Source organism: Peromyscus eremicus, chromosome 16_21 (genome assembly GCF_949786415.1).
Source record: "Peromyscus eremicus chromosome 16_21, PerEre_H2_v1, whole genome shotgun sequence".
In the NCBI taxonomy this organism is placed as follows: Eukaryota; Metazoa; Chordata; class Mammalia; order Rodentia; family Cricetidae; genus Peromyscus; species Peromyscus eremicus.
The window spans coordinates 56,497,217-56,641,395 of record NC_081432.1 but is presented as its reverse complement, the minus strand read 5'-3'; the positions used below and the strand labels follow the sequence as shown (position 1 = coordinate 56,641,395).

At 44.2% G+C, this 144,179-nt stretch overlaps 1 protein-coding gene across 1 annotated transcript; it reads left to right on the top strand.

The window, feature by feature from the left end:
- Window positions 1-84,845: 84,845 nt before the first annotated feature.
- On the top strand, window positions 84,846-85,762 carry LOC131893799 (eukaryotic translation initiation factor 2 subunit 1-like). Its single transcript, XM_059243890.1, has one exon. It carries the CDS (start codon window positions 84,863-84,865, stop codon window positions 85,760-85,762), a length of 900 nt encoding a protein of 299 aa, XP_059099873.1. The 5' UTR covers window positions 84,846-84,862.
- The last annotated feature ends 58,417 nt before the right edge of the window (window positions 85,763-144,179 follow it).

Sequence of the window (144,179 nt, the reverse complement as noted above, 5' to 3'; positions counted from 1 at the left end):
AATCTTATCTTTAAGGAATCCACATTCTCTTTCTTCGTGCCCTTGAACATCTGCTCACCATTAGGCAGCAGGCCAGGGATGAGGGTGCATGTCATTAACTGTGGGAAAGAGGACTACAGTGGCCCATCAAATGCTTGGGCATGCTGGCCTGGCCAGATAAAAGCATGTCTAATTTTTCAAGCACTTAGGGTTCCTCAGAACTAGAGGAGGGGCCATATATTTATTAGAAGGAGTCAGCTTGAGCACTTACGAAGTTAAGAAGTTTCATGGCCTCCAGCCAGCACGCTGGAGACCCAAGACAGTGATGTGTCATTCCAGTCCAAGTCAGAAGGCCTGAGAACTCAAGGAAGCTAATGATGCCATTGTGACTCCAAGAGCTGGCAAGGAAAGCCAGTGCTTCAGACTACAAAAGAATGATGTTTCTGTTCAAGCATCAGATGGCAGAGGTTCTCTTTGAGAGGAGGCTGGACTTCTTGGTCAATCATGGCCAACTGCTTTGATGAGGCAGATGTAGGTTTGCCTACAGCAAGATCGAAGTATAGTTTACTCAATCTCCCAATTCAAATGTCAAACTCATCATTGAAATGTCATTCAAAAGTCCATCCCAGAGATATATTGAATGATGTTTGGCTAAAGACCTAGACACTCCTATTGTACACAGAATTAACCATTTCACTAAGCTAAGAATGCACCAACCAGCTGGCTCAAAGGTATGCAGTCTGAGCCTCTAGATTTTTCATGCAGCTCTTATGAAATTACATGTCAAAAAATGGTAATTTTGTGGAGACCCATCACTTTAGCCAGCCAGAATCAAAAGAAAATTGATTAAGAATTAGGTAATTCACAGAGGTCACCAATGGGACAAGAGTCGGCTGCTCTTTATCAATGGTCTTTAATCATTTCGACTGTTCATAGCCCCTATGTCTCCCATGACCTTGTCAGATGCTAGATGATTTACCTTAAGACAGGAAGAGCCAATACTAAGTCCTTCTGTCTTCAACAGTTATGGCTAGCTAAAGCAGTCACCATCACCAGATCCTTCAGGCTCAACCAACACACACCATCACTTTTTTTTTTTTTTTTTACTGTAAATTGATATTCCTGAGTTCTCCAAAGCCTCCTTTTAGCTTAACCACTTAGGATGGGGAGTTGTCTAAATTAGGGTTTCAATTGCTGTGAAGAGATACCATGACCACAGCAACTCTTATAAAGGAAAACATTTAAATGGGGTGGCTCACATTTTCAGAGGTTTAGTCCATTATCACCACAGTGTGACACGGTGTGCAGGCAGACATGGTTGCTGGAGGAGGAGCTGAGCATTGTTACATCTTGACCCACAGGCAGCAGGAAGTGGTCTGAGACACTGGGCATACTTGAGCATATATGAGACCTCAAAGCCCACCTTCACAGTGACACACTTCCTCTAATAAGGCCACACCTCCTAATAGCGCCACTCCCTTTGGGGGCCATTTTCTTTCAAACCACCGCAGGAGTACACTGAGAGTTACTACTGTCTTCTTGTCCTTGGGACACTGTAATGATTAGGTATAATTGGGTGTGGTGGCTCAAGCCTGTAATCCCAGAAGTCTAGAGACAGAGACAAGAGGATTGAAATTGAAAAGTAGCCTAAGCTACTTAGAGAGTTCTGGCCCAAGCCAATATACATAGCAAGAGCCTGTCTCTTAAAGGAAAAAAGGGAGCTGGGGAGAGCACCCAGTGGGTAAGAGCACTTGCTATGGGATTATGAGGACCTAAGTTCAAATCCTCAACATCCATGTAAAAGCAAGGCATAGCTTCACATGCCCACAGAAACAAGTGGATCCTGGGAGCTCACTGGCCAGCTAGCCTCATCAAAATGGTGGGCTTCATTTCAGTGAGAAACTTTGTCTCAAGGGACTATTTCAGTGTGATAGAGCAGGGCTCCCAATGTCCTTCTCTATGCACAAATGGTGTATGTGTGTGTGTGTGTGTGTGTGTGTGTGTAAAATAAATAAACAGAAGTAAAGAAGGGAGGAGTGGAATAAAAAAGAAACGATCAAAAATACAAAAAATCCATTAAATATTATATATATATATATATACATTTTATTTTTATGTATTTTGAATGGTCTTTGAGAAAGAGTATAATGATTTTTAAAACCAGGTTTCTATTCTGAAAAACAAGAAAAAATTGCCCTTTGTAGAAAATGTGACATTTCTTGAGGTCCCCCTTCTCTGTGGTAAGAAGGGTGTTCACCTCCCTCCACGTGTAAAAATGCCTGCACTTGCCCCCACTCCACCCCAGGGTCTGACTCATGGGACCTTCTGAGCAGCTCCTTCAGCTGCTATCCCACAACAAAGGCCACACTTCCTCCCCAATCCCTCTTTGCTAAATCCTTCTTCCTTGGAGACACAAATAGCCTTTGAAATAACTGAGGCCAATCTACTAATTTATTTCACCTCCCAACTTAACATTCACCCATGCCAGGAACTTGGCATGTATAGTCTTCATTAACTCTCACAAGAAAGCACCTGTGGTGGGCTCTATTTTTGCTTCCACTTTACAAATAATGAGAATAGAGCTTTGGAATGTTGGCCAGCTCACCCACGGTCATCACACTGTGAATGGAAAATCTACTCGGGCTCCTGAATTAATTTACCGGCAAACCATGGTGAGATGTGTATGTTTAAATTTAGAAATCGCAAGTCATAAGTGTGCATAAAGCAAACTTTACAGTAAGTCTTAGGTCATTTCAAAAGATGACAGTTCAGCATTCATACAATGCCATCAAAACAGTATTTCTGGGTCTCCTGACCCAAGAAATGTCCCTATGTAGTTTTTGTTGGGGGTCTCAAGATGTAAACTTAAATCGTTGTTTTAGATTCTTCAGATGAGTTCAGGGTGCTGGAGAAATGGCTCTGTGGTTAAGAGTACTTGCTGCTCTTGCAGAGGACCTGGGTTCCACATCCAGCACTGACATGGCAGTTCAAAACCCCCACAGCACCAGCTCCATGGGATTTGATGCCCTCTTCTGGCCTCCACGGGTACTGCACATACATGGTGTACATGCATACATGCAGACAAAACACACCAACACACAAAAGGTAAATATATCTTTTTAAAGTGAGAGGGTTGAACCTTTTGAGAAGGAGGCAACAGAGTAGTTCTCAAGTCTAAATTCTTTGTACCCTATTAAAAATCAGATAGCTGAAAATAGATTGGATTTAATTTAATTAATTTCACTTGACCCCTGGTGGAAACGAGGGTGGAACTGGAGAAATTTCAGCTAGCCTAAGCTAAACAAAGGTGACTCTCATTCTCAGGAGCATACAGATTAGTGAGAGGTGTGGGCATGTAAACAGTCCTGGTATAGCAGCCTCTCCTACTGTTGCAGGAATTGGTCTTGAAAAGCATGTCTGTCTAGGCCATTTCATTAGCCCCCCAGTGCTCTGACAGTGTAGCTTATGAAACTGCATTGAGAGGTCCCATTTGTACTGTTACAGCTTCATTTTCTGTAGCACGATGTCAGCAGATGTCCAAGGAACATTGAACACCTATCCACAGGAAAGTGCTGTAAACTGGACCCATTCAGCCAACCCCATCCCACTCCCCATTTCTTCTCAGAGCACCCCCCTTTCTCTCCTGTGCTAACATGAGAAGCAATGCACAGCAGGTGTTGTGAGGTATCCACCAGAGAAGACCACTCAGACATGGGTTCAAGCCAATAGAAAGTCATTGTTAGCTGGCTAGTGACTAATACTGGGTATTTGGGATCCACGTGCAGTCCCAAGATTTTCTTACAGTGAGCTTTTAAGGACAAAACCACACCCTGGGTAGACACACCTCAGTTAGCAAGAACAGTTAGCCAGAAGCAGAACCACAGAAGCCAAAAAAAACAAGGTTGGTACATTTAGGGACTTTCCCAGAAATATGGACCTTGATGGATTAGACTTTTATTCTTGTTTTGGCAGGTGCTAAGGTCTACATCCTGAGCTCTTAGGTCAGGATGGTGCCTCAGTGACTCTAATGTGACATCAGTTGTGCTAAGGTATGAGGACCTGTCACACAGGGCTAAATCCAGGGACAGTTGCTAGGTCTGAATTCCATCCCATCCACCAGCTGGTGCCACTAAGCATGGCATTCCATCCCCTCAAAGCTGAGTCACCGTCAAGAGTAGATGGGAGGGTGCTGGGGGGATGGCACAGTGCTCGCTGCACAAGCATGGAGACTAAGTTAGGATCCCCAGGTCCCATGTCAAAAGTCTGTCACTGTGCTGGGAAGGGGAGATGGAGGGTCCTGTGGGCTTGCTGTGCAGGCAGGCCAGTGAAGATGCTGAGTTCCCGGCTCAGATCCCAAAAAGGTAGGGTGGGGAGTGATTGAGGAAGGCACCCAACGTCAGCTTTTGGCCTTCACATGTGTGCAAGTTCACACACACACACACACACACACACACACACACACACACACACGATAAGATGATATGGACAGATGATATGGACAGTACTTGGTCACCAACTAGCATATAATAAATCAACATTTCTGGGCCAGGAGTGATGGCCCAGTGGCTAAGATGCCTTGCTACTTAACCATGAGGACCAGAGTTCACGTCCTAGCACCATGTCTCAGGCCTTTCAGTAACCCCTGCTCTGAGGGACGTGACACCCTCGTCTGACCTCCATCCACACGTGCACAGGTATACACGCCATGCACAGGTGTACACACTGTGCACAAGCACATACAGACACATAAATAAAATAAACAGTTACAAAATAAAAAAAGTCATTTCCTAGACTGTCTCACATTCTCTGTCCATTTCTTTGAACATCTGAGCTATTAAATTGCGAAGACTCCTGCCTGCGTGGAGTTTTCTTCCTCTGTGAACTTTGCCCAACTACTCCAGCTCCTGGGGACACTGACCACGTTGACTTTGGACACAGGCCTACTAGACAGACTCCAGCAACACCCGGGGGTGTTGGTGGGTGTGGTCTGAGGGGATGGGAAGACAAGCAGCGTAACGCTGCTCTTGCTCGCCTAGACTGACATGGCTACCAGAGTGATCCATAAAGGAACCCGTATTGTACTTCCATCTTACCCCCTTCCTTCCCTAGTGTTTAGTTTCTAACTACGCAACCTGAGGTGAGGCCAGGCCTTGGTTGTTTTATCTATAAAATGAGATGTTTCCTGGGAACTTCTGAATAAACATCTACTTACCTCAGATAAGGGTACCAAAAACAAATCAAGAAACCAACACCACCAAAGTCCAACTTGGCAAGCCAATGAGTTCCTGGGCTTAATTACAGAGTGTGCATGAGGGGTTACTTACAGGAGTGTAGGGGGACCCCAATGCAGTCACATCCCTGGAAAGTGTCACTCAAGCATGAATGATGACTTACCCACAGCCATGTAAGTGTCGTCATCCCTTCCAAATAGCCTCACATTCTATATACTCCATTGCCTCAAGACCACGAGACCAGGAGACCACATGCAGCTCAGACCGAATTCTGCACAGCTTAAAAGGACATATAGGAAGCAGCGGTTAGAATCTCAGGCGAGGTCAAATGACCATCCACACCCCCACCATATGAGAGAATATGACCAGGCCCTGTCTTGAGGAGGATTTGCAATTAATCACAGCTACTCTGGTGTCGACGATAATGTCTGCTAGGCTTGGAGGATAGTTTTCTACAACGTGGATGGATGCTGTTTCCCTAGCTGGGATAAAAAGCTGCACCAGATCCCTCTGGAAGACCTCCTCCAGCTGCAGACCTAGCATCCTACTGGCACCTGTGGCCTGGTTTGGGCGGGTGTGTCACCCCTAAACCAGGTAACCTGCACCCTTGGCCACAGCAGAAGTCTCCATCCCCTCTGGATGAACAGAACGTGTTGTTCTTGCTTCCCTCCACCCCCTCCAAAATCTGGAACCTCTCTCCAATTGGGCCATGAGCCAAATGCTACCAGCACCCAGGCTGCCAACCAGGCAGTGCCCAGGACTCACTGATGTAAACACTGATGAGAAGTGATTGAAGCTTGGCTCTGTCGGTCCCTTTCGGTGCTGTCTTGAGCCAGAGGCCTGGAGGCTTTTACCCACTGTGCCAAGCAGTCCTAAACAACATTAGCTGATCCCCCTTCCTGCTCTGCCTCCCACCCCTCCTTCTGGCCACCGTCTCAAAGGAATGAGCCAGTGAGGCCTGGGCCGCCCTGACATTTGCACTTCCTGTCATAGGGGAGGGTGGTGGCAGACATAGCCAGTCTCTCTATATCCTTCAACACTAGTCCATTAACTAATCCCAGGGAAGATTGGGAAACAGACAGAAGGGACCAGAGACTTCTCTTGGCTGAAGAACAAGAGATTTTGATCAAAAAGCCTCAAATCCAATCTGTAACCAGGCAAAACCCTATCAACAGCCAGGTTTTCCTGTAGAAAAAGGAAAGGTAGAAGGTCCTGGATGGAATGACGCACAGTGCATCCACCTCTGCAAGCAACACCAGCAGGAAGGTAGCTGTCCATGGAGCCATCAGTAGAATCATTGCATACAGAACACAGGTTCTATCTGCAACCTAGCTTGTCTCTAAACCAGCCTGTCTCTAACCCGGCCCGTCTCTAACCCAGCCCATCTCTAACCCGGCCTGTCTCTACCTCACCATGTGCAACATCTTCCCCAAGGAGGCATATTTCCTGCTTCTCGCAAAACTTCCATGGAGCGTTTAACCTGTGCTCTGTGCATTCTCTGCCTGTGCTGCAGAAGGGCATGCTGGGTAGACCAGTAGCATTCCTCCAGCCAACTGCTTCCCAGTGTTCTCACTTCCTGATACCATGACTTATTTATCCCTCTTCCTTTTTCCTTCTCTTTCCTCATTCCCACTTCACTCTTCTCTCCCCTCCCCTTTCATGCTTCCTGGTCCTTTCTCTCCTTCCCTTCCTTCTCCTTCCCCTAATCCGTTACCGTTACCACATCGCTTTCATTGTTGCTGTGACAGATGCCTGACTGACAGACACCTGACAAGAAGCAGTTTCAAGTTAGAGTTTGTTTTGGCTTACGGTTCAAGGTTTACAGTAGGGAAGCCTTGGTGTGAGGGGAATGGAATAGCTGTGCTGTCAGAAGTAAAGGATGCACAGGAAGTGGGGCTAGGCAGTCAACCCTCAGGGCCCGCCCTCAGGGAATCACTTCCTCCAGCAAAGCTCCACCTCCCCTTCTAAAGGTTCCAAAAAGGCAACTACTGTTGAGGACCAGTGTTCAAACACATGAGCCTGTGGAGGACATTTCCATCCAAACCACAGATGGCTAATTAATCCCTTACCACTCCCAAGGGATGGGCCCCAATGGGAGGGAGCTGCAAAGGAGAATGTCTCTGTTATTCAGAATTCATCCTTCTTCCTTAATGTGACTTAAGAGGTCACAGCAAGTCACCCCGGGACATGTCAGAAAAGATCTGGAGGGCAGCTCTGTCTGAGAAGTTTGAAGAAGTGACTTAGCTCCAGCTTACAGAAATTTATAGGCACAGTTCCAAAAACTGGTAGACCTGTGTGCTCTATTTTTCTTTGTACATACTTCCTGCAGTAGGCACAGTAATGCCACTCACAACTCCAAAGATGTCCCTTACCTCAGAACTTAATGGTGGAGCTGGGCTGGTGGCACATGCCTGTACTCCCAGCAACTCAAAGGCTGAGGTAGGGAAGGTGAAAATGAAAGGCCTGTGTGAGTCACAGGAAGAGTTCAAGACCAACCTGGACAACTTAGGGTCTCTCTCTTGTCGCTCTGTCTCTCTCTGTCTCTGTCTCTCTCTTACACACACACACACACACACACACACACACACACACACAAACACATAGTTTTTAGAGAGCACTTGCTTGGCATGTTCAAGGTCAAGGTCATAGTTTCAATCCTAATTGTCTCAAAACAAAAACCTTAGCTGGACCTGGCAACTTGGGCCTCTCATCCCAGCTACTTGGGAGGATGACACTGGAGGATCAACTCTAAGGCCCGATACAAAATCTTGTAAAAATCTATGAGAGAAGCAAACAAGCAAAGCCTGAACTAACAAGCAAGGGGTGAAAAATTAGCATCACTCTGACTGAGTTCCGGCAACTCTTTCATGACAGGCCACCCCTCTCGCTCTAGGGCAGGTTATCCTGTCTATCTTAGTTCCTGTGGCTGTGACAAAATACCCCAGCAGAAGCAGCTTTAGGGAGAAATGGTCTATGTAGGTTCACAGCTCAAGGTTATAGTCTATGATGTTTGGGGAGACACAGCCGCAGGAGCCGGAGGCAGCTGGCCACACTGCTTCTACGGTCATGAAGTTGAGAAGAATGAAGCTTGTGTTCAGCTTGCTGTCTCCATTTAATGCAGTGTCAGGACTCAACCGTAGGGAATGGTGCCGTCTGCAGTGGGCAGTCTTCCCACTCCACTTACTAACCGAGATAAACCTGCACAGGCATGCCCAGAAAGCCATCTCCCAAGTGTGTCTAGATCCCTTTCAGTTGGCAGTTGGGATTAGCTACCACACTGTCCCTGCCTCTTAATGCTGTGCTTCTCTCTGTGTGAGAACCTTCCCTCAACAAATTCCAACTCAGCTTCAGACCAGCTCATCCTGAAATGCTTTTCTGTGGTATAAGTTGGGAATCCTGGCTGAGAACAACTATCCAGTCCCCTGCTGATCCTGGCCTTCCTTGCCATGAATTACTAGAATTCTTCAGACTTCTTCTCAGCTGCTTGTGGTGGCTCATACTGTGATTCCAGCTCTCAGGGGGAAGACACAGGAGGAGTGCTGAAAATTTGAGGCCATCTGCTCCATATAGAGTTCGAGGCCAGGCCAGTCTTAACTTCTTAAATGCAAGGTAAGTCTGTGAATATGTCAGCAGATATGAACTTCCTTTATATTTTGAATTGTTGTTCAGTTGTTTTGAAGCAATTGTTAGTGCAGTCATGTGTACTCAGTGACTGTGGTCGTAACCCATTTTTCTTTTAGTCTTTTCAACCATTGGATTCCTTCTTGATATTCTGTATTATTCAGAGTATTTAACCATCAGCACGTGTTTTGTTATTACAGCTGGAGTCTTGCTCTTCAACACAAAAATGAAGAGGGTGATTTTAGCCAGTCTACGGAAGCAGATGGCCCTTGACAGCTGTGAGAGGAAGTCATGCCCTTGTCAAAGTGTAGTAGAATGCTGTGTATGTGCACACCTGTGTCAGATTTTGCTTTAAGCTTGCTTTTGTTTATTTGGATTTTTAAATGTATTTGGTCGGTTGATTTTGTTGAGACTGATTTTCAAATAGTATCCGGGGCTAGCCTCAGAGTCACTTTGTAGTCCAGGCTGGGCATGAGGCAATCTTCTGTGAAGCCTCTAGAGAGTTGGGCTTAGAGACCATAGCCAGGGCTGCCTTAGGTTTGAATGGTTTACTAGTATTGTGGTTTGTATACATATAGCGAGTGGTAGAAAAACCCCCTCTGTTTTGAGAGCTCATCTTAGGGTTGGGAATGGAAATCTGCCATGTGCTTTATTGTTTCTATGTTATCACATTTGGGGTAATGACATCTTTTTCTCCAGATTCCCATCAGAGGGTGACCCTGTGATCACTGAGCTCACAGTTTGCAGTGTCTCCTTAGACCAGGCAGGTGGAGACTCTCAGTCCCTGGGCAGGTAGGGTCTACACCTCTGCTCAGTGTGAAGAAGTTTGGAAAATGAAGCTGGTTGTCATTAATCCCTAAGATTCCAGGATCAGATCAAAGTTTCAAGGAAATTGAGAAAGATAAGAAGTCAGGGGAGGGCTGACGCCATGGCTCACTGGTTAAGAGCACTTGCAGCCTTCACAGAGGACCCAGACATCTGTAATTCTGGTTCCAGGGCATCTAGCAACCTCTTCTAAGACAATGCACACATAGGGTGCACATATATACATGCAGGCAAAATATTCACCTACATAAAATAAAAATCAATCTCTCTCTCTCTCTCTCTCTCTCTCTCTCTCTCTCTCTCTCTCTCTCTCTCTCTCTCTCTGTCTCTGTCTCTCGCTTAAGGCAAACCCATTAAGGGACCATGGAAGGAAAGGACTCCCTGGTACCTGCTGGCTGAGATTTCAGACAGTGTCATGAGACCAGGAGCCAGATTCACAGGCAAAATTTGTCTTGTCCTCCTTGCCACCCAGGGACAGTGAGGATTGCTTTGACCTTTTTATCCTGTTTTTCTCTTGTGACCCTGTGAACCTATACAGTGTACCTCAAGCTACATGATCGCCTCATTTACTAGAAAAGCCCTTCAGGTAACTGTGCCAGAGGATCTTAATCTTTTAAATCCTTTGAACAATGAAACTCCAAAGCCACCAATTATTAAGACACTTACACTCGGCTCTTCAGAAGGCAGCACACACATAAGGGCTTAGCATTCTGTCTCTTTCTTAAGTCTCTCTCTCTCTCTCTCTCTCTCTCTCTCTCTCTCTCTCTCTCTCTCTCTCTCTCTCTCCTTTAATGCCTGTGCTTGCATCTGGAGTAGGCTGCCGACTCTTCCCCTCCTCATTGGTTTCTTGGCACAAGGTCCCTCTCTGTTGCCCACACTTGCCTGGAATTCACCATAATTCTCCTGCCTCAGCTTTTGGGTTAACAGCTCTGACCCCCCATGGGCAGAGCAAGCCCCTAGCTTACACATTCTCCAGGGGTTCCGAGATCTCTGGGCCCTGCGGGATCTAACAACTTCTGAGGTGTTTTATGCCAGGAAGTTTCAGAGATGCCACTATCCATCATGGTGGCCACTGTCTACAAGTGACAACTAAACACTGACAATCTAACTAATTCAGTGTACAAAATACAAACTGTATTTCAAAACGGATCACTAAAAGAAGAAAAAAAAAGTAAATGTTTTAGATCGATTATACATTGAGTGATGCTATTTTCATATGCTAAATAAAGCATATTATTAAAATGAAATGCACCTGTTTCTTTTTTTACATTTTTGCTTCTGGAAAATTTTAAAAGGGATGTGTGTCTATGTGGTTCAGTTTTTTTTCTACAGAACGGCACTGTTCTAGCCAACTGGAGACTGTCCCAACTCAACACCTCACACCTTCCTTAAAATAGCATGTCTTCCTGCCAGTTGCCACGTGACCCGTCCCTGCTTGGTGCTTTAAACTTCACCCTGAGGCTTACCCTGGCACCGAATGACAGAGTGTCCACAAGGTCCCGGAAGATGACTGTTTCATGTAAATGGTGAAGATCGAGATTTCTTCACCTTCCCACCAGGGCCATTGACACAGATACGGTTAGGGGATTAGTTGACTTCATCTTAAAGCAAAACCTCCAGTTGAAGTGCTGGGATCAGGGCAGAGGCAGGTGTGGTAGTGAGTGACCTGTAATCACAGCAGTGAAGGTTTGAGGCCAGCCTGGGCTACACAGCGAGTTCCAGTCTATAAGATCCTGTCATGAAAGAACAATGGAAAAGTAGCACATCCCGATCTCTTTGCCGCCTGGCTAGAAGAATGAGAACTCAGGGCAAAATGACCAGAATAACCAGTAAGTGTGGAAGGAAGTGATGATCCAGAAGTCACAAACACCTCCTGCTCCTTGCCAAACCCAGGCATCACAGACATAAAGGCAGCTCTTGGGGAGCAACCAGTTGCTGAGCAGACGTTATTGAATGGATTCACGTGTAGAAGAAGTCTTCTATGCCACAATTGGTTCAGCATCAAATGGAGAACCGCAAAGGCAGGGCCCAGACAGGGCCAACCCTCCATCAACAGTACCAACAGTATTTCTTTCCTCTACCACCAGGTTGCATCTAAGGATTTGTTACCCACTGTTACCCAAGAGTGAGGTCTAGGCTTGCAAAAAATAGAGTATAAACCACGAATTTAATCAGATGACTAATATGGAAGAGACAGATACAAACCCATCTGGAATTTTTATAAATTTAAAGCGCTAGTGTCTTCTAATTAAAAACTATTACTTTAGCCGGGCGGTGGTGGCGCACGCCTTTAATCCCAGCACTCGGGAGGCAGAGCCAGGCGGATCTCTGTGAGTTCGAGGCCAGCCTGGGCTACCAAGTGAGTCCCAGGAAAGGTGCAAAGCTACACAGAGAAATCCTGTCTTGAAAAACCAAAAAAAAAAAAAAAGAAACCAAAAAAAAAACAAACTATTACTTTAGTTCAAAATAGTAGAGCAAGAAGAGCATTTAGCAAAGATTTTTTCCCTTTCATTTATTTACTGTATTGGGCACACAGGCTGTATCACATATGTGGAACTCAGAGACCAACTCGTAGGGGACGGTTCCTTCCTACCGTGTGGGTTCAGGGGCTCAAACTCAGGTCATTAGGTTTGGTGGTAAATGTTTGCACCCACTGAGCCATCCCGACAGCACTTCAGAGTCTTTTTAATATCTGATGACATGACAGAGTCTCCACCCACTGCCCAGCACACAGTAGGCACTCTGTAATTGTAAGTATGAGGGAATCTGAGGCCTCAGCTACTATCAACCTAGGGGAGCGTCGCTAGAACCTCTGTCTAGCATGCTCCAGGCCTTGGGTTCAACCCCTAGCTGAGAGCGAGGTCAGAGAACCCAGGGAAGCATCTGGCTTTATAAGTCACATCTGGAAGACTGGGAATGGTAAGTCTGTTCTTTCGTTTGGAGAAATTTGTATCCAGTCCTCACACTCATGAAAGCTGAACCAAAAATAAGCAGTGGGGGCCAGGCCAGCAAGCTGCCTCAGGGAGGAAATACGCTTGCCAGCAAGTCTGATGGCCTGCGCTCCATCCCGAGGACCCACATGGTGGGAAGAGAGAATGTATTCCCACAAGCGGCCCTCTGACCTTCACTCACGTGCCATGGCATGCACTCATGTGTGCATGCACACACATGAATACACTAAATAAATGTGTAATCATAAGACAGGGTCTGGATTCCACAAGTGAAGACGCTACCATGGATCTCAGTGTTAGGACAGCTAGCTATACCTGGAGGTGAGGGATAGGGTATTTCTTGGAATAGCCTTCTTAGCTGGAGGGGAAGGGATTCTGGGGTTGGGTCTAGCAAAGATTTGTAGGCGATTTGGTGTTGTAGGAGGTGAGGAAGTGGAACAAGGGAACAAATACGGGAAGAAAATGGGGAGGGGAAAAGAGGGGAGGGGAGGGGAGGGGAGGGGAGGGGAGGGGAGGGAAGGGGAGGGGAGGGAAGGAGAGGGGAGGGGAGAGAAAAGATGTTTGAGAAGTGGAGAAAAACTCCAGTTCAGAAAGGGTGGGGCTTTTTTTGTTGTTGTTTCTTTTGTTTTGTTTTGTTTTGTTTTGTTTAAATAAGAGGAACGAAGCCCGTAGACTAAGGGGAGGACAGAGCCTAAACAACTTGGAGGCCATTCCCGGAGGAGTCGAGGAGGGAGGCTGTCCCTGTCAGAAACTGGGGGAAAGGGCCATGGGGCAGCATGCTTGTGAGCTGGAGAGCAGTAGGTCTGTGGCCCTGGGTTCCCCTGGGGAGTCAGGGAGGTGGGGGAGGAAGGATGTGGAAGAGCCAATGTGGCCATTTTCAGGGTTAGACACCAATCCTCTAAGTAAATGAGAACACTCTCTAAGGAATACAAAAGGATTTTTTTTTTTTTTAGGCTGTAGCCTCAGGTGTGATTTTACTCCAAAGAGATAAAACTTACTTGGAATCCCTTCCGCCTATTATTTTTTCACACTTCTGAGTTTAACCTAATTAAGTCAGCCTTTCTTCTGAGGCTTAAGCAGGGAATGTTCTGGGATGAAACATGTCCTAGCATGTGGGACGGCTTCACTCATCTCCCTCTGTGGACCAGGCTGGCTGCCACTGAGCGAAGGCCCACTGTCCCCCTACCTATTAAAATGACACAACTGTCCCCAGGATGGGGAATTACAGTAAATCTGGCGTGGCAACCCAGAACGTTGAATAAGGGCCTCTGGGAAAGGGGTGAGGTTTCTAAATTGAGGGCGGCAGCTCTGCTTGGAGCAATGGGCTGTTCTGTCTGGGGCACTCTGGCAAGGAACAGAAACTGTCCCTGAGGGGAACAGATCCTGGGGCCAGTCAAGATGCTTATCTGGGCTTGACAGCCTCAGGGCAAAGGAAAAAGAAAGAAAAAGATGGTCTTGAAACAATTTGGGCAGGGAAACAATAGGATTCTGTATTTCTTGGCACGAGAATGAATGAATATTTATTCCGAGTGTGAGGCAAGCATTAAATCCAAGGACAGTAAATGGTGAGACCAGGCAACAGTCTTGGGCTTTCTCTGCGGAATCTCAGAGCAAACAGTCCCACGGGGCTTCAAAGAGACATGTGGGTTTCTTTTTCTATTAAGTAAACAAAATTAAGAGAGAGCATGCACTTCCTACAGCTGTGGGTGCCCCAAATATCTCCCGTTCCAATCGTGACCCCCGCCCGGAAGAGCCCTCTCCTCTTTTGAGTTACAGCCACACACACTCACAGCAACCCTGAGGTCCAGCCTAAACATGAGGGGCAACCTCCCCTGTCAGCAAGGCCAGACTTTTCCCAAAACCTAAAGACTTTTATCCCAGGAGAATTGGACCTCATGCCCAACCCCTTTCGATTTCTTGTTCTTTTTTAATTTTTAAAAAACAAAAAAAAAACCCATACATTTCTTTGGATAAGCACCAACATGCATTATATATGTTTGCCAATAAGAAATTGAGGGGGGATCTTCCTTGTCATGAGAGTGATAGTTGTAATATTCTGTATAGCTACTCACCAATGTGGCGGCTTCTTCTTCTTCTTCTTCTTCTTCTTCTTCTTCTTCTTCTTCTTCTTCTTCTTCTTCTTCTTCTTCTTCTTCTTCTTCTTAATTATTTAATTTCAGTTTGGTTTGATTTTATACACAGATTTTTGCTATAAAGCCTTTGCTGGTCTGGCACAAACCATTCAGCCTGGGCTGGCCTCAAACTGAAGGCAATCCTCCTGCCTCAGCTTCCCAGTGCTAGGATTATAGGCGTAAGCCATCACTCTTTACTTCTGTTTATCTATCTACCTACCTAGCTATCATCTATCTGTCAGTCTGTCTATCGATCCATCTGCCCATCTGTCTATCCGTCTATCCATCTATCTATCCATCTCTATCTCTAAATCTCTCTTCCTTTTTTTCTTTCTTTTATTTACATGGGCAGGGTTCTGGGTTTTTGGTTTTTGTGTGTGTGTGTGTGTGTGTGTGTGTGTGTGTGTGTCTGAGTTTTATGCTGTATTTACATCATTTCCACCCCCCTCAGCTTTTCTAGATGTATTTGATTCAATTTATTATGTTTTGTTTTCTGAGACATGGTCTCACTCTGAAGTCCAGGCTAGCTTAGAACTCACTATGAAGCCCAGGTTAACCCAAACTCTTCCTCCCGAGTCTCCCAGGTGCTGGTATAAAAGGCCTGAGCTACCACAGCCAGCTCCTTAATATATTTTTGAAAATCAGCTTTTATTTACAGCCAAATATGAATTTGGTGTTCCAATACAAGGGGGCGAATCGGTATTCCCTTAGCTTGTCTTCTCCTGAAGTAGCTCCATGCTAAAAAATGTAGCACAGGAAATGCCCGTGTTGATCAGAACCTGAAGTCAGGGCCCTTGTTTCCCACTTCCTGGCCACCTAAAAAGTCCCTGTCTTTGCAGGGGCCGGAGACGCTTTGTGGAGTCACCTCCTGCCACTTCCCAGAAATCGCTCCGAGTCAGGGAATTGCAAATAGAGTTTGCTCCACATCACATGATCCTTCCTCCCACAGACATCCCTTCTCGAGTCTCATGGTTTACATATTCCCACAAGGTCAAATCAAGGACATTTGGTCACATGCAGGATTATGGCAACAAGGCACGCAGGGCTGACCCTGCAGCAAGCTCAAAAATGTAAAAGATGGGCTAATTCCATGCAGGTTTTCACACGGGACCTTTTCCTTTCGACAGAGCTTTTTCCCAGAAAAAGAACAAAGCCTAACCAATCTCCCAAGGTAGACAGTTTTAGACTCAGTTCTACATTTTTAATGTGTCTGTGTGCTACATATGTGGTTTATTCAGACGTGTGTCCTATGTATGTGCAGTATGAGTACACAGGTGGATGTGCCCTGTGTATGCCTGTGCAGAGACCATAGGAGGACATGAGTGTCCGCTTATTGCTCTCTACCTTAGACTCTTGAGACAGGATCTCTCGCTGAGACTAGAGCATGGCTGACGGCCGGCAAGCCCCAGATCTATCCCTTCCCCCTCACAGCACTGAGGGTGCAGACATGCATGAGACCACACCCCACTTTTTATATGGATGCTTGCGATTCTAACTCAGGTCCTTTACGCTTGCACAGGAAACACTCTTACCTTCGAACTGTCTTCCCAGCCCCAGTTCTACAGCTGCTTCTGCCGTGAACCTGGCACTCGCTAGACATAGTCAGTGTCAAAAGAAAAACAAAACAAAACCACCACCACCAACAAAACCAACTAGATCCAGCCCTCAGCTACTTTGTGATTCAGACGGCCCCCAGGACATGCTCTGCTTACAGGGGAAGGGTCGGAACTAGAGATGGTGGTTAATGGGGGTGGCAGAAATGACTTATACTACCAGTAAACACAGCAGACATTCACCGCACATCAATGAGAGCAGCAGAAACCAGGGAAACCTGCATGCGAACAGGATTTGAGTTTTTCGCTATTTGTAAGTTTTGCTGTGGCAAGAACATAACACGAGATCTGTGTTCTTAACATACGTGATGGTTACTTTTTGACAACTTGACACAAACTAGTGACCTGGCCAGTGGGAACGGCACGTGAGGAATGGCTTCCCACATATTGGTCTGTAGGCGTAGCTGCGGGACATTTGCTTGATGGAAGTGAGAAGGCCCAGACCACTGTGCACGATTCCCACCCCACCCCACCGCCGCCCAGGCAAGTGATCGTAGGCTGTGTAAAAATGCATGCTGCACTAACTGTAGGATCAGGCCAGTGTGTAGTGTTCCTCTGTGGTCTGCTGCACGGTTCCTGCCGTGGCTGCTTTGGAAGATGCCCTGCAAAGTATAAGATGAAATAAACCCCCTTCTCCCCAAAGCTGCTTCTGGCCACAGTGTTTATCACAGCAAAGCAGAACAACAGATTTTGAATGTTTTAACTTTATGTATTGTTGAGTGGCTGTGAGTGCATGTGCCATGACAGGCACGTGGAATTCCAAGGACGACTTTGTGTGGAATCTCCTCTCTCCTTTTACCATGGATGCTGGGGAATTAAATTCCAACTGTCAGGCTTACGTGACAAGTGCCTTTACCCACTGAGCCATCCTGCCTGCTACTCACAGCATGTTTTAAGTGTACAATGAAGTATTATCATTGATAGGCAGCATGTCCAACTACAGATTTCTAGAACTTACCTGGATAACGGAAACCACACATGCACAACAGCTCTGCCATGAAACCCCTTACCACCCATAATTCTCTTGACAGTTTCCATGAACTTGGCCGCTGGACAAATGAAATCATGTGGGCACAGCTTCTCCCACTTAGGGCGTGTTTACTTCCAGTCCATCCAGGTGCTCTTATATCATGGGATCTCTTTTCCTACGGTGGAATAATAGTCCACGGTACACACGTGCACATTCTGACACCCACTTGTCCACTGGTGGGCATCCAGTCAGTGATTACGTCTTGACAGTTGATATGCGAGTGCAGATATCTTTCTGAAGAGGTAAGTACTCCTTTGAATCATAAATAGCTCTGGGTAAACAGAAGAGAGGAGGCCTCCGGAGGAAAAAACAAAGACACCAAAACCACTGTCTGAAAGATGCTGCCATGCAGTGGGTAGGCAGGATGGCTCTCAGGCCGAGGTACAGAGAATAAGAGCTGGATTGGATCACTGCGTTGGGTAAGCACCCCACTGCACTGGTCACGCAGCCCACTGGTCAAGTACTCTAGAGGCTCTTCCAGGCCTGTAGCTTGCCTGCACACCTCAGATCATGAGCCAGTCTCATTGAGACTCAGTGACATCATTTGCAATGGCAGGCCACCCTTGACCTGGTTGTGGTGAGGATTCGATTACATATGAACTATGCTAAAAACAGTGCCTGGCACATAGTATTTGTCAATGAACATTTATTATTATTATTATTAAATATAGAAAAAGCATGTGGTAGCTTCCTGCCATTGATGCCTGCTTATAAATCCTAGTACTCGGGAGGCTGGAGGAGGTGGATTGTTGTAAGGTCAAGGTCAGCCTGGGCTACATAGTGAGTTCAAAGCCAGCCTGGGATACACAGATGCTGTCTCAATAAAATGGGGTGGACAGCTGGCTAGCACTCATGAGTGCTGGGAAATACACCAGTGTCCTACAAGTATTACACATATCAAAATATTAATACTTTGTCTCCTCTCAGGAAAGCCATAAGAGACAGATGGGAATAAGTCCTCTCCAGGCTTTCTTACTAACTTTTATTTGTATCTGTTCTATATCAGATGCCCAGGCACAGAGTTTGAAACAGGAAGTATATGAGAAGGGGAGACCAGAAGGAACATGGGGCTCAGAAGGAGCTAGACGAAGACACAATCCTGACCCCAACTTCTAACTTTAGCCTAATTGTATGAGCCACTCTGGATTCACAGCCTTCCACAGGTTTAACTTGATACAAGAGATTGTGTTTTATATTAAGCAGCTATTGGCTGAAGACCATCCTGGGGTGGGGGATGATGGGCATAGTGCCTGGTGATTCCAGCCAGCCCAGAGAGGTTCTCTGAAAAGAGCAGGGATTACTGAAACACAGCAGACAAAGGACACTGGCTCAGCGAAGAGACAAGAGTGCTGCTTTACAAGCCACCCAAACTCAGCGCCAAGGCAATCGTGCGTCTTCCCACAACTTGAACAGGCTCAGCTGAAGCTATTTGTTTCTGTGTCACACGGTACATATGGCTCAGCACCTAGAAAACTGAGGGCAGCCCAGCTGTGGAGGTGAATGCAAAGGTTCCTGTCAGGTGGTGCACCAGCAGCTAGAAATGCCCATGCTACGTGGGTCTTCATGCAGCTACTTGGCTTCCCTGTGACTCCAGATTTCAGGATGGCCACCCCAAGAGAACAGCAGAGAGTGCTTGGTGTTTTTATGAGCCAGCCTTGGAAGTCTCAGAACACTGCTCATGCCTTACACTGTTGACTGAGGTATTCATAGAGGTGCAAAAGCCAAAGGGAAGGGCGACAGACTGAACGCTTGCGCTGTAGACTATTATTTTAAGATGGGTCACATTTGTTTGTGCTGGGGAACATTTGTTTTAATGATGCAAAGATGTGTTGCATTCCTTTGTGTTGCGTTTGTTTAACTCTGTGAAGCTGTGTTACTGTGCCTATCTAAAACACCTGATGGTCTAATAAAGAGCTGAACAGCCAATAGCAAGGCAAGAGAAAGGATAGGTGGGGCTGGCAGGCAGAGAGAATAAATATGTAACATGCATTGCTGAACGGTCTTATTAATAAAAAATTAAAAAATAATAAAAAAAATACCTGGCAGATATTGGGGTGAAAGCTGAAAGATCAAAGGAATAGAACAAGCCAGCCACAAGTTCTTACTGCTAGGAAATCCTCAGTCCAAGAGGGCTGCTTCCTGTATACTCACGCCTATATACCTTTCTGTGCCCTGCCATCTTACTTTCTCTCTCCACCCAGCTACATCACGTCCTCTTTCCATCCAGCTCTATCACTTCCTGTCTGTCTACACAGACCTCCAGACCTCTATGATTAACTAGTGCTGGGGATTAAAGGTGTGTGCCACCATGCCTCGCTCTGTTCCCAGTGTGGCCTTAAACTCACAGAGATTCAGATGAATCTCTGCCTCCTGAATGCTAGGATTAAAACTACCACTGCCTGACCTCTATGTTTAATATAGTGGCTAGCTTTGTCCTCTGATCCCTAGGCAAGCTTTATTTGTTAGAGCACAAATAAAATATCACCACATAAATAGAAGGAGAACTCTGGGAGGAAGAGAAGAGAGAAGAATGAGCAAGAAAAGAAGGGGGCAGCCACACAGCCATACAGCCACATAGCCAGTCATGTAGTAAAAGTAAGATAGGTAGAAATAAGAAAAGGAATAAGCCCAGAGACAAAAGGTAAATGTGATAAGTTAAGAAAAGTTGGCAAGAAACAAGCCAAGCTAAGGCCAGACATTTATAAGTAGTAATAAGCCTCTGAAAGGACCAGGCAGACACCATAACAGGCTGCTCAGTCTTCTCTCAGAGATCAGACCTCAATTTCAGTTTCCTGAGACTTGAGCAAGCAGTTTCTAGGAGAACCATGAACAAAAGACAAGTCCTTGCAGTAGCTCCCTTTCTGCACATAACACCACGTACTCTGACCTGTAGCTGGAGAGTTTTCTCTCCGGGTCCCGCCAATCCTCAGCAGTCCGACAGCCCACTTATAAAATAAACACACAGATGCTTAGATTATTTAAACTGTTTGGCCTAATGGCTCAGGCTTCTAGCTATCTAGTTCTTACATCTTAAATTAATCCATTTCTATAAATCTATACCTTGCCACGTGGCTTGTGACTTACCGGCATCTTCCCACCCTGCTTGTCATGGCGGCAGCTGGCAGGGTCTCCCTCCACCTTCCTGTTCTCTCAATTCTCCTCTCTATTAGTCCTGCCTATACTTCCTGCCTGGCTACTGGCCAATCAGTGTTTTATTTATTGACCAATCAGAGCAACACATTTGACATACAGACCATCCCACAGCACTGATCATTCAAAGGTTCAGTCAACTGTTTACTGTCTGGGACCCCTCATCAACTTAGAGCTACGTGCATGGGTCAATGTGGACGTGTGAGGCCAGCCAGCCTCCATGGCAGCTAATGGACAGAGCCTGGGCCATTGAGTCAGCCCCCACAGTCAGTACATGCTAGGCCAGCCAGCCTCCATGGCAACTCAAGGACAAAGCCTAGGACTTGTTCAGGCCTGCCCCAAAATGGATAACTATAACCCCCAACTAACCTTAGCCAATTAAAAGTTACTAACATGATTGCCACTCACATAAACCAATCCTGAGTCTGTTCCTATGTAGTCTGTAGACCCCAAGCCCCTGCTTGCTTTAAAAACCCTGCCCCAATGCTACTCAGGGTCTCTCCTGTTCTGCGGCTGCGTCAGATGGACTGAGAGCCCCGAGTTAACTTGTAACAATACAGAGACTCTTGGCTTTGGCACTGGATTCGGCCTCTTGGTGGTCTTTGGGGGACTCTGGGTACAACATCTCCATGTATTTATTTGTGAGCTGGGTGGTGGGCACCCCCCCAAGAGAAAAGAGCAAAACAAACAAATAAACAAACCAAAAAACCCATAACATTTTGGCCTTCCAACCTGGGGCCATAGAAAGCTGAGCTCCATGTTGCCTTCAGACTACCTGCTTCCTAAAGTGATGGTATTTGGAAGTGGGTACTGGGGGCATAATTAGGTTCAGTTAAGGATGAAGTTCCTGTAGTGTGATTAGTGCCCTCTTAAAATAGCTATTCTCTCTCTCTTCTTTCTCTCCCTCCCTCCCTCCCTCCCTCTCCTTTCTTCTCCCTCTCTTCCCTCTGCATTCTCTCTTCTCCTATCTGTCTCCCCTCTCTCTCTCTCCACTTGGTGCTCTTTCCTTTCTGAGCTATCACCTCCTCTTTTCTTTGCCCTCTATATTCTCTACTCTGTGCTCTTCCTTCTCCATGAGCTTTCTGTGTCCACTCTCTCTACCACCCATCTCCTCTCTGTGCCCTGCCCCCCCCCCACCCCCTTCTTACCCCATACGCAGTCAGGAGACAATCTTTGCAGACCAGAATGAAGGCTCTCACGAGAATACCGTCCTGGATAACTTGCTGATTTTTGTTTCCCCAGCCTCCAGAAATATGGGAAATAAATGTCAACATGTAGGCCACTTCATCTGGAGTTTTTTGTTATGGCAACCTGAAGTGAGATGGTTGGGGCTACATAACAAAATGCTAGCCTGAGTAGTTAACAGCATGTCTTTTTTTTTACAGCTCTGGAGGGTGGAAGTCTGAGACCAAGGTCTCAGCAGGGTTTTGTCTCCTAAGGCCACCTTTTCACTGTGTCTCACAGGGACATCTCTCTGAGTAGGCACACATCTAGCTGTATACACATCCCTCCTCTTACAAAAAGCACCCACCTTCCTGATAAAGACCTAGTCTCATAACTTGCTTTAATTGAACGAAGACCTTATCTTCAAATAAAGTTGCAATCTGAGACACTGGGTATTAGGACTTCCCCATATGAAGGGGTGTGACACCCTGTCATAATTCAGCCGTTGCAGTCATGTGGGAACATAGATTCTCTTAATGAGAAGAGAAACACATAACACTGAAGAAGAGTTTACAGCATTGGGTACACTGTGGGACCCCCTCTGGAAAATACAGTCCACTTCAGACATGCCCTAGTTTGCTTTCTGTTTCTATGACCCCTTGACCAAAAGCAACTTGGGGAAATATGAGTCTATTTCATCTTACAGCTCATAGTCTGTCATTCAGGGAAGTCAGGGCAGGAGCTCAAGACAGGAACTTGGGGGCAGGAACTGAAGCAGAGGACATGGAGGAACACTGCTTACTGGCTTCCTCCCTCTGGCTTACTGAGCTTACTGTCCTACAACCCAGGCCCATCTTCCTCAAGTGTTAGACCTTCCCACATCAATCCTTAATTGAGAAAATGACACACAGAGTTGCCTACAGGCAACTGATAGAGGCATTTTCTCAATTCAAGTTCCCTCTTCCCAGATGACTCTAAATTGTGTTTTAAACAAACAAACAAACAACCCAACCAGGGTAGGTATCAACATCAATGCCTGTGCATCAATAAAGATAATCTTGATTTTTTTTTTTTTTTTAGTGTTCGTTGTGAGACTGAGAGACTAATAAATAGTAGTTGTAGTAGCTCCTTGTCTTGTTACTGCAACAAACTACCCAACAAAAACCACCTAAGGAAGCAAGGGTTTACTTTGGCTCACAGCTCCAGGGATTACAGTTCCTCACGGCAGGGAGGAATATAACAAGACAGCGAGGCGAGGAGGCTGGTCACACCGCATCAACAGTTCCGAAACACAGAGAGGCGAATGCTGTGCTCAGCCGGCTGACTCCTCTTTATTCAGTCCAAGACCCTAGCCCATGGAAACAGAAACAGGACACCTGAGTTTAGCAGGGGTCTCCCCCTCCCATCAATTAACCTAATCTAGATAATCCCTCACAGATGTGCCCAGATGCTCAGCTCCTAAGTGATTCTTGAGCCGTGAAGTTGACAATACTACCCATTAATACTCAGGTGCTGTACCATTGTGCTGCATCCTCAGCCCAGCTGATGTCCATTTAAAGAGAATCTTCTACATGTAAAACCTTGACACAGTCTCCAGAGTTCCTTTATGGGCTTCAAGCTCCTTCCACACAGAAGTTCGGAAGCCACTCCTCCCTTAGGTGATAGAGTTCCGACTGCTCTATTATTTTTAATAACAATATGACCGTTTTTTATAAACTCATGTATGTTATATAAAGTACATCCATTTGGAGAAAATGTCACAAAATCAATGCACAGGTGGAATGTGGCATTGATAAACACTACTTACACTCCCAATGAGAGTCTGAGTTGTAGCAAATTAAAAGAAGGCATGGCAGAAATAAAGTTTTCCATGTTAGGAAGTGATTATCTTTTATTTTAACTTTTTATGAAGACCAGTTTCTTCAGCACATTTCAAGGGGCAGTGGGCTGGGCAGTAACAAGAATATTGTCCATTGGAGGTGGTTATCTTCTCAAAATCTTTTATTCTTCATCTGATGATGATAACTGTATCCATGCTATAGAAGTCAGTGTCAGGGGCCCATATGACAGACTCATTTATTTATTTGTTTGTTTGTTTGTTGTGGTTTTTCAAGACACGGTTTCTCTGTGTAACAGTCCTGGCTGTCTTGGCATCTGCTTTGTAGACCAGGCTGACCTCAAATTCTCAGAGATCCACCTGCCTTTGCTTCCAGAGTGCTGGGATTAAAGGTGTACGCCACCACTGCTTGGCTCCATTTTTTTTAAAATAGACCCTCTTCTTTCACTAAAAGTGTTTTAAATCAGACCTCCTGTGTGCTGGTATTACAGGTACAAGCCACCCTGCTGGGTTTATGCGGAGCTAGAATTGAACCCAGGCTTCCTGTGTGCTGGGCAAGCACTCTTCCAGTTGAGCTACAGCCCCGCCCCTTGTGCTTCACGTGTACAAAAGTACTTATTTCCCACATCTTTTCACTCTTTACCTGGAGATCTTCCCGTAGGAATTTACAGCTCTGGCTACGTCCACAGCACACAAGCAATCTCCTTCCAGAGAGCCAGGCCAGTAAGACATGTCGTCAAACTTGTATATTTGCGAACTTGACAGATTCAAAACCATCATTTTGTATGCCTTCAGTTCAGTTGGTCATTCAGAGTAATTGTGGGCATTACTTTGTGTATTTTATAGGCACAGCACACCTGTAGTCCCAACACTTGGGAAGTAGAAGCAGGAGGATCTCTACGAAGGTGAGGCCAGCCTGGTCTACACAGCAAGTTCTAAGCTAGCCAGAGCTACGTAGAGAGATCCTGTCCCGAAACAAAACAAAGCAAACACATGAACAAAAAAGTCATTTGTATTTTCTGTTTCAAGAACTGTCTACTCTTTTCCTTTATCTATTTTTTTTTTCTGTTGGATTGTTGGTCTCTGAAAAAAATAAAAAAGAAATCTCTTTTGGCAGTTCTGAAGCTCTAGAAATCTAAAGCTTTGCAAAATACATGGCACCAGGCAAGTGCTGTCACTGAGCTGTACCCCCCCCACACACACACACCTGATTTCTTTAAGGACAAAGCCCTCAGTCCAACCCCAGCACCATAGTTTTTATACATGCATAGATATGTGCATGTATAAGTCCTATCTATAAAGTATATCTATTTATAAAATATATATTTAGGATCCTATTTTATTTTAGGGAAATTAGCTTTTGTTAGGGATGTGTTATCTCACTGTTTTTGTGACCCTCAATGTTATTCAAGTGTCAACAGATTTAAAATATCCTGATACTGGGATGCGGAGATGACTCGGTGGATGAGACACTGGCTGTGCGAGACTGAGGACCACAGTTCGGATCCCCGGATCCCACACAGAAACGAGGCACCTGCGGCAGCTACCTGTAGCCCAGTCCTCAGGAAGTGGACACAGAGTATCCCGGGGGCAATCTGGCTAGCTTGACTATCGAGAATTGGTAAGCTCTGGGTTTGTAAGACAGCCTGCCTCAGTAAATAATGTAGACAGCAATTAAGGAAGACATTTGATGTCAATCTCTGTGCTGTGGGATGGTCTGTATGTCAAATTGCTCTGATTGGTCAATAAATAAAACACTGATTGGCCAGTGGCCAGGCAGGAAGTATAGGTGGGACTAACAGAGAGGAGAACTGAGAGAATTCTGGGAAGTGGAAGGCTGAGGAGGGAGACACTGCCAGCCGCCGCCATGACAAGCAGCATGGGAAGATGCTGGTAAGCCACGAGCCACGTGGCAAGGTATAGATTTATAGAAATGGATTAATTTAAGATGTAAGAACTAGATAGCTAGAAGCCTGAGTCATTAGGCCAAACAGTTTAAATAATATAAGCGTCTGTGTGTTTGTTTTATAAGTGGGCTGTCGGACTGCCAGGACTTGGCAGGAGCTGGAGTGAAATTCTCCAGCCACATCTCTGGGTTCTACATGCCCATATGTACTCGTGCATGTACACCTGCACACACACATGCCCACATATGTGTAAGAACACTTACTTGTAAGCACGACACACACAACTGATGGTTGCTGGTGGAGGCTCAGTCTTCCTAAAGGGTGTGGCTCCTGGAAGGCTGACCACACTCCAGTGGAAGGCCACACATCCAAGAGTATATAGGCAGCACAACTGGCCTTGCTGAGTTTACAAGGGAAAAGAGGCCACAAAGCTGGGTGAGTAAGGAAAGGGGTGGATCTGGGAAGTGTTGGCGAAGATGTGAATATATGCTTAGAACATGTTGTATGAAATCCCCAAACTAATTTCTAAAAAAGAAGTAAAGCACTAAAAAAATGAGAACAGACTTACACACATTGAGGCAATGCTCACTTGTGAAGCTTGGAAAATAGAAAGAGAAAAAAAAATAAGAACTTCACACGCTTGCACACGCATGTGCACACACACACACACCTCAAAGTTGGTTAAAACAGAAAACTTCTCTTGATCAATTTCTTTAGGGAGATGGGAGTTTCAGAAACAAGAAAGGAAGGAAGGGGGTAGATGCACCTGACCCACATATTCCCATTCATAATCTTCACTCCTTCGTCCCACATCCCAGTTGCTCCTTCATCCCACTGATAAGTATTGGAACCCTGGTTATTGGACACCCTCTTCCGACACAATAAACCAATCAAACCGAATCACTAAGTCCAGGTTTAATAAACAGAGCGAAGCAACTACCAAGAGACTCTTGAGAAGGCAGGAAGGAGAGCACACAGCAGGTCAGGGATCAGGTCTTAAATAGCCTGTAGGCATAGGCATGGTCTTGAGCAGCTCCAGGGGAGGAGTTGACCCTTGGTGGGCTTCTGAGGGGCGGGGTCTGGAATGGAAGGGCAGCTCCAGGGGAGGGGGATTACTTGGAGGACTTTCTTTGGGGCAGGGTCTGGGGGGAGAGAGAGAGAGGTGGGACCAGGGTGGGGCTTCCATCCAAACACCCACATCCCAGTTCCATTACATAGCTAAGGAGCTTGAAGTTCTGATAGGTTGGAAACCTGGACCAGGATCACATAGCTAGTGAGAGACAGATCTGTGATCCAACTAGAGCTCCTGCTGGCCTTACATCTCCAGCTGTGCCCCTACCATCTATGTTTTTTAAGAGTGGACTGTTCTGTCCTTGAAGACCCATGATAGTTGACTAAGCGGAAACATAATTTGGATGAGATTGAAGACTCTGTTGTTTGGAATACCACTAGAGTTCATTTGCCCCAATCCTAAAGCATTTCGTAAGTCTGGAACTGTCACACAGATCAGGAAGAAGAGCCCAGCTGGTTGCCATTGGCTGCCAGCCATGTGCAGACAGTCCCCAGTCATTTGTCAATGTCCCCCAGGGTGCCTGCTTCACGTTAAGATCCTGGCAGAGTGCTTCCCTTCACTGTATAATTGCACTGGCCGCAGCAAGGCTGACTAAATCCTGTTGGTGTGTCTGCTGAGTCCATGGGCTCTGCAGGCTGGGAGGGCTCAGAAACAGGACAGGGCACACCCAAAAGCCTTCGGTCCAAAGACTGGAGACTCTTCTGGTTTTCCAAGACAAGGGTAAACATTTCATTGTCAAGTTTTCAACATGCAGCATGGGCAGAGTGGTCCCCTGAGCCTGAGCAGGATGTCAGAATTGGGATGGCCATCAGTCATTCCTAATTCATTGCCTCTCCCCCTCCCCCCCGCTGTACACTAATTTCTAAAAAAAGAAGTAAAGCATAAAAAAAATGAGAACAGGCTCACATGCACTGAGGCAATGCTCACTTTTTGAAGCTTGGAAAATGGTAAGAGGAGAAAAATAAGAACTTCACATGCTTGCACATGCATGCCCCCCCCCCACACACACACATCTCAAAGTTGGTTAAAACAGAAAACTTCCCTTGACCAATTTCTTTGGGGAGATGGGAGTTTCAGAAACAAGAAACGAAGGAAGGAGGTACACTAAGGAGCCCTGAGATGGCAGGGTGGGGTGGGGTGTCTACCAGAGGGTCTGTTGGTGGGTCTGCAGAAGGTGGGCAGGTAAAGATCTTGCTTTCACACCCCTGGACCATTTGAGCTGCCGTGATAAAGTTCCATGAGCGAGGTAGGTTATAAATAGTAATAGATTTCCCATAGCTCTGAAGGCTAAGGCGTCCAGAACCAAGGTGGGGTCTAATGAAGATGCTTTGGCTCACAACCCTTTCCTGCTATATCCTCACATAATAGAAGGAGAAAGATGGTCTCTCCCAGCCCTAAGGCCACTTTTAGAGGAGCACCAATTGCATTATCCATGAGGGCCTCATGGTCTTTCAAAACCCCATCTTCTAAGCATCGCCCTGGAGCAGGTAAGATTTCAATTCAATACATTAATTCACAAGAACCCCAAACCTCCAGAGCATAGAACACCTTCAGTTCAAACAGCTTAGCCTGACTTTTGTGACATCTATAGATTTACTCGGGAAGAGATGCCAGCTCAAAGAAATTTGATGAGCATTTCATTTCCCTGAGGCTCAGAAAAGTGTTGTGGCCAGGTCCCAGGGACAGCCAGGCATGGGAGCAGGACCAGGTCCCAGGGACAGCCAGGCATAGGAACAGGACCGGGCCCCAGAGACAGCCAGGCATGGGAGCAGGACCAGGTCCCAGGGACAGCCAGGCATAGGAACAGGACCAGGTCCCAGGGACAGCCAGGCATAGGAACAGGACCAGGTCCCAGGGACAGCCAGGCATAGGAATAGGACCAGGTCCCAGGGACAGCCAGGCATGGGAGCAGGACCAGTAAGCTGACTTTGCTGTAAACGCTCTTTCCACTCCCTGGAATCCCTCACTACAGTCTTCTGGTCTCCTTCCTCCCTAGTCCTTACCCTTAGAGATGTGCAGAGGTCTGTTTCTCAAACCCTCAGCTGTGAAATCAATTCATCCTGTTTCTCAAAATCCCCTCCGGGAAGCCAAGCCCTTAGTACAGGGTGTTCTGGCTGATCTTTGGTCTGCCATGACCTCAGTAACCTGCTTGGTGCAAATTACTTGAGCTCAATTGGGAGCTGAGACAGAGGGAGAAAGTGTGTGTCCCGGATGTACTCGATGAAAAGTCCCCTGGGTTGTTGAATTGTTTGTTTTTGACCCCAGGTCTTGCTCTATAGCCCAGGCTGGCCTCAAAATCCTCCTGACTCAACTTCCCAGATATGGACTTACAAGTGTGTGCAACCATGCCTGGCTTGTCCTCCCATATTTCTGAGTCAGTGAAAATACTAGGGAAACGTCTACAATTAAAAGAAAGAGCCAAAACCAATACAAAATGACAACAAAACTTCCTCTATCCAAAGCCAGTGTGCTGCTGGTCAGCTTGCTATTATCAGCCCTCACAGGGCACCCTCACACACAGGGAGACACAGGGTCAGCACAGACCCAGAAACAGAGTCACCTGAAGCAGCTGTCCTTGTCATATCGTCTTACCTAAGCAGCAATAGCCTATATTTATGTACATTTTTGATATTTTGTTCATTGTGCATTTTATATGACATTTTAAAATCAAAATACTGCATGAAACTACTTTGATCTCCTGCTCTTCTTGGTATATCCTTGAATTTTGTAGCTGATTTATAGACCTCTCCTCCCTCAAAACATGAAAATCTACATAGCCACCCAGTCTTTTACCTGTGATGTGCCCGCTAGCTGAAGGGTAAATTGATTGCCAGTGTCCAAGGATGTAATCAATGTATGTATGAGATAGAGTATCCATAAAATCCCCCAAACACCCTTCAAGAATCTTCCAGATAGTTGAATACTTGGAGATTCCTTGTGAATGTTTCCTCAGCAAAGGGTGTGGAAACTCTGTGTCTTTTCCTGAACACCTCTTCCTCCTCTACAGCAAGCAAGAGCTGGGAGCCTGGCTCAGTTGGTAGAGTGCTCGCCTAGCATGCACAAGTCCTGGGTTCCACCCCCAGCAATACACGAACTGGGCATGGCAGTACACAGCTGTAATCCCAGCACTCTGGAGGTGGAGGCAGGATGGGAAAGAATTCACCGTCATGCTCAGCTACCTAAGGAACTCAAGGCCAGCTTGTGGTACCTGAGACCCTGTTTCAAACAAACAAAAACCCAAAGTAAACATAGGACAGCCTGAATTCACATTGTTATTTTTTTCCTTTATCTCATTTCTATATCCCAAATGAGCTCCAAATAAGAATTTCTCTCTCAAATTATAATCCCTTTTGGTAAGAGTTAAGTTTTTATGGGTATGGAATCAGAACAGGGCAAGACTCTGTTACCCTGAGGCCCGAGTCAGCTACAGCAATTCCAGAAAGCTCTTCTGGGAAGGGGTTTCCTATATGTTTATATATAATTTGGGGTTCCAGGAACATTCATGTCCTTAAGACCTCCTTGGTCTTGGCAATTCCTTTTGCAACTTGCCTAGAGCGGATTTCTGAGGCACCTGTGCCTCAGAACTACTGATTTCGAAACGCACCGCACCAACTGGGAAATGGAACAGTCGGATAGACTGACCGCAGCCACGTTATGCAACTTCTGCCTCCTCCCGCCACAGCATTGCAGGAGCAGACACATGGGGTTGGAAGGGGACTGCAGAAATGCTCAGCCCTCTTCCTTCTGTGTAGGAATGTTCCCTCCGGGTATTCTTTCCTTCTCAGCCGTGTGCTCAGCAACATTGTTAGCCAGTTGTTTGCCTGAATTATCTCAGGGCACTGCTGGTCACTGCTGGTCACTGCGGCGGCTGGCACTCCCCTCCCTCAGCCTTATTAGATCTTCTCTAAGATGCAGGGAACTGCCAGCAGGAAGCAGGCTAGCACGCTAATTCCTAACTCATTGCTGATACTTGTGTTCCAGCAACCCTGCCTTCCTTTGTTTGTTTCCATGTCCCTAAATCTGGGCTGTCCCTCATGAATTTGACTTTGCTTCTCCTTCTTGTTCTCATGAAGAGTGGAGGGATCATGCCTCTAGGGAGATTTTTGGGATGTTCACATCTGCTCTTAGCTGTTTTCTTCTTTTTTAAGAATTGTGCGGGCCTGTGTGTGACATGCATGAGTGTGTGTGTATGTGTGTGTGCGCTCAAGTGACTGCCACATGTGTGCAAGTGCTCTGGGAGGTTAGGAAAAGACTGAATTAGCTAGAGCTGGAGTCAGAGGTAGTTGTGAGCCGCCCGGTGTGGGTACTGGGAACTGAGCAATGGTACTCCGCTGGAGCAGCCTGTACCTGTCACTGTTGACCATCTCTCCAGACCCAGTAATTGTTTTGCTTGGTTTTAAATTTATCCTGGCACCCAGGAGGCTCAAATGGGGAAGAGTTGTCACGAGTTCAAGGCCAGCTTGGGTTACATAGTAAATTCCAGGCCATCTGGGTACCAGAATGTCATCCTGTCTCTAAACAAACAAACAAACAAAACAAAATCATTTTGTCTACAGTATTAAAAAAATCTCTATGAGATTAGGTATCTAGGAGCTACTTGATAGACGAGAATTAGAATTCTCAAAGATACTATTGTTCAGGTATCCCCTCTAATGGAAAAATAGGTGGGCAAAGCTGAAGGTGTATTGACAACTTAGCCACATGTTTAGCTTGGCCAATATTTGTAGCGTAGCATGCTTTCTAAGTTCTAGGCACTGCAACAGTTACCACAACCACAAAGCTTAAGCCTGCCAGTCTTTGCAGTCACCTACACTCACACATACATACTCACATAGACATAGACTTGGCGGCATGCCATCCTTTCATTGGACCTGGAAGGACAATGACATCTTCCCTTCTGGCCTGCTCTATGTCACCTTCAGCCTGGAAACTCATCTGCACCATCAATGAGAGTAGGGAGAGCAGTGCTTAGCACTGAGGTTGCAGACGTGAGGCACACGCCTGGATTTTCACATGGGTGCTGAGGATCTGAACTCAAGTCCCAACGCTTGCTCAGCGAGCCCTTTATCGGTTGAACCATCTCCCCAGATTTGCTTAGCACATTTCTCCCCACCTCCTAATGGGAATGACTGCTAGTCTTGTCTTCGAAAGCCCCCTTGCACTCAGTGCAGCAGTGGTGTCTGCTAAAAACGAGACCCCGAAATAAGATCAATAGAGCCTCGCATGCCAGCCTTGCCTCTAAGCTGTGCTTTGTAGTTTCCGGTTTCCTCTGACAGTCGTTCTTTCATTTGGGCTGCCCAACACTCTAGGGTCTTCCTCTCTTCTCCTGCCTGCCTCTCCAAATGAAATACTCATTAAGTTTGTTATGTTGTTTTTATTTTAACCAGAACATTATGTCTATTTTAGGAAGACAATTCTGATGTACCAAGGAGTCACAAGATCCGTAATAGATTTTTCAGTCTCACAGTGTCAGAGATTATTTTCCTATTTTCCTTGGATTCTAAAATGTTTAAAACATAACAATGAGGCTGGGGGAAGGGTGGCTTTTGCTCTTTGTTCTTCCAGAGACCTGAGTTTGGTTCCCAGCTCCCACATCAGGTGGCCCACAACCACCTGTAACTCTGGTTCCAGGCAATTGGACACCATTTTCTGGTCTTTGCAATAACCTACACTCACATATACATACTCACATAGACACATACATAAATGTAATTTAAAAAACCAAAATAAAAAACATAATCAGCACATAATAAAAGTATTCTTAAAGCCAGGATTTATTGAGTTTGGATGTAACGTCCCCACTTAGCAAACAGTGTGTGAACAAAAGCATCATGTTCAGCAGAGGTTCCGACCCTGCCACTCACTGGGATGAGATATTTCCTAACTTCCTCTCCATCACATTCCCATGAGCTGTGGCTGCTGGAGCACTGATCCACTTAATACCGTTTGTGGCAGTATCATTCACTGTCAAATACGAGGACCCTAGTTCTGTCTGGCCCCTTCAGTTGCTGTGTTAATATTATTCACACTCAGCAGCATCCTCAAAGATGGTTGTCATGGTGCCCGATTTACAGATGTAAACTGCAAAGATGATTTGGACCAATTAACAAACTCACTCAAGGCTTGACGGTCCGTATATAGCAGATCTGGGATTTGAACTCACATTCCAGGGCCTGTGTTCTTTCCATTGATTCCACAGAAATCTTTATGCTATGTCCCCGAAGGACAAAATAACATGTGAGCATAAGAAATGAGTGGACAGTTCCTCTGGGTAATCACATGATCTGATATAGTCAGGAAGCAAAAGGCTTGCGTTTAAATTCTACCTGATTGACAGCGTTCAGCAGGTGGCTCTATTTGGTCTACTCTGGGGTACCAAGCAGAGACAGGGCCTGGAAGGCTAGCTCGAGTGGGATAGTAAACCCACCTATGGGCACCAGGGTACATGGGCTCCCACACTGTCCTCAGGAGGAGCCTGATGATGAATTATTTGCATGTCAACCTGTGTTTCTTAGTCACACCAGGACCCTTCTCTCAAGCTGCTTCAAGGCCATTATCTGGACCAATCTGTTGGCTTGTAAGGGTCGACTTCCTGAGGATATATTTGATTGTTCTTGACTAGAGAAGCAAATTATTCTAAGGGTGTTGTTGCTACTGCTTCCCAAACTGAAGTTCCTGGGTACCTACTGGGTTGACTGAATCCTAGGCAGCTTACTTTCAGCTCTCCAGAGCAACAAAGGCAGGAAGCAGCTGAGATCCTTGCTGCCATCCCAGGGGACTCTCTCCCTGTGCTGATTTAGGTATTTTGCTTAGAGCTTTAGACGTTAGATCTTCGCTGGCAGAAACCCAGGTGCATGCACCCAAGCGGTCTTGGTAGTCATGTGTAACCATTCCCAAGCCATTGCTTCTGTGGCCATGTTGATAATGGAGGTAGAACGGACGGCGAGGGTGGGTGGGTTACACCATACTGAGGCACACACACTGTATACTTCCACACCCGTTAACCAGGAAGCCAAGCCACACACGAGGATGAAAGAGCAGTTGCTAACCTCAGCATTAACTCACACTGGAGCAAAACATTTATCTTGGCAATGACAGCAGAACCCGGGCTGAGTAAGGAAGTATCAGAAGATTGAGGCTCTCGTCCGAGTCCTGTCGTCATCCTACAGTGCAGCTTGGTAGCCTCGTTTTCCTAAGTGCTGAGCGTCCGGCTCCTTCTTTCCCTTTGCTCTACAGAAAATTGAACCTAGAGCCCCGTGCATGCTAGCCAAGTGCTCTACCACTGAGATACAGACCTAGCTCTGTCTTTACCTTTGATTTTGAGACAGTGTTTTACTAAGAGCTGTGGGCTGGATTTGAACTAACTCTGCAACACAGGCTGGAATTGAGCTTGTGACCCTCCTGCCTCAGCCTCCTGAATAACATATCTTTTGGTGCACAATACAGAGAGCCAGGGCAGCACGATGAAAAGTGTATTAAATCTGGACTCCAAACCCTTGGGAAGTGAGTTAATATCCTACAGCTGACGTGCTGCGCAAGTACTTTTTGCAATTATTCATCAAGTAAACATAATGTCATTTACTTTCTAGGTTTAGAGGGTTGTAACACACAGCAAAGCAGCCAAGATGCCTGTTCTCATAGACTTTACTATTTATTCATTTGGTTATTTTTATTTTGTTTCTTTGAGACAGAATCTCATGTAGTAACCTAGGTTGGCCTCGAACTCACCCTGTAGCCAGGGCTGGCCTCAAGCTTGATGAATCTCCCTTCCCTCAGCCTCCTGGTTCCAGGATTATGGATGTGAACCTTCAGACCTACCAGAGCTTCCCTTCAGGTGGATAGACCGTCAATAACCAAAGAGGCCAGGACACGGGAAAAGACACAATGCCAAGGAGGAGATGACCCATGGAGACTTGTTATGTAAAATGGGAGAAGAGGGAAACTGCGTTTTGACACTTGACCAGAGTGGCAGAGGCAGATATTATTCACACACAGAGTTATTTCAAGACAGTCCAAAGGTAATAGAATACATTTTAACCTGTTACCCACTAAAGAAATAGAACACCGTATTGCTGTTCAGAGGTTTGTTTCCAAATAGCAAGAAAGAAAGCGTGGAGGAGGAGGAGGAGAAGGAGGAGGAGGAGGAAGAGGAGGAGGAGGAGGAGGAGGAGGAGGAGGAGGAGGAGGAGGAGGAGGAGGAGGAAGGAGAGAAAAAGAAAGTGAAAGAGAGAAGCTTCTTTCCTGCAAGATAAGCTTGGAGATCCCGGGTCATGTCCACGGCCGCTGGCTAAGGCTCTGCACACCAATTGCCGCCGTTCTGCTTTTTTCTGCTTTTGTCCAGTGCTGCACCCTCCATTTTTCTGTTGATGGTTTCATTTCTGCAGGGGGACCTTGACTTTGCTGGCCATACTGTAATGAATGTAAACACTCCGTGGGAGCAGTGGTATCTGAGGATAGAGTCTGTGGGTCACCTTTGTTCAGCTTTTGGGGTTCAGCACAGGGATGTGGGCTCAAGGCACAAGAAGCATATTTGTTTTGGATAGACCTGTCCACCAAGTGGTAGGACCTTCCTGTTCAGGAAGCAAGCCCTGTAGCAGGCAGGCAGGCAGAAATCCCTCTGCCCAGAGCATGACAAAGGACGCCACTGTGCAGCCACATCCTGCCCCAGAAAACACCTGCCTGTAGCAACGCTCTGCCCAAGCTCTGGCCCAACTTTTCAAAGAAAGCCAGCTGTCTGAGGTTTCAGCATTCCTCCTCAGAAGCAAAGATGTTTTTACAATTGCACATTGCTGGACTTGTTTCTATCAAAGCAAAGCTTTACTGCAGGCTGTAAAATGGGTGACCTGAAGGGTATAGGTCACTGCCTGCTAGGGTAAATGTCATGATGGGGAATTAGACAATAAGAAAATAATTTTTTAAATATTTCTGGCCTGAGAGTCAGTAGCTCTTTCTAGTACAATTTTAACATTCTGCTGTAGATGTATCCAACCTTCTTATTAAATAAGAAACACAGAACCAATGCAAAGAAGAAAGCCAAGAGGTCAGAGCTAAGAGCTAAAACCTTACCCTTCCTCCTGCAGTGGTCCTACCTCTCCAAACTCGCTACCCCTGTGTTAATGTCTTTATATAATGTTCCTGTTCTGCCTTCTCATTGGTTGTAAACCCAACCACATGACCGCCTCGTCACAGCCTGTCTGTATAGGCCTCCAGGTTTTCCTTGTTTGGTATTGAGATTAAAGGCATGTGTGTCCAATAATGGCTGTATCCCTGAACACACAGAGACTTACCCAGCTCTGCCTACCAAGTGCTAGGATTACAAGTGTACGCCACCACTGCCCTGCTTTCCTATGGCTTGCTAATAGCTCTGACCCCCGGGCAACTTTATTTATTAACATACAAATAATATTTTAATACAAATAAAATATCACCATATTCTGCTGTTTCAAATGTTTTGTTCCTAAAGCCTCTTTTTTGATCCTATTTTATTTGCTATTTTGTGGTGTGTGTGTGTGTGTGTGTGTGTGTGTGTGTGTGTGTGTGTGTGTACACTGATGCCTACCTGCACACATGTGAAATTCAGAGGATAACTTTCAGGAATCAGCTCTTCTTCAACCTTGTTTTTGAGGCAGGGTCTCTTTCGGTTTTTTCACGTGGGTCTTGGACACTGAATTCAAGTCCTCCAGCTACCATGACAGGCACATCTATTCAGTGAACCATCTCAGTGCCTCCCACCCCAAACCTCTTATGGAATGCCGTAATACCCAGCCTGCAAGATGACCCTCGATGACCCTCATTCCCATCCCAGTGTCTACACTTCATGTCACCTCGTGTGGTCTCCTCATGCTGAGTCAGGACTGATGTGTGTGACCATAGGGCACAGTACAGATGGTAGAGTCTGGTTTCTGAAGTCAGGTCAGTAGCTTCTGCCTGGGTTCCTTAGATTGCTAACCCTCCAGGGCCTAGGCGGCCAGGCCACAGGGACACTCAGCCGCTCCACAAGAGCCTCGCTATGACACCTCTCCTATCACAGGTGTGTAATGGAGCAGTCCAAGAAGCCATTCCTCAGCCGAGCTGTGCAATGACCAGCACATGACAAGGAGTTGAAGGGACCCTGAGAGAGGTCTCCCCTCAATTTCCGGCCCGTAGTCATTGTGAGAGACAACGGTGGCTTAATACACTAAATTTGGTGTCGTTTGTCGTTCAGCAAGAGAGAAGGAATTACAGAACCTCTTCTGAGGTGCCAAGATCTAGTAGGAGCGATAAAAGTCTCCTGAACCCAAGGAGATTGAATCTCTTGAGACAGAGTTTATATGATAAATGTTAGATCGTTTTGTTCAAGGCCATGGCAAAATTTTTTGAAGAACTACTTCCTGTAATTAGCATTGGCTTTTTGAGATCCAGTTTTGTATTTATGAAATTCAAGAGCATTCTAAGGAAAAAAGCCTTACACCCTTGCCTTTATGTACGGCCTCACTAATGCCCACAGCCACTTAGTCTTCCTGTCATATGGCTTCTTCCTCTTTGTGTTCCTCTCGCCTCCTCCTTCTTAGAGAGGACTCCTTCACTCTGTAGCCCTGGCTGGCCTGGAACTTGATATGTAGATCCGGCTAGCATCAGTTGACAGAGATCCTTCTGCCTTCCAAGTGCTGGGATTAAAGGCACGTGCCACTATAGCCCACTCTATCTTCTTGACAAGTCTTAAATCTTTCCTTTTGAGGCAGTGTCCCACCTTAAAGCCTAGACTACGCAGCCCAGGCTGGCCTCTAGCTCCCCGTAACCCACCTCAGCCTTCCCAGTGGTAGATGTTTCAGGCCCACACCACCACACCCAGCTTAGTCTTGATTTTTCTTGTCCCTCATACCTTCGTACAGAAAGCACAGAAAATAATCTGGTTCTCCATATGCACGGGAAACCTCTTTCCAGGGGGCATTCAACCCCTGTGAAGGGTTATTGCTGAGGCCACATTAGCCTAAGGCTGTTAAGCATCCTCCAGTTCCCCTAGCCCCATGGTCCCGTGACACTTCACATTCAGGTAGCACTAGAAAAGTAATTCTCTCCCAGGCCCCTCAGCTTTTGTCATTAGGAGGCAAGGGCAGAAAGTTCCTTCTATTTTTTTCTTCATAGATTTGTGTTTCTGACTTCAACCCCCAGAGGGCGCTGGTCTTCAGGAAACCCACCAGACCATCATGCAGCATGCCAGCTGTTCACCCTGCAGGGAGGGAAAACCCTTGGCATTCTCCGTGAATAATTTATGCTGGTGAAATCTAACCACAGGCTTTAATAGCACTTATAAATGTGGTGTCTTCTCCCCCGGTAACAGAAAGAAGCCCCTAGCCGTGGTTTATGCTGCCTGTCATTTCTTCTTTCCTCCCAGCCACTGTCTCTAGGCACTGAGAGGCTTTCTCTAGATGCTGACCCCTTACTTCTCACTTAGTACATGGTTGATACCAGATAAACCTGGCATTCTGGGAGCCAGACATTTGCAGGCTGTGAGGCTTCAAGACTGCATGACAGCAAAGGACACCAATCTTAGAGTTTCAGAGATCTTGCCTTCCATCGAGACCTTGGGAACACAATACAACCATGCCTGGAAAGTCTACCTTGTGCCTGGAAATGATCATTAACCTTGTCACATCTAGCCGTGGAACAAATTCATTTGGACATGAAGCCTGCTACACTTTGCTTTGCATGACAGGACTGCATTATAAAGTTACTTATGTTCCACGGTCCTTCTTGCCGCCTTTTCATGATATATGTGTGGACACCAATTCTTGGATGGTCTCCTACAGAAGTCTCATCACTTATTGGAATTAAATTACTTCCTCGCTAAAAGATGAACTTTTTTTTTTTTATTTTCTCTGGCATCCTGCCAAACAATAAGGAAGAATTGAGGCTATATGAGATCCAGAAGCAAGATTATCAAGAAGGCAGGTGAGGAGTGGAGGGAGGAGAGTCACGAGAGCCCCGGGGGCAGATAAGGTCGGAAATTGCTTAGCAGGAAACCCTACTACGGAGTGAGGAGGAGTCATCCCTCCCGTGCCCACTTGAGTACCATGCTTTGTTCTGAATCGAGAAAACTTGAAACACGAACTTTGAGAAACTAGGCTTCCAACAGTCACGGAGCTAGGAGCGTGGAGCGGAGACGGCTCTCAGTCCCCGGACCACTGCATGCCGGTCCTCGATGATCTTTCTGTCTAGCAAGGGAAGCAAAACAATAAACAAGCGGTTGCAACACAGTGAACCAAACACCATGTGTGGTGAAGCAAGTGTCACAGGCTTAGGACTCCGACTGCAAGAGATAGGGATCGGGGCTCTGTTGCAACAGCCTACAGCCTTCATCACTCGTCTTCCGGCGCCAAGCTGACCTCTCTGGCCCAAACCGTCTTCCAGTTCCCGGTCCCCATCTTATCATGTGACTTCTGTGCTTCAGACTGCCATAAGGAAGGACCAGAAATTGTGCTTCACGGTGCCGTGAGAATAACCCTAACCAGATGAAGAAAGATACATTTCATCATTTAGTCCCCATTTTTTGTTTCTTTCCTAAAAATGTTTTAAATTTTTATTTAACATTTTTAAAAATGTGATTCTAGAATGTCTGAGTTTCTCATTATAAAATTGGGATTAAAAAACATGGCATTTGCCAACCATCCCAGCTACCTTAGGATCTGTCCTAGGCTTAACATTAAAATGACCACATCCTGGAAAACCCCTCACTCCAGCACAAACTACCATGGATGGTCCTTAGCTGCATTCTGTATTATGCAGAGCATAGAAAAAAAAATGAGCCAAATCTGGTACTTAATCCCCAAAGCATGGACACAGAAAACAGAGTTGCCCCACAAGGCCTAAGCTGCTTCCTGAATACAAATAGCAAACATGTAATATTTAATAAACACAAACATCCATGATGAACGGATACAAAATGTTATACAAGGAAACAAACCTACCTTCAACACACATTGAAGTAACCCACAGTGACTGGAATGGATATTTGCCTGGGAAAACCCATAAGGGCTGATAACATGGGCTGTCCTGTAAGATACCTGGCTCCCAGCCATGACCTGCTGCTCATTTTACATTGCCGTGTGACTCAAGAGAGTTGCATAACCTGTAAATTAATTTCCGTTGCTATAAAACAGTAATATCTACCTTGAGGTGTGTTCTACACTTCAGAGTGCTGGGAAAGTGTCTCTGCTGGTAAAGTGCTGGCCACGCAGGCCTGAAGACCCGAGTTCAGATCCTCACTCAGCACCCGTGTAAAAGCCAAATACGGTGGCATGCTCCTCAAATCTCCGTGTCGGGGAGGCAGAGACAAGAGGATCCCCAGTACTTGCTTAGCAGCTGGTCTACCTGAATCAGTGAGCTCCAAGTTCAGTGAACGACTCTGTCTGAAAAAAATAAATTGGAGGGCTGACAAGAAAGCTCAGAGAGTTAAAGGTGCTTCCCAAGCAAGCCTGACTATCTGAGTTCAATCCTCAGAACATTATAAATGTGTTGAATAGGAGAAAGTCAACTCCACAAAGTTATCCTTAGAACTCCACACATATGTTGTGGCATGCATATGACCAATAATAATAATAATAATAATAATAAATAATTTTTTAATGAAGTGGACACAGATTGAGGAAGAAAACAAGACATCAAAACTCTCTCTCTCTCTAACACACATACACATGAGAGAGAGAGATACAGAGATACAGAGATACAGAGATAGAGAGCATCAGAGTACACAGAATAGCCTCATTGGATACCAATCAGTGGCTATTAAAAAAAGAGAGAGAGAGAAATAACTTGCCCTTGGTTGCCTTGGTTGTCTCTGGCAATAGAGATAATGAGGAGCCAAGAGAGACTCTAGGAAGCGATTTTGCATGAAATTTGAAGAGCGCATAGTTTAGACCCTGTTCCCGTGGGTGCTCCTCCAGCGCCTCCCACCCTCTTTGTTACCCTGGTAGGCGGTTGACGAGGTCATGAACAATTTTGGCCTTCCAGATTTTAGTTGGATTTGGCTCAAGCTAACTGGCTGCATTTCTCAATTAATGATCCCTGGTCTGTTGGGAGGTCCTTTCTGTCTGCTGATTCTGGGACACACACTCCGGCCTCTTAGAGTTTAAAATACCAACAGTTGCTGTGCATTGTGTTACCTACCTTGGGGTTCCCTGCCATTCTTTGGAGTCACTTCCACACATTTGTAAGTCATCCCGCTGAAAGTCTCCTCCAATTACTCAGCTAAAACTGCCTTTTGGATCTTGTTGGGACTTTGGCAAACACAGTTTGGACTAACGCTTCTGGCTCAGTGGTCCCAGGACAAGTGTTTGGGAACCAGCTCTGGACAGGTCCCATCAGAACCATGGGGGGAGCTGCTGATAAATACAGACCCCTGTTCAAGTGACGGCTAGCTGGGTCTAGGAGACTTAGACACCTGTAGCTAACAGTTCTTTCTGCCTGTACAGCAGTGCATTCTGGGAAGTGCTCACTGCTGAAGCCCTCCTTCCTCAGCACAGTTTTTGGTTCTCTTCCATTTTCACTGGGCCTTGGTTTCATTTTGAAATTAAAAAAAAAAAAAAATCAATTCAGCCTACACAAACACCATGTATGTTCTTAGAAAGGCAACCTCCATGGGTTGTTTCTTGAGTTCTAAAATGTTGCCTGGTGTGTTGTTGGCACTCAGCGTTCCTGAAGAGAATCCTGACTGAATCGTGTTGAGAATAGTGACAGCAGTGTGCAGGGCTTAGATGAGACCCAGTGTGTGACCTCCAGGAGGGTATGGCTGAGCTCAATATTTGATTAAGATGGAAGCAGAAGAGATTAATTAGTGAGGAATGTGAACTCACCAAAGCTAAGCTCCTGCACAGTTTTGGCCTAGAGGTTCTGAATGTGTCCTCTCTCGGTCCTTCAAAGCCTGCTGCACAGGATATGAAAGGGGCAGCCTGTGCTAAAAGTCAAGATACTATTGTAAATGTCGGTCTGGCAACTGTCAGGAATTTTTTAGTTCTTTTAAAATTTTATTTCTATTATTTTAAGTCAGTGTGTGTTATAGCTAGAGTTTTCCTGCCTGACCCACAGTCAGGACAAATCTCTGTCACCCACCAGTCCCACAGCTGCTCAGACCCAACCAAGTAAACACAGAGACTTATATTGCTTACAAACTGTATGGCTGTGGCAGGCTTCTTGCTAACTGTTCTTATAGCTTAAATTAATCCATTTCTATAAATCTATACCTTGCCACGTGGCTTGTGGCTTACCAGCATCTTCACATGCTGCTTGTCATGGCGGCAGCTGGCAATGTCTCCTTGACTCAGCCTTTCACTTCCCAGAATTTTCTTCTCTGCTTGTCCCTCCTATACTTCCTGCCTGGCTACTGGCCAATCAGTGTTTTATTTATTGACCAATCAGCAACACATTTGACATACAGACCATCCCACAGCAGTGTGTGTGTGTGTGTGTGTGTGTGTGTGAGAGAGAGAGAGAGAGAGAGAGAGAGAGAGAGAGAGAGAGAGAGAGAGAGAAAGAGAGAGAGAAAGAGAGAGAGAGAGATCCCCTAAAGCTAGAGTTACAGGTTGTGAACTGCCTGATGTAGGTGCTAGGAACCAAACTCAGGTCCTCTGTGAGAGCAGTACATACTCTTGACCACTGAACCAACTCTCCAGCCCCTAGGAGGCATTTTTTTTTTAAACAGAAGTTTGAGTTTTCACTTGCCCCTGGTCCCTAGCAGGTACACAGCTTGAGTACATATTACACTATTTTTACCTTAGGGCTTCTTGCACATTTTCAAGTTGAGTGGAATTTCTGTGGAAATTAAAATAAAAGTCCATGGTCAGGCCACCCCTCCCTAGTCCTCAGGTACCCCCAATTGCCCAAGGAGGCTTTTTCTTCTCTCTGTCCTGTATATCCCTCATCTATCAAAGGACCCTTTTAACAAAAGCAACCCTTGGCTCACCTTTTCTTGACAATATAATCAGTAAAATGTCTAGCCGACCTCTTTTCAAGTGGATACTAAACTGACATGAAATCATCTACTAGGAAGGCATTCTAGAGACAGAAACACACTTGTCTTGCTCTTTCAACAAATCGTACGCTCAAACCTTTGTTAATGATGAATTTTCTGCATGACTTATGCCTGTCATTATGAAAATCAATGACTGACTTAGCATTTTAAACCCATTGACTGCCTAAAGGCCAAGAAGGTAGTTAGTTAGCATGGCTTTCTCCTCCTGGGACTGGCCCCAGCCTGGCTCTTCTATTCGAATTGCTGACGTGGCTCGCCCCTGTCTGGATGATTGTTCCCTACAAAGACGGAAAACAAAGAGTTCTCTGGGTAAGTGAAGAGTCATTTTGTCTAGGAAAAATGTACATACCTTTTTTTTTGTTATTTTTGTTTTGAAAACGGCTGTTTGTGGTGTGTGTGTGTGTGTGTGTGTGTGTGTGTGTAAGAGAGAGAGAGACAGAGAGAAAGATCACATGTGTGTGTAGGTGGGTACACAGAGGCCAGAAGAGAGAATGTCAGAGTTCCTTCGCTATCACTCTCCATCTATTTTGAGGCAGGTTCTCTCACTGACCCTGGGGCTTGTGCTGTCTTGCATAGATTGGGAGCTAGCAAGCCCCAGTGACTGTCTTTCTCTGTTCCTCTGGGAACTGGGGTTACAGGAGTACATGAGGCACCTAGCTTGCTTTGTGGGTGCTGGGATTGGAACTCTGGTCATAATTGTGTTGCAAGCATTCTCAACTGCTGACTCACCTGTGTAGCTCTTAGTTTGGAGGGCTTTGTTTGTTTGTTTGTTTGTTTGTTTGTTTTGAGACAAAACCCTTGTTATGTAACTCAGAATTCCCAGTCCTCCACATTTGCCTCTCAAGTACTGGGGTCACAAGCTTGTGCCTGTGAGCCGCCAGCATAAAATACGGAAGTGGGGGAGTGTATGTGAGAGGGCTCTTCTCAACTGTAGAAACAGCATGAAATGAAAGGACTCTAGGAGTCGGCAATAAACTAATGATTTGTCAGATGTCTGGAAAATGTTTTCAAAGATTGGAAGAAAAGATGAAGAAGTATGTGCTGGTCAACTCAGAAGTAAATCTGAGGACTGATCGGACCTACACAGCTCCCAACCAAGGGCACCTGGAACAGAAGTAAAGATGGCTTGCAAAGGAGGCCTGCCGTGCCCTTCTGAGGGAATCACGAAATTGCCAGATCTTGCAATCTCTAAAATTAGCCCGACTGACTAAACATATTTGCACTCCTGCCCCGGGGAAAGGGAGATGACCATGATGCTTCTCGAGTTTCCTGCTTGTTTCAAGATTCAGAAGAACAGTCTCTCCAAACTCCCTTGGTAAGCGCTGAGCACTGAGCACTGAGTGTTACCCCCGGGCTCACGGTTGGGTGTGATCTCTTTCAAAACTTTGGAATTGTTGTGAAGCAATGAAACTGTCTACCCTCCAAAAAAAAAAAAAAAAAAAAAAAAAAAGCAGAGAGAGACTTCCGAGTTTTTGAAAAGCATTGTGAGTCTGGGCCTCTGGAAGCAAGTGTATCCCGAAATATGCTGGCTGAGATACTGGGGTCTGGGTCTCTTATCTGCACCTGAGCCTCTCCTTTGCCTTGTACAGTGAAGAAGTATGAGACATCAGGAGGACAACAGGCTGCAAACTCAGGTTTAGACTTCCTGGAATCTTCTGCAAAACCACAAGTGCATGGATCTGCACGTGAAGCATCTCCGGCGGAGCTTGAACCTCCGAGGTTTCAATTCATGCTCAAAGGAGAACTCTAAGATGAGCTTTTCCGTAGTGTCTTTTGGTATGGATGTCTGCCCCACCTTTGTTGAGTGGACATTTAGATCTCTGCTGTTACCCCAATATGTCTGTCATGTTTGGGTTAGCTGAATGTGCTTGAGGTCCAGTCTTGGGGCCACTGGGTATGGATGTGGGAATGAGGTGTCAGAAGCTCAGCTGGTACCAGGTGAAGCCGCTGAGCACCTCTGAAGCAAAGGACAACCTCAAGTGTCATCCCCAGAAACCCTGTTCATTTCATTTGAGACTGGGTCTGTCACGGGCCTGGAGCTCACCAATTAGACTAGACTGGCTGGCCAGTGAGCCCTCAGGGGCCTCTCGCCTCTGACTTGGGATGAGAAGTGCATACTGCCCCATCTGTCATTTTTACATCAACGCTGGGCATCAGACCCGGGTCTTCATACTTTCAAGGCACGTTGGGCTTGCTTCCTGGCCCACTCTAAGATGTTTTGAGCACATTGTTTGATCTCCCAATGCCATGTTTCCTTCTATAAAACATACAACTATTTTGCTCTGATTCTGTTTCTAGAAATGAAATATGGAGCAAATACTCCTTGGTTACTTTAGCATTGGTCAAACAAGGTAATTGTTCCTGAAGAAACAAACTGGTTTTTGTCCTCTCAGGACTAACAGGAGAGCTGGTTGGCCCTATAAAGTCCTTTCTGAACTTATCCATCGCCCCACCCGTTTCTAGAGGAAGAGTCACCAAACAAATGACTCAAAATACTCTCATTCAAAGAGAATAATAAGCTGGGTGTGGTGGTGCATACCTGTGGAGGCAGGAAGATTAGGAGTTCAAGGCTGGCATCTGTAACATGAGCGTCTCTCTTAAACAGCAACAGAAACAATAAAACTGCCAAGGGAAAAGACAGCTGGGTACCTGCACAGATTGGCAAACAGGACCCAGTGACGTGGGGGGACATTTGTCTTTGATGCCACAGTAGCTGAGAATGGGCAAACATCCTTATAGAGACTGTTCGCTTTAATTGCTGAGAAGCCAAGCGGGTGGAAACTGCTTGCATCTACAATTTCTGTGGATTATAGTTCCCCGTGCAAACATCAGGTGGCAAAAGGCAGCAGGGAGGAACCCTGGCTGCAGGGCCATGGAGGGGAAAAAGAATAAGAGCAGAAAAGGAGCCACTCAGTCTTCTGTTATAGCCAATACACCAGCTTAAGACTGGTGTGCTAGCTTCAGGTGGCATGAACATTACATGGTCATGGTCCAAGGTTTAATTAGGACTTAAAAAATAACAGAACTGGGGTGCTTTGGGGAGTTCTGAAGTCATATAGTCTAACTTATCCTGAAAATGAAGAAACAGGTTTAGAAATAGCTATTTATTAAGCAGCGCAATGTTATTTATTAAGTGGTGCTGTTCACCATGCAAGAGAAGCCACGAGGCACAACGAAACCCATTATAAGAGTTTATTAAGGGAAGGGAATAGAAGGAGTGTGCATAGGCCTATGGAATGACCATGCAGGAAGAGGGGGGAGGAATAGGTGGAACTCGCTTTTATAGGTTCCTCCCCGCCGCCCTGCACCCACCTCCCCACACACACATGCATGTATGGGCTTACATAGCTATGCCACGCATGCGCACCGATTGCATGATCACGCTGAGTGCAAATTAGGTGATCACACAGTGCACGGATTACATAGGATGTAAGGCCCTGGGATGACTAAGCATCTTGCCTGGCTACTGGACAGCACAGGCGCAGTCATATAGCTGGGGGAGTGGCTAGGAATTCTAACCGGGATGGGGGGAGACCGCTTAGTTCTGAAGCACTTGCTCTTGCAAGTTCAACCACCAAACCCATGTTCAAAAAATAGACAAAAAAGCCAGGCGTGTGATGGTGCACACTTGTAATCATCAGGCAAAGGAGGGAGAAACAGGAGAATCCTGGGGCTTTATAGAGAGGCGGGCTAGGAAAATCAGTGAGCAACTGCGCACGCAGGAAACAGGTGGAGGATCCTCTTTCACAGTGTCTGTGATGTGACTTTCTGAATGCTGCGAAGCTGAGTCAGAATCAGCTCTTGTAGCACTAACCCCAACCTCTTCCACGTGATATTCAAGAAGCTCTCCTGGCACATTGGCCTGTGGGACATGGGCTTTCAGCTAGGTCCAGTTGTGGAAAGGAGGAGTCAAAGAAAAGACTTCATGAAGAATGCTGTACCCAGAAGGGTCCCCCGCTGTCTCCAATGCTTAGGTTGTCCTCTCCTGGAGACCTCCTGGAGAAGGCTAAAATGTGTTTAGAGGGAAACTGTATAGCTGTTCTCTTTGTGTATTGGTTTTGTTTGTATGTGGGATTGAATGTAGGTATGTGTACCATGTGCATACGAGAGCCCATGGAGATCAGAAGAGGCTGTCAGGTCTCCTGAAATTGGAGTTACAGGCAGTTATGAGCTACCTGATGTGGGTCCTGTAAATTGAACCTGTGTCTTCTTGCAAGAACAGCAAGCACCCTTAATCACTGAGCCATCTCTAGCCACCACAAAGCAGTGGTGGAAACCCAGACGGCCAATTCCTGAAAGACTTGCTGTCTCTTGCACTCTGGCTTCTGATATTTTTACATGGTAGTCTTTAAGTAAGCCAGTGCCACAGCCATTTCACTGGCCCGGGAGAAGCAGCCAAAATACCGTGGATCATGGTCTCCAAAATTAGCCCATGTACACTGACAGGAAGAAGGGGATTTGCTAAGAATAGAAATGTTTAAAAGACAAGTGAAGACATCTACAGTCCAGAGCAACTTATTTGGGGTTTGGTGAGTATCCTGGTTAGTTTCGATTGCCAACTTGACCCAACCTAGAACATCTTAGTTAAGGTTTTAGTTTTGATTGCCAACTTGACCCAACCTAGAACGTCTTAGTTAAGGTTTCCATTGTTGTGATAAAGTATCATGACACAAAGCAACTTTGGGGGAAAGTGTTTATTCCAGGTTACAGTTCCACATCATAGTCCATCATCACAGAAAGTCAGGGTAGGAACTCAAATAGGTCAGGAACCTGGACACAGGAACCGAAGCAAATGCCGTTGAGGAGCGCTGCTTGCTAGTTTGCTCTCCATGCTTTGATCAGCCTGATTTCTTATGCACTCCAGGATCACTGGCCCATCAATTACCAATTAAGAAAATGCACTACTGACTTGCCCTCAGGCCAACCTGGTTGGCATTTTCTCAATTAAGGTCTCTTATTTCCAAAAAGAATCTCTAGCTTGTGTCAAATTGACTTAAAACTAGCCAGTACACTAGAGCCCCCTAGGGAGAGGGACCCTCAATTGAAAAATTGCTTGATCAGATTGATCCGTAGCCATGTGTTTATGGTGGTTTGAATAAGAATGGTCTCCATTGGCTCATATATTTGAATGCCTAGTCATCAGGGAGTGGTGATATTATTTGAAAGGACTGGAAGGGTTCAGAAGTATAGCCTTGTTGGAATAGGTGTGGCCTTGTTGGTGGAAGTGTGTCACTGTAGGTGGGCCTTGAGCTTTCAAAAGCCCATGCCAGTCCCAGACTCTCTCTTGCTGTCTATGGATCAGGATGTAGAACTCTCAGCTTCTACTCCAGCACCATGTCTGCATGCATCCATGCTCCCTGCCATGATGATGATGGACTAACCTCAGAAACTGTAAGCCAGACTACAATTGAATGCTTACTTTTACAAGAGTTGCTCTGGTCATAGTGTCTCTTCATAGCAATAGAGCAATAGTAACTAAGCCACCGTGTCTATGAGAGACTGTGGGCACTGGTATTTGACATGGGAGGACAAAACTCATGGTAGGAAAGTGGGCTTAGGCTATATAAGAAAGCGAGGTGAGCATGAACCCAGGAGTGAGCTAGTAGGCATCATCCCTCCGTGGTTTCTGCCTTGAGTTACCACTCTGACTTTCCATGATGACAGACGGTGTAGGAAACAAACCCTTTCCTCCACAAAGTGCTGTTGGTCATGGTGTTTATCAAAGCAAAGGAAAGCAAACTAGGATGGTGAGTTGAAGATGATAAGGGTCATCTAGTGGAAATGTCAGCAGGCCACTAGAGACACAGAGCTGTAGCTTCAGAAAGGATGGAGGGCTGGAGACCTAAAAAGGACATCATTGCCAAATGGGACCAGCCTTTCAGACACCTTAAGCTAGAGACTCCAACCTCCAGAACCATGATGTAATGATTTTCTGGCATTTGGGCCGCCTGATTGCGGTGTTTTGTTTTGTCAACCCAAGCAGACAGATAAACTTCTCATCCCTCCCAACACAGTTTCAGAATCCACCCTGAACCTTCACACCACCACACCCTAGCATGGCTCAATCCTTTGGTGGAATGTACCCTACCATACCCACCTTTGTCTAACTTGGTAAACAATTACCCATCCTCATTCCTTAAGATTTAACCCACATGTCCCTTCTGGTGTGGCTCTTTCAGAGAACATCCTTTCCCAAGGCAAGACTTAAGCTCTGCCTTCTTGGCCATGACCAACGAGCATCCCTGTCATCACACACGGCACATGGAACTGTCATGACTGGTAAATCCTCTGCCTTTGGACTGTTCTTAACCTCTAACTCATATTAGCACCATCCAACTGGTTTTAAAGATAACTCTCCTGCTTGGCTTCTACCTGAGATCTGAAGTCACTTGTTGGGGCATCACTGGTGTCAGGCATCACTGGTTTTCAGCAGATAACCCAGGGAAGTTCTGGTGCAGCCAAGAATGAGGACCACTGTGTGAGGCAATGTTCACACAGGTTAGACAGTGCTTCAATACATTGGCAGTGCTCCCAGTGTATAAAGTGCTCCCAAAGGATAGATAATGCTTCCACAGTATGGCAATGCTCTGAAGAGATAAGCTGTGCCTTCAAAAGGAATGTGGTACTCCCATGGCATAGAGTCTTCCCAAGGTGAAGTCAGCATCCCCAAAGAATAGATAAGGAGTAGGTAGTGGGCCAAAAGATGGGGTTTCTGAGTTAGTCTGTGATTGGCCTTTATCATGAACAGAGGTCGACTATGAGGAAGCAGTGAATAAATGTTGACTGAACTGCACGAAAGAGCCCTGGTTCCCCATCCCTTCTATTTCCCACAACCTTCTGGAAAATAATGCAGATTTGGGGTTTTGCACATTAGATTGAAATCAGCCTAGGCTAAGGAAAAGGGAGTATGTTAGTAGTTCTTTAAAACAAAAACAAGAATGCAGCCAGGAGCTCATTTTAAACCTCATTTTCCTTCATTCAAAGATTTAAAGCTATCTCTCCTCTTGCGAACATAGGACGTGGGAAGGTCGCTTGTCAGCCTGACACTCTTGCTCCCACGCCCTGCGTTTTCCCTTGAGGAATTCCAAAAGGGAAGCACAACACTGTCTTTAAGTGTTCCCAGTATTTACACCCAGCCTTCCCTCAGAAAACGGAGTACGGGAAGATTCCAAACCCCAAGGCTCCTTAAATTCTTTTTCCCTTTCTCCTCCTATTATAGAAAATACTAACATGAAAATCACTGAAAGGGGTTTATTGTTTCCATTTTTCCTGAGGATAATATTAGTACTCACTCTCTACACAAAATTCAGAAAGTATTTTTTCAATGTTTTTAAGGGTTAGAGAGATAGTTTTGCTGGTTGAAGGACCCCTGTTAGGTCACCAGAACCCACAGAAAGCAAGCCAGACACAGTACTTCCAATACCAGCACTGCTGAGGTAAGCCGGGGCTTGCTGTCCAACTAGCCTCATCCAGTCAGTGATTTCTGAGTCATCTGAGTCCCTTTCTCAAAAAATAAAATAAAAAGGTAGACGGTTCCTGGGGAACAACACATGAAACTAGTCTCTGGCTCCCATATGTACGCCTCCACCAAAAAGACCGTTGAAAAGAACAATTTGTAATTGTGATGTGAACAATCAACTGTTGATATTTTTGTATGTTTTGTCATAAATTATGTATCTATAGAAAGAAAGGTTTTCCATAAGTGTATGTTCTATAAAGGTATGTGTGAGAGAGATGATGTACAGTATGGTGGGGAGCCCGGCCACAGCACTGTGTGAACTCATTGCTTTACATATCCAGAGAACAAAACCCTCACCCAACAAGGCACTCAACTGAAGGACTGTCTAAAGATTTTGATGAGATGGACAAGAACTTTTCATAACTTTTGGAGCGTGAGAACACAGAGTAGAGAAAACTTATTCAAGGTGAACAGGAAATTTAAAACAGCACAATGCTGCTCTGTTGCTGCTGGTCCAGAGGCCACAGTGGCAGGCTTTGAAAGAAGGGATGGAAAGCCACAACCCACAGGCCAAACCCAGCCATGCTATGTCAGAGAAATGCCTGCACCATGCCCGGCCTTCCACAGCAGAGCTGCGTGCTTGTGCTGGGGACCGCGTGGTTCACACAGATGAAAATATTTATTTACTGCCTCTTCCTTCATGGGGAGAGAAAAGGAAATTGCTGATCTCTGACCCAGAGAAATTCTTTGCAGTTCCAGGGACTCCCAAGTGCAGGGTTTCTGTTTGTGTTTGTTGTTCACTTTGGCTGATAGGGAACTTCGTGCTTGGTAGAAAGAGGACAGAGGAGAGTCCCCATGACTCTGGTGAAGGCAGAATTTAAGATCGGGGGCAGAGCTGTAAGAGGCAGAAGGATTAGGCTTCTTAGACACAGACTAGGAATCAACTTCCTTCACAATGGTACCCACCCTCCATAGCCAGAGCTCTGAAAATGGCCTCCAGCCACCACTTCCCAGAAAGGCCACAGTGGGGTCAATCACTCTATCAATAATTAAATATTTCAAAGAAGTTAGACACCAAAGGCTTCCAGTTTTACCTGATACAAAGCTCTCCAAGAGGCATATATCCTCAAAAAAAAAAAAAAAAAAAAAAAAAAGGTGAAGCACTGTGGTGACATGCTTCAGCTCTGGGCCAGGCAGGCAGGTGCCGGAGTTCCATGAGCTGAGAAACCTCTGGAAATGTACAGTTTCTTCTGGAAATGAGGGACAACAGTGGCTTCTGTATACGGCTGTGTTGACTAGTTGGCATAATAGTGCACCTGGGACATTTGTGGTTGTGACCGTGGTCAAGAGATGCTGATTGGGACTCATGAAGGTGACTTGGAAATACAAGAAAGCAGATGAAAAAAACCATTCCTTTGATCAAAACAACTGAATGGCCACAGTATCTGTGGGAATGGAGACTGTGCACATGACACAAGGGATCTTGGGGTTTTAAGGGGGAACTTTGGGGATGGACAGTCTTTACGTGGCAGATGCCACTCAAAGAGGTATGTTGATCTTGTCAGATGTTTCCAGAACCTGACAGCCTACATACAGGTGCCATCAATGAAGCCAGCATTCCTGTCCGGAGCTTCCCAGTCCACTGGAAGCTTTTAGGTCATTAGCGTTCACTGACCAGTGTCACCATTTGGTTTGGGTTTTGACTCAGTTGTCGCTTGGAGTACTGTATTGACATCCTTTCTGCCTTACCCTCTCCCCACTGCAACTCCTCTAAGGTTCTCCCAGCTCCCTCTCAAATCTGTGACCTCTCCTTAACTGTTGTTACCTCTGTGTGTATGTATACATACGTACATATAAATTCAATCTGCTGGGGCCATTTAGTGTCTCTCGTATGTCTATGAGTTTAGAGCTGACCAGTTGGGATGGGATAATATATGGAGGCTTATAGGTTATAAGCCTGGGGAAGAATGATTCTCCTTCTCTCAGCATCTTTAATGTCCTATAAGTCTTCGTTGAGGGGTGGAGCTTTGCAAGATTTCCCTCATTCATGCTGCATGTCAGCTGGTGATGTCATTGTTCAGGTTGTTTTAGGCAGCCATATTGTTGAGAGCTCATGACTGCAGCTTCCCTGTCACGTGTGGAGGATACAATCTCACAGTTCCTGTCACGTGTGGAGGATACACTCTCACAGTTCCTGTCACACGTGGAGGATACACTCTCACAGTTCCTGTCACACGTGGAGGATACACTCTCACAGCAAGCATCCTGATCCTCTGGCTTTTACAGTCTTGCTGACCCTCCTCTGCAATGTTCCCTGGGCCTTCGATATCGGGTTGGGTTGTAAATATTTGTATCAATTGGGATTGTAGTTGGTTTTTTGATATAGGATCTCACGTGGCCCATACTGACTCTGAAGTCCCTATGAGCCCAAGGATGATCTTGAAGAATGATCTTTCTGCCTTGAGAGCTGGGATTATAGGCACTCATCTCCACACCTGCTGCTATCATTCTTATGAAGATTGTTTTCTGGCTGGACTAGAAATACCTTTTTTGGTTGTGTGCACATATGGCCAGAGATCAATCTTGTGTGTTGTTCATGTCCTAGAAATGTTGTGATCATAATTTCCTTAAGAGATTTTTAAAATGTTATTGATGTGCCTGGTGATGTTTAGTAAATGACATAATAAAGATCTAGTTTCTACACTACTATGGCCAATGGAGCATCTTTAAAACTTAGAATTTAATCCACAAGAATAACTTTATATAATCAAGCCCATCATTTGTATATGTATGTACATGTATGAGTGCAGACAGTGCCCATAAATGAAAAAAGCCCATGGAATAATACCCCATTTATCTACATGCAATACATTTTATTATTTCCTACTACCATTTTTAAGTGGGATTTGAGAAGCATGTACCCATGGCTCACCAACCCAAGGGCTCTGGTCTCATGACTGACTCTGATACAACCATTCCTTGCCATTTACGGCCTATAACACCTTCCTTTTTTACCTATTTATGTCACTATGCGTTCTAGTTTAATTTCTGTTGCTGTGACAAAACACTCTGGCCAGTTTGGGGGCTTGTAACTGCAGGTCACAGTCCATCATTAATGGGAGGTAAGGCAGAAACTTGGAGGCAGTCTGCTCTCAATTCCGTAACGTATTACCTCCATTAAAGAACTCATAGCCAAAGATGAGGAGCGGGAGCCATAGAGAACGTCGCTTGCTTGCTGTTTTGCAGGCTGACTTATATTCAGCTAGTGTTTCATAGAGTTCAGGACCACCTGCCCAGGAAATGGTGCCACCCACAGTGAACTGGCCCCTCCTACCTACATCAATTAACAATGAAGACAATGATGTGCGTAGGCCGATCTGATGTAGACAGTTCCTCAGTTAAGGCTCTCAACTCTAAGCTCTGTCAAGCTGACAATTAAAGCTGATTAGAATACTATGCCTTGCACCCTTAATTATATCTTTTGAAGTTAAAGTTTTATTCTTAACTCAAAAACTTTCACAATTTTCTACCGCCGAGGAAACAAAAGAGCTCTCAAAAACTTGTTTTTAAGTGGAATTGAGTTTACATCTGTAGAAAATTGAAGAGGGTGGGTTGTTCTGTCTGTCACAGGAAATTTCACAACCCAAACTACAAAAGGCAATCAAATGCCAAAATTATCTTCCTATTGAAGTCTAGACTCTGATGTGAAAGTGGCCCGGGATGAAACATTATGCAAAATAGATAAGAAGAAGGAAAAAGAAAAAAGCAGCTACTGTTCCTGGTTCCTCCCTCTACTTATCCCCACACAGGGATGGCTAATGGCAATTGCTGAAGGGCTGGATATCAAGTCGTTTATGTATTTGTTTTTCTGTGTGCGTGTGCGTGTGCGTGTGCGTGTGCGTGCGTGTGTGTGTGTCTGCATGCAGGCACACTTGGAAGTCAAAGGACAACCTCTAGTGTTCTATTTCTTTATTTAGGCAAGATGTGTTGGTTAGTTTTTTGACAGCTTGACACAAGGTATCTGAGAGGAGGGAACCTCAACTGAGAAAATGCCTCCATAAGATTGGCCTGTAGGCAAGCTAGTAGGGCATTTTCTCAATTAATAATTGATGTGGGAGGACTCAGTCCACTGTGGGTGGTGCCACTCCCTTGGCAGGTGGTTCCGGGTTGTACAAAAAAGCAAACTGGGTAATCCAGGAAGAGCAAAGCCAGTGGGAGGTATTCTCCATGGCCTCTGCTGCAATTCCTGCCTCCACGTTCCTACATTGAGTTCCTGCCCTGACTTCTCTCCATGATAGACTATAAGGTGAAATAGACCCTTCCCTCCCCCAGGCTGCTCTGAATCACAGCACCAAATTAAGACACACAGGGTCTCAGCATGTAGCCCTGGCTGGCCTGAACTTGCTATAGGCTGACCTTGAACTCAGAGATTCACCTGACTCTGCCTCACCAGCACTGGGATTAAAGGCACACCCCCACCATGATCAGCTTCAGGTGTCTTAAGTTCTGTCTATCTCCTTTGAATCAGGGTCTGGTCCCAGGGGTCCTCCTGTTCCTACCTCCCTAGTATTAAGATTACTAACATTCTCCAACTTTTTAATATGTGAAGATTCTGAGGACAAAATTCAGGCCCTAGTGTTTGCAGGGCGAGCACTTTACTCAAGCTATCTCTTGAGCCCCAGTTTCTGTTATGTCTTGACACAGTAAGAGTTGTCAACCCCACAAATCACAGCTCTCATCGAAAGGAGAATGAGAAACAGTTTATTCTGGAATGGTTTTGAGTGACCATGGCTGGGGTTCCAACGTGGAAGTGGTCTCATAGTTCTATAGAACAAAAAAGTCGTAAGTCAAGGCAAGTTCAAATACACTGGTGGGTACATTTAAGAGACAGTTACAGCAAGATGGGGAAGCTTTTCTACAGGCCCAAGCTCATATCTGATAACAGTCTTAGCTGTGGGGTTGGTGGAAGCCACTGCTCTGCTAGGTTAATAGATTCTAAAGGGTTTCTATCTACTAGTCACAAAATGTTAGTCTTGCACAGTGGGCAGGAAAGGCCCCCCGGAGGCGGGAACTAGCCTTTGGGCCTGCCGCAGTCCAGCGTCTCCGCAGCACTGACATCTAACAGTACCCGTCTCCTCAGACAGCTTCTTTTGGGGAGTTTTTGTTCACAGAGTCAGTCTTCCTGTCTTTGCCTTTCCTAACTATGCTCTTTCCAACTGGCATTCTTTCACAGACACACAACCCATACCCTCTGTTTCTGCCTTGTGACCCCAGATCAGAAGTACAAAGCTGTGAAGATCCCAAAGAAGACTCCAATTCAAGGCCAGGGCTGGCAAAACACGCCTCGAATTCCAGGACTTGGGAAGCAGAGGCGAAGGGGCCAGGATTTCAAGGTCATCTTCCTTTAAATAGCCTTCGAGGCCAGGCAGGGCTATTTGAACCTCTGTCTTCAAACAAAGACACTACAAATGGGAATGCCCCTCTCCAAGCCACTGCCGCCTTCCAGGCCCCACAAGCTGCTGCTAGCCTAGTAAGCTGTTGGCAGTCCTGGACCAGTTGAGACCAGCCTTCCGAGTCCCAAGACCTCTTTTCCTATCTATTTCATACACATTTACAAAAGTTTCAGATTTGAGAGCCTACAAACTGCTTCTCACTGACCCTACTAGAATTTCTAAATAAGTTATACATGCTCAGCATAGTTAGGGAAGCCTCGGACTCATAACCCTCTTGCCTTAGTTCCCTAAGAAAGGAATTACAGGCATGAACCACCATACCTAGTTTTCTTCCTTTCCTTCCTTCCTTCTTTCTTTCCTTCCTTCCTTCTTTCTTTCCTTCCTTCCTTCTTTCTTTCCTTCCTTCCTTCTTTCTTTCCTTCCTTCCTGTCTTTCTCTGTCTCCCTCCCTCTCTTTTTCTTTCTCTCTCTTTCTTTCTTTCTTTCTTTCTTTCTTTCTTTCTTTCTTTCTTTCTTTCTTTCTTTCTTTCTAATTTTCTCAAATGTTCCCCAATGAATTATGAGATGAGAGAGACTCTTTTTATAAACTATTTTTGGGGGTAGTATTTCACACAAGTCTGTATTTACATCATTTGTACGTCCCCCATGCCCCCAACTCATCCTGTATCACCTCCCAACTCACTCTCAACTTCTATTTTTGATTGCATGAAAAAAATCTCAAATATCCTTCGCATAACTCATAGCTGGTGAGTCCAGAGCTGAGGGTGCAGGATAATGTCAAGAGACCTTTGATGCACAGCAGTAATTCAAAGAAAGGTAGTGTAGGATCAGACCTTTTGTCCCTTTGCCATTGTATGTATATGACCCTCAAATGCTTCCTCATACCTAAACATCTGGGTTTTTGTATTAGAAAAATGAAGTTAATAATAACACATTGCAATATAGCCTACTATTGTATCTATGCAAAGAATTTCATAACATAAATATGGCAAGCAGCTAGTATACACCAGAACCCTGGGAAAGCACACTACAGACATTTTCCTCATTTCATTAGTATTTTTATTGTTTGTGTTGTCCTAAGAGTCCTCCTCCAAAGCCACAACCCTGGATAGAAGAACCAGGACTCCAGCAATGTAATATAGGCAAATATTTACAGCCTGTCCTGCCAAGTTCCCCCCAACGAACAGCCTGTTTTAGGACTGAAAGTTATGAGAAAGCCCTCCAGAATGAAGACAAAGCCAGGAACACTTTGTCACAGCTCTTCAGAATCTCAGGATGCAACTGGCCTCCAGCTCCAAACAGACTCCCTGAGCCCAAGGATCCCAGAACTGATAGACCTTCTAAGCCCCCCAACAAAGAAAGGCTGGGAGATTCCTCCATGAGGCCTACCACGTGACCACTGGCAGCAGATAATCTGAGGCAACGCCGAGAGAATGGGAGTAAAGCTCAGGTCTCACAACACTACCCAGATCCCTAGACTCCACAACTTGACCCTGTGTCTGAAAACCACACTCTTGGAGCAATGAGTCGGTCAGTCATGTCTTCAGTTCCCAGAGGAAGCCTGCCAAGGAACTCTTCCGTAGGCCATTGAAGAGGTACCACAGGATCAGCTTCCAAGGTCACCAGGTCTGTTCAAACATCACCTGCGGGGTGGTACGTTCAAGGTAGACCACCAGTGAAGGGGCTTGACCGTCAGAGGCTAGCCCTCAGCTTGGCCCAATGCTCTTTGATGACCTAAACCCTTAGATGGAGCAACAAGGCGAACAGAGAACTCTGGATACTCTTTCAGCCCCGAGTTTAGTCTAGAGAATGTTTTCACAATATAGATGGTAGAAACTGATTAAGAGTCAGTGTGGATAAACTGAGCTGCAGACATTCCCCTTCATTTCTTAGTCTTCAAACTTTGGCCATGAGCCTTGAAAACCCAGGGGGCTAAGAACAGCAAAACAAGGCATATTGCCTCATGCTTAACTCCCATCTCCTATGATTTCATGTGAGATCCACAGCTGTTCTCAAGGCACATCTCTCAGGGGCAAAAAACACTGGGGGTCAGCTAGGTCATCCTCCTTAAGAAATATCCCCAATTCACGAGATCTATTCAAAGCTTTGCAAAATTTACATTCTTTTTATTACTAATTTTTTTTAGTTAGCATATAAAGTTAATGGTTTACTTTGTGGTTATTACATCCATCCGCCATTATACCTGGTTCTAATTACTTCATATCTAACATTCTTTGAACATCCTTTTGACCTTTTCCAGGAGGGAGCTCTCAATGATTAAAGGGTTGGATATTCTAACGCAGGGTCAGAAGGTAGGAATGGCTCCTCAGATTTTGTCCAGTCCCTCTGCCACCTGTAGAATCTCTGCTTCGCTTCTGATGATGCCCACACCACTGCCACACACGACATGAAGCACCAGTTTCTAGTCAGTGTCCTTCAGTTGGGCCAGGCCACTGTGTGATGTTCAAAACCTGGTTGCAGTACAGAGATTAGAACTTTGTGAGCATAGGGAAGAAGGATAAGATGGGTTAACATTCACTCCGTGCTTTGGGCATGTGTGGACTCTGACCGATCAATAAAGTCAAGAGGTAGAAGACCATTGGGGACAGTGGCATGACAAGAAGATGGGTTCCTGGGTTCCTTGGATATGGAGTCATTGAAGAGACCATTTAGTCCTTAATTTGCATCCAGGGAAGATGAACCTCATTTAATAATTTAATCAGTTATGAAGATGTGAGGGGGAAGGAATTGCTAGGAAAGCTACTATTTGTCACAGAAGCAAAACAGCACAAAAAGTGACTGAGTGTTTATATGCATACTGGTTAAACTTGACATAAATTCAAGTCACCTCAATTGAGGGACTGCATCCATTAGATTTGCCTGTGGGCATGACTGTGGAACTTCTTCTTGATTGATGGTTGGTGTGGGAAGGCCCATCCCACTGTGGGTGGTGCCACCTCTGGGCAGGTGTCCTGTTGTTTACGAAAAGCAGCTGAGTAAGCTAGAGGAAGAAAGCTAGTCAGGAGTGTTCCTTTCTGGTCTCGATTTCAGTTCCTGCCTTGACATAGTGTCCTGCGTTCCCTCAGTGGTGAACTGCTACCTGGAAATGTAAGCCAAATAAACTCCTCTCCAAGCTGCTTTTGGTTGTTGTTAGCAATCACACCCACCCCTTGGGGACCTGCCCAGTGTCCTGACAACTTCATCTTAGGTAAAGTCCTCTTTAAGAGAGAACCCCTCCCCCTTCTCTCTCTCTCTTCCTTCCTCTTGCTGTGAGGGTGCATACACCTCTTCTCTCTCTCTCTCTCTCTCTCTCTCTCTCTCTCTCTCTCTCTCTCCCTCTCTTTCCCTTTCTTCCCTTCTCCCTTTAATAATAAAACTTTCTACGTGGGTGCCGCCTGCATGGTGTGAGTGACTTTCCGCTGTGGCCACCCTTGGCTCCACCTGCCAAGGCCGCTGTGCCATTTTTCAAAATACAATTGGTGCTGTGCTTGGCAGAGGACCTCCTGGTGCTTTCTCCTGCCTGCTGGCAGTCTGAGACATGCTAGGATCCCTGGAATCTTCAACACTCACTTCATCCAACACCGGCATAATGGGTAAGCTGCCCTCCCCTCATGAGTGAGGCCTTGTTTCATCTCGGCGAATTTCTGTCCCTCGGGCTCAGCCCTTCGGCCCCTGCTCTCTGTTTGACAAAACACTACAGCAGCCTGTGCCGTCTTGTCTCTCAGACCTCCGCATCCTTCGGGCCCCTGCTCTATGTCTGACGAATCACTCAGCAGCTTGCACCCTAATCATTCTGCCTCACTTAGGGAAATAAGCCCACCACCAAACCTCTACACTTAAGACCCTTTTTAAATGCTTCTAAACTCATCCGCCTTTGCAGTCAGACTTGGTCTCAGACCCTTATCTTCGCACCTTCTGCCAGCGATCCCGTAGATCCAAGGCTTCTTGGACTGTGCTCTCCTCTCCACCACCACACCGTCTCGCTCCGGTGCGTGACGCATGAAAATTTCCCGGGAAAGCTTTGTCTGTCTTTCTCTTTAAAAGGTCTATTTCCTATGTGTGCATGAAAATGTGTGACTGAGATGGCCACATGACTGTTTCTGGCTCATTTTTGAGTGCTTGAGTTTATGTGTTCCCTCTGTCTTGGGGGGGGAACCCAAAAAACATGTGACCACGTGGGCAGGCTCCATCTTGACTAAGGTCAAAGACAGACAGGTCATTTGGCTTTATGGCCATCTTTGATGAGGTCGGGGCCTGCCTCTTCCGAGTCCCCACTCTGTCGCGGTCTTTAACTCTTTTGCTCTCAAACCTCTTGCACTGACCCTGTTGTATGTGGCGTGTTGGTTTAGTAGACTACCCTGACAGGGGGCCGTCAAAGGTATCCACTTCACACCAGGACCTCACTCGCCCACTTCACACCAGGACCTCACTCGCCCACTTCACACCAGGACCTCACGCACCCACTTCACACCAGGACCTCACTCGCCCACTTCACACCAGGACCTCACTCGCCCACTTCACACCAGGACCTCACGCGCCCACTTCACACCAGGACCTCACTCGCCCACTGCACACCAGGACCTCACGCGCCCACTTCACACCAGGACCTCACGCGCCCACTTCACACCAGGACCTCACTCGCCCACTTCACACCAGGACCTCACGCGCCCACTCCACTTGAGGCAGGTCTGCTCTCTTCAGCCTCTAACAAATCTGCTTTCCTGCTCACCCATGGCTTTGCCTGCCATTCGATACCAGCACTTGGGTCTCTGGTGGCGTTACCCGCTTCTGACCATCCCCCTGGATGTGAGAATGGCCTCAGTATTTCTTTGGGCCAGACAGTCAGGGAACGGTCTTTTTCTTTCTCCGAAGGCCTGCTTATGTCTGTCTACTCTCTTTAAATGTGCCAGCATGCTGAGCTATGGCAAGTCACCTGCCCGTCTGGTTCTGATTCTGGATGAAAAGTTTTGTTTGTCTTGTTGAAAAAATTTTGTCTATTTCTCAAGAAAGTTGTGTATGCTTGTTTTGTTGGAAAGTTTTGCCTCTGTTTTCTGGTGTGTTCATTAAGTCTTGTTGCAAATAGAGGATGTTCTTCTTTATTGGAAAGCTGGCGCTAGGGTCAGATTATGGCTCTTCACTAGACCCAGGCATGCTTATTTAAAAGTTTCTTCTATGTTCCTCTGTCAGTCTCAGTCCCTGACACAGTGACAAGAAGAAGGAAACAAAACAGAGCAGCCAAAAATTAGACTTGGTTTATATGAACATTCTGTACCTTGAGGTTTATAAATTTATTTTGTAAGCTATGCTTAAATATCTGTTAAAAATAAAACTAGATAAAAAGTTAAAACTAGCAACATTGGGAATCGATCATTTAAAATCTATACAAGGGTAAACTTAAAAAACCATATGGCATGATTCCATTTTGGATTGCCACCATTTTTAGTCAGCTGCATGGCTGGTTGCCATTTTTCTGGGGTTAGAAAAGATGGATGTCTATGATTTCACCGCCATCTTGATTAAAGATGACCATGTAGCATGGGCCTAATAAGGAGGCAACAATAGATCTATAAGACACTTTGGATTGGGATGGATTTTCATGTCATGTCCTAAAAACAAGCTGTCTCTACAGCTGGTCAGACAACCACATGCTTCTGACCAATGACCCATTGCCTGGTCTTTGACTAGCCTTTCAGCCTTTCTAGGCCCTGATAACAATGCCCAATGTCATCTCAAAGCAGTTCCAGAAGAGAATACATTGTCCTGTCCTCTCTGCCCAAAATAGGTTGAAATACTGAGTCAAGAGGAAACTCCCTGGCATAGGGGACAAAATGTCTACCTATAATGCCCATTGACATACTAGGAAACAGGGCTCAGAGCTGTCAATCGATAGATTTACTAACTAAAATGATTCTGCAATAAAATAAGACATTTGACCTTCCTTATGCAGAACCATAGAGATATTATATGACCTTAAGAAATTATTATTTCTACATAAATCATCCAAGATTATAATCTGGCTGTACTCAAAGATCAAAACTACAGAGCCCTAAAAATGGCAGTAGATGCAGATATCACTGCCCTAGAAAAATCTGTTACACATTCAGAGGAATTGCTCTCCTCTCTAGCTGAAGTAGTTCTCCAGGATAGAAGGGGCCTTGACTTAAAATTTGTTCAATTGGTCCCCCTGGTTATCATTCCTTCAACAAGGGGGACTATGTAAGGCCTTAGGAGAGCAATCCTGTTTTTATGTTAACCACTCAGGAGTCATTAGAAACTCCACGACCCTGCTGAAAAAGTGGGATCCATGACCAAGAAAGGCAGCAGCAACATGGAAACCACCCTGGTGTCTGCCTTTGCCAGCCCCTTAATGATTTTGCTTCTTTTAAACCTGTTTACAGGGGTCGCCTAGGACCACCTGCATGTCTGATGTTTGCGTTGAGAGTCACAACAATGACTAAACTGCAGTTATGAAATAGCAATGAAAAAAAATTTGTACCAGGGGTCACCACAACATGGAAAACTATTAAAAGGTTTTCAAAGCATTGGGAAATTTGAGAACCAACGGCCTAGAGAATGTTTCTACTGATCTAAGGTCTATTCAGGCTAATAAAGACCAATTTATACCTAACCTTCTCACTTTTACTTACATGTTTGTAAGCTTTAAGAGGGCTGAGGAGGGTCCCCAACCCCCTCCCTTACAGGAATTAGTGAAAATGGCTTTTTTAACAGCTGAAAAGAGGCAGCCGAGTTTTCCCAGCAGGCCCAGCTGCAATGGAAGGCTATGCTCCAAGTCCACACCTTGGCAGCTGCCCTGAGGTCACCAGGTCCCCCACATGGGGGCAAGGGAAGTCAACTGTGAGGCTCCATCCTGCTGGAACTCAGCCCAAGTCAACTTCACCAGGAGCCTGCGCCAAATGCAGCCTGGGACCACTGGTCACAGTATTGCCCTGACCCTCAGCTGTCCGTGAGGCCATGCCCTGTCTGCTGACAGCCTGGACACTGGAGATTGGAATGCTCTGTGTGGGCTTGTCCTCTATGCCATACCACAGAGGTCCAGCCTCAACAACACTGGCATGTGACTCTCCCAGCCTTTGAACTCCTAAGCCTGGCAGAGGACTGACAGTGCCTGGACTAGGTCACTCACATTCCCCTCTCTAAGTCTGGGGTGACGGCGCAGGGAGCGAGTAAGTCCGTTGACTTTCTATTGAACTAGGGAGCTATCCACTCTAACAGTTCCCTTGCCAATTCCTGTCATGGGGTGGATGGGACCCCCTCCTTCCCATTTAAGAGAAACCTGGGACTGCCTACTATGGTGATATTGTGTTCCCCAAAATATTGTGCACCCTAATAAACTTATCTGGGGTCAGAGAACAGAACAGCCACTAGATTTAGTGGCCAGAAAATGGTAACACACACGCCTTTAATTCTAGCCTTCTGGAGGCAGAGATCCATCAGGATCTCTGTGAGTTCAAAGCCACACTGGAAACAGCCAGGCATGGTGACTCATGCCTGTAATTCCAGGAAGTAATGGCAGAAAGCAGAAAGGTATATAAGACGTGAAAACCAGGAACTAGAGCTGGTTAAGCTTTTAGGCTTTTGAGCAGCACACTTCAGCTGAGACCCATTTAGGTGAGGACACAGAGGCTTCCAGTCTGAAGAAACAGGATCAGCTGAGGAATTGGTGAGGTGAGGTAGCTGTGGCTTGTTCTGCTTCTCTGATCTTTCAGCCTTCACATCAATACCTGGCTCTGAGTTTGTTTTTATTAATAAGACATTTTAAGAATCGTGCTACAGTCTACCAAGCAGGAAAGCTGTCTCACTTCTGTTCACTTACTTGTCCTTCTCAGATCTGATGGCTTTTGCCAGTTTTACAGCTCTCCCCCAACCCCAAGGCTACAAACATCTTGGTAGCTCATTAATAAGTTTGTTTCCTGTTAAAAGCTTGAAAAACCAAAAAAAAAAATGAAAATAAAAAATAAAAAAGACAGACAGGTGTGCCTCATTCACAGACTCCATCCTACAGAATAAACTGATTTCAGATGTAACTTCAGAGGTTCAAAATTCTAACATTGGTAAATGCAGTTTTGATAAACTGATAGAGCACTGACTATAAACAGTCTTGGAAGTCCTTAAATTTCTGCAGACTTTACTGGTCCCAGCTTTTAGAGACAGGTGTGGTGATACTTTATTTGTGCTTTAATAAATGAAGTTTGCCTGGAGACCAGATGAATAGGAACAGCCATTATAAGTAAACAAAGAAGTCAGGCAATGGCAGCACATGCCTTTAATCCTATCACTTGGCAGGCAGGAATCTGTCTGGATCTCTATGAGTTCAAGGCCACACTGGGAACAGAGCCAGGTATGGTGGCATATGCCTTAAATTCCAACACTAGTTAACCATGGAGGTCTGGAGGTCTGTACAGACAGACAGGAAGTGACAGAGCTGGGCAGGAAGAGGAAGTAATGTAGCTGGACAGAGAGAGCAAATCAGATGGCAGAACAGCAAGATATATAGGTGTGCGTAGACAGGAAGTAACTCGCATTTGGAAGCTGCAGAGTTGGTGAGGTGAGGTTAGTTATGGCTTTCCCTATTTCCCTGATCTCTCAGGTTTTCACCCCTGTAACTGGCTCTGTGGTTTTTTGTTTTTTGTTTTTTTGTTTGTTTGTTTGTTTTAATTTATTTAATAAGACCATTTAGAAATTTGTCTACAGACAGATTAGCATTAACTTCTATACATACCTGTATGGGTAGATGCATGTATACACACACACACACACACACACACACACACACACACACACACACACACGCTACACAGACACATATAAACACACACAAATAAATTAAATATTGGGTTGAAACCAAAAACAAACAAAAGCTGCTGTGGCAGTTTTGCATTTCCCTCCTCCTCAGCGGGTGTCTTCTCCAGAGTCATTGTATTGCTTACCTTTCTGTTGCTGGGATAGCACACCATGACCAAAGTAACTTATGGAAGCCCTTCCTCTTGGTTATGGTTCCAGATGGATGAGAGTCCTTAATGGAGGGGCGGCATGGCAGCAAGCAGCAGCCATGACAGCAGGAGCTAGAAGATGAGAGATCACATCTTTAACCACAAGCATGAAGCCAGGAACAAACTGCAGTGAATGAGGCCTTAAACTGTCAAAGTCCACCCCAGTGACTTAATTTCTTCGGTAAGGCCTCACCTTCTAAACCTCCCCAAACAGCACCGTCAACTGGGAACCAAATTTTAAAACACCCAAGCCTAGAGGGGCCATTCCACTCCCTGGCTCCCATACGCAAAATGTAGTTAGTCCAACTTCAAAGGTTTCCATAGTCACCATATCATGTAAAAGTCCAAAATCTGCTCTGAGACTCATGGCAATCTCTTAATGTTAACCCCATGAAAAATCAACAGGCAAATTACATACTTCCAACATAAAATGGCTCAGAATATACATTACCATTGCAAAAGGAAGGAATGGGGGAAATTGTGAGGAAATATTGGATAAAATCAAGACCAGAATAAAGACAGGCAAATACCAAATCCTGTGGCTCCATGGCTTGTTTCAAAGGGCTTAGATGGCTTTATTTCCTCAGCTTTGCTTGCTGTAACATACATCTCTTCCTCAGCTGCTTCCCTTCTCTGTGTGCAGCTCTCCTTGCCAGATGTCTCATGGTTCCAGCATCTCCAGCATCATGGACTCTCCACCTAAAGCAAGGCTTTACTTTCATAGCATCATGCAATACCTCTCACAGCCTCTGGCCTTCTCAGGGCCTTGATGCGGAGGCTTTCCTGCTAGGTGCTGTTTGACCTCAGTGGCTCTCTGAAACTGAGAAAGAAGAAGCCATGGCATGTCTCTCTTGCATCCTGCATGCCTCCAACCCCGTGGTTCTCACCCTTCCTGATGCTGTGGCGCTGTGGCCCTTTAATATAGTTCCTCATGTTGTGGCGACTCCCAACCATAAAAATATTTTCTTGCTACTTCATAACTGTAATTTTGCTACTGCTATGAACTGTAAGGTAAATCTCTGATATGCAGATGGTCTTAGGTGACCCCTGTGAAAGGGTTGTTCAGGTTCATGACCCCCAGGTTGAGAACCACTGAAAAACCATGTAGATGACACTGCCAAATTCAGCTGCCAGCTGGGGATATAGACCCTAGCCCCTTGAATCACACAGCAGCAGTGTTTTTTATTCAGTTGCTTTCCAGGAGCAGAAAATGCCTTAGGCTCCTCAACAAGGTAGAAACTTAGCTGGGTGGAGCCTTACCCTGAGGCATCCTTCTCTTTGCTCCAGTTTGGAGCCTGAGGTCCCACCTTAGAGGCACAATCTCTTTAACAAGTACAGCTCTCCTCAAGTGCACACCTTGACTGTAACATTAAGCTTCCTAGTGCTCCTTTTTTCTCCAAATTGTACATTTTCTATTTATCTCTGCCCCATGTGATTTTTTTTCATTTTAGCTCTGCATAAGTGTTATCAATAATAACCATGCCATGGAGTCAACATTATTCAGTATTGAAATTTCCACTGCCAAAGAAATTTGTCCACTACTTTTTAATTTAACCTCAGACAAGTTCTCTGGATGTGAGCAGAAAGCAGCCAGATTCTTTGTCGAAATAACGTAAGAACAGGCTCCAACCTGTTGCTAACATTGACCTCTATCATTCCCATTACTCTCAGCACAGCTGTCATCCAGGCTCCTCAGATGGCATTTTAAGATCTCCTTACAGCATTCAGCTGCTTTTCTAGTCCAAAGTTCCCAAACTTCCACAGTCTTCCAAAAACCAACATGGCCAGGTTCTTCACAAAAACAGCCCACTCTCTATATTAGCTACTTTTCTGTCCCTGTCATGACCAACTTTGGGGTTTTTACTCCAGAGGGATAAGTCTACCATGGTGAGGAGGCCCGGCAACAAATGACAGACATGGTATCAGGAGAAGGAAGCAGAAAGGTCTCAATTGCAAATGTAAGTAGGAAGCAGAAAGAGTGACATACTTCTTCCATCAAGGCTGTGCCACCTCCCCAAACAGCACCTCCTACTGGAGACCACGTGTTCAAATGTCTGAGCCTGTGAGGGACATTTCACATTCAAACCACCAGAATCATAGTGTTAATACATGCTTCATTAACTCACAAATTAGACCACTGCACTGTAAACATAAACTATTATTGAAATGCCCATTTAATGAAATTTGTTTGTTTACAAAACTATACATGGAGACATTTCATTATTAACAGAAATTCTATGCTATTAAAGGAATACAAACATGAAGAATTCTAATTATGGTTCTCATTTGATTCAATGGCACTTCTAGCCTAGATCAAAGTTTCAAACTCAAAGAAGAGGTTAGATTCCATAGTATTGACGTTGACCATGGGTTAGCAGGCTACTAGTCAAATTTCACAGGCCTTTAAAATTCTGGTGGGAAGATTTTCTTTTAGGGCAGGGACTTTCTATGTAGGCCAGCCTGGCATTGAATTAAATATGCAGCCCAGGAAAGCTTCAAATTCCCGGAGAACTACCAGCTTTAGCCTCCTGGGTTCAGAGATTGTGGGCATGTGGCACCATGTCTAGATTTGCTAGGATAGTTAGATAATCCTGAGTCTTAACACAAAGTATTAAAAGTAGCATTTAAAGTAGCAGTTCCCACTAGGCAGTGGTAGCCCATGCCTAAATTTAATCCCAGCACTTGGGAGGCAGAGGCAGTTTGAGGCCAACCTGGTTTACAGAGTGAGTTCCAGGACAGCCAGGGATTCACAGAGAAACCCTGTCTCAAAAACAACAACAACAACAACAACAACAAAAAACTCACTAGCAGTTCCCATTTACAAATATGTATGGTGATATTTTGTTTATGCTGAAATGTGATTTTATTTGTATGTTAATAAATAAAGTTGCCTGGGGGTCAAAGCTAATAGCAAGCCATTTAGCAGAAGTCTGGCAGTGGTAGCACATGCCCTTAATCTGATCACATGTCAGGCAGAGTCTGTGTGTTCAAGGACATAGCCAGCTTGGTGACACACGCCTTTAATCCAAGTACCAACCATAGAGACCTAGAGGTCTGTATAGACAGGCAGTGACGAAGAAGTCATATGGTTGGGTTTAGAACCAATGAAAAGGCAGAACAGGAAGTGGGTCTCTTTGGATGGCAGCGGCTGGTAAGCTAAAGGCTATTCGCTAGTGCTCTGACCTCTTGGGCTTTTAACTCTTTATTTGGCTCTGTGTTTCTTATTTAATAAGACTGTTTAGAATTACATCTACAAATATGTTTCTCACTGAGTACAAAACTAAGGAATCAGAGTAACGGAGACATTTATTTTAGTGTGATTTTTAAGGGGACAGAGGGAAACCTTTGCAAACATTCACCCAACATATTATTTACCTATTACAAGTTTATATTGGAAGAGTTATAATCTTTCATGCTCTGCATGTTAACAGAAATTGGTGGGTTTTGTTTCTAGCTTCCTGTTATTGGGATGTTAAGTTGCCCTATAAGTATTAAAAATATGGAAATGTACAAATGGAAAGACACTCAGATGTAACATTAATGTAGACCATGTTTCCTTTTTCCAGCTAACATTCAAATAACATTGTTAATGGTTGGTGACACACAGACATTAACAATTTTGGCTTTTGTTTATTATTTGGTTTTGGTTTTTTGAGACAGGGTATTATATACCCCAGTTTATCCTCGAACTCACTATTTCGGTAAGTGTGACTTTGAACTTTCCATCGCCTCCCAAGTGCTGGAATTAGCAGCCAGTGTCACCAAACCCAGCTTATTTCTGTTACTTTAAAAGGCTTGTGTAAAGATAGAGTTGCTGGAGGACTAGGATTCCCTTTGATGGGTTCTTGGTCTCATTGATAAAAGAATTTATAAACTGACTCAGAGGTAAGTTTAAGGACTATTTTATTAGTGTTTGGGAGAGAAGAAGGGGGACAGAGAAGCTGTAAACCTTGACATGTGCTGGGAGGAATGGGATAGATGAGAGGAAATGAAATAGCCAAGCCTTTCTTACTAGGGTCCAAGAAAGCAGGCAGGTGCTGTGGGATGGTCTGTATGTCAAATTGCTATGATTGGTCAATAAATAAAACACTGATTAGCCAGTGGCCAGGCAGGAAGTAGGCGGGACAAGGAGAGGAGAATTCTGGGAAGTGGAAGGCTGAGTGGGGGAGACACTGCCGCAGGTGTAGCTACTGAGACTGGCAGGCAGGTATGAAGGAGAAGGAGAAGGAAGAGAAGAAAGTCATCATCACAGAAAACATCGAGAAAGCCCGGAGTGTCAGGGCAACATGCTTAGGATTTTGTTATCCAATGACAGGGAGAAAGGGAAAAGTTATGGTTTTTGAGTTAGGGATTAGAAAGGCTGTCAGAGTTAGCAATGAAAATCCATGAGCAATGCTAATGTATCATAAAAAAGTGAATTACACTGAGTTTATTCCTGACTAGGAAATCCCTCCTGAAGGATAATAACAGCTCTCCAATGATACCATTTCCAACCTAACAAGGGTAGAATGGGTTGCATCCAACCATAGGACTTGGCTTGCTGTCACTGATGGGTCCTCACTCTGGCTGTGGTCTTCCTTGTCAGGCCAGTCATCTTATTCAAGGTCCTCTTCATGGTAGGGTGTCTGAGGCCACTTGCTTTGAGATGAGTGAGAAGACGGGAACACAGAACTCACAGCAGAAGGCCGGGGATGGAGCCTGTCATAGGCGGCGACTTTTTGGGAAGGTGTTCAGCGTTTAGCCAATTTAGTAAGGACCTCCACTGCAGAGGTCGCTTAATGAAGTGAGTATTGATCGACTCTGCATCCAGTCACCTGAGCTCCAGTGCCATGTGACCTAGAGAATCTTTCTCGACTTCTCTGTGGTTCAGTCTTCTCATTTTGAAAGTAAGAATGAGAGAAGGCTGGCAAGTTGGCTCAATGGATAAAGGTGTTTGCCACCAAGCTTCACGGCCTGAGTTCAGTCCCCAGAAGACACAGTGAAAGGAGAGAGCTGACAGCAGCAGGCGGCCCTCTGCCCTCCACCTTCGCTCCATGGCCACACGCTGTACAAAATAAATAAATAATGTAAAGATATTTTAATTAAAAATGAAAGGAAAATCTACTTGTATGTTTGTCATGAGAATTAGATCATTTATGCTATAAAGGGCTTGGTAGAGGCTGGCTGCCACAAACAACATGTCTGCCATCAGGAATCAGTAGATCTTGTCTTGATATCTGTCTGCAGCAACATCCTATCTCAGTATTCCTTATTCGTAGCAGAATAAGATGAAGCTCTTATTCTGAAAAAAAACAAAAACAAAACAAAAACAAAATAAAAACCCTCAGTAGAGCAAGCTAAAAGACCAACTGGCCTTCTCATGACCGTGAAAGAAGATGCAGATGAGCAGCTGAGGACGTCCAGGTGCCATGGGACACCTGAAGAGGTCATGCATCTCTACCTTTGAAGTTAAGAAGGTGGTGCTGAAGAAGCATTGTTCGGAGAGAGAGAAGACCCAGGGGGTGTTTCAGGCAGAGAGCACTTTCCCCATGATGCTGAAACCATTCCATGTCCTATGAACACCACACGTAGACCTTGGGTTGGTTGAAGCCACACTGCCCACCTGTTCCTTTTATGGCTGTGTCTAGCTTTCCTGTGGATCTTGGTTTTGGCTGAGCATACACTCACACAGATGCCCTTCAACACAGCCTTCTGACTGAGTTTTGGCCAATACCCTTACTTCCAAATTACACATTTTCAAAGGAATTTCTTTGCTCTCCACTTCACCTCTCCCCTCCCAGTGGGCTACAGTATGTGGACCTGGTTTTAACAAGGTGGTCATGGATAACTGCCCAGGAAAGAGTACAATATCATGAAAGAAGAAAGCTGAATCTGAGAACGGAATGCCTATGGGGGACAGATGCTACCAGCCTTGGGTCTGCTTCTGTGGGGACAGAGGTCACAAGCCTTGGGTCTCTGCTTTTGTAAGAACAGGTGCCACCAGCCTTGGGTCTCAACTTCTGTGGGGACAGATGCCACCAGCCTTAGGTCTGTGCTTCTGTGGGGACAGATGTTACCAGCCTTGGGTCTGTTTCCATGGGGACAGACACCACCAACCTTGGGTAGCTGCTTCTGTTGGGACAGACTCCACCAGCCTTGCATCTTTGTTTCCATGGGAATAGATGCCACCAGCCTTGGGTAGCTTTTTAAACTATTTCAAGGAAGTAAAGAGAACAAACACCTCTCTTTTTTAAGCCATGGCACACTGTGATCTCCTCATCATGGTAGTTTATCCTGTGCCCCAGCTAAGAGAAAGAGAGGAAGAAGAGGCCCAACATGGGAAGAGGAAAAGGATGCAGAAAAATAGTGGGGGTGCTTGCCTTTAATCCCAACACTCAGGAGGTAGAAGCAGGTGAATCTCTATGAGTTCAAGGCCAGCCTGGTCTACAAAGTGAGTTCCAGGACAGGTTCCGAAAGCTATAGAGAGAAACCCTGTAAACAAAACAAACAAACAAACAAAATAGTGGGGGTAAACATGGAAGTATAAGATCTAGAAAAGAAGGCTAAGGCTAAGGAGATTGAAAATCGGTTAAATAGTCTAGTACCCATAATTAAGGAAGCACCACAGGTACCCTATATGCAGATTTGACCAAATAAGAAAATATAGGGGCTAAGGACAAGGTTGCCTGGGTAAGGCAAAGCCACAGACAGGAGGAAGAAGAGGTATTTGAGTGAGCTGGCCCAGGGACTATCCTTAATGCTCTGGTATAACCACCTCCACTTCTCCAACTCAGACAGAACCTTAATGATGAGCATTAACTTTCTATGGATACTTACTACATACCAAGTGTTTTCCATTGATCATTTAATGATGAGTACTAAGTTTCTATGGGTACTTACTACATACTGAGCGTGGATCACATGCTCGCACTGATCATCCTCAGTTTCCATACTAGGTCTAAGAAATTTATCCAAGATCATGTAGATGGCAAGTGACCGAGATAGGATTCATGTCTCCTTGTGGTTAATTACTACCCTATACTTCCCAGTAGGCTGGAGTCATGGGGGTGAGTGGGGAATCCCTGCCAATGCTTTCTGGTTTCAGGAGAAAGTTCATGTTGAATCAACCTTAACAATAACACTGAAGAAGTACACTTTGTACCAGCCAACTCACTCTTCTGCCCCTAGTCAGTGGGCTGAGGGGGAACTCTGGTCCAAAGGCAGCCAATCATAGTGTTACCAGTGAACACAGAAGCTGTGTCTAGTGCATAACTATGAGCTGACTATTTGAATTCTTTCCTTATAAACTTTAATCTGAAGACATCGAGATAACATGCAGTTCGCACTGGGTACTTAAGTTAAAATGTTACAAAGCTGAAGCAGAGGCTAGAGCAGCAATAAGGAAGCCGAGAGGAATCAAGAAGCATGAGAATGGAGACGGTAAGAGCTGTGGGTAAAGACAGATGTAGCCCATGAACCTGAGCCAGACAGAAATGATATAGATCAAATTCAGGCTATTTGCCTCATAAAATAAAGCTGGTTTTTCTGAGATGAACTGAGAAAAGTCTTTTTTCCCCCTCTATGAATTATAGTATTTTGAAAGGATGGTGTTCACATACCCTTATCATACAGGCTGAGAGTTCAGCTACTGATCTATACTTCCCAGTCTAGCAGGAAGGAACTATACCTCAATCCTACTACAACTTAGTCCCATCTGGTCATTGCAAATACTTCAACTGGGAGAATAGCATTGATCTGGAAAAAAAAAATCTAACCAATAGCTTAATCCCAGATGCAGAAGTCATAATGTGGTAGCAAGGAACGTTAAAAAACAAACAAATAAACCAACAAACAAAAATTGGGCAACATGATTCTTCCAAAAATTACCATATCCACAATAATGGCTTCTAATAAGAGTGAGGTAGATGATATCCTGAAGAAGTCAGAGAATGAGTGCAATAATGTTCAGTGAAATCAAAGAGGACACAAAAATCTCCTATGGTGATTTGAATGAGAAATGCCCCCCTCCATAATCTTGGACATTTGAACATGTGGCACTCAGTTTGTGCTGTCTCTGGAGATTTAAGAATATAGAGTATCAAGGATTGAGGGGAAGATGAATGAATTCAGACCATAATAAAGGTAAGATAGTAAGGAAGAATGAAAAGAACACGAGAAATCTATGAGACATCCCTAAAAGACTTGGAACTAGAGAAATGGATAAGTACTTGCTGCCCTTATGTGGGACTTAACTTTGGCTCTCAGCATCTATGTCAGGTGGTCATAACTGCCTGCGATGCAGGTCTAGGGAATCCAGTGCTTCTGACCTCCATAGACACCATCACTCATGTATACTTACCCACAGAAAACTGCACACATACATATAATTTAAAATAATAAATAAACCTTGGAAAAAAACACAGGAGAGCAAATTAACTAAAAATTAATTTGTTGCCTGCAAGAAATATATTAACTGGAAAATACAAATTAGTACATAAAAATAGAAAAGACAAAAATATCCCAAGGAACTAGAACTTAACTTCAAAGGCAGGAGGGATTTAAAAAGAGTCACTTCGTATTGACCAAGAGGGAATTTATTAAGGACATTAAAAATTTTTTTTTTTTGCTTTTATGTGCATTGGCGATTTCCCTGCATGTACGTCTGTGTGAGGCTGTTGGATCTGCTGTAACTAACAGACAGTTGTTAGCTACCGTGTGGGTGCTGGGAATTGAATCAGGGTCCTCTGGAAGAGCAGATAGGTCTCTTAACTGCTGAACCATCGTCTCTCCAGCTCCAAAGTTTTTCTGTTTTGCTTTTGGTTTGTTTGGGGTTTTTGTTTTGTTATTGTTGTTGTATTTGTTTGTTTGTTTGGTTTTTCCAAGACAGGATTTTTTCTCTGTAGCTCTGGCTGTCCTGAAACTTGCTCTGTAGACCAGGCTGGCCTCAAATGAAGAGATCCACCTGCCTCTGCCTGCCAAGTGCTGGGATTAAAGTCAAGCACCACTTCCACCCAGCGATCAAGGGCATTTTAAACATTTGCACATGAAATCTGGTAAAACAGTTATATTTCATGCAATAAGATATTCTTCTTAACAGCTCATGGTCACTTTCTCCAAAATAGACCCTATTTTACAACACAATGCAAGTATTTTAAAAAAATGCAGTAAAATCAAAATAGTTTCTTATAATCTATTTGATCACAGTAAAATGAAACTAGAAATTAACAGTAAGAAAATGTACAAACTCATGGAGATTGAATACTGTTGAATGATGAATGGGTCATTAAAGAAATGGGAAGCATAAAAATTCCTAGAACAGAATTAAAAATGAAAACACAGTATACCAAAACCTGTGAGACACAATGATTCCACTTCAAAGAGTGACCTTTAGAGCTATGAATATATTGGAAAAAAATCAGGGATGTAAAACAAACAACCTAATGATGCACCCCAAGGCCTTAGAAAAACAAGAACAAGCCAAACTCCAAATCAGTAACTGAGGGCAACGATCAATATTAAGGCATAAACCAATGGAACTGAAATAAAAAGAACAATACAAAGAAACAGTGAAACAAAGAGTTGGTTCTTTGAAAAGACAAACAAGACTGACAAATCCTCAGCAAACTAAGCAAAAGAAAGAGAAAAAACCCAAATTCCTAAAATTAAAGATGAAAAGGGAGACATTACAATAGATACCAATTAAACTGAGAGAATCATTAGATTGTAATTTGAAAAAATCTATATTTCTAGTAAGTTGGAAAATCTAAAGCAATTTGATAAATTTTTAGATACGTATAATCTACCAAAGTTAAACCAAGAAGATATACGATGGAAAAGGAGCTTTCAGTAGTAAAATCTCCAAAATTTAAAAAAAAAAAAAAGCCAAAGTCTCTATAAATCTACTGATGAGTTCTAGAAGACCTTTAAAGACGACTAAGATCAATACTCCTCAAACCACTTCATATAATAGAAAGGGAGAGAACACTACTAAGCTATTTTATGAAGCCTGCATTACTCTGATAACAAAACTGTGTAAGGATACAATTAGAGGAAGAGATAGAGATAGATAGGTAGATAGGTAGATAGATAGATAGAGAGAGAGATAGATAGAGAGATAGATAGAGAGATAGATAGAATGATGGATGGATGGATAGATAGCTAGAACTATAGGTCAATATCCTTGATGAGCATAGATGCAATAAAATACTTGCAAACCAAATTTAACAGCATATTAGAAAAAAATCACTATCTTAGTTAGGGTTTCTATTGCTATAAAGAGACACAATGACCATGGCAACTCTTAAAAAGGAAAACATTTAATTGGGACAAGTTTACAGTTTCAGAGGTTTAGTTCATTATCATCATGGTAGAACATGGTGGCATGCAGGTAGACATGGTGCTGGAGAAGGAGCTGAGAGTTCTACATCTTGATCCACAGGTATCAGAAGGAGACTGTGTGCCACACTGGGTGTAGCTTGAGCATATGAGACCTCAAAACCCACTCCCACAGTGATACACTTCCTCCTACAAGGCCACACCTACACCAACAAGGCCACACTTTCTAATAGTGCTACTCCCTATGGGCCAAGCATTCAAATACATGAGGCTATGGAGGCCATTCCTATTCAAACCACCACAATCACCATGACAAAGTTGGCTTAGTTCCAGGAGTACAAAGACAGTTCAACAATCAATAAGTCAAAATCAGTAAGTGCAATATATCACATAAACAGATCCAAGGAAAGAAATAGAGGACCTAGAAGTAAACCCATACATCTATGCCCACCTAAATTTTGACAAAGTTATAAAAATTACATTATAGAAAAGTCAGAAGCTTTAGCAAACAGTGCCAGAAAAACTGAATATTCACATGTAGAAGGATGAAATTAGGTTTCCTTCTTTTCACCTTGTATAAAAATCAATTCAAAATGGATGTAAGACCCTGATGTGGATTTGAAACTGAAACTAGTAGAGGAAAAAGGGGGGAAACATAAATCCTTCCAACCACTCAGGAAATAATGCCAAAAACAGACTAATGTGGTTGTAGAAAATCAAAACACTATGCACAGCAAAGAGACCTCCAACTGAAGAGATAGCCTATGAAATGGAAGGAAATCTTTGCTAGCTAACCATCTGACAGTTTAATATTTATAATATATCATGAGCTTTAAAAAACATAAATAAATAAGCTAACATACAACATCTTTAGCTCTCTTAACCTAGTCTGCTGGCTATCAATTGAAAAACAACAAACCAATTCTCAAAGAATTAAAAGACAAGCTTAAAAGCCAGCAAGGGTACAGGACAAGGGAGATGCGACAAACTGCTTCTGGGCCTGTAAATTAATTCAGCCAATATGTAAATTAGCACTGAGGTTCCTAAGAAAAAGAAAAAAAAATTACAAGTCTCATGTGATCTGGCTATATACCTGAAGGAGTCTAAATTCGCATATCGTAGACATGAGAGACGCCTGCTCCCCATCAATTTCCATTGCCTCACTATTCACAATAGCAAAGTTTCAGAGTCAGCCTAGACAGGTATGCACAGACAAATACATTTAAAATCTTATTTTTTCTGGACAATGGATGGGATTGGAGGTCATCATATCAGTCATCACGATTTTAAATCTTCAACCTGAACCCCAACATCCCTGTTCTATCTGAATCCGGTTCTCAGACTCACTCTATTTCTTCAAAGTGTGATTTTTTTTCCCTCTTCTTTTAGCATGCCATGTAATTTTCTGACTGTCAAACATGTGGTACCAGGCAAGGGAACTCCTAAAAAATAGGCCTTTATTGAGGTAAATGTTGTGCCCAGATCGTGACCCCCAGAGAGACCACCAAAGACGAGCATGCCGGAATGCAAAAGCAAGGTTTAATTCTGGATATCCAAAAGCAATACAAGCCTAGGCAGGGACTTCATCCAATACATCCAATGCAGTGGAGGCTGGAAGAAGTGCCCACCTATCTGCAAGCTCAGCTTTTAAAGGGAAAAATCACGAGGTTACATCATTTAGGGGTGCTAGTACGGGTATAATTCTGATTGGCTCACTTCTAGGGGCTTTCTAGAAATCATGGCTTAATCTTACTTCTAAGGGAGTGATTGCCTGCCACCATTTCTCATTGGCTGCCCTCAGGTGGGGGCATTTTTATGGTCAGTTACCCTGGAAACCAGGGAGAGGACATTCCATAGTCCAGCAGGCATTACCTCGTGACTACCTTGTGACTCTGTACTTTTACACTTCCTGGTTTCTGGAATCTGAACTGACTGGTTTCAGTAACTAATGGCCTATTCCCAAAAGGAGAAATCTTAGGCCTTTATTTTAGGGTGAAAGCATTTTGGTCTTATTTCTAAGATGGCTCATTTTGGTCTCACAATGTTAATTCTTGTTGGTTTTCATCTTAAGAATAGCTAATGATTCTGCAAACTGCTTATGTGTGTATGTATACAGGTATGTGACTTGAAAATGTAAGCAAGCTTTAACTGTACGTATGTATGTGTGTAACTTGGATCCAACTATGTGTATGTGTGCAAGTAATTATTGTTTAGAAAAACAAGCTTTAAACAGCAACCACGTGGCTCCCTCCATCTTGGCTGGTGACCTCATGGGCAGCCATGTGGCTGGCAGCCATCTTTTACTAAGGTTATAAAGATCTACTCGGGTTAACACCTAATACTTATGTCTTTACCAAGTGTTCAACAGCAAGTTTCTAGAGAATTTAAATAAATGGCAACATATGTTTAATAAATAAGATATTTGATTAATATTAAAGCTACACACCAATGCTTTTATACACAGGAATATACCTTGCTCTGGCAGCTAAACTTTGTATAATGATTTTAAAGAACCAAAAGAGTTATAAATAAATCCCAGATATTGAACTTTGGGATTGTTTGCACTTTGGAGCTTGGTTTTACTTTATACAGATTGTGATGATGCCATGTTTTCTCTCCCTTAAAGTAGAAGAAGATACTTTATTGTTGATATTACAGAAGGCATTTGAGAGATCTTAATCTTTTAAGAACAGTTTTTATACTTAAAAACCAATGGCTTAAAAAAAATGTTTCTCCTTAACCAAGGTACGTTCAGGCTTAAGAATATTGTATTTTGATATTTTGTTTTGGTTTCTTTACTGAAACCAGTCAGTTCAGATTCCAGAAACCAGGAAGTGTAAAAGTACAGAGTCACAAGGTAGTCACGAGGTAATGCCTGCTGGACTATGGAATGTCCTCTCCCTGGTTTCCAGGGTAACTGACCATAAAAATGCCCCCACCTGAGGGCAGCCAATGAGAAATGGTGGCGGGCAACCACTCCCTTAGAAGTAAGATTAAGCCATGATTTCTAGAAAGCCCCTAGAAGTGAGCCAATCAGAATTGTACCCGTACTAGCACCCCTAAATGATGTAACCTCGTGATTTTTCCCTTTAAAAGCTGAGCTTGCAGATAGGTGGGCACTTCTTCCAGCCTCCACTGCATTGGATGTATTGGATGAAGTCCCTGCCTAGGCTTGTATTGCTTTTGGATATCCAGAATTAAACCTTGCTTTTGCATTCCGGCATGCTCATCTTTGGTGGTCTCTCTGGGGGTCACGATCTGGGCACAACAGTAAAGTGTAAGAAAGATGGCACTCTATGGTCCTGTGATGAGTTCTGAATGAGCCTGCGTCTCTGGAGGGTGAGTTCTGTAAGTACATCTCAAGGTGCTGGGGAGATGGTTCCACAGTTAACAGTTCTTATTGCTCTTACAGAGGACCCGGGTTCAACTCCCAGCATCCACATGAGATCTTCTAACTGTGCTGGAGGCACTTATGACCGTGTATGTCTCCTGGAGTCAACTCATGAAGCTGTCATCATAGCTTCCAGCAATTCATCAACTAAAGTTTACATCCGTCCCTGGCTGACAAGTTCCTAAGATAGTTTGCCTACCCAGCTTGCCTATTTCTGTGCCATGAAGTTTTCTGTCCCCAGAAATTGTGATTGTCTACCATCTATTTATCTTTCCCCCCTTCCTTTGTGCATGTGTACATGTATAAGATGTGTGGATGGACATGAATGCGTGTGTGGGAGCACACACATTCAAGGATGTATGTGTGTGGAGACCAGAGGCTTAACATTTTCTTCCCTTGAGCTCTACTTTATTTATTCAGTCAGAGTCCCTCACTGAACCTGGAGTTCACCAATTCTGGCTAACCAACTTGCCCTGGAGGCATTCTGTCTGCCTCCCACAAACTGGGATTGCAGGAGGTCTCCATATCTGCCTGGACGCTTATGTAAATTCTGGGGATCCAAACTGCTCCTCAAGCTTGCATGCAAACCATTTGCCCACCAAGCCACTTCCCCAGCCCTCTCTGGCCTGTTTCCTAACTTAAAGGGCAGCACTTTGCCCCATGACCTTGCGTCTTTTGTATGTTCAAGAAGAATTACAGGTTTTTCTGTTTTCCATCCTTTCCTTGGTTTCCTAGTTGGCTGCGAGCTGAGCCTCCATCTCTTTGCTTGATCCAAATCCTCTCCTCACTTGGATTTTAGCCTGCCTTCTTCAAACCGTGGACACAAACAGGATGCTCTCTGCCTCTTCGCCATCTGAACCCCATGCACTTTTTTGGTCTCACTGAGATGTGGGATGTGAGTCAGTGTTTATGGCGGCCTCATGGCCTCTTTGCACCACCTAATCTCCATTGTTTTACATTTACTCTTTAATTACAGCCTTAAGCTACAGCTTTCCTGCTGACTTCACTTAGCAGGCACTTGTTGACAAATTCAAATGAACTCACTTCTTAACAAAGATTTATGGTGATTGTCTTCTATTGAAATAGCCTCCCTCCTGTGGAACTGCTTATTTCAACCCAAAGCCATGCTGTCTTCACTGTCTCTTCTAAATCTTTACAGACACAGAATATTAGGTAGATTTCACTAAGTGGTGGTAGGGCCAAGCATGTCTTAAAGACTTTTATGCATTGATGGATTTGCATACATTAACAATTCTCTTGGGATTGTTGTTGAAGTTACATGCTTAACAACAGAAAAAATGTAGCAGCAGAATTTATTTGCTCAAGAGGTGGTGACTGTTGTCCCTGGGTTGCAAGACCCCCAAGCAAGACCACCACAGAGCCAATATCTGATGCAAACACACAGACGTTTTTTTAATAACAAAGCAAGCTCAGGGCTTGGTCTGTATTCTAAACACTCGATATAGCAGGTGGAGGAGGACACCCCAAGCACTCACTTTAAGGGGTTTATGTAGGAAAGGTTTACATGCAGAGAGTTACATATCTTGGGATTGGACCAGGGGGCTAGGAGTGAGGTAGTTCTTTGAAGTTACTGGCTAAACTATAAGCATGAGGTTACTGATGGCTAACAGGATTCAGGGTATCTACAGAGACATAAACTTTTTACTCCCTATGTCCTGCTTTTGCTGAACCCAGGATATATACATTCAGATTTATTGTTCCAGTCCTATTTTCCCATGGGTTCAATTTCTGGTCAGTTGAGTCCATTACTCCCCATATCCTGTTTTACCAAGTCTAGGATATGTAGATTTATTGTTTCAGCCTTATCTTCCCATGAGTTCAACTTCTGGTCAGTTCTAAAACTACTGGTCAGCAAATACCTTTAGAGGAGGGTGCGGATGGGTGTCTCTCAAGATGGCTACTGCTTTTTCCTTTCATTCCCTCCTATCCTAGTAACTCAAGGACACCCAATCATGGGTTGTCAATACCTAGTTTGCAAATGTCTACCCTGAGTCAGGCACATTTTTATATCTTGGTTGAGGATCTCATGTTGAGCTTGAGTCCTTTGCACTATTAATTGGATGGTCCCCAAGCTTTATCTGATGAATTGCATCAGCTTGTTTAAGAGGTAAGTCCCAAAGGTTAATATGAGGACTAGTAGCAGTAGGGGTCCCAAAAGAGTGGAGATTAGAGTTGTTAGCCAGGGGGAACTGTTATATCAAGATTCAAACCATCCCTGGCCAGCTTCCTTGTCCCCTTTTCACTGGTTGAGGCCTTCTCTTACTTTGGCCATAGAGTCCTTAACCAGCCTGGAGTGATCTATGTAAAAACATCATTTCTCTCCCAGGACTGCACATAGTCCCCCTTGTTGTAAGAATTGGAGGTCTAACACTAGCTTATTCTGTAACATAACCTCAGAAATCAAGGTGAGGGATTCTAGTATCATCTGTTTAGTGGTATCCAAACAGGAATTATTATTTAGTTAAAGCATCAATGATATAAGAGCCAACAGTAATTAGCAGAAGCAGAAGGGCCAAAAGTCCTTATCTTGAAGGAACTTGGAAATGAGAATAGGGACCAATTATCTCAGCTTCCCTATGACAAGAAATTTTTTTTGATCTAACATTCCAGAAGGATATAAGAGTGACGTTTTTGTTTCTGTAATTACTTCCTACTGATGTTGGGACATCGTTTCCAGGGCCCTAGAAAGCCAGAATGTTAGTCAAAAACAAGGAGGGGATTTAGAAGCATCTGGTTCATTGATCAGCTGAAGAAGGTCCATATCAGCTTTCAGCAAGTCCATGTGCCACAGGTTGAAGTCAGTAGCCGATGCCTGGATGTGTCTGCCAGCCAAATGTAAGCCCATTGAAACAGATATAGACTAGAGACAAAAGTTAACTTATTTGGAATTTTTAGGCCCACAGCCTTAGTAAATATATTAGTGTTATCAACTAATCAGTAGTTAAATACATATTGTAGAAAAAGCAGGTAATAGGTATCTGTCTATAAATCTTTTGGTTATTCAGAAGATAACCAAAAGAAATCCAAAATCTTGAGCTCATAATCCAAACAATAAGCAGTCATTGCTCTATTAACTTGTCAGAATTCTATTAATGTTAAATTCTGAATGTTTTAAGTTTTAATGCAATGACAGTATGGTCTTCAGTTAATTAATGCATTGATCAACGAATTAATAAGGTGACTGCAACCTTGTGGAAGACTCTGGTTGCCTGATGTTTCTAAGCTGACAAAGCTATAGCTAGCCCAATCATCAATGCCATCAGAGATCTGAGAAGGATAAATTTTACCTGAGTGTGGACCTTCAAATCTATTAAAAAATGACAGAGATTATCCATTGCCCAGACTGCCATCATCCCAGGCTCCTGTAGTCTTCATAGCGTTGGCAGGACAGGTGTCAGGACAGTATCAGTCTTGGATGCTGGGCCCATAATGTTAAACTTCTCCCTGTGTAGAAGCAACTTTGGGAGAGATTAATCTTATCTTGTCAGTGTCTCATTTGTCCATTCTGGGCCAGATACCTGGCAGCAGGTGTTGAGTCTAGGCGTTGTCTTGTCATTGTTCCATATCTTCCTTGGGAATCTTGGGAGTTAATGCTAGGATCTGGGAGTCTCTGTTCACTATAGTAAGCTTTTTTATCAAATACTTTAAATGCCATATTCATCAGGTCTTTGACGGGTTTGAGGACCATTGTCTATTAAATATATTTGAGCCAAACAAATCTAGGCCTGATCTTGAAAACATCTCTAAGTTTGGTAACAATAACCAGGCCAATTTGTTATCCTGTAGATATATTATTCAAATGGACCTCTTGAGTTCTGTTTCATTTATTTTCTAATAGCTTATAATTAAATAAGAATTAACAGTTTATGCTTTAAACTAGTATCTGGATGGCCAGATGACTAGCATTAACTTGTATTCATTAACACAGAGGACATGCAAACTCAGACATTCAAAACCAAACATACATGTGGCCACATTTTCATTCATACCTACAGAGTAGACAGACATTTTTAAAACTATAAACTTTTGGAGTCTCAATGTAATAGCAGAATAGCAAAAGAAAGGAATCTGAAATGTGTTTTATTTTTTATACATCTCAAATCATTTTTTATCATTACTTAAGTCTTTTTATCCTCAAACCTTTATAACTTGTTTTTATATATTTTAATAACTTGTATTTTTATATAATTTTTCCAGAATTTTTTCTTTTTATATTTCCATACCTAGAACCTTTATATCTTAGACTCCATATAAACTTTATTTATATTTAAACCTCATAATTTATTTAAACTTTAAACTTTAAAGTTCTATATTTTTATATTTTAAACTACTTTCTCAGACCCAAAAATCATTTATTTAAACTTTCATCCTCATATTTTAGGTCTTCATATTTTTATAAAAACATTATATCTTAAAATATATTTATTTCTATTTAATTCATTGAGTTATCCTCTACTTGAAATTGGATACAATTTTTTTCTTATCTTAACCAATAATAATTTGTAACCAATTTTCTTAAATGATGGCAAGTATTTGTAACCCATTGAACTCAAATGACCAAAATCCATGTATTATATTTTTTCCTGTGGAAACAAAAGCATAATTTTTTAAACCTGATGTATCTTTAACATTTTTTAAGCATTACCAAGACAGAGAAGGGTTAAGATGGGAAGCTAATGATGAACTTGGCTTAGGAAGGAAGGGAGGGGGATTTAGATTCAGAGTCTGTAGGCAGTAAACTTCCCACCATCCTTCACTCCCCCATCTCTGCCTGTTTGTATAGAGTGTGCATTTCCCCCCTCTGTGAGAGCCACAGGAGCCTCTCCTGCAGGCTAACACCAGCTCTGCCTGTCCTGCTCCAAGCTCCCTCCAGGAAGGCATCTCCCCACTCAGGGCCTCTTCTGCCCTGTCTCCCCATGTGTGGAGCCCTGTTCTCTGGGAACTCACCTCCCTGCTTGGGGAGGGCCCAGTTAGGGCCACTGGAGGCCCCAGTCTCAGACCTTCCCAGGGGCCAGGGGGAGAGAGGAGCACTCATGGCCAGGCTGAAGAGCTTCCCCTGCCCACCAGTGCTGCAGGTCTGATAGCAATAAGGAAAGCTAGTAGACAGAAGCAAGTAACATTTACATAGCCAGTGGTGAAAAGATTGATTTCTGCCTTGATCAAGAGGAACAGTAGCTCTTATGGGAAAGGCAACTTCACTGGGATCAGGAGTTTTTGTTTTTTTTCTTCTCTACCTCTTCATACCCTTTGCAGCCTAGTTCTCCCTGCTAGAGCAGGGTCTGCAGGAACCACAGGGAGCTTTTCCTTAGTCAGCATCAGAGGTTCCCTCCGGAGGCCAAGTAAACATTGTCAGAGGCCCATTCTGCACTGCAAAAGGTGACAAATTTCCCTTTGTGAATCAATCATTCTGTTGTGAGCAGTGGCTCACACATCCTTCCAGGATGCTAGGCAAAAGTCCAGGGGAGAAAAGGGAGACTGTCCCATAGCCGTCCATCTTAGTCAACAATAAGAACAATTAACATGCTACACACAAGACCAAGGGCACACCAAAACAAATGTTGCCCCAGGAGACAACCAACAAAGTTCCAAGAACAATGATAGCCTAATGTGCTCTGGAGGGAGTGACCCTCCAAGCTCAGACACACCAAAACCCATCCAGACTCAAGGCTCTCAGTCTTCAGTTAAACAGACCAAGGGTTTCCACATCCCCATTAAACAGGGTCCAGAACATCTTCTGGAATCCTGTGATCCTGGTTCCAGTGCATCCACTGGCTGCCACTGGCATTGACCGTTACTGGACCAATTCACAGATCTAGTGTGCCTCAGAAAATAAACGTACAGAGTCACACAAAGACAAGGACAAACAAAAACACACAGAAACTTACTGGCCAGTTGGAAACCCCTCAGATTAGAGTCTGGGGGAAGCAGGGGGGATCCCGGACAAGCCCCCAAATGTTGTGCCTGCATCATAAGACCCCCAAGCAAGACCACCACAGAGCCAATATTCAATGCAAGCACACAGAGGTTTTTAATAACAAAGCAAGCACGGGGCTTGGTCTGTATTCCAAACACTTGACATAACAGGTGGAGGAGGACAGCCCCAAGCACTCACTTGAAGGGGTTTTTATAGAAAAGGTTTACATGCAGAGAGTTACATATCTTGGGATTGGATGAGGGGGCTAGGGATGAGGTAGTTCTTTGATGTTACTGGTTAAACTATAAGCATGAGGTTACTGATGGCTAATAGGATTCAGGGTATCTACAGAGACATAAATTTTTTACTCCCTATGTCCTGCTTTTGCTGAACCCAGGATATATACATTCAGATTTACTGTTCTAGTTCTATTTTCCCATGAGTTCAATTTCTGCTCAGTTGAGTCCATTACTCCCCATATCCTGTTTTACCAAGTCCAGGACATGTAGATTTATTGTTTCAGCCTCATCTTCCCATGAGTTCAACTTCTGGTCAGTTCTAAAACTGCTGGTCAGCAAATACCTTTAGAGGAGGGGGGGGGGGTGTCTCTCAAGATGGCTACTGCTTTTCCCCTTTCAGTGACCATTAATAAATCCTGTCGGGGTTGAGCGAAGTGCACGCTGAGGAGGTTCGGTGTCCACTACTGGTGTACCGAGTTTCTTCATTGGCATTAAGGAGCACAGCATGGGACCCCAGTTTGGGATTCACACATACAGCTCAGAATGCCGGGTCTAAGTTGTAGATTTTATCAACACAAATTCCCAGAGGTGGAAGATGTAGTGATGGTGAATGTAAGATCCATTGCCGAAATGGGGGCTTATGTCAGCTTGTTGGAATACAATAACATTGAATGCATGATTCTTCTTAGTGAATTGTCCGGAAGACATATCCGTTCTATAAACAAACTGATCCACATCTGCAGAAATGAGTGTATAGTTGCCATTAGAGTGGACAAAGAAAAAGGCTATATTGATTTGTCAAAAAGAAGAGTTTCTCCAGAGGAAGCAATCAAATGTGAAGACAAATTCACAAAACCCAAAACTGTTTATAGCACTCTTCACCATGTTGCTGAGGTAGTAGAATATTCCAAGGTAGAACAACTGAAAAGCCTGTTCCAGAGGACTTCCTGGGTCTTTGATGACAAGTCCAAGAAACCTGGATATGGTGCTTACGATGCCTTTAAGCATGCAGTCTCAGATCCATCTATCTTGGATAGTTTAGATTTGAATGAAAATGAACGAGAAGTACTCATTAAAAATATCAATGGGTGTTTGACCCCACACGCTGTCAAAATTCAATCAGATATTGAAGTAGCTTGCTATGGTTATGAGGGAATTGATGCTGTAAAAGAAGCCCTGAGAGCAGGTTTGAATTGTTCTACAGAAACCATGCTCATCAAGATTAACCTAACAGCTCCACCCAGATATGTGATAACAACAACAGAACTAGTGCGAACAGAAGGCCTCTCTGTTCTCAGCCAGGCCATGGCAGTCATCAAAGAGAAGATGGAGGAGAAGAGGGGTGTGTTCGATGTTCAGATGAAGGCCAACGTGGTCACAAATACAGACGAGACCAACTTGCAAGGCAGCTGGAACGGCTTGAGAGAGAAAATGCAAAAGTAGATGGAGATGATGATGTAGTAGAAATGGAGGCCAAAGCTGAAGACTAGCCTTGTGGAAAACAGTCCAATTTAAGGAACACAATGCGGCCTTCCTGGCTGTAAACCCTAGACTTGAAAGTTTTCCGGTACTGAAGACTTCAAAGCTGAATAGTTTTATTTCCAAGTATTTAAGTATTCAACACAAGAATCTAAATGTCCTCCCTCATGTCATCTGTTTTCATGGAGATACTCTAACACCTCACTCATTTTTTAAGGGAATGGCTTGATTTGACCAGAGACAAATCTTAAAGAGCAGTCCTAAAATCGGGCCTTCAGTTTTCATTTCTGATGTCTCCGGATTGGCACTCTTATGGTGTAGTGCCTTCATGAGATTTACCAAGGGCGCCCAGCATAAAGAGTCCAAACTTTCTATATAAAATGTATTCAAGAAAATTCAAATAAATTTCTGGGGTAGTTAAAAAAAAATAAATCCTGTCTAACATCTTGCAAATTACTTATCATTATCTCCATCTTCCAGAGGAGAAATATCAGGTAATTGCCCTGGACACCCAACTGGTCCAATAAGCTTTGGAACCCAGACACTTGGGGCTAAAAGTCTGTAGTAGTCTTAATGACTATATTGATGACTGACTGATTTGTTAGAAATCTATGAACAATACAGGTAAGACAAACTTTAAGATTATTTTATTTCAGACTTTCTTTTCATTAAAAAACAATTTTTATCATTGAAATATTAATTTTCCTCCACTTAAATCTTTTTTTCAGAAATAATTATAAGAAATGTATGGTCATTTAATACTATTAATAAATCTTATCAACTGTGGGAAAAAAGAATAATGAGTTAACCATCACTCAGTATCCTATGAGGTGATGTGGATCATTTGTCCCAAATATCTTATCTTACAAAAATGAAAACTCTTGGGGCTGGAGAAATGGCTCAGTTATTAGGAGCACATACTGTTCCTGCAGAGGACCTGTGTTTGGCTCCCAGCACCCATGCTGGGTGGCTCACAACTTCTTGTAACTCTAGTTCCAGTTCCATTCTTTTCTGGACTTACGGGCACCTGCACTGGAAAGGGCATACCCACACACAAGCCCACCTGTTGTGTGGTTTGATAAAAAATGGCCCGCACAGGCTCGTATATTTGAATGCTTGGTCACTGGGGAGTGTGGAGTCCACAATAATTCAAAAACAGTAGTCACCTACCCCACTTCTGTTGTATGACCCTTGTCCCATATTCTCTACAGTTTCGAGAAGAACAGTTGGTTAAAAATTAAGACAAGCCGGGCGGTGGTGGCGCACGCCTTTAATCCCAGCACTTGGGAGGCAGAGCCAGGTGGATCTCTGTGAGTTCAAGGCCAGCCTGGGCTACCAAGTGAGTTCCAGGAAAAGGCGCAAAGCTACACAGAGAAACCCTGTCTCGAAAAACCAAAAAAAAAAAAAAAAAAAAAAAAAAAAAAAAAAAAATTAAGACAAGACCCCAGCTGTGTCAACTGCTATGTTAAGATAACCACAGACTTGTGTAAGTAACTCCCCTGTTATGCTTGTACAAACACCTTGTTATCACAAATTGTACTACTAGTTGTAAAATGTTATCACAAGTTGTAAATTCCCGGAATGTACCATCACCCAGGACTTAACCTCAAACTATAAAAAGTCTTCTCTTATATCACCCCTGGCCCCCTAACTGATAAGTTTTTGCACCCCATAAGCCTCTCTGCTGACGCAGCAATCCAAATCAGACCAAATCAGACCAAATTAGAAAAGCCCAGGTTTAATGGGTACAGCATTTCCAGGTGATTCTCCGGCCCCCAAGAGAGGAGACAAGGATGAGAGACCAGAAAACCACATGTCTGTTTTCTGGGATGCAGCTTAAATACACTGAGAGAGTGGTCTTGAGCGTCTCTGGGGGAGGAGCTGTGTTTGGTAGGCTTTGAAGGGGCGGGTTTAGGGAAAGAGATGGGGGAGGGGAGTTAAGATGGATCTTCCACCAGAGCATTCCAGACTCTTTGGGTATAAGATGCCAGGGTGCCAGGGGCTGAGGTGGAGCTTCCTCCCAAACACCAACTTGTGGCTTTTGATTTTAAAAGGACCTATTCCCTCTGTTCATGGTCATGGTGTCAGAACCCCAGCTGCCCATGGCCCTAACTTGTTAGAAGTTCTGGTACCCCACAGTGATGGAATAAAGTAGCCTCTACTCATCTAACTTGGGCGGACTTATCCTTTATATCTGTGTCACTCCTAGACCCAACGGGAGTGGCACTACTTGACAGGGATTAGGAGACATGGCCTTGTTGGAGGAAGTGCCCTTTACTGTTCTAATTTGCTTCCGGTGTCAGTGATAAAGACCATGACCAAAAGCAGCTTGGGGAGGAAAGGTTTATTTCATCTTTCAGCTCATAGTCCATCAACAAGGCAGGAACACAAGGCAGGAACTTAAGACCAATGAGGCGGTTTGCTTACCGACTTGCTCCCTCTGGCTTGCTCAGCTGCTTTCCTTCTACGGCCCAGGCCTCCCTGCCTGTGGATTGTATTGCCCACAGTGGCCCTCCTCCTTCAATCATCAATGAGGAAAATGCCCCCATCGACATGCTCACAGGCCAATCTGATGGAGGCCGCTCTGCAGCTGAGATGCCCTCTTCCCAAGTGTGTCAAGCTGACAAGCAAGATTAGCCAGCACAACCAGACCCTGCTTCTGCCCACACTCTAGCCTCGGATCTCCTGGCCTCTAGAGAAACAAATTTCTATCTTTAAAATGTATTTGTTAAAGTTATTATAGATAGAAGTATATATTGTATACTGAGTCTATGCCGCCCCCTTATCCCCTTTTCTCATCTCTCCCCCTCCTGTTAGCTCTCTTTGTCCCACTAAACAATTGTATACACACACACACACACACACACACACACACACACACACACACACACACACACATACACAATTTTATATGTTTGTATGAAATCTAGAACCTCCAGGAAGAGAAAAGGTGACATATTTGATTTTCTCAGACTACTGAATTCACTTCTTCCTGTCTCCCCTTTCCACACATGCCTGCCACCTTCTACTGGGTAATAGTCCTCAGTCAGGATGTGAAGAAACTGAGCCTTAAATGAATTCTCCACAGATGGGAGCCGAGCAGGCTGTCATGTTCAGGAGTGCAGAATGCCCTCCACGCCGGCCCCTCTTCAGTGGTACATGTGTTGCTGCTCACGTTTGAGTCTTCCTACAAAGGACAGTACCTGAAAGGCTGAGCAGGGCTCCCTCTCATCACGTGGATGTGCCTATAGTCCAGTTGTAGCCTCTGAAATGCTTCAGCAACGCCTTTGGGGGTGAAATCCCCCCCATCAATATCCAGCTTGCAAGCTCCCCCTGCTTAACACGCTGGAGTTTCTTTCTCCTTCACTGGTACAGCCGAGGCCATCTTGGAATCCTTGGTGTCTGTTCACTGAGCCATGCCGAGTTTTTATTCTTCATAAATGAACGAGTCTGAGATGTTTTGTTATAGCAGACAAGATAACTAAGAGCAATGAATGCGGGACAGTTCCCACCTCTCTAATTAGGGTTCTAAAAGGATTAAGTGCAGAGCTGAGGTCGAACTTTGTCAATATTATTGAAACACCACATGGTACTCCATAAGTACATATAATGTTTGTGTTTTTATGTCAGAGAAACCAGAGGGTTGTGGAATCTGAAAGCCAGGCCAATAACGAATAGACTAGGTCATGAGTGAACACTGGAGCCAAAATCAACCATGTCCTACCTACGGTCATAGTTCAAACTTTCAGCAGACCAGTCGAGACAATAGATGAATGAATGGCAGGAGCCCTAAAAACCAGCTTACCTTTAGGGGCATAGTCTAATTTCACTTTAGTCCCAGAGGAATACGCCCAGAAAATGGGTGAGTGGCTGAATCAATTCTTTAGTTTCTCTTAATTAATGAGAAAAGGGAAATGAAAGTGGAACAAAGAATAAAGAGAGAGCCGAGGGAATAAATTTAAAAAGAAAAGTTGAGGGCAAGTTGCTCCAGGGTAATCTGTCGAAGAGGTAAAGAAAAGGAAATGCTGCCTTTTGTGTGAGACAACCGAGAGGCAAAGCCAGCGTGCTCGCCCCTAAGCACAAGGGGAGGACACACGTTCTGAGTGTCGTATTTAGAAATGGCATGCGGCAGTCCGGAGGGTGGGAAGAGATGCACCATGCAGACCGCACTCATGTGGAGTTTTATTAGACGGGAGAGAAGGGAGCTGAGGAGAGAAGAGGAAGAAGAGAAAAAGAGACAGGAAAGAGGGCAGAGAGGAGGTGCAGCCTCGACCTCGTGGGAATAGGACGAAAGGAGGTGGGCGGGGCCCCGCCTTTTATTTTTACAGCACATGCACAGAGAGACCGCGTAGCAGTGAGCGCCTGATGCTGTTAGGACCCTGAGCAGCAGGAAAGGCGCAAAACTACGCAGAGAAGCCCTGTCTCGAAAAACAAAACAAAAAAACAAAAACAAAAACAAACAAACAAACAAACAAAAACAAAGCAAACAGAAAAAAGACCCTGGGCAGGCAAAAGTACTGCCTGTGCATTGTGCATGCTCCACGGTGATGACTCACCCTATCAGGTCCCCAAGTGGCGGGTCTGAAGACAACCACTTGCCTTGGTCCCAGCAGCTGAAGCATCTCTCCAAAGGGCACAGATGTGAGCACAGAGCTCCATGATCATCCAGGGGAAGCTTTTTAAGCGCATCACCAATGACTTGTATAGAAAGGAGTCCAGTGGCGGCACAATTCCAAACGATGTCAAGTAGGACCTCCGTGGGGACCAGTGTTGGTCGGAACTCCACTGAACAACCTGAACTGGCAGAGTGCTATCTGCGAGGCTTTGGGAAATTTGGAGGAGTGTGAGTGGCACCCAGAAGGGGAGTGGGCACTGCCATCATGAGTATGGTGTGCCCGCCTTGCTTGAAAAATTCTTGTATTGTGGGAAGTGAACTGAGAGACTAATTCACACTTACACTTAAGTGCAGTAGACAGAGCACAAAATAAAGCATGATATTGAAGTCCAAAAGCCAGAGGCAAGCAGAGCTCCATGAGTTCGAGTCCAGCCTGGTCTACATACTGAGTTCTAGGATAACCAGAGCTACATAGTAAGACCCTATCTTAAAACAAACAAACAAACAAACAACCCAACCATACAAAAATACAATAGCCTAGCTCGTAGCTGAGACAAAAATCTTCACTCTGGGACTACTATTGAGAGGAACAGGTGGTCGGAAGTCATCTCTGGATATTTCTGTCTTCCTTTCCAAGGCTCTGCAGTAAGGATTTGGGTTTCTCTGGGTGAGTGCCAAACACTTTGAAGCTCACTGGAGCTATTTTTATGTAGGAAATGGATAACATATTACCCCCCTCTCTGTGTCTACAATGGGATAACAACCACTGTACAACTCTGAATATAGGGGAATGCCCCTTCCTTTCCTGAGATACGAATGTTGTGAACAGAGCAGGGTGACTGGGGAGAACTCTTGTCACAGGACGAAGGTAAAAACTGACTGTGATGATTCTCATCTCTACTTCATCATACCTGCAATGACAAAAAAGGAAGAGAGGAAGAATCAGATACAGTGGTACATGCTTGCATTCCTGAGGCTTGCTGGCCAGCTAGCCTAGACTACCCAGCAAGTCTCTGCCTCAGAGACCCTCTCGAAAAGAAAAGAAAAACAAAACAAAACAAAACAAAACAAAAAGCAGTTGGTCTGTAAGAGATGACTGAACAGTTAAGAGTGAGTTTTCCTCTTCCAGAGAACCTGGATTTGGTTCTCAGCACCAACATAGGGTAGCTCATAACCATCTGTAACTCTGGCTCCAGGGGGATCTGATGCCATCTTCTGGCTTACACACACACACACACACACACACACACACACACACACACACACACACGAAAAGGAAAGGAAAGAAAAGAGAAGAGAAAAGAAAAGGGAGGGCATGTTAGGAAGCCATTATAAGAAATTAAGAAATACTGGCAGCTACCTTAGAGTGTCCATCTCAAGACTCCGAGGTTGTAGTGGGTCACACCTCCATTTTCTGGAGTGAACGATGCTAGATAAACCACTGTGTGCCCAAGGCCAAGGGTTGTCCAGATTGTTTGAGACATTCCTTAACAGCTTCCAATGCCTCAAGTGTCAGTGAAAACACTGAGATGACCTGTTCTTCTCTTTAATTGTATTTAATATATGTGGGGCCAAAAGGTACAAATTATTCTTTACAGGGCCAGCCACTCGGAGGGCGAAGGAGGAAACCTGCCAAGTCAAAGCCCTGCTTTCAGAATTGGGGAATCTGGCCAAGCACAAACAGCTCAGAGTGTCCCCACCAATCTTTAAACACAGATAAGGTAAGTCAAATAAACACCAGGAACAATCATTTCACAAATAACTTCCTGGGTTTTGCCTCTTTATCACAAAATCAACAGTGAGAGTTGCAATTGACCCAATAAATATAAAAATGTACCACTGCCTCTGAAGACCCCGGCTAGAAGTGTGCTGCATTCTTGTCTCTTTGCTCAGGTATCTCCAAAGCCCAGACCAGTGCTGAATACAATAGATACTGAATGGCTGGAGAAAGGTTTTCTTTGTTGTTGTTTTCCCTTTTTTGTAATCACCAAAAATCAGTACACGAGGTGGGGCATGTGGGTGCACACCTTTAATCCCGGCATTTGGGAGAAGTTCAAAGCCAGCCTTCTCTAAATAGTGAGACCCTGTCTCAAAAACACAACAAGCGAATCATTAGCACTCCATAGGTGTGCAGCCTCTACTTTATTTATTCCTCTTCACGAGGAGCTAAACAACAATAAGAGCGCCAGAAAGGAGACAAAGTCTCCCTGTGGGAAAGAGTTAGAAACTGGCAGAGGGGAGAAGCTGCTCTGTGACTGGGGACCACACTGCTGTGGGGTATGTCAGAACCGGCCGTTTTAGATGACAGCGTTTGCCACTTTCTCCGGAATGGTGCCTGGAGTGGCTGGACTCCTACAATACAGGGAACAGACACTGATGACAACAGGACACAAACGCAGACACCTAAACAATAACTGAGCTCCAGTCTCCTGGCTTGGGAATTGTCTTAGCTTTCTAAAAATTCAGAAATTACTGGTGTTCACTCTATCTGCCAGTGCAGACAGATGTGAGGACCGCACTAGTGCAGACAGACAGATGTGAGGATAGCACTAGTGCAGACAGACAGATGTGAGGACCGCACTAGTGAACACAGATATGAGGACCGCACTAGTGCAGACAGATAGATGTGAGGACCGCACTAGTGAACACAGATGTGAGGACCGCACTAGTGCAGACAGATGTGAGGACCGCACTAGTGAACACAGATGTGAGGACTGCACTAGTGCAGACAGACAGATGTGAGGACAGCACTAGTGAACACAGATGTGAGGACTGCACTAGTGCAGACAGACAGATGTGAGAACCGCACTAGTGCAGACAGACAGATGTGAGGACCGCACTAGTGCAGACAGACAGATGTGAAGACCGCACTAGTGCAGACAGACAGATGTGAAGACAGCACTAGTGCAGACAGGCAGATGTGAGGACAGCACTAGTGCAGACAGACAAATGTAAAGACAGCACTAGTGAACACAGACAGATGTGAGGACCGCGCAGCCCCGGGTACTAGCAGAGACAGCAGTTGGGAAGACTTCAGCAGTGAACAGGAGCGCTGGCCCCTCTGCAGCCCCAAGCTGCCGCTCACCCCTTTGTTACTGTCACTCTCTTTCCTTTAGCCCTCTCTTCTGCTGCCACAGTGTGTTGTTGCCAGGGAAACAAGGAAGGGCGGTGGACACAAGGCCGAGGAAGGGATTAGGAAACCCACACAGTGGGTGAAGTTTATTTAGGTTATAGGAAGTGAGAAAATACACTTCAGCAATTATAATGTCAGTTCTCGTGTATCCAGTGGTCTATAAATAGCCATGCTAGGGGCTCAGAACTGTCTCCCCGCTGGAGTTCAGAAGCCTTCGAAGACTGTTGAGTCTGTCTGGGATGAAATGACTTCACTGGTATACAGTGAAACCCGAACTCAATTCGCTGGTAAACACTCAGCCGGTATCTGGAGCATCTACCATCCGTGCATAGCTCTCTCTCCTGGTTCCCCCCTTCCCTCAGGAAACCAAAGGTTATTTTGATATCACCAGAGGATTACACAATTGCATCACCAGCCTGGTCCAGCCAGTCAGATCGCCAAGCTGAAACTCTGTTGTTATTACTTAATTAAATACTATTCCAATGTCTCAAGTTCTTTCAGATCCAGGACAACACCTCTGCCCAAGTCCTGTGGCCCAGGGGGAAGAAGAGGACACACACACACACACACACACACACACACACATACACACACACGCAACAACAACACAATATCAGGAGATCTGGAAGAGTATCGGCGGGACACCACAATGTGTCAGGAGATCCGGAAGAGCAGGATGAGACACCATAGTGTCGGGAGATCTGGTCTACCTGTTCTGGCCATCTGTTTGGATGGCCGAAAGAAACCATGTGGAGTAAAGTTTGCTCTCCCTTATTCATTCCTTCAATTCAGCTAACAGATACTTACTGAACACTTAAAGTTAGCCAGACTGTGCTACCGTGAACATCTTTTTAAATGTTGTATTTTATTATTTTGTGTGTATGGGTGTCTGCCTGTACATGTGTCTGTGTACTGTGTGTGTGCAGTGTTCACAGAGGCCAGAACATGTCATTGGATCCCCTGGTAAAGGAGATACAGACAGTGTTTAGCTGCCGTGTAGGCTCGGACTAGAACCCAGCATAGAACCCTCTGGAAGAGCAGCTAGTGTTGTTAATGACTGAGCAATCTCTCCAGCCAAATACTGATCTTTTTTTTTTTTATGTCTGCTTCATGTTCGTGTTTGTTTGTTTGTTTGTTTGTTTTGGTTTTTCAAGACAGGGTTTCTCCCTGTTGTTTTGGTGCCTGTCCTGGATCTCGCTCTGTAGACCAGGCTGGCCTCGAACTCACAGAAGTCTGCCTGCCTCTGCCTCCCAAGTGCTGGGATTAAAGGCGTGCACCACCACTGCCCAGCTGCTTCATGTTTTTAAGCCATACCAAGACCTACAGATAGAGACCAGACCTTAATGATCACCTACTCTTGCAAGACAGGTGGGGTGCTCCAGCATAATGTAAAAGTGAATCATTGCATAGGAATAACATAGAGAAATGTCACACGATATGGAGGTCAGAATCCAGAGAACTTCCTCAACATGGGGGTGAAATGGGGTGTGGTGTGGGGAGGATCAAGCTGTAAGACAGAGGTCACATTAAAATGAGTCAAAGGGTGGGCTTGCTTCTGAGCTATAGAAGTGAAAGCTGGAGGAGAGAGAAAGAAAATAGAGAGGACAGAGAGCAGCATGTGTTCCCAGACCTAAAACCACTTCAAAAGATGTGAATTCTGAGCCCCCCCCCCCCCCGTCTGCTTATCCTCCGCTTGAGAGTCTGTGGCTCTTTTGGACTCCAGGGCACCCCAGCCCATGCTTTGCGGAGGCAGAAAGCTGAGTACCTGTGTTCCTTCTTTGGCTCACTTACACTCCCGGCTTCTTTCCCTTCAAGGGTAGATAATCTGGTCTCTGGACATGACTCACCGTGAAGTACAAATTACCAATATTGACACAGCAGGTTACCTCTGAGCAGACTGTGCCCTTTGCCAGACACGCAGCCTCTGTCCAAATAGATGACGCTGGAGCTCAGTCTGCAGGGGTTTCTCAGGGGAGGAAGAGGGACAGAGTGCTGGTAAGAGGGGGTAGCTGCGCTAGAAATTTCCCACCTCGACTGGATGTGGGATCTACTCTCCTTCCCTGTGTTAGTGGTGTTCACTTCACTAAACGCGCATGGTTTTGTTTTAATCAAGAGAGGACCTCACTAGGCAGCCCAGGCTGAACTCAAGCCTCCAAGATTACAGGCATACACCTTTGTGCCTAGCTGCAAATTTAACCTTAAAAAAATTATTACTTTTTATGTGCGTGTGTTTTGCTTGCGTATATGTATAGGTACCACATGTGTGGCCGATGCCCACAGAGGCCAAATGAAGGTGTCAGACCTCCTGGAATGGGAGCTACAGATGATTGTAAACTGCCATGTGGTTTTTGGGAGCCAAACCTGGGTTCTCTGCAAGAGCAGGTGAAAAGATGATCATTGGCGCTGGTGGAGGCACTGGTGGAGGCACTGGTGGAAGCACTGGTGGAGGCACTGGTGGAGGCACTGGTTACCGCGTGGAAAGGTCACATTCTCGACAGAACCCAGTGTTAGTTTTCAGAGCTTTATTAGGAGGGAAGGGCGGGGGGAAGAGGGGAGCCAGGCCTGGAGAGAGAGAAAGTTGGTGGTGGGGGGCGGGGAGCAGAGTAGAGAGCAGAGAGAGAGAGGGTGGGGTCTGCATCCAGCTTTTAAGGCCCAGATTGTGTGCCCACACCTGGAGCACATAGTTGCCAGTGCCCCCATGCTGATTAAGATACAAGACTCCGAGCTGTGCATGTGCAGGAGTGAGGGCAGGGTCCTAACAGCAGCCAGTGCTCTTAACTGCTGAACCATTTCTCCAGCCCCCACACTCCAGCTTTTGAAGAGCATTGTTGTCCATCTGGCTTACCCGCACATCAAGTGCTCAGAACAGGGACTTGGCAACAAGCAACGCTCAAAAAATGCTGTTAGTCAACTCTTTAGTGAATTCTGTCTGTTTATGATACCCTATAGCACAGACCTGATAAACTGAAGAAAAGAACAGGAGATAAGAAAGCCGGAAATTTGAAACATAAATACAATTTTATTTTACATGATGTTTGTCTTCGTTGTTGAAATAGATTAAATGAAAAGAGTCAAAAGTTAAAAAAAATTTCTTAATTCTCCCCGAAAGGTCAATTTTGTTGACATGGTGCTACAAATTCATCCAGATTTTTACAGTTATTTCTGTATCTATACATAAAATGTGTTTAAGAACAATGGCAAAAAATCACCGACTTAAAAATAAGAATTTAGCCGGGCGGTGGTGGTGCATGCCTTTAATCCCAGCACTCGGGAAGCAGAGCCAGGAGGATCTCTGTGAGTTCGAGGCCAGCCTGGGCTACCAAGTGAGTTCCAGGAAAGGTGCAAAGCTACACAGAGAAACCCTGTCTCGAAAAACCAAAAAAAAAAAAAGGATTTAATATTTTGTAAGTAATCTTGAAAGTTAAAAACTCATGACCAAGCACAGAGAATAAGTATTTGTGGAATCCTCGACCACAGACTATAGCACACTATAGCACACTCTTTCCCCACTACTGCCCTCATGAACTCACAGCAGCTCTGGTTGCCTGCATAAGACCAAGTCAACGTGCCCGATTAGAGGGAGAGGGGGCTCAGGAGTCTCCAGCCCTTGCTGAAGAGCTAATGACAGTCAATGACTCCTGGATCAGGGAGAGTCTATTTTGTTTAAGAGTGTGGCCTCTGTTAAATCAACACATGACTCCATACCCATACATAGACAGTACAAATTGGACTCGGTGCATTTTACATATGTAAAATTAAATAGTACTCAAAGTTGATAAAGAATTGTAGGGGGATCTGAAAGGAATTGGGGAGAGGAAAGGGGATGAATATGGTCGAAATACACTGTACACATGCATGAAATTCTCAAAGAATTGATAAAAATATATTTAAAAATTCATGACCATCTTGTTGGGCATTAACATTTATTTCCTTTTGCATGGCCAGCTAACGATCTAGCATCTAGGTATACCAGAAGACCCAATTCTGCACTTCCCTCTTGCCGGACATCATGTTGGTTCCAACTTTTCACTGTGACTTTTAAAAGCATGACAAAAGACGTCTTTGTTGCTAAATCTATGCGCTCATTTATTTCCTCTTGCAAGGGAAAATATTATCACTGTGATTCTGAAATCACTGGCAATATTTACTGAATGTGCCCTGTGCTGGGCAGGCAGTTTACAATGCACCATTTAATCCTCCCTCGGACCCTATTATTTACAGACAAGGAAAGTAACTTTAGAGACACTGAGTCATTTGCTGGAAACTAGTGTGACTCATGTCTTGTTAAAGTCTTTGATTCCTATTGCCAAACTGTCTTCTGGTTTTAGTATGCTTTAAGGACTAACTCCAAAGCTGTCCCTTCAGGTAAACCCTCCACTGGATAGATTCCTGTAGAGAGCTAGTCCCATGTTTATTTATCCCAGACCTTTGTGATAGTTTGATTACCCCATGGCCTTGTGATAGGTTAACTGCTTTCTACTGCCAGGGAGTGGGAGACTTTTGACTCCGTTTATGATTGAACAATGTTCCATTATGATTGAACAGTAGAGTCCAGGGCTCAGAGTCCTGAAACAAAGACTTGGTGTTGGGGACCGATTCCGGACAGCAGTGTCCTTACTTAATCAAACCTTACAAAGGCAGGAAGTTCCTGGCCTAACCGCGGGCTGTACAACTTCCTGGAATACCTGCTAATCAGCCAGCTGCAGGGGCCTGGGACCAAAGTGACCTCACCCTCCCTTAGGAATTTGCCATCCTTCTCTCCGTGCTTCCCCTGTTCCCCCTCCCTGCCTGAAGCCCTGTTTATAAGCTTCAACACCCAGTCAATAAACGGAGACCTCGACGCAACTCAGACTGACTTTGTCTTCCTTTACGCGCCTGGTCTCCTTTCTCTCTCGCCCCCATTGATCTTTCAGGAGGTGCCTCCTCGGGTCTCATCAAATAAACTGGCCCGCGGGACCGGGCAAGTGGCGCCCGAACGTGGGGCTCGAGGCACGGTGACCTGCCGGACGACGGACAACGGAAGGGGCCCCGGAGAGGATCAGGGTAGAGACGCCCAGACTGCATCACTCGTGCAACGCGGGAGAGTCTTGAGGTAAGTATGTCGTCCCATCGATCATGGGCAAAAATATATCTAAAGAGGCTGTTTTTCTAAAGGAGATGAAAAGGTAATCTTAGGGAGAGAGGAATAAGAGTTAAGAAAAAGGATTTGATAAAATTCTTCCAATATGCGGAGGAGAAATGTCCCTGGTTAGTGATTAATGGACCAGGAATTCACCCTCTGACTTGGAACGAGGTTGGAAAAGATATTAACAAATTAATCAGAGATGGGGAAAATGTCCCGGATGCCTTTTTTAGTTTTTTATGGTGTGATTAGAGATGTTCTAAAGGAAGCAGAGGGAGATGGGCGTGTTTCACATTTACTAGCCCTTGCAGAGGATTTTCTCTCAAACTCCCCCTGCCTGACACCCAAGGGTCCAGAGGTTTATTGACATCTACCAGTAAGAGCGCTCTCTGTCCTGTCTGTGTCTCTGTCATGTTACTTTTGTTTTGTACCGGTCGACCGATTTGTACTTTGCAGGCTCTCACTGGGGCAGACGTGTCCGGACAGTGAACCTGGCGGCGAAGGGAGACGTCCCAGAGCCCTAAGGCCACCTCAGAGGTGACCATTTGGTTTAGGAGCATCTTTGGGTATCTTCCCCCATGGTGGGAGGAAGTGCCACTTTGTATTTTGTCCCGGGAATTTGTCAGAGCCATTTTGTGGGTTTTTTTGTATGTTTTGTTGTGATCATTGTTACTTTACTGTCTCTCCTTCTCTTCCAAGAAAAAATTTTTTTTAACTAAATGAAAAAAGGGGAACTGCTGCAGGCCGTAGGAATATATCATAAGAACTCAGCTGGTTATGGCAAAGTCACTACCTGGAGGAATCAGGGAATTCCTCCAGAGGAAGCCAAATCCTAAGGAGTTTTTGGTGTTACTTGGCTTGTTATATATCAGCTGTATTCTGTTATAAAAATCATGTGTGCCTTCATAGTTTTCCCAATTGATTTTTCCCTAAGAAGGGCTAACAATGTGCACTGATCACTCTCTAAACATACACATTCCAGGCATTTGGAGAACAGCCCCAGGAAAGGCTTTCTCTGGAATCAGATATCTCCCCTAGCCATTTTCAAGGACACAAGGAAACACCACCCAGGTGGTCACCCAACTTCCGAGGACTAACGGTGATAACCACCCACAGGCGAGTCTCCTGACTTAAGGTAAATTCCACAAGGAGACACCGCCTAGGAGAGGTGGATGTTAAGTAATAGCTTTACACAGTTTAGCTTGGACCCTCCCTTTTATATACCGGGACTTCCAGGGCACAGAAAGGAAAAGAAAAAAGAGAATGGAAGAACTAGATGGGTAAGAACTTGAGAGGAACAAACTGAGATGGGGAAGAACTAGATTGAAAGGCTAGAAGAGAGGACTAGAGGAACGAGATGGAAGATGAGAAAAGAGCCAGATGGGGAAGAACAAGATGAGAAAGAGCCAGATGAGAGAGAAGGAGATGGGAGAGGAGCTGATAGGGGAAAGAACTAGATAGATGAGAACCTAGAAGGGTCAGAACTATATGAAGGAATTAAGATAGAACCTAGAGGTAGATAAATATAGAGAAATCAGTCAAGAAAGGAGCTAGACATGACAGCAGAATAGAAGCTGTGTAGAGAGAGAACTGTCACAGAATAATAAAGTGTATGAACAAAACAAAACACAACAAAAAAAAAGGTGCATGTCTGACTGACAGGGATGTGGAAGCCCCTGATGTCTGTTTGATCAAGGACAGAGATCCTCGAGTCTGGATTGTTTTTGATGTGATTGAGCCTGGAGGGTTACCCCCTCACCTCCCAGAGCACATCAGGCTGTCATTGTTCTTGGAGCTTTGTTGGTTGTTTTGTTGGGGCAAAGTTTTTTCGTGTGCCCTTGGTCTTGTGTGTAATGTATTAATTGTTCGCTTTGTTGACTTGACTGTGACGGACGCTATGGGACAGTTCCCTTCTTCTCTACTAGACCTTTGCCTAGCCCACTGGAAGGATGTGTGAGCCACAATAGAGGGAACTGAGTTCCCCACCCCCACTCCCCGATTGAACTGAGATAAACAGGTAGCTCCTGCCAGGTGGGGCTTGCATACTGCAGGAGGGGCTTGCTAGCTGTGAATGAGGCCGTCATCTTAGTGCTGATGTTCCGGTTCTTGGATTGTCTGTGTAAATGTTATTTGTTTCTGTCTACTAACCTCCCTTATTTTCCTAGAGGAAGAGGAGGAGAGAGAGGCATAGCAAAGGCCACCTCCGTCCCTCCCTAGCTCTCTTGCTATCAGGACTGCAGCCAGCTGGCTGCTCTCACGAGGGTGGGGGTGCGTGCTCTCGGTACAGGCAGGCAAAGACGGGAGCTCTGGACAGGGCAATGGGGACTGCCTGCAATTGACAAAAACTGTGTGAACACTAAAGAGAGAATCTGACCCTCCCTTCCTTCACTGTGATAACTTCAAGGTCTCTTCTGCCGGCCAGCAGCTTCTCTTGTTAGCCCTTCTCTGTCCTGATATTGCTTAAAAAGAAATGTTAAATTACCAGTTCAAGATACTGGGAAAATTATGCTTTTGTTTCCACAGGAAAAATAAAAATTTACATGGGTTTTGGTCATTTGAGTTCAGTGGGTTACAAATACTTGCCATCATTTAAGAGAATTGGTTTCAAATTATTGTTGGTTAAGATAAAAAATAATGTTTTTATAAAAAATTACTTGAGATATATATAAAAAAAATGAAACATGTTTCAGATTTCTTTGTCTTGCTATTCTGCTGTTACATTGAGACTCCAAAGGGTCATAGTTGTAAAAATGTCTGTCTACTCTACAGGTATGAATGAAATATGTGGCCACATGTATGTTTGGTTTTGAATGTCTGAGTTTGCATGTCCTTTGTGTTAAGCAATGCAAGTTAATACTAGTCATCTGGCTATTCAGATACTAGTTTAAAGCATAAACTGTTCTATTTAAAAAAATAAAAATAAAAAAAACTAAGAGGTATATTTGACTAATACATCTATAGGAGAACAAATTGGCCTGGTTATTGTTACCAAACAGAGATATTTTCAAGATTAGGCCTAGATTTGTTTGGCTCAGATACATTTAATAGATAATGGTCCTCAAACCTGTGAAAGATCTGATGAATATGGCATTTACAGTATTTGATAAAAAGCTTACTATAGCAAACAGAGACTCTGAGCTCCCCAGCTCCTAGCAATGACTCCCAAGTTCTCCAAAGAAGATATGAAACAACAAGAAGATGCCACCTGAATTGTGGACAATGCTGTCCTGACACCTGTCCTGCCAACACTATAAAGACTATAGGAGCCTGGGATGATGACAGTCTGGGTAATGGATAGTCTATGTTGTTTTTTAAATAGACTTAAAAGTCTGCACTCAGGTAAAGTTTATCCTTCTCAGATCTTTGATGACATTGATGACTGGACTAGCTATAGCTTTCTCAGCTTAGTAATTGATTGATCAATGGATTAATTAATTAAAGCTAATAAGTCTCTTTAAAAAGGATAAACAGGTTCTAAATATAGACTTACAGATGCTTTTCATTGGGCCAAGGAAATTTCAGTCCAATCTATACTTGGTTCTCTAGATAGAAAAGACACTATGGATTTCAGGGCAAATTGATAATACTACAATTACTAAGACTATGGGTCTAAAAGTTCCAAATAAGTTCGTAAGTTTTAACTCCTGTTCCTAGTTTATATCTATCTCAACAGGTTTCCACTTGGCTGACAGATACATCCAAACATCATTTGCTGGTGACAACCTACTGCAAATGACCATGAGCCCTGAACTTGCTGAAAGCTGATATGGACCAATTCAGCCGATATGTATACCATCTCTTCAGCTGGTCAATAAAACGTTCCCTCTTGTCTTTGACTAACATTCTGGCTTTCCAGGGCCTTGATAACAACGTCCCAATGTCAGCAGGAAGTAATTATAGAAGAGAGAAAACATCGACCCTGTTTCCCCCCCACCCTGGAATGTTAGCTCAAAAGGGAATTTCTTGTCATAGGGAACCTGAGATAAAGTTCCAAGTTGCTTGAGGATAAGGAACTCTGTCAGCCATCATAAGGCTTTTGGCCCTGTGCTTCTGCTAATTACTGTTGGCTCTTATATCACTGATGTCTTAACTAAATGATGATTCATGTCTGGGTACCACTAAACTGAGGATGCTAGAATTCCAATATCCACCTCTGAACCCATGACACACTTGCAGATGGCAAAAACTAAATAAGGGGAAGCTCGCTTTGCCATTGATAATGGGAAAACTCTTATGTTCTGGTCCAATTAGTCTCCGATATGGAATTCTTTGAGCAGAGAGGCAGATACACTCGAGAACCTGTGTCTATGACTATTGCCCTCTTGTTAGGTATTGGGGCATCACTGCAGGGATTGGTGCAGGAACTACTGCCCTCGTGCAGAGCAACCACCTTATGCAGTTACAAATGGCTATGACTACTGACCTAGAGGCCATAGAAAGATCCATTTCTGCTCTGGAGAAATCTTTAACCTCGCTCTCTGAGGTTGTGTTACAAAACATAAGAGGTCTGGATTTACTATTTTTAAAGGAGGGGGGATTATGTGCAGCCTTGAAGGGAGAATGCTGCTTTTATGCTGACCATACTGGTATTGTCAGGGAATTGATGGAAAAATTTAGGGAAAGGCTGGCTCAAAGAAAAAGGGAGTTTGAAAATCAGCACGGGTGGTTTGACCTTTGGTCCCTGGGCCTTTCAGCGGTTGACTCAGTTTATCAAAAATCAGATTGATTCGGCCTTACCATGACACGTCTCGATTCATTATCACAGAATAGATTCCGAGGAGGCCAGCCAGGAGCCCCATCAAGGACTCAGACTCAGTGTCCTAAGGCCCTATCGTCCCCACGGTCCTGCTAGAGGGTACTCAATGACGGGAATAGTACAGGGCCCACGCCGGAGACAACAGCATACAGAGGTCGCCCGAGACCGGCTCAACACGGCATGCTGCCGAGCGTGGGAAGCCCCCTGTGTAGCCTAAGACAGGGACTCTCTCGGACCACCCCGGTCACATGGATTTAGTCCATTTTTGAGAAAAGAGGGGGAACTGTTGGGGACCGATTCCGGACAGCAGTGTCCTTACTTAATCAAACCTTACAAAGGCAGGAAGTTCCTGGCCTAACCGCGGGCTGTACAACTTCCTGGAATACCTGCTAATCAGCCAGCTGCAGGGGCCTGGGACCAAAGTGACCTCACCCTCCCTTAGGAATTTGCCATCCTTCTCTCCGTGCTTCCCCTGTTCCCCCTCCCTGCCTGAAGCCCTGTTTATAAGCTTCAACACCCAGTCAATAAACGGAGACCTCGACGCAACTCAGACTGACTTTGTCTTCCTTTACGCGCCTGGTCTCCTTTCTCTCTCGCCCCCATTGATCTTTCAGGAGGTGCCTCCTCGGGTCTCATCAAATAAACTGGCCCGCGGGACCGGGCAACTTGGGAGGTGATTTCCCGTCTTTTCCTGGCATGGGATCCTTGTGCACATGGATAAATGTACCTAAGCCTCAACTCACATATAAATGGCAAAATTAACATTGACCTAACTCATCTCCCAAATGGTGAACTGAGATGAAACATTAAAAGGACTTTGAAAGAAAGAATGCTAGGAATACAAGGTACTGTTATCATTGTGATCATCCCTAAAAGTATTGCTTTGTTTCCTCTTAGATAACCCTTGCTTGGGGGCTTGGGGGGGGGGGGGCAGAACCAACTGGTTTTTTAAAAGTACTTCATGTGTAAGGCAAACATTTTATCTAAATCTATATAGAGCAAAGAGCATCAGTGTTTGATTCCTTTACTCATATCTGCTGGTGGAAAGGGTGGGAAGGCCTTGTTTTCTTAGACCAATAACCGAGAGACAGTAGGTTAAACCTGAGAGATATGGGTGAATCTGTCACTGAATCTAACCAGGTCTCCTCTTGGTGACCTGAGCACAACAGGCAGATAAAAGAAGGGAGAAAGAAAACTTGCAGCAAGCAAGAATACCAGGGACAATCGTAGACTTGCTCTCCCCAAACAAAGGAAGACTGGGTTTTTTTTTTTCCAGGAATCTATACATATTGTTCTTGAGTCTATACATATTCGTCTAGGAAATAGATGGAGCAGTGGCCATATTTGTGAGCCTACCCAGTTTAAGATGACAGAGCATATATTCAAAAGGGAAAGCTAGTAGACATGATCACTTCTGGGCATGCTCAGTTCATACTTAGAATTTTAATTCATTTTTATTTGTATGTATGTACCTGCTTGTCTGTATGTGCACTGTGTGCATGAAGTGACCTTGGAGACCAGAGAAGGTGACAGATGCGCTGGAACTGGAGTTACAGGCAGTTGTGAGCTGTCCGACATGGGTGCTGGGAACTGAACCTGGGTCCTCTCCAAGAACAAGTGCCTTAACCTCTGAGGCCCTCAGCTCAAATTCTAATAAGCCAAATTTACTCTAGGTCACCTAGGACAGACTGATTCAATAGCCTTGACTGCTTCCTCTAAGATTCTCCAAAGATTGGTAGCTAGAACAAAAGAAACACTAACTTTGAATGTATATTAACAATCTTTTAAAGGGACTGTAGCCTTTCCCTCCAGTAAGTCATTAGACTTTGTCCCTAAAGGTGTCTGTCTCAATTAATTCAAAGATATGGAAGAGAAATGTTGTGGCATATTTGTGCACTGTGTGAAGATATATTGCCGTGATTGGTTTAATAAAGTTCTTAGCCAGGCGGTGGTGGCGCACGCCTTTAATCCCAGCACTCGGGAGGCAGAGGCAGGCAGATCTCCGTGAGTTCGAGGCCAGCCTGGTCTACAAAGCAAGTTCCAGGAAAGGCACAAAGCTACAGAGAGAAACCCTGTCTCGAAAAAAAAAAAAAAACATAAAAAATAAAATAAAATAAAGATCTGAATGGCCAATAGCTAGGCAGGAGGTATAGGTGGGACTTCTGGGCAGAGAGAGAGGAAGTCGGAGATAAATCTAGACTCTCGAAAGACGCCATGGAGAAGCAGAATGAGTTGAACACACCAAATGGGAGACAGGTAAAAGCCAGGTGGTCGAACATAGATTAATAAAAATATAGGTTAAGTTATAAGAGCTATTGGGACAAGCCTAAGCTAAGGCCAAGCTTTCATAATTAATAATAAGACTCCATGTTGTTATTTGGGAGCTGGCAGCCCAAGGAAAAATCCAACTATAGAGAAACTTGGAAGGAAAAGGACGGGAATACAGCCCCCAAAAGTGCTCAGTCCTCAAGTAGCACAAACATCAGCATTTTCAATAAGCAAGCGCTGTCAGAGGGAAATCAAATGAAAGGTAGGAAGAAAACAGAAGTCAGAAAACAATGAACTGATACTGAGAAACATTGGAATGCTTCCTAAGAATGAGCAATGAACTGACATTGAGAACAAGCTGGATGACCCCTGACCACACATCCCAGTTCCTGCATCAAGCGGGGAGGGGGCATTGTAGGAAGCATATCAGGGAGCAGAATCAGACTTGTGGACATCGCTTTAAAATGAAATAGGCTGGGGCAATGGCTCAGGGGGTAAAGCACTTGCCACATAAACACGGGGACCTGGGTTCACATTCCTAGACGCCACGTAAAGCCAGTCACAGCACGTCTGTGACGCCAGTCTCCTACAGTGATGGGGAGGCAGAGACAGGAGGATTCCCAGAAGGTCCTGAGCCAACTAGCCCAGTGTATGCATCAGGGAGGGGTGGGGGTAGGGTGGAAGGAGAGCACAGGACAAGGTAAAAGGAATAAACAACACCCAAGGTTGTCCTCTGATCTCCATATTTGTGGAGTAACACTCAAGCACTTGAATTCACGCACCTGAATGTGCACACACACACATAAGTGCATATACCACATGCACACTACACAAACAGATACACAAAATAAATCAGTAAATGAAATGAAGACATTTGGGCATATAACTGGAGCTGTGTGGTCTTCAATTCTACAGTTACCAGCAGCATTCACTTTGTTCTCTGGATGTGAAGGTTTCTCACCCTCTTTCCAATACTGTGCATTTCAGAACTTCACAGTGTCTCCCTAAAGGATCCACAGAACAACTTCTAATGCCAATCTGCTTCTCAAGCTGATGTGGCACCCAACACAACCCTCTTAAAGGCAAAGGCTCTGTAGGAGAGAGTCCATGAATATTACCCACAGGTCTGGGGTCCTTGAGAAACTCTATGCAGAGAAGTTCAATTTTTAAATTTAATTTCTGCTGGCTAATTAGTCATTCCTAAATGAAACAAACAAAAAGGGAGGGAGGGAGAGAGAGAGGTTTAATCTAATTCAGGCTTTGAAACAAAGCAGAAGATTAAAGCCAACATCTCAGAAAGAATTGTGAGCGTAGCACAAAGAAAATTGGATAACTGATATTAAACCATGACATGTCAGGAAAAAAAAACCTTAAATGCTTTCTAAATGAAACTATTCTCTCCCATAATTTCTTAAAGATGTATCCTCCCCAAAGGATCAATATGAAACTCCTGGCTTTCTTCTTCCTCTTATATAAGTCAGAGACTTAATGTCATTTCACTGCCAAATTCTTCCAACATCACTGCATGGCTTCACAAAGAAAATGACTTGCATTGATGAATGGTTTGACGTATAACAGTGTAAGTCTCTCAGCCTAATTAACAAAGCTGTTGGTAAGGAAGGGGCTGATCCCAGAAGTAGAAGCCATGAGGTTCAGTCACCAATATTCCCACTCAGGGGGAGCCCAAGCATCCTGTTTGCACAGGCATCTTCATCTTTCATCCTCTACAAGGAAAATTGGAGCTTCATCCTGCAGCTCGTCCGGTCAGATTGAAAAGATTTAGTTTAAAACATTTAGACATGAAGTTGGGCAATGACATCTCTGAGTAAATTCAGTTCCTGGAACTAAACAGACCAAAAAAAAAAAATGTTTTTAACTGATAGGAAGCTATGTGTCTCACAAGTGGTGTTTTGGGAAGAGACTTATTGGAAATGATGGGAATCTAATTACAGTTAATGAAGTGGATCGTCTGGATGACAGAGGCTGGCCTGGATTTGATGGAGTCATCCTGAGAAGCTGTGGTGGGAAGATACCCAGAGCTTCTGCATCCAGCCAGTCATCATTGCAGGCATGTAGAGCAAAGGCAAAGCCAGCTTGAAGCCGTGCTGCTCAGAATATTCTGGAAAGAAGAAACCAGAGTTACTAGGTTGTGGTCAATACAGTGACTTCTGAAATTGGTTGGGGGGAGGAGGGGCAAGGAAGGATAAGACATATATCACTGAGCCTGATGCACAGTGAGACACTCACACACACACAGACCCACAGAACCCCATTTTACAGCAAAGAACAGGAGCAAAATGTGCATGCAGGAAGAAGACACTACGAAGTGTGGAAGAAGGGCACAAAGATGGAAAGTGGGTAGTGAGTATGGTCACATTATTTGTGGCAGCCCTACTGTGTGCATGAGTGGAAACAGTGGTACTTGTTGGGCCTCCTCCATACGAACAGTGTACAAAATAAAACATTTCTTTGTGGTGGTGTGAATGAGAATGCCCTCCACAGACTCAGACGTTGAAATACGTGGTCCCCAGTTGGTGGCACTGTTTGGGTGGTATAGGAGCTATGGCCTGGGGTAGGGCTTTGAGGTTTTAGTGCAACACACCATTTCTCTCTGTTGCCTGCTTGCAGCTGGGGATGTGAGCCCTCAGTTTCTTTTCCAGGTGCCTACAACCTGCTACCTTCATTCCACGTGTGGACTCTCATCTTCTGGCACCATAATCCCAAACAAACCTTTTCTTTTGTAAATTGCCTTTGTTGTGGTACTTCATCACAGCAATAGAAAATTAACTAATATATTTCTCTTTCTGCCTGCCCTGTAACCCCTACATATTTGTGGAAAAGAAAAATTTAGACCCCTGTGGAAAAGCCAAATGTTGATTCAGGGAATGTTGACTACATCAGAACTTGGTTACTAATTCAAGTCTTGGAAATTTCATACTTAGCAGAAGTTCCCCTTTTGAAGGGATTGTGAAGAAATGAGATTTGGTGATTTCCATTTTAATGGTGAAGACAGTAGATTGGGAAAACCATGGGAAGAGTTTCATTCATGCATGGATTTAACAAGAGTTGATTGTACACCTACTCTTCACAAGATCTATGCTTGTAGCAGAGACTTTCAAAAGGGCTCAAGAGACATCCCTGTTTGACATATAATCATCTACTTAGGAACTGCATGAAAGAGAGAGCAAAACATGAACCCCCAAATGACTAGTAAGTAAAGTCTACACATCTTGAGAGTTCAGAGAAGAGAGAAAACTTTTCAAGAAGGTACATAGCTGTCCCAAGAGAGGGCACTAAATATTGCAGATAATCCAAAGGGAGAATGTTCGAGTGAGGCTCAGAAAGAACTCCAAAGGTGGCTTTCTAGGGGATGTGGACCACAAAACTAGAAGACAAAAGGTGAAACAGAAGGAGAGCTACAGAAGGGATTCAAAGATGAGAAACAGGCCAGTTGTAACAAAAAGCAACTCAGGAGTCCAACTGCTAGTTGCCATGCACATCCCATTGCAATGATTTGATATCTGGTTTGTGTAGCCGGAAGTTTCTCTGGTCCCACCCAGCCCTCTGGTCCCACAGCTGCTTATAAAATAATCACTCAGAGGCTTATATTAATTACAAACTGTATGGCTGATGACTTAAGTTTCTTGATAGCTAGCTCTATCATCTTAAATTAACCCATTTCTATTAATCTCTCTTTTGCCTCATGGGTGTGACATTACCAGTCTGCTGGCATGTTGCTCCTCGGGTGGCAGCTGGCATCTCTCTGGCCTCTGTCTTCTTCCCATCTCTCTATTTGATTTCCTGCCTGGCTATAACCTGACTTGCCATAGGCCAGAGCATCTTCTTTATTAACCAATCATAGGAACATATATTCACAGTGTACAGAAAGACATCCCATAGCACTTCCCCTTTTCTATCTAGTCAAAAAGGAAGGTTTTAACTTTAACACAGTAAAATTACAAATAATAGAACAGATATCAAGCAAGAATTACAGGAACAATATCTACTTTATTTGTATTTGGCAAAATTAAGGAATATATTTTATCTATCCTATATTTGTGAGTCTAAGTTTTATATCTAATTTATCTCTTATCATAACCAAGGAAAATTATAATTATAACTATTTAGTCTTCAACTACATCAAAGATCCCAGAAGGATATAATATTATCTAAGTAAACAGGAAGTGCATTGTAAGCAACTTCCAAAAGTCTAGAATGACAGAGACAGCTGGCTGCCTGGACAGTCACTCAAAGTTCCTCTGCAACGTTGGGGCATTCATCTTCAGCCTGTAGGTCTAGAGTTTCTCAGTCTCTTCTCCCTGTGTCCTGCAGAATGTCTGGCAATCTCCTCTGCAAAGCAGGAACCTGAAGGATCATCTCCCCTTGTTTTGGGAAAATTTAGTAGTCATTTTTCCTTGGGTCCTACATGTCCAGTCTATACAACATTTTGTCAAGCAGTCCAGGCAAGAACAGTTTCTTGCCCAAATGGCCAGTTCTGCCAAGAAGAAGATAAACTCCATATGGAGTGTCTTCAATGCCCATCTTTCTCTTTGAAGTAAGTCGGTGCTGCCAGGAGCAGATGTGTATCACTGTCCAGGAAAGTTTAAGTTTTTAAAAACATTTTAAATGCCATATTCTGTAGGTCTTTGAAGTGTTTGAAGATTACCTACCTAATTGAAATATACTTTTATGTACCTAAAAAACTTAACCAATATGACTGTAAGTTTGATTATCCTAGATAACTATTAATTTATATTCCTTAATTATATATTACAATTTTAAATAAATTGCATAAACATGATACCTGAAACAGGAGTAAAAATGTAGACAGTATAACAAAATTAACTTTAAATTTGTATCAATAAACTAAAATGCATAACAATATAAAACATTTTAAACAACTTGTTGCTCTTTAAAAGTAGATTAAATAATCTACTCTTTTATCCTATCATATCTATATTATCCCCTTTTCTTCTTTAGAAAGAGATTACATTTATAAACAACCCCCTTTAAATAAAAATAAATATTTATAAACAATATTTTGAAAATTTGGACGTAGCTTCTCATACTACTTCCTGCTGACTGGGGGCACTTGCAAGCTTATGGGGATCCTGAGAAAATTTGAGATAATGGTCAAGTCCTGGGAAGACCAGCTATAACCCTTGTTGATAGGTACCATCTGTTAAGGTTCAGGAGGTCTGGCTTGATCGAATCTGATCCATCTTAACCTGGAACAAATCCATAGCCTCTTGCTTCCTGCTCCAAATCAACATATCCTTAGATCCAAATTTTGAAGTCAAAATACCTTTAAAATACATATATATTGGTTTAGCTCAGCAGCCTTTACAATCAAATGTCTTTTTTAGTTAAAAATCCCAAAGACAATACAATCTAGATTCTGTGTGTAATATCCATCTTTATGTGGCTTATTTTTTAGACTTTATTTTATTTATGTGACTATACCTTTTCTCTTCTCTCTCTCAAGCCTGTGTACCTTTTACATACATTGTAAAGCATTTAGAGGCTTACTCAATCTGAATCTGTCTTTTGTGTATCTATAATCCTTTTTTGATCATTGCTTTAAACTGCAGCATGGCTAGGACTGAAGCGGCAGCTGTGACTGCTGACTCCACCCACCTCAGCTTCCCAATGTGGCAGAGGTAAGCCTACTGCCAGCTCTGGGAAGCAGTGGGTCTATGCCTCCAACAAGCAGCATGTAGCAAAAGCTAAATCCACCATGCAGTGTGCTGTATGGATTGGAGACACCTCTGTACTGTGGTGGGAATCTGCTATACTGTAGCTCAAGCCTGCACGCTGTGGCATCTCTTGCCTGAGAGACACAACTAAGAAGCTGCTCTTAGCTCTATTTTAGAACCCCTTTTTAAAGTTTTTTCAGGTTTTGGGTGGAAATTCTTGCTCTTGCTACCACGTTGAGTGCCAAAATGTTCAACGGAGACCCTCAGGGGTGAGGACTCAGAGGCTTTCAGTCTGAGGTTTCGTGGAAACAGGATCGGCTGAGGAGTTGGTGAGGTGAAGTTGGCTGTGGCTTGTTCTGTTTCTCTGATCTTTCAGCTTTCACACCAACATCTGGCTAGAGGTTTTTTTTTTTTTTTTCTATTAATCAGACCTTTTAAGATTTGTGTTACAGGTTTGTAAAATTGGGTGACAGGGATAAGATTATCCCACAGGACAAGAGTCATAGCAGCAAACTTGATGCACAGTGAGACCTTCACAAAAGTTGAGTCCCTTCCTCTGACTACATCCTTTCATCCTGGACATCCATACCCATACTAGGAAGAGATTAGAACTCTTTGTTTAGCTTGGTCTGGAAGTCGGTATTGTAAACTCTCTTTCATGGAATGCTTAGCAGTATAAAAGGTCACCTGAGGGCTGAGGTTACACCACAATTGGTAGAGCACTTGCCTAGCATCACAGAGTTCTATGTTCCTTCCCAAGCAATGCATAAACCAGACATGTGTGGTGGCACATATTTGTAATCTTAGCACTTGGGAAAAAGAGTAAGTAATATCAAAAGTTTGAGGGTAACTTGGGTTACATAAAACCCTGTCTCAAAAAAAAAACAATTTAAAAGAGGTCTTCTCAATATTTAAGGGAAGGAAAGCATAATATCTTCTGAGTTTAGTTTGTTTTTGAAAATCACTATCAGGAGCAATAGATGTGTGTTTTATATGCACACTGGGACGTTCTCCCCTCTTGAACTTAGCACTTTGCAGATAGGGAACAGAGCTAGTAAATTGGGAACTGGGTTTTGTTAGTTACAGTCATCTCCTTATCCTTCTATGTAGTTTAATAACTGTTATCAGCTTTAATGGTGTGTGTGTGTGTGTGTGTGTGTGTGTGTGTCTGTCTGTCTGTCTGTCTATCTGTCTGCTCACAAACACCTGTGTGTCGGTCAGTTCTTGTCTCACTTTGTTTTGAGGCAGAGTCTCTCTGGTTTCTGTGACTGTGACGCACACACCACAGGCAGCCTTTAAACTTCATGCCATTCCCTGATCTCCTCTTCTCATCTCACCATAGGAGTACCCAGGTACCCAGGTTACAGATTCCTGCCACCACATCTGGCTTTCTGCATCCAGCTGTTTCTGTGGCCCCCAGAGATGCAGCTCAGGTCATCAGACTGACAACCCAAGTGCTTTACTGGATAAGCCATCTCCCTGTCAGGTTTTGGTGCTTTTTTGGAAGTGAGTTCAAACAACTCCAAACCTTACAACAATTTCCTTCATTCTCAACCACCACTACTCAAAAATGGTGATGCGTTGAAGAGATATTCTCAGCTTCACAGTAGGGTTCTCTACCAACTTCATGTCTTCAGAAAAAGATCCTGAAAGCCCAGTGAAAGGGATAAGATGACAGAGGAAAATCCCACAGTGAGCCAAGCATTTGGATATATACCATGTCTATGTATTAAGTCATGTCCTTAGCTTTTGTATCTTACACACATCTGTGGGATAAGAGCTAGTTTGTATGGACTGATAAAATGACTCTGTAGGCGCCGGGCAGTGGTGGCGCACGCCTTTAATCCCAGCACTCGGGAGGCAGAGCCAGGCAGATCTCTGTGAGTTCGAGGCCAGCCTGGGCTACCAAGTGAGTTCCAGGAAAGGCGCAAAGCTACACAGAGAAACCCTGTCTCGAAAAAAAAAAAAAATGACTCTGTAGGCAAAAGCACTTGTCACCAAGCCTAATGACATGAGTTGAATTCCCATAATACCACCTGGTTCAAGAACAGAACTAAGCTGTCCTCTGATATCTACACATGTGTCATGGCATGTGCATGACCACATACATGCTCACACAAATGCAAAAGAACTGAGCCAGGCAGTAGTGGAGCACACCTTTAATCCCAGCACTTGGGAGACAGAGGCAGGCTGATCTCTGTGAGTTTGAGGCCAGCCTGGTCATGCTACCACTGAGTGGCTCTGGAGATGTGTCAATACTATCAAAATTTTTTCAACAAATTGAGATTTAAGAATAATTGTCTGTTATTTGCAATCTGTGAACTGGGAAGTTGTGGAAACCCGATAATATTACAAATGAATCAATCTCCATTGTAAATATGTAAAGGAATTGTGAATGGAGGAGACTCTGTCTCTCCATGGCAGAAGTGATCAGCTGGGCATTCATTAACAAAACCAGTTCAGTCTTAGTGTGTAGTTGGAAATTTTTCTGGTCCCACCTGGCCCCACAGTCAGGATGAATCTCTCCCACCTGCATCTCACAGCCACTTGGTTCCAAGTAAACACACAGAGGCTTCTGTTAATTACCAACTGTATGGCCTATGGGTCAGGCTTCTTGCTAGCTAGCTATTACAACTTAACCCATTTCTATTTATCTATATATTGCCATGTGGTTGTGGCTTTACCGGTCTGCTGGCATGTTGTATGAGGACAGTAACTTTCCCAGTTGTTGTGGATATCATTCTGTGGATATAAATCTATACCTTGCCACGTGGGTTAATAGAAATGGGTTAATTTAAGATATAAGAACAGTTAGCAAGAAGCCTGCCACGGCCATACAGTTTGTAAATAATATAAATATAAACGTCTGTGTGTTTATTTTATAAGTGGGCTGTCGGACTGCCAGGGCTCGGCGGGACCTGGAGAGAAAACTCCAGCTACACCCAGTTCGAAATTTTCCTCAGCAATAGGAAAATGTAAGGATGAATGATTGCAAACTCTAGACTAAAAAACCTGGTCAGATGTGGTCTAACGCATTCAAGTGGAAAAATTCACTAATGAGAATGTCTGTCATTCTTATCATTATTTATTCTGTAGTAACGAGGACTGAACTCGGGGCTTTGTACATGCCTCCAGCTGGAGTCCAAGTGTTCAAACACATGAGCCAGTGGGAGACATTTCAAACTGCAGTCCTGGGCCGTGGGCTGGGAGGCGTTTGATAGCAGTAAGCTGGGCAGCCACACGCTCACCTTCTTCGTCTCCATCACTCAAGTCCATTGTCCCTCACTGAATAACAACCATTGTCTCAGAAACTATTATTTCTCTGGGACAAGGGGGCAGAATGCCTGAAATCCCAGCACTTGAGAAACTGAGTCAGCAGTGGCATGAATTGGAGGACAGCCTCGACTACGTTGTGAAACCCTGTCTCAAACAAACAACAAAAGACCTGTTGTTTCAAGTGTTTGATCATATTTTTCTTTCTTTAATTTTCAGTGAGGAGGACAAACTCAGTACTTATTATTTTATACTGTCTCTATGTATGTGTGTGTGTGTGTGTGTGTGTGTCTGTCTGTCTGTCTGTCTGTCTATGTCTCTGTGTGCATGTCCCTAGTTTGTAAAACTTGATACATATTTGAGATTTCTCGCTATTTTAATACGTTTCCAACTTACTTTCTTTAGTTTTCTTCTTTACGACATGTATCTTTTAAGTCGTATTTTTATGTTATCTGAGACTGTGCCTGGCACACAGTGTATCAGAACAGTGCTGATCCCAGGGAACCTTGACTTCTGGGGTCTTTTGTCTTCTCCCTGAGCCAGTTCTGACTCTGAATTGGAAATACAGAATTTATTGTTCTTTGGGAAAGGAAGTAGCCATCTCTGAGAGTTGAACTGGGTTGTGTCACACTAGTGACTAGGTTTCATTACATGTTGCCTCCCACTTGGCTTCCTACTCCTGAGATAAACACCATGGCTAAGAGCAACTTGAGGAGGAAAGGGTTTATTTCACCTTACAGCAAATGGTCCTTCCTGAAGGGGATTCAGGTTAGAAACTCAAAGCAGGAACTGACACAGAGGCCATGGTGGAGTGCTGCTTCCAGCTTGCTCTCCAGGCTCACGCTCAGGTTCCTGAGTGATACAACCCAGGACCACGTGCTCAGTGGTGGCAGCCTCTACAGTGGGCGGGCCTCCCACATCAATCAGTGACCAAGAAAATGCCCTCACGGACTTGTCTACTCGTCAACCCTGATGGAGCCAAGTTCTCAACAGACGTTGTCCCCTCTTCCCAGATGATGCTAGCTTGTGTCAAGTTGACAAAAAAAGTAACCAGCACGTGCTGCTGGGTCGTTTTGCTGAGACAGCAGACTCTTTCCTCCTTGGACCTATTTTAATGTGGTACACAGTCATAAGTGGATCTGGTAAGGGGCTGTGCTTGATTTTCAAAAGCAGATTTCACTTGCTGTATTTTCTTGTTTTGATAACTTACATTATTTTTTTTAAAAATAATTTAGGATTTGTTACTCCTTCAAAGAGATCAGATGTTGGTTTTCTTGTTTCAATGCTATCTTTATAAGATTTTGGTACAATGTTATGTTGGCTTTCTAAAAATAACCAGAAAGCTTCCTATCTTTCCCAGGCCTCCGAAGCCATCCCTAGAGCATCAGCATTGTCCGTGATCCCGTTAGGAACCTGGCCCCAGGGTGGCTGCTTCTCTGTCACACGCACATACACACACACACACACACACACACACACACACACACACAGTCACACACACAGACATACATACACACAAACATACATACACACACATATACGTGCATACGTACGTACATACACACAGAAGCACCCACACACAACACACACAGACATACACAACTCACACACACACACCACACAAAGTTAGAGGTTTGTAATTATTCACCCTTGAAACCTGACATTTTTAGCAGGAATCAGTGAAGTAGGCGTGTAGACTTTAAGAGTCTCTTCAATTGTTTCTGTGGTGGTTGGTTCATTTTGTATCTTTATATCTCCTGAGATTAAATTCATTAACTTATATTTTCTTAAAATTAGTTTTCCTCACATGGTGGAATACACCTTTCAACTTAGCATCTGGGAGGTGGAGATAAGTGTATCTCTGTGAGCTCAAGGCCAGCATGGTCGACATAGTAAGGTCTAGACCAGCCAGGACTACACAGTGAGACTCTATCTCAATGTTAATACTAGGAGTAATAATAATAATAATAATAATAATAATAATAATAATAATAATAATTGTCTCTCATCTAAGCGTTCAAGTTCATTTGCATATCACTTTGCAAGGTGCTGCTTAATTATTCTTTAAATAGCTCAGAATGTATAGTTCCTTCAAATTTCCCATTTGCAATCCTAAAGATGATTAGGTGAATTCTGTTTCCTTTTTTCTTCTTGAGGATCAAAACCAGGGCACTGTGCTTGCTAGACAAGTGCTCTACTACTGAGCTAAACACCCAACCTCTTGTCTTTCTTTTTTGAAAGGTTTGTTTTATTTTTATTTATGTCTATGATTGTGTGTGAGTTCGCAAACGTGTGTGTACATTAGAAAGAGAGAGAGAGAGAGAGAGAGAGAGAGAGAGAGAGAGAGAGAGAGAGAGAGAGAGAGAGAGGAGAATATGCATGAAGTTACAGGCAATTGTGAGCCACCCAATGTGGTTACTAGGAACCGAACTCAAATTTTCCTCGAAATAGGAAGCACTCTTAACCCCTGAGCCATCTCCAGCTCCCCTATCCACTTTTGGGACAGGATCTTACATAACCAAGCTGACTTTAAACTTCCTCTGTAGCATCCAAGGCTGATCTCGAACTCTGTATCCCCCTGCCTCCACCTCCCAAGTGCTGGGTTTACATGTGTGCCCCCAACATGCCTGGACAGTTTTTTTTCTCTGCTTGATTAAGTTGGATGACGGCTAGCATGTGGTTAAGAAGTGATAGACCCTATGGTAACCATGTCTAGATGCAAATTCTGCCTCATTGCTTCTTATTTTCAATAAGAGAAGAAGAAAGGAGGAGGAAGAGAAGAAGGAGGAGGAGGAAGGGGAAGAGAAGAAGGAGGAGGAGAGGAGAAGGAGAAGAAGGTGAAGAAGTGTAGCTCTTAGGACAGATTCAGTTACACCATGAAAACAAGTATCAGTACCCAATGGCCTGTGACTTTGTCATGCAATGTGATCATTGAGAAAAACAAGGGAAAAGGACATGGATGGTCACATGCTGGCTCTTCAAACTTCTGTCTGAAAGCTACACACATCACTTCTGCTCAGACTCACTGGTCAAAGCAGGACGTGCCTGAGCCTGTGTTACTGGGCAGAGAAATGGAGTCCTCCCAGGGCTGTGGAGTCCACCAGGGTGAGTGAGTGAGCCAGGCTGTGAGGACAGGTGAGGACCACATGGCTTCCTGGGCTTTCGTGTGGGTCTACAGGAAAGATATAAAAAATTACTTCATTCAAACACCACTGAGGAGCTCCTGTTGTGCGCTTTTTACCAGGGTCCAGTGGGCTGGTGTGCTTGCCAGCTTTCTTACTTATAAGCCCATCCTCACTAACAAGAACTGGGTCATTAATACTGTAGGTTATAATTCTCACCATCTATAAGGGACAGAGAACCCAGCTTAGTGGTTACTAATCTGGAAAGAATTTTCCATCGAATCACAGGGCAACTTCAGGGCAGCACGCCGCTCCACACCAACAGTGCCAGAACCACTCTCCTCTAGCATTTGGATGGCTTTACCAGTATTTTGGCCACAAGATGGTACTGTGTACTGGATATGATTTGAATGTATCCCCCCCCACCAGAGCATGTGTATGAGGAGCTAGGTCCCAGGGCAGCAATGTTAAGACATAATGGGATCTTAACCCTTAAGAGGTAGGGATAAGTAGGGTGGTTGTTACTGTCCCCATATAGGTCTGGCCATGGCTTCCTCTCCCTACCTCTGTCTCTTTCTTTCTTTCACACACACTCCCCCTACACACACACACACACACACACACACACACACACACACACACACAACCTCCATACACACAGCATACATACATAAACACCCCACATATATACACACATACAACACACACATACACGTACATCCCACACATAGATACCCTCACATGTACACACACACACACACCGTACACATTTACACAGACATCACATACACATATACTATACATTCACAGATATAACTCCCACATACACAGCACACATACACAAACACCCCACACACATACACACAACACACACACATACATCCCACACATAGATACCCCCACATACACACACACACACACCCTATACAATACATCCTAGACATTTACACATATTAAAATGCACACACACATGCACACACACACACACAGGAAGCAACAAATTCCCACCACAATGTCACCCACAACAAGTCCTTACCAGAAATAATACTGTTGTTATTTAGACTTTCAGCTCCCAAATTATAATCTAAATAATTCCATTTCTTTCTTATAAGTTACCTAGCCTCGGTTATTTTGTTACAATTCCAGAAATCCTACTGTAGACGGCTCCTTCATAGCACCTGCTATATTTTTATCTCACACACTTATGACTCATACACTTCTAGTGGATGGCTCTGGATGTGGCCCCATGCAAAGTCAAAATTTCATAAAATCATTCTAGAAGGCTAGATGTCTACAATAAATGCCTACTACACCCAGGATAGGGAAGAGATTAAGCATGGAATTTGCCTTCACATATCTTATCATTCAGGAAGACTACTTACATTAATTAAATTCTAATCATATAAAGAGCAGAATTCCATAAGCGTGTATAACATCCGGACCCAGCCACCTATTTCAAAGCTTCCCCAAGGAAATGAAAAACAGATTGAAATCTGAAGAAACAGGACCGGAGTTTATCTGATGGGAGGTGAATAAAAGAGCCAGCACCCAGGAGGCAGACAGACTGCCCACCGTCTTCTGTCTGCAGAGTCAGGAAGCCCTGGACTCGCTGAAGAAAAGCCGCTCTTCAGAGGTGACTGTGAGATTTACTGGAGGGTTGGGAGCTGCGGCTACAGTGTTCCACTTGCTCTGAGAAGTTCCAGTAGCCGGGGCCCCCCCATAGTCACCCACTCAGTGCAGAGTGAGAGAGAGATCCTTGAGTCTGATCTCATTCCCAACATTGTCTAATCTGGCCTTCTCCCTTGAACTGACCTTATTTTTAAAATGTGTATAGTGTGTGTGTGTGTGTGTGTGTGTGTGTGTGTGTGTGTGTGTGTATGTGTGTGTGTGTGTGTGTATGTGTGTGTGTGCGTGTGTGTGTGTGTGTATGTGTGTGTGTGCGTGTGTGTGTGTGTATGTGTGTGTGTATGTGTGTGTGTGTGTGTGTGTGTGTGTGTGTGTGTGTGTAAACTTTGAAGGGGAGGACACATATGCCAATTTACATGCATGGAGAGTAGAGTCAGTTCTCTCCTTCCACCGTGTGGGTCCCACGGATTGTACTCCCATCATCAGGGATTACACCCTTCCACACACTGAGCCATCTTGTCAGCCCGAGCTAACTCTTTAAATGGCAACGAGAGAAAAGAACTGCATGAGAGAGGTCAATATTTTATAAACACGTGCCATCTACCAAACATGCTTAGAGGCCTGATATAAATTATCTCCAAGGAAAGGATTATCGACACACGTGAGGGAACTGGGCCCCAGCAAGGTTAAGTAGCTTGCTCTATGAGACACCAGTAAGAAGGAATTGCAACAAGCTTACCAACCCTGTCTCTCTGGTAATAAGCCCTGCATTACACCCTGCAGCCAATAATAGGGCAGAGGAAAATACACTAGGTTAGTGGTTCCCTAGTGTAGTCCTGAAATCAGCGACATCAGTGCCCGACCTCAGGACTTAGAAATACAGATTCTCGAGCCCTTCATCACCCTTTCGGATTCCTGGGCCAGGAATTCTGGGGGCAAACTGCCAGTGAACCCCGATTCTGAGAACCAGTGCACTAGGTTAGTGTGCGGCAGAGCGGCTGAAGAAAGGCCTTTAAACCTCCACTTAATATTTTTGGAGCATCTCTCCTCGAAACATAGACAGCGCCTTGGGGGTGCCTCTAAGGAAGGCGCTTCCCCTGGTACTGTGAACCTGCTCCTGGCAACAGCAGACCAGCTGTTCTTCTGCACACAGATGTTTTTGCTGGGATGTAAAAAACAACCCAGCAGAGCCCTGCCCCAGGGTTGGGGGGCTAACAACATGTACATTTTCCATTCCCCAGGAGACTGGCAAGCCCAGGAGGAATGAAAAGAGACTTCCTGTCCCTTTGTACTTAAAAAAAAAAAAAAAGACTTCAAAGCTCAAAAGAGGGTTCCCACCACCCTTAATAAAGAAATCCAGTCAGCCCCACCCTGACCCCAGACAGAGCCAAAGCATCCCTGGGGATGCATAAGTCAATTGCTGTGGTGCCTTTTGGAGTAAAATTAGTAACACAAGCTTTGTTTGGAGGAACTTGGTAGCAAGACTGTCCCTGTGATGGGCAAAGGGAATCATGGAAAAGAGATGGGGGTGGGGTGGGGGTGTTGCTGAAAGGGAACAGGCTTGGCAGTTGCTAGTCGGCACACTGGGTCGACCGGGGGCATGTCTGAGTCTAAGGAGGTGTCTGAGGAAATGCCTTTTGCTGCAAAAGGTGGTGGGCCGCCTCTCATCACCCTGCCAGGCCTCAAATAAACTCAAGGTCCCTCCCACCCCCGAAAATGCCCATCTCAGGATCTGTGACCTAGTCTGCTGTGCCCGGAGGCTGCCCTCGGGGAATTGCAGAAGTGAGGTCATAATGTTGCCTTGTCACCGGCTCCAGACAGGTGTCAAATGTCAACCTGCTGCCAGGACCGAGTCCGGATCTGAGGGCAGCAGCAACCACCACAGAAACTTTACTTTGGATGGGAGTCTGAAGGCAGAAGGAGGCTGACCTTTGAATTTTCCAGCACAGCCTTGACAAGTTCAGAGAGTTAGTGGAGAAGAAAGTAGGTTAAGTGGGAAGGGAAAACCATCAATCACTTCATTCCCCGGGGAGGGACAGAAAGGAAAGGCTGGGTAATACCCACAGGAAACATGCTTGCTTCTCGGCTCACTGCAGGGGCATGCCCACTAGCAAATGCTCCATCTCCTCGTTATTTGTATGGTCACAAAAGAAAGACTGCGAAGAAAAAAGACTTTTATTTCTCACCAAGCACTCACCGCAGGTAGGAGCTGGGTGTTTCTCTTTCTTGTCTTGAACAGTCAGGGCTGGGGGGCTTGTTTTGTTTTTCTCGGCTTTTGTGTGTGTGAGTTTCTTCTTGCTGGCTTTGGGGCTTTGTCTTCCTTATTTTTCCAGCAGGTCCTAGTCACAGAAAACAGCCAGGGTTCTAAATGAATACTTTTCTGTAAAAAGGCTTGTATGACCATGTGTGACTTGCGAATTATACTGCAATGGTTACAGAAAGACTGGATGCCAAGACTTCAATGGATGCTACAAAAGCCAGGTGAGGGCTGGTGAGATAGCTCATCAGTCCAGAGTTCACACTCTCCTAGAGGACCTGAGTTTGGATTCCAATGGCTTATCAGGCGGCTCACACCTGCCTGTAACTCCAGCTCTAGGATCTAATGCCCTCTTCTGGACTCTTTGAGCACTGCACCTATGTGTACAAACACATGCATATATACACATAATTAAAATAAAATTTAAAGCTTTATATAAAAACCCAACAAGTTGATGGGGCTGGAGAGTCAGCTCCATGGCCAAGACCACTGGCTGCTCTTCCAGAAGACCAAGGTTTGATTCCTCGCACCTACGTGGTATATTACAACTATCTGTAACTCCATCTCCAAGATACCCAACAGCCCCTTCTAGCCTCTGTGGGCACTTGCACACTCATGCACATATGCACATATAGGCATACAAACATACATCATTAAAAATAAAAATAGAAAAAAGTAACAGTATCATAGGTAATATTTTGGCATTTTTTCTCCCCAAATCAACATGCAAACTACAGAAATCATTTAGAGGAGGAAAAAGAACATTGCTGTCAGGTGTCGTCTGCCTTCCCTGGTGGTGAGGGCCAGGTTCCTGCATGCTTGCTGGCCACCTCTGACTCGATCCTGTTGGTGGTGGCTGCTGCTTTTCATTATTTGATTCTCTGACAGTTTCATACATGTGCATAATGACTTTTAGTCATCTTACCCTCCCCCCACTGAAACCCTTGTTCTCCCCAACAAGAGTCCCTCCTACTTCCAGGTCTTCCTTTGTGTGTGAGCCACTCAGTCTAATTAGAGTTGTTTGCATGGGCATGAGGAAAAGGTCATTTCCTGAAGCAGGGACAACTTGTCAGTGGCTACACTATCACAGATGATGGTAGAAACTCCCTGGACAACCATTCACTTCCATTACTCCTGCAGGGAAGGGTGGGACTTCATGGGCCCTTCCCACACACTTGATGAATATTGACAGGCCTGATCTCCAGCAGCTTTTGTTCAGGTAACCACATGAAGGCAATGTGTAGACTGGAGTTTTCCTGTGTCCTGCAGCCATTCAGTCCCAAATAAACACACAGAGGCTTATATTAATTATAAGCTGTTTGGTCTATGGTCTAGGCTTATTACTTACTAGCTCGCTCATCTTAAATTAACCCATTTCTATTAATCCATGTATCACCATGTGTCTTGTGGCTTTACCCGAGTTCCATTACATCTTGCGTCTCAGGAGGCAGCTTGCAGCGTCTCCTCTGACTCTGCCTTTCTTCTCCCTGTATCTCTCTTGGGTTTCCTGCCAGCTGTCTCCTGTCTTACAGGTTCTTTATTAACCAATGATAGCAATGTATATTCACAGTGTACAGAAAGACCATCCCACAGCATTTCCCCTTTTCTGTCTAATCAAAAAGGAAGGTTTTCATTTTAACATAGTAAAATTACATATAACAAAAGCGTTATCCATCAAGAATTACAGTTATAATATCCAGTCTATTTGTATTTGGCAAAATTAAAGAAAATATTCTATCATATATCCTATTTTTTGTGAATCTAAGGTTTTATATCTAATTTATCTTTTATTTATTTATTTATTTATTTATTTTTTTTTTTTTGGTTTTTCGAGACAGGGTTTCTCTGTGTAGCTTTGCGCCTTTCCTGGAACTCACTTGGTAGTCCAGGCTGGCCTCGAACTCACAGAGATCCGCCTGGCTCTGCCTCCCGAGTGCTGGGATTAAAGGCGTGCGCCACCACCGCCCGGCTAATTTATCTTTTATCATGATTAAGGAAAACTATAATTATAACTCTCTAATCTCCATCTAATAACTCCATCAAAGATCCCAGAAGGATGTAATATTTTTTGAGTAAACAGGAAGTGCATTGCAAACAACTTCCATAATTCTAGAAATTACAGAGAAATTTGGATATCTAGACAGTCATTCAAAGTTCTTTTATAATGTTGCAGCATCCATCTTTAGCCTATAGGTCTAGAGCAGCTGGCAGACTCTTCAGTGGAGCAAAAAATTTGAAAAACTATTCTGCCTGTTTTGGTAAAATTTATCAGTCATTTTTCTCTGTGTCCTGCAGAATGGCAGTTTCTTTTGTGAAGCAGGAACCTGAAGGACCATCCCTCCTTGGTTTGGCAAAGTTCAGTGGTCATTTTCCTATGGGTCCTGCATGTCCAGTTTATACAACATATTTTCAAACAGTTCAGGCAAGAGCAGTTTCTTGTTCAAATGGCTAGCCTCTTCCATATTGTAAGCAAAGTCCATAACGAGTTTCTTTGATACCCAATATACTCTTTGAAGAAATTGGTGCTGCCAGGAGCAGACATGTCTCATTGTCTAGAAAAGTCTAAGTTCTTAAAACACTTTAAATGCCATATTCTGTAGGTCTTTGAAGTGTTTGAAGATATTTATCTAATTGTATACCTAAAAGCTTAACTAACATGACTACAAATTTGATTATCATAGGTGACTATTAGTTTGTATTTCTGAATGATACACAATTTTAAATGAGCTGCATAAACATAGTATCTTAGACAAGAATAGAAATATACATACAGTATAACAAAAATTAACCTTAAATTTGTATTAATAAACCAAAATCCATACCAATGTAGAGTATTTTGAGATTAACAGTTGTTTTTTGGATTAAAGTAGATTTAATAATCTACCTTTTTTCATCATTTCTATAGCACATTCCCCTTTAAATAAAAACAAACATTCATAAACAATATTTAGGGAATTTGAGTGTAGCTTTCTATACTCCTTCCTGCTGACTGGGGGCACTGGCGATCTTATGGGGATCTTGAGAACATTTAGGATTATAGTCAAGTCCTGACTAGAGTAGTCTATGAGGCTGCATCATCTCAGTCAGTAGCCTTGAAGCTGTTCTGGATGTTGGATCATCTGGGCCATAGCTCCCATCGGAGACCTCTCTGGGGGGGGGGGTCTTCCTTGATGAAATCATATTAACCTAGAAAGAATCCACAGCTTCTCATCTTCTGTGGGAACAAAAGCAGAACCTCTTTTTCCAAAGTAACATATCCTTAGACCCAAATATGGAAGGCAAGATACCTTTAAAATATATATGTTGGTTTAACTTAGCAGCCACTACAATCAAATGTCTCTCTGCAGTTAAAAATTCCAAAGACAACATAATAATATATAGGATCCAGACTCTGCGTATTGTCCATCTTTACATGGCTTTCTTTTTTTAATTACTCTATTTCTTTTTTAAGGACTTTCTCTATCCCTTTTCTTTTGTTTCCCAAACCTACATATATTTTTAAACATAGTGTAGCCAATTTAGAGGGTTTTTTTTTCCATCTGAATCTATTTTATTGTGTATCTTTAATTGTTTTTTGACCAGGAGAATTTTTAAGCTGCTATTCTGTGTGGCTAGGAATAAAGTGGCAGCCCTGGCTGCTGGCTCTGCCATGCTTAACTTTTCAGCATGGCGTGGATACCAACAAGTCACACTTATCTCCCCAGTTCTGGGAAGCAGCATGTTTTTAAGCCTGTGGCTGTGCTCCTAAGCCCACAAGTAAGTGGCTGGGAGAAGCCTCTTTGTATCTTGACCTGTGAGAGACTGTGGGAGTCTGACATGTTGCCGCTGAAGCCCTCCATGGCTAGGGAACATGTCTCTGTACCTCAGCATGCAATGAGAGCTGGAGCTGCTCTTGGCTCTGTTTTAGAACTTTTTTTTTTCTTTAAGCTCTCATGTTTTATGTGGAAAGTCTTGCCAAACGTCTGGGTGCCAATTGTAGATGGAAGTTTTCCTGTGTCCCACAGCCGTTCAGTCCCAAATAAACACACAGAGGCTTATATTAATTACACCCAGGCTTATTACTAACTAGCTCGCTCATCTTAAATTAACCCATTTCTATTAATCCATGTATCACTGTAACGGTAACGCCCGCGTTACTGTCACCCATTCACCATGTCCGAGCGAGGGGCTGTGGATTAAAAAATAAGGGACAGGAGACAGCGGGTCATTTGCCTCAGCAGAATGCCAAATGCCAAATGCCATTTATTGAAAGAGGGAGGAAACCTTAAATACAGGCTTACAGCACAATGGCGGATCCCCGGAGGGCAGAAGTTTGCTACTGAATGTTCTACATTCTTGCATCTAAGCTGTTAACGCCCAATATGCAGGATACACAAACAAGGAACTTCCCTAAAGCATTCAGGAGGGTGGATACCGGCAGGGAATTAGCATAGGAAGGACATATGGTCAAGGTCGGCAAGCAGGCAACAGTTTACTCAATATGGGAGGAGACCAGGGCCCTACAGGTCCCCCCTTTTTACTAAAAAATGAGCTTCTGACTTAGGTTGCGTGGGACGTCAGCAGGTCACCTTACCCGTCATGGAGACACCTGCCCAGGCCCCGCAAGTGCTCTGTCTTAGGTTGGTGAGCGCCCCCCAAGCATTACCCGTCTCTGAATATTCATTATCATACAGGCTCAACCACGTGAGCTATAGAGTAAACTGTTGCCATAGATCTCAAAGTGGCGCTGGGCTTGCAATCTGTGCGACCCAGAAAAGACCAACAGTAGTCCTAACCCACCCATAGCCAGGAGGCTAAAGGCGATTGAGCCATTCCCTTCTTAAACGAGCCTTACTGCAAATAGGAGTCCTTGTAAAGTGGTATCCCATAAACAAATGGAACTTGAGTTTAAATAATTTTTACAACTTTCAAAGCCAATTTAAATGTATAAATGTAGAATTAAATTTATCATGCCCAATAAAATAAAAGATTAACTAACTGTGGTAGCTACTTTTGCTGCCAGGGTCTCCATTGTGCTAGCTGTAGAACCCAATTATGAAATAGCCCTCCCAGAAATAGTAGCAGCAGTGGCCACCACCGCTGTAACAGCAACAATGGCAACATCGATGTCCGAGTCTCTTCTGGAGCGTGTGAGCATCATCTGTGTCTAACTGCCATGGTCCACTGGCATGGACGCAGCTCCAGGAACACGAACCACCAAGGCCCATTTTTCTTGATCCCAGCACTACTTAGGCTGGCAGGTCTGCAAAAGAACAACTAAGAACCATAAAGAAAACAAAAACAAAAACAGCAAACAAGGAGCAGAACTAATGGTCTCATAAATGGCTACATTCAGGCTCACAAATTTTAAGGTGTCTACAAAAGAGGCTAGATGAATTTCAGGAGGCCAATAAATGTTGCACAGAGCCATTCCTGAAAAGTAGGTACTACACCAGCTTGAAGAGGGTTGCAAAATGTGAAAAGGCTTAGCTGGCATGCTACTGTTAACAAATGAAGGTCATTGACCTTCAGAGTTATCCTTAATCTCCAAGGTGTGACACATTCCCAACATTTTTGAAAAAAGTTACCATACATTACCTTCTGAAGAATCCAACCACATGGCTACACTTCCTAGGCTTACAATAATGTTTGCCAAGGCTGGCCATATTGGGCTCTCAATCCCCATTGACATCAGAAGGGGAGAGTTTTTTATGAAGGCCCAATAGGTCTCTGCCATGTCGGGATTTAGCAGCAGCCACAGGGCGCACACAGTGCTCAGGAACCCGAAGAGGAACTTCATTGTCCTGTGGAAAGACACAAACAGATCCCCGGGCCCACACCAACACCGGATCGGGTCCCCTCCAAGTGCCAGTAGAAAGATCCTTCCATCGCACCAGAGGATGATTTGCAACAGGAGCCCTCCAGTGCTTATCTGCAGCGGATACTCCAGCAGAATCCACCAATAAAAAATTTAAAATATATAAAACAAGGGAAAGAGTAGAATGTGGAGAGGAGAGATGAGCCCCTAGCTCCCCCCTTTTTACTTTAGCAATATATGTTTTTAAGGTACGATGGCAGAGTTCTACTATAGCCTGTCCTTGGGGATTATAAGGAATACCAGTCTTATTAACAATAGAAAAGTCTTGGCAGAATTTTGAAAATCCCGTACTGCTGTAGGCAGGACCATTATCAGTTTTTATGCATTTTGGCACGCCCATGTAAGCAAAAGCATTAAGGCAATGATTCTTTACATCCTTAATCTTTTCCCCTGAATGAGCAGAAGCAAAAATTAGAGAAGAATATGTATCAATAGACACATGGACATATTGTAATTTTCCAAAGGAAGGCACGTGCGTGACGTCCATCTGCCACACATGATTAGGTAAAAGTCCTCGGGGATTAACTCCCAAATGAGGAACAGGTAAAAATTCAACACAAATAGGACATGATTTAACTATCTGGATGGCTTGTTCCCGGGTTATGCCTGTATGATGACGAAGAGATCCAGCATTAAGATGATAACGTTGATGCAACTGAGTAGCCTTATCAAAGGTGGAGCAAATTAATGTGACAGCCATACGAGTAATGGCGTCAGCCCTCTGATTACCTTCACTTAGAGGTCCAGGCAATTGAGTGTGAGCTCTAATATGGCCCACATAAAGGTTATGTGAGCGGGACCATATAAGTCCTTGCACTTGCAATAAATATTCATGAATGGGAGAAATGGATGGTATGTAGGCTGTTGTCTCCAAAGGCATAATGGCATGTGCCACATATTGACTATCAGTATAAATATTTACACTCTCATCAGAAAACATCTGTAAAGCAAGCAACAGCGCCTGTACCTCTGCCATCTGGGCAGAAGTGCCATGGACTTTCATTCTCTTTACTATGTTACCAGAAACCACCACAGCAAAACCATGTGAAGTGCCATCAGTAAATACTACACGGGCCTGAGGAATAGGAGTCATCTGTACTATCTTGGGAAATATAACAGGATGCAATTTAAAAAAATTTACACACATCATTGGAGGGGTAGTGAGTATCAAACTGACTCTGCATGGAGCATGTTAATATGGTCCAATCATTATCATTAGCTTGCAACCATGCTATTTGAGACTGGGTGTATGGGGTCACCACAATATCTGGCTCCTTACCGAAAGTTTGAACACTGATCTTGATTCCCTTAAATATAATCTGAGCAACAGCCTGTGGATAAGGAGTAATGGTTTTTGCTGGAGAAGCTGGGGAATGTACCCATAGAATAGAACCTGTTTGCCAAAACGCTCCAGTAGGTGAATGAGAAAAACAAAATACCAAATACAATAAGGGAGAAGAAAGATCTATATACTGCACGTGAACCTGTTCCAGGGCCTCTTGCACTCGTTGTAGGGCTATACGTCCTTCAGCTGTTAATTTACGGGGAGATAAAGGGTCAGGGTTGCCCTTTAAGATGTCATACAAAGAGCGAAGCTGACCTGTTGGAATTTTTAAAGTGGACCGAAGCCATTGAATATCTCCCAGAAAGGTTTGGAAATCATTAAGCGTGCGTAGCTGATCCGTACGCAGAGTAATCTTTTGTGGACGTATGCCCATGCGTAGCAATTCATGACCTAAATAATGATAGGGATAAGATACCTGTACCTTTTCTGGGGCAATCTGTAAATTAGCCAGGCTAAGAACCTCTTGTAATTTAGAAAAGGCATCAAAAACAAGTTTTTTATCTTTAGCAGCCAATAAAATATCATCCATATGAGTCAATCACAATTAAATGCCAATGTTTAGGAATTGCCACAGGAACAGGCAAGCCAGGTTGTGTTGCTCCCATGAGAAGCATGGTTTTATTTACAGCTCTAAGATCCTGTAATAGCCGCCATTTTCCTGACTTCTTGTAGAGGCCAGTTGGGATCTCAGGATTCTTGTGAAATTATAGATATGCCCAGCACCAGAATCCAGTAATCTTTTAATCTCAATCCCATATAATTTTATTTTTAATTTAGGCTGTTTATCATTGATAACTGTTTGTCAAAACACCTTTTTCCTATACTTTCAAAGCCTCCAGTTCTACATATAGGTGCCATTTTGCAATTAAAATATGAAAGCAATATTAATCGAGCAATTTTATCACCAGCTTCTATTTTCATGGTCCTTTTTACATATACCAATTATAAAAGCATTAAATACAGTCTCTACAGGATTAAGAGGTAACTTTAGGTAATACTTCTGAGTATTTTTATAAAATCTTAAAAAGAGGATCCTTTTTTATAGATTCCAAGTAACATTAATGTAAATTGCCAAATATTAACAATGTGGACCAAACAATTTACCTGTATTTTATTTACTGGAAAAATAATTTTGTAACCTCTTTATCAGTAAAAGATTATTATTTATGGGTTTATCTTAGCAACATTATTTAATAAGTTAACAACCCAATCCATTTCAGGTGTTATACTTCTATAGAATTCTAGAAAGCAACTTAAAGAGCAGAGCCAAATTTTCAGTAATGATCAACAGACAAGAGCATACCTAATATATAGTTCACAATTATGAATTCTGTTCCTTAGTTTATTTACCATGAGAATCCAAACATTTATTAAGACAATCAAAAGAACAGAACATCCTTTATTTAAACAGCATTGACTTAGCATTCTATGTCCTGACCGAAACCATTTTTTACCAGAAGTTAGGCCCGTTTAAACTTTTAGGCGCTAGTCCCTCTCCCGGACTGTGCTGGCTTGGTCCATTCTGTTGGCCTTGTGGCTCCACCTCCTGCTTTGGCATACCTGCCCACCCATTGCTCCGGGCTATCTCACACACTGCTGCTGCAGCATGTGCCTTTGACCACAGCCATACTGGACATGCAACACACACACACACACACACACACACACACACACACACACACATTTCTGTTTAAACTTTTAGCGTTAGTCCCTTCCTGGGCCTCTGCTCACTTGGAGCGAGCTGAAGCTGTGGCTTAGCTTTGGCTCCGTCCAGTGCCCAGGCTCTAGTGCTGGTGCCCGCCCGGGCCGCGCTCCATTGCAGCTCCACTTCCCACCGGCCTGTACCTGTCCGCCCGCCGCTCCGAGCTATCTTGTGCATGTCCACCACTGCCGACGCTGGGCGCGCGCGCCCCGCACACACAAACTCATGTTTAAACTTCCTACTCCCATGAAGGGACTACCTAATGAGTTATTCCCACCATAAGGGAAAAACAGAAAAACATTTCCCACGAAGGGATCCTAAATATTGAATTATTCCCACTCTGAGGGAGAAATAAAAAGCATTTGAACCAAAATAAGCAAACAGACAGCAGAACTTCTAACCTCTGGGCTCTCTTGCTGTTCAGCCAGCAGCAATGAGGCCTACCTGCCGATTCTTAGTAATTCAGATGCTGCACTGCAGAAAGAGCTCAGAGTTTCAGCTATCCTGAAAATTCTACAATTGGAAAGAGCCTTTTCTTCCTCCATTACCACTGGGAAGGGGCTTTTCTCTTTTGTTCATCCTTCTTCTACAGGGCCCCAATCTTTAGGCCTAGTTTCAAAATTTTTCCCCTTTTTACCGGGAAAATCCTTTTTTCTTGATTAAGATTTTTTTTTTTTTTTTTCCCTTTTCTAACGGGAAATTTCCTTTCCTTCCCTTTTCTCTTTTGGGAAGATTTCCTTTTTTATTTAAAATCTTTAGCTGTCTTGCCCTTTCTTTTTTTTTTTTTTTTTTTTTTTTGGTTTTTCGAGATAGGGTTTCTCTGTGTAGCTTTGCGCCTTTCCTGGGACTCACTTGGTAGTCCAGGCTGGCCTCGAACTCACAGAGATCCGCCTAGCTCTGCCTCCCGAGTGCTGGGATTAAAGGCGTGCGCCACCACCGCCCGGCTGTCTTGCCCTTTCTTAACTTCGGTGCCTTCCTGCCTCAGCAGTCCAATCAACTGACTGTGAGCTAGCTGCACCCATTTCAATTCACCCTCATCTTTTCTTTTTTCTTTAAATTGCTGGCCAGCCTTACCTTTCGGGTGTCCATCAGCTTGTCCCTTCTTTCTCGGATCTTGGTAACGTCTTGGTAGAATCTCGGTAGGGACCTCCATTTGTAACAGTAACGCCCGCGTTACTGTCACCCATTCACCATGTCCGAGCGAGGGGCTGTGGATTAAAAAATAAGGGACAGGAGACAGCGGGTCATTTGCCTCAGCAGAATGCCAAATGCCAAATGCCATTTATTGAAAGAGGGAGGAAACCTTAAATACAGGCTTACAGCACAATGGCGGATCCCCGGAGGGCAGAAGTTTGCTACTGAATGTTCTACATTCTTGCATCTAAGCTGTTAACGCCCAATATGCAGGATACACAAACAAGGAACTTCCCTAAAGCATTCAGGAGGGTGGATACCGGCAGGGAATTAGCATAGGAAGGACATATGGTCAAGGTCGGCAAGCAGGCAACAGTTTACTCAATATGGGAGGAGACCAGGGCCCTACATATCACCATGTGTCTTGTGGCTTTACCCAAGTTCCATTACATCTTGCTTCTCAGGAGGCAGCTTGCAGCATTTCCTCTGACCCTGCCTTTCTTCTCCCTGTATCCCTCTTGGATTTCCTACCTGGCTGTCTCCTGTCTTGCCATAGGTCGAAGCAGCTTCTTTATTCACCAATGGTAGCAACACATATTCACAGCGTACAGAGAGACCACCCCACAGCAGCAACGGCTGTGTCATGACCAGAAGACATCTTTTTGCTGCACGCTCCCCAGCTTCTGGCTCTGACATTCTTTCTGTCCCCTCCTCCCTGAGCCTTGGAGAGGATGACAGAATTGCCCCATGTAAAGATAAGCATGACTCCAGCCTTCTTGATCCCAAAGAAGCTCAAATAAAATGCTATTACCACACTCTTTCTGGGTCTGTCTCCTCCCACCCTTTCTTGGTGTCTGCCGTAGGGCAATCAGTCTACCTCACAGTGCAGAAAGAACAAGGCTACCTCAAGCAAGGCTGATGACAGACCTGTTTGTGGTCTTCCAAGTGAAGATCACACTGTTTCCCCAATTGTCTACTGAGGGCTGGTGTTCTAATGCCAACATTTCTGATCACAGGAATTGGGTATTCCCTTGCACAGAGCTGTACCAGGTTTCACCCAATTCTACTTCCATCCTATCTCCTCTGAGTGCTAGGGAGGCTCAGAGGATCTGTGTTGCCTCCAGAGTGCAAATCTCAGGGTTCTTTGGAATGAAGATTCTCTCTATGGAATCTTCCCCTGGGTGGACTAGAACACTGGGAATAGGGGAGCAGCTGGGGACGCAGTAGAAAGCACAGTAGAATTTTATGTTGCTGATCAGCACATCAGCCTATCACTAAGGTAAGTGATTCCTTTTTAAACAGCATCCCCAAGAAAGAAGTGGGGGCAGGGAGACAACTCCGCAGGTAAAAGCTCTTAACGTACAAGTCTGAGTTCAGTCCGCAGAAGCCACGAAAAAAGGCAGGTGTGACGGTGCCCATCTGTGCCTCAAGTGAGAAGGCAGGTGGGGACAGGAGAATCAGATGGCTGGAGTATGCAGCGGGGCAGAAACCTATTCCCAAAGTTGCCCTTTGACCTCCACATGCTTCATATGGGACGTGCACAGCAACACACACACTTTTAATTTTTAAAAACCTTTCCTCTATGTGTGTGGGTATTGTGCCTGCATGTCTGTCCGCACTTGTTTGCACACCTGCTGCCACAGACATTGGAAGATTGTACCAGAAGCTCTGGAACCAGAGTTTCAGAAAGTTGTGAACCACCATGCAGGTGCTGGGAATCCAACCCAGGTCTTTTGGAAGAGCAATAAAATGAAGAAATAGGTAGTTTAAGTGTTATCTAAAGTATCCTTTAAACCCATGATTTTCTTATGTCAAAGCTCTTTTCCTGGTAAGATGGAAGAGATGAACCTACCGTCTTTGAATGCCCAAGAAGTGTAACAAAATATAGATATATTAATATTGCATCTTTTCAAAGCCTGAGTGTTAATATTTTACACTGGGGTCTTTAGAAAACTAACAAATGTTTATGCTTCTTCCTAACTAAGCTGGTGTGTTTCACTTAATCATCCATAAAAATGATTTCCTTAGATGACATGCCTGGAGATTCAGGTATAATCACCTCACTAATCTGAGTACTTTTTATGTCTTTGTGTGTGTATATGTGTTTGTGTGTGTGTGCATGCACGTGTACACAAGCATGAACATGCCACAGCGCATGTGTGGAGGTTAGAGGACCTTGAGTGTCAGTTCTCAACGTCCATTTGTGGAAACAGTTTCCTGTTCTCTGGCCTACCAGACTGTCTAGCCCACAAGCTTCTAGAAATTCTGATTTGGCCTCTCAACCCTTTGAAGGAATGCTGGCATTACAGATGGACCCTACTCTGATTAGCTTTATGTGGGTTCTGGGGACCTCAACTCGGGTCTGTGTGCCTTCATTGTAAGCACTTTTACTCACCAAGTCCTCTCTGGTCTTCGTTCTGATATTCCTTACAGAGACACCACCAGATAGATTTCTCAGGAAACAGCCTTCATCCCATGGCCTTACCATGCAGGGTGAGATAACGACACCCATGTGTCTCCGTCAGCCATGCTCGGAGAGCCAAGCTTTGATGGACAGTAATCTGCGAAGCACCTGGTGAGACCTCCTAGGAGAAGTTATTCCTTCTGCCAGACAGAACGAGGAAATGGCCCTGGATAAAGGCAGTCTCTCCGAGGCATGGCTAAATCTGTGCCTACTTTCCGATTGCTTCCTTCAACCAGAAAACAGGAGGGTGTTTGTTTGTTTGTTCGTTATTTTTCCTGTCTTGTCCCAGAGGTGCACAGTATTGCTTTAAAAAAAAAACAGGCCGGGCGGTGGTGGCACACACCTTGAATCCCAGCACTCAGGAGGCAGAGGCAGGCAGATCTCTGTGAGTTCGAGGCCAGCCTGGGCTACAGAGTGAGTTCCAGGGAAGGCACAAAGACAGAGAAACCCTGTCTTGTAAAACCAATAATAATAATAATAATAATAATAATAATAATAATAATAATAAGTGGTGGAGCTGGTTAGCGGGAGAAAAGGTCATGAGACATGACAAAATCCCTCTGAGAGCTTTATTGGGGGGAGGGAGGAAACAAAAGAACCAGGCCTGGGGAAGAAGCACGTGCAGAGAGAGAGAGAGAAAGAGTAGGGGGAGGAGAGAACAGAGAGGAAAGCGGAGGAGTCTGTGTCTGGCTTTTTAAGGATTCCTGTACACATGAGCAACTGGGCTTACGGAGCTACACCACGCATGCGCTGATTGTATGACTGCGCTGCCAGAATTTGGGCAATCACCCAGCACACCGATGATGTAAGACGCAAGACCCCTTGCTTAGCTCCTGAACTGCGCACATGCGGTCAGGCAGCTGGAGTGGCAGCAGAATCCTAACACACAGTCCGTTGACTGGTCCCAGACAAGCACAATTCCTCGGCTTGTAGACTGATGCAGTATGCACATCAATCAGCCCTTCAGTCATTTAGAGAGTAAAAACCAGTCATACGGAGACAAAGCGAATGCTTAGCACCCCCTCTTTGTGGGCCCCCATCACTCAAAATAAAAGTCCAAGACAGGGAAGGAAAGCAAAGTCCTGGTTTCCAAGGCCTTATTAATGGTTTATCATTTCACAAGCCTAAAAATAATAAAAATAAATAAATAAAAAAGTAAAAAAGCACTATAACTTAAAAGTCTGTGACTAGAAAACACAGGGAATTCCAGATTTCTATCTCTCAAATCCCCTGAGTATCACCCCAATTTGCATAAACTAGGAACTTCTTATTTATTCATTTCTTTTTGATGTTTTTTTCGTTTAGAAAGGGTTGCATGTAGCCCAGACTGGCCTGGAGCTCAATTAGACAAGGCTGTCCTTGAGTTCCCAATCTTCCTGCCTCTACCTCCTAAGTGCTGAGATTTCAGGCATATTCCACCATACACATCTAAAACAAGAATTTTTAAAATTACATTTTTATTTATTGTGTGTGAGAGAGAGTCTGAGGGAGTGAGGGAGTGTGCGCACTGAACATTATGTTCAGTGGTGGAGTATTTACCTAGCATTCTTTCTTTTTTTCCAGCAAAAGCGAATTTGGTTTATCTGAATGGTTTCATTAAATAAGTCTACAAAGGTTACCAACTGAAGCACAAGGCGCAATCCTACAAGAAGTGCACCACCCGGAGTTAGTGCAAAATGTACTGTTAGTGCAACACCCAGAGTTAGTGCAAAATGTACTGTTAGTGCATCACCTGGAGTTAGTGCAAAATGTACTGTTAGTGCAACACCCAGAGTTAGTGCAAAATGTACTGTTAGTGCATCACCTAGAGTTAGTGCAAAATGTACAGTGAACGGCTGCTCAGAAACCCCAAGGTTTGAATTCAGTTTTAAATAGTGTACATTGTTAACAAAAGGAAAACACTTGTAATTTGGAAAGTTGTTTTTTAATGTGGAGAGAGATACTCTATTACCTAGCATGCTTGAGGTCCTAGGTTCAATTCCGGCACTGCAGTTAAACCAAGGCAGTAGAATGGGTGCCTACTTCTGCCGCACACCCGGGATGAACTCGCTGGGTTAGACGTCAACTGATTAGCAAGTGTACCTGTTATAAGCACCGGCACTATGCTGGCTGTTTCGGAAAACAGGTTTAGAGGTTAGAGACGGCTCAGCAGTTAAATGTTAAGTTGCTGCTCTTGCAGAGGACTGGAGTTTCATTCCAGCACCCACATTGGTCAGCCCACGACTGCCTGCGTCTCCAGTCCCATGGGTCTGATGCCCTTTTCTGGCCTCTTTGGGCCCACAATTACATGGCATATATTCACATAGACACATACACCTAACGAGAAGTAAAAATTAATTTTTTTTTTTGTTTTTGTTTTTCGAGACAGGATTTCTCTGTGTAGCTTTGCGCCTTTCCTAGAACTCGCTTTGTAGATCAGGCTGGCCTTGAACTCACAGAGATCCGCCTGGCTCTGCCTCCCGAGTGCTGGGATTAAAGGCGTGCGCCACCACCGCCCAGCCCTTAAATATTTTTTAAAAGAGAGAAAAACAGAAGAGGTTAAAAATGTATTTTCACCTTGAATGCACATTTGATGAAAAAATATGATCACAGATGAAATGTGAACGAGAAAAATGAAATGATATCCAATTAAGATGTTCGATATCTGATGTCACTTGCCAGGGGAGTCATCTCAATGCTGATACAACCTTATTTCTGTTCATTCAATTCCTTAGCTCCAACTACCCCTTCCCAAGCAGGATTCTATGACTGGAGGATTTCCCACCAAGCTGGCTCCTCCCTGTATTGTTTATCTTAAAGCTTTTAGATATTCATTCCTTTTTTTTTATCTTAGCCTTGTTTTTTAGATTTATAGATTTTATTTTATGTGCGTGAGTTTTTTACCTGCACGTATGTCTGTGTACCATGTGCATGCCTGATGCCCAAGGATGTCAGAGAGGGCATCAGATCCCCTGGGGCTGGAGTTACAGCCATATGGGTGCTGGGAACCTAACTCGGGTCCTCTGTGAGAGTGACCAATACTCTTAACCACTGAGCCATCTTTCCAGCCAATCCTTCTTTACCAGATTCCAGAAATGCATTAATGAACTACCATAAGTAAAGGGCTTCCTTTGTTTAGAAGACACAGCAACCAATAAGATGATAGTATTCATCGATGACACCTTCTTCCATCTTTGAATGTAAGCTGCTATGGAGGAGAACATGTGACCTTGGGAAAAGCAGTTCTGATCTGCTGAGCTGCAGCAAGAACCTTTTATACGATGGAGTCACAGTAGTGAGCGCTCACTCAAGAAAGATTTCAGGGTAGGGAAATGGCTCACTGAGCAAAAGGCCTGTTGTACAAGCAAGAGGGCCTGAGTGTAGATTCCAGAACCCCGAAAAGCTGGATGTGGTGGTGTGCACATGTATTCCCAGCACAGCTGTGTAGTTTCAGATACTTCTGCCCATCTTTCCCCCACCTCCTTAACTTTCACCCACAGGTCAAGGAATCCATGTTGGGTCCACTGCCAAATGCATCTTCTTTAATTTTCCATTCTGGGACAGGGGAAAGAGCCACTGGTTGAGTCTACAGACTCTGTAGACACACTGCAATCCTGAAACTGTCATGAGCTTCCATGCATTGCCAGGTGTCACATGCTCCTGGTCTGTGTACCTGTGTCAAGTTGACCTTGACTCCAACAACCTTGGCATGCCTGGACTCAGTGTTTCCGTAGGATATGGTTAACTGAGCTCCTATTTGCAGACTGCTTTAGGGAAGTGTCAGGTCACCACGGCTTTGAAGAAACCCTTTTCCAGGAAACCTCATCACTCTGTCATTGGGCTCTGTACTTGAAAACTGGCCTCGTCTGAACCGGGATGGTAGGACACGCTGTTGAGAAATCCTGCCTTTAGAATCTTGGCCATGCATCCTTGGCTCCCTTTGGTCTGAGAGGTTGAATGGTTTGCTTGTTGTCTGCTGTCTTTTTTGTCCTGAGTACTATGGAGTTGTGTTAACAATCCCCTTCCTTATCTGTGAGCCAGATCTCCCGATCAGTCCTTTGCTCTTGACCTTCCTCTTGGCAAATGCTACCACCTGGCTTCTAAGTATTAAGTGGAACCCCTGCAGCTGTTGTGTTGGGCTCCTCTTCTCTGTGCCCAAATCCACTGGCAATCTCTGCAATGACGTCTCTGATCAGACACAACCTTCAGAAGCTACTCACCACTGAATTTCTTAATTATGCTGGAACTCACCTTATCAGTCCATATCTAAATGCTCTGCTCAATAACATCATAACAACAGTTATCCAGTGAGTCTTCTGGCCATATGTCATCTGCCATTGTCTTTTATTGCCTAGAAAGTGTCCATAACAATATGGACAACAATGTATTACTTTGTGGTAGGCTTTTTCCATTCTTCATTTATGTTCTAAATCATCTCGTATCATATTTATGCCATCCACAGCTGCCTTGATAGGATAACTTCTTATCCAAGAAGAATATGCCCCAAGAAACAGATCCTGCATCATCTAACTTGAATAACTTGAGGCAGTCCTTACACAATCCACTCCCACTTACAGTCTCCTGGCTTTGGTGGGACTGGTGGTGCTCCTTGTGGCCTACAACTTCTTTCCTTACCAGACCAAGCTCAGTCATCTGCCAAGCTGTTGTAATGTATCCTTAGGGTTTGGCCTGGTGACCAGGAGAGAATCTGAAAAGGAGACATCAAGCACTTTACCCACTTTCGCTCCTGGACTGGCTTCTTTACCTTCATGATAACTCCTCCCCTGCCATATTCTAATCTGGCAAGGAGGACTCGAATTCGGGCTAGTGACCCTCTTTAAACAGTGTTGAAGAGCGGTGACAGCCAAAGGCACTGTGGACAGTACCACTTTCTGCATCTGTGGGAAGAGAGTCCTTCAGTGCTAAAGGGGGACTTAGGTGCCGTGTCCCACTGCCACCACCTTCTCTCTTGATTATGTAGGGAGATGCAATGTCTAACGCAGGCGAGAACCTTTAGGATGCAAACTTTAGATAGTTCCCATCTAGCAGGCTGTGTACCCAGAAGCGGGGTGTTTGGTTTGGGGAAACTATGTAGGTTAAAATGAAGGTAGTTTGCTGAGTCGGGGAGAACTGAGGTGAGCTGTGGGAAGGTAACCTAGACTGGGGAGACAGTTTCACAGTTTCAACCTTTCTTTTCTCAGTTGCTAAATGACTGAAAAAGTCTTTCAACCCCACTGACCTTCTGTTCATCTAGAAATAAGGGAGGGAGGCTGGTAGTACCTACGATATACAAAGAGCCTCAAAACCAGAGACTGAAAAATTAGAATAGGAAATTAGAAAAGACAGATCTTCCACTAAATAAGATAAACAGATGGCAAAGGAGTGTGTGAAAAGAGATTCAACACCATAAACCATCAGAAAAACACACACTAAATCAGCAGAAGATACACTAAGGAGCTGAACGATCACTCGGTGGTTAAGGGCACATGCTACTCTTTCAGAAGAACTGGGTTTGATTCCCAGCACCCGTGTCAAGAGGTTCACAATTGCTTGTAACTCCAGCTCTGAGAGATCTGATGTCCTCTTCTGGCCTCCCAGGCTCACTCACACATACATGCCTATACTCACACACATAAATAAAGTAATGTGAAGATCCTACACTGCTATCAGAATGGCTTAGAAATTTTAAGGACATCAGCAAATGTTGACAAGGATATGAGACTCATACACTGCTCCTGGGAATGTAAAGTGGGACAGCCACTCTGAAAACAGGGCAGCGATGTCTTCAGAAAGTCAAACATCTGCCTACTATATGACCCAGGAAACATATTCTTAATGGCATTTATTCCCAGAGAAGTGAAAATGAAAAATTCTACATGTGAATTTTCATAGCAGATTGATTTGCAATCACCAGAAATAATCCAAACATCCTACAATGAGTAAATTGAACAAACAGTGCCAAACCAACACTCTGGAATAATACCCCCCAATAAAAACTGGAAAACTATTGATAGAAGCAACAACTTAGGTGGATATCAAGAGAATCATGCTGGGAGGGAAATTTCAAACTTTGGTACAGTGTGTCTCACATAGAGGTACACGAATCTCTCCATATACTGAAGTTCCAGGCTGGGTGGCACAGGCCTGTAATCTCAACTTCACAGGAGGCTGAGGCAGAAAGATTGGAAGTTCAAGGCATGCCTGTGTTACAGATTGGGTTCACGGCTACTCTGCGCAACTTAGTGAGATTGTCTCAGAGTCAAAAGTAAACAGAAGGCTGGGAATACATCTCAGTGGTAGAGCACTTGCCTAGCATGTATAGATTCAATTCCTAGTGTGGCAACCAATCTGTCAATTAATGAATGAAAATATATATATCTATAAGCACAGTAAAAACTATGAAACCTGAATAAGATTCATAGGTTCTATCTATGCCAATATTCTGGTAGTGAAAGTGTTGTAGTTACAGAAACTGTTGTCAACTACTAAAAACCAGTATGTATATCAATTCTTTACTATCTAGTAGTAGTAGTAGTAGTAGTAGTAGTAGTAGTAGTAGTGTGTGTGTGTGTGTGACTGCCTTACAAGATATGGTCCAGGTAGTTCAACAATGGCTGTCTCATGATGGAAAGGCCAAGAATCCAGCCTCGTAGTTATTCAGTTCACAAAGTTGGATATCTCAGCAGTCATCACCTGGTACTGGAGACCTGGAAGATTCCTGGAAAGCTGCTGCTATTCAGTCTTTGTTGGAATCCTGACTATGGTGAAGGACTGTCTCAGCAACAGGATAGATGCTGGTGCGAGTGGGGTGGGACAAGCAGGCAGAAAGAAAAGTCTCCCTCTGGCTGTCATCAGAAGATGGAGTCCAGATTTAGAATGTGTCTTCCTGCTTCAAATAATCTGATTATGAAAATCCACCACAGGGCTGAGATTTGATGACTCAGTCATTAAAGGCTAGGCTCACAACCCAAACTATAAGAAAATCCCTCATAGGCATACCCAGAGGCTTGAGTTTTAGTTGATTCCAGATGTAGTCTGTTGACAACCGAGAGGAGTCATCACAGAACCCAACTCTGGTCCTCTGCAAGAGCAGTAGAGAGAAATTAGCCGCCATTATTTTAGCCCCTCTGTATCATGTATTAGAACTGCATGTGAACCTGATTATCTCAAAAGTTAAAAAATAAATAAACCCTTGTGTGAGAGATGGCTTCAGGGTTACAGATAATACATAAAAAAACATGTATCATCAACCTTCAACTCCAGGCAGAGATCAATTTAAAAATCCAGTGATTTCCTAATCTGTGTCAGACATTGTACAAGGGGTGCGCAATATGGCATAGAACCTACAGCATGGGAAGAAGCAGACACGAAGCAAATATGTATGTACATAAAAGCCAAAATGTCTATGGTGTGGTGCATGTGGGGAGAAATCTTACCGCGTCTCAAGGTTAAAGGAGAATGTCCTGCCTGATTAAATGGGTTAAGAAAGGACCAAAAGAGGAAAACAGCCACATGGAGCTGAGGAGGAGGTAGGTCATTCCAGAAAGAGGAAATATGCTGGCGCTTTGCCAGGAAAGTAGTGGATTGGGATGTACAAGATCCCCAAATGAGTCTGGAAAAGCAGGGAGAGCCAGCTGGGTTGGGGTTCCCAACAGTACAGAGTGACACTAACCCCAGAGCAATGCAAGACCTGGAAAGGTTCCAGACAGAGGTGACTGCAGCTGCAGAAGAAAACATGAGCTATTTTAGGATTTTCAATTATAATGGCAAGTTAGCGCAGGAATAGGTTACCAGCAGAGCTGGGGGAGCATTCTCTTGGAAGAAATTGAGTTGACTCTTAAGAACGATAAATAACTTCACATGGGAAAGTATGCAGGACAGAGCTGCAGGGTGCTGTAAAGTGGGTCAGGATGTGGGAGCCAGGCACAAAGCAAGTGCAGCAGACCTTAGTCCCTGGATCAGGCCCTTGGTAGCCACTGCGCTCCTCTTGTCATAGGCGGGAAGAACATTCTGGGAGCTAGCTGAGCATTTTTTGACTTCCTTTTACAGGTGATAGGTTGCTGGGTGATATGGCAGTTACCCTCTAGACTTGGTGACATCCTGCTGTGCACATACCCAGGTTTAGGTGATCCTGTGTCGCTTGTCTGGTTTCCTCCTGATGATATCAGTTCCAGGACCCCTGTCCTGGATGTGGCTGCGTTGACTACCTCTTGCACAATGCTGACACATAAGGAAAGAAATGGCCATAGAAGTCTTGTAAATAATAAATATAAACACCTCCCAAACAACTAAAGAGAGACATCTGCACCTGTATCAGTAGATTATTTTCCTAGAGTAACGAGTGTGTGTAATAGTTGAGTCATTTGTAACAAAGAGAATTGGGAGGGAAATGGTCTTCATTTTCAACAAATTCTCAAGGACATTTTTTTTCTCCCTCCTATATAGTCCCCTAAACTAGGCTAAAGTCTAGCTGGCATCTTTAATTTTATTGTATTTCATATTTTTCTATTTAAGAACAAATGTGGAATGACTGTGGGGTGCTTGGCCCCAAACAGAACATCTACACCACCGCCCTCCCAGCGAACATCATGAGAGGGCTGAAAGGCTGTGAGGGCCAGAGGTCAAGGTGGGGAGGGACTATGATGACACAGTGCCTTCTGGGTATGGCAGGGCCATTACGCTCATATACTCACAGTAGCCATGGCTGCCTGCACAAGAGCCGCATAGATTAAGCCCATGACCATTCCAGCATGGATGAGAAAGGGGCTCAGGAGACCCTGACACTGACTGAGAGTTATTGGCAGTTGATGTCCACTGAGGAAAAGAGGGTTTTCTTCAGAAATACGGTGCTGTGGGATGGTCTGTATGTCAAGTGTGTTGCTGATTGGTCAATAAATAAATCACTGATTGGCCATTGGCTAGGCAGGAAGTATAGGCGGGACAAGGAAAAGAATTCTGGGAAGTGGAAGGCGGAGAGGGAGACACTGCCAGCCGCCACCATGACAAGCCGCATGGGAAGATCCCGGTAAGCCACGAGCCATGTGGCAAGGTATAGATTAATGGAAATGGATTAATTTAAGATATAAGAACAGTTAGCAAGAAGCCTGCCACGGCCATACAGTTTGTAAGCAATATAAGCCTCTGTGTTTATTTGGTTGGGTCTGAGTGGCTGTGGGACTGGCGGGTGAAAGAGATTTGTCCTGACTGTGGGCCAGGCAGGAAAACTCTAGCTACAATACGGCCTCTCGTAGGTTGCCCATGCTCCAGTGGACGGCCCTATTCCTATCCCTGTGCCCTATGGACAGTGCTGACAGAACTCACCAGGTTATAAAGAATGAAAAGAAGATATGTTATTTCAAAGAGATATGGTTGGGTGGCATCTGGGATAAGTTGGAAGGGGAGGGTGGGAATGGATATGATCAATGCATTGCATACATGTATGAATTTTCCAAGAGTAAATAAATAAAATAAAAATTACAGAAAAAAAAAGAAAAGGGCTGGTGTAGATGTAACCAACCTTCTTATTAAATAAGAAACACAGAACCAGTGCAAAGAAGAAAGCCAAGAGGTCAGAGCTAAGAGCTAAAACCTTACCCTTCCTCCTGCAGTGGTCCTACCTCTCCGAACCAGAACTACCCCTGTGTTAAAGTCTTTATATAGAGTTCCTGTTCTGCCTTCTCATTGGTTGTAAACCCAACCACATGACCGCCTCGTCATGGCCTGTCTGTATAGGCCTCCAGTTTTCCCATGCTTGGTATTGAGATTAAAGGCATGTGTATCCAATAATAGCTGTATCCCTGAACACACAGAGACTTACCCAGCACTGCCTACCAAGTGCTGGGATTACAAGTGTACGCCACCACTGCCCTGCTTTCCTATGGCTTGCTAATAGCTCTGACCCCCAGGCAACTTTATTTATTAACATACGAATAACATTTTAATACAAATGAAATATCACCATAGGCTGGGGTGGGGAAGCTCGTAAAACCCATGGAAACAGGGATCAGTGGCAAAGTGTCTAAGAAAGGTCTC

Excerpts from the sequence above, each read along its gene's own strand:
- LOC131893799 (XM_059243890.1), top strand. The coding sequence starts at position 84,863 with ATGCCGGGTCTAAGTTGTAGATTTTATCAACACAAATTCCCAGAGGTG.